The sequence below is a fragment of the Cupressus sempervirens genome, chromosome 7 (assembly GCF_028749045.1).
Source record: "Cupressus sempervirens isolate cs-2001-9-10 chromosome 7, ASM2874904v1, whole genome shotgun sequence".
Lineage (NCBI taxonomy): Eukaryota > Viridiplantae > Streptophyta > Pinopsida > Cupressales > Cupressaceae > Cupressus > Cupressus sempervirens.
Window position 1 is genome coordinate 300,111,711 of NC_143124.1, and position 144,179 is coordinate 300,255,889.

The window sequence follows — 144,179 nt, forward strand, 5'->3', positions numbered from 1 at the left end:
TTAATTCTAATATTTAAAAATAAATCAAAACAATAATTTTTTTTTTAAAAATTAAACCAAATGTTAAAAAAATGTCATTCAATGAATAATATAAAGAGATAATGTCATTCAAGAATAATATAAAGTTGTCATTAATGAAATGACATAAATATTTTAATATGTTGTGAAGAAATGTAGTTTATAGCTCAATGAGTCTCTCTCCATTGGATGGAGAAAATTCAACACCTTTCTTATGAATAATTATGTTCCATCAAAGGATGTAATAAAAAATCTAAAAAGACTTACGAGAGATATATAAATTGATAGCCTATGAACCCATTACGGCAGATGTCAACATTCCCCTAAAGTTAGATGCCTTTTTAGTTCGCTCGCACCTTTCTCCCTCACATGCAACAAAAAAACAACTAATTTAAAAACTAATAATTGAAGAATCAAAACCCCTTCCTAAAAATAAGAAATTGACATTCTTTTCCCTTTACAGCCCACCAAATATTCTACATTTAAACCATATTTTGTTTTTCCAAATCGCAAAGACTACCTTTCTGCATTGCCAATTTTGTGTCGGGGGAGGGATTTCCCAGGTAAGGTTTCCATTCCTTTTCCCCACTGTAAAATGCACTTTTTTGATATTTTAAGGAACATATACTCATTACACATGCTTAATGCAACTGGAGTTTCTGGGTTTTAAGGAATATATGCTCATTACATATACATCAAGCATTATGGAATTTGAGGAACATGTACACGTTAAATGTGTAAACGAGAATATGAATAATTTCGTGCCCACTCTGTTTATCTCCTATTTTGATTCCGGTTCCCATTCTATATTCCGTTATTCCTCGCTTTTCTAAAGTTTTTCTCGAAAATATCATTTTCTATTCTTAGCGGGCCTCAAATCGATAACTCCATGAATAAAATTTTGTTTATTCTTGATAAATTTGAATTAATTACAGTTTCGAGGCTTCGCATTTTTTATATTTAAGCCGAATAGCTGCATACAATCTCAGGTAGCCATTGGAACCCAAGGTTTGTTTCTCGCGACGGGGAATTCACTCCGAAGATTCAAAATGAGCTATGGAAGTGGAAGCACGTCTGCCCTGAGCTCTGGTAATTCATTCTAAGCATTTTAATTTTTCAGAATTTGTGAAAAATGCAGGGTTTTTAAAACCTCGGGCCATGCGACATAAGTGTTTTTTAATTTTTTGGGTTATAATGTTAAATAACCATGCGTTTGATCGTCCAGAATTTCAGATGTGTAATAGTGCATTTAGTGGTAGTTATGTTTTTAGGGTAATTGTCAATTGTTTGGTAAGTTTGGTTCGATATATGCATAATTTCAAACTATATGATGGATATGTTATTCAGTAATTCTGATATGTGTACGGTAAGCTAACAGTGTAGACGGTCTATGCCAATTTCTCTGGCCAGCTTTCGATTGTTTGGTAGATTTAGGCAAATATATTATTAATCTCAACTCTGAGATCGGTCAGGTTGTTTGTTCGGTGGGAAGTTACTATAAATCTGGAACTGACTGCAATGAAATGGTGGATTGAGTATTGAATCTTTTTCTGGCTAATTTCCTATGGTTTAGTATATTTAGTTGGGTAAATGTCCATCATGTTTAACATTAACATTGTTTAGTAACTAGTTTATCTGGTAATTCTGAGGTTCTTAATAATGCAAGAGTGCAGGTAGATAAGATAAATCTATTAATGTCCAACAAGAGACCACGGAAAGGGTCAAGGGACTGAAAATGTACAACCAAGGAGACTAACAACAACAGGAGCACCAAACGATGTCCAGGAAAGAGCATAACAGAAGTAAACAAGAAAGTAAAAGAGAAGCAAGAACACCACTAAGGCAAGGACTAGGGATCCTTCTAGTAAGTCTAGCACAAAAGGGTAAGGCCCATGGCAATCAAGAATCCTAGTGTGTCTCTGAGTACTTTTGTAGAGGTGACACTGCCGATTGATCCCACTGCAAGGTCTCATGGACTTGGAAAGAACGGTGGTAGAAGTGCTGGCTGAATGCTTCACACCCTGAGCATGAGGCACGGGTGAGAAGAAGGCAGTGATAAGCTGATCCGAGGCCTGGCTCTGGGGAAAAAGAATGATCTTTCCAATCAACTCTTAATGTTCTGGCAAATTGAAATTTATATTCTATAGATCTGAAGCTTTAAGTGTTTTAAGAATGCAGGTAGAGGTAGTTTATTTCCCAATAAATAATTGCAAGACACGTGCACACGCACATCCATGTATTGTTACACATATATACTTATATGCACACATGAGATAAATAAATACATATTTATATGCATGTATTTTTTAATACATAGTAATGTGCATGTGTATGTATATGCGTGATTATGACATATGTACATGTATCTGTATATATGTAATATGTATCACTTTATGTTTACATATGTTCTATGCATAAGCATGGGCACACATACATGTACATACATCTATATACTTATTACGTACTTATACATGCATATACAATCACTCACATGTATACAAATGCATATATAAATATATGCATGTAATTATAATATATATACAAATGTATGTATAAATGCATACACAGAGATGCATATGCATAGACATATACCTATACACATACATGTACATATACATACACACGCATATATCAATATATGCATAGACATACACATACATGTATATATAGTTACGCACCTATACATAAATACGTACATTTTTATATGTATATGTGTATGTATACGTAATTATTACATTATATGCACATGTATATTTATGTATGCATCAATGTGTGTGTTTGTATGTATGTGAAGGTGTATGCATGTGTATACGTGCATGCATGTATATTTGTGTATGTACATGCATATGCAATGGTATATATATGTATGTGTGTATATATTTAGTATATATGTATATGTTGGCATAGATATCTTAAAATGTCTCTCTAAAATTGCAGATATATCACTTTCAAGGAATTTTTGAAACTTATATGAAAAATCTAATATATGCACTTCAAGGGTGATATCTTTTGACATCTTTAATATAAATGTATTTAAGATATCTATGCTAGTATTTATATTTTTCATGTTAACTAAGAGTGTCCATAAACTTTGAAATGCATACTAGTGTATTAAAGTAAATTTGACCCCATAGAAAGGAACCAATGTTCCCTTGAGAGCTTGAGAGCCAATTTCACAACATACACTCAACTACAACTAGCCAAATTAGTGAAGATATCTTATTAAAGATAGAGTAATTGAATATTTTGATTACAGAAATGGAAAGTAAAGATGACAAGGTGATCTTGTCCAAAATTGAGCATCTCGATCAAGGATACCCATGTGACGTATGAATGTTTGTGAAGTGTGTTGTGGTCTTGTATGAACTGCAATAGATAATATTCAGAATTTGGCAAAAACCCAATTTTTTATTTCATCCTTTGTTAAACCCAAAACTTAGAAGCGTAACAACTAATATGAGAAAGATTAAACAAAAATGTATTATAGGATACATGCAAACCTTTGTGCATTTGAATGCTAGCAATAAACCTGCACACATAAAAGAGGAATAATATTTGTGGCTATTTGGAGACTTGTCACAGTCAAGTCTTTGTTTTGGTGTTTCCACCTCCACAACCAGATTGATAGATAAAATGATAAATAGATAGATAAAATTATTTGATGGATAAGGATCTGATAAGTGCCAAGATGCTTGAAGAAATGAGAGAGAGAAATATTACCAAATAGGCTTCGAAAGCCAAGAGAGCCATGGATATTGTTGCAAGATATTTCTGAAGCAAGTGAGAGAGAGAACACGAAAATGATATATAAAACCCAAGAGAATGCTAGAGATTTTGTGAGAGTTTCAAGAGAGAAGATAGAGAGATAGGATGAAGGTGAAAAGCTCAATTTTAAAGATAGAAGAGGGAAGAGATGATAATGAGACATTTTGGAAGATTTCGAACTGTTTTCACTGACCTGGGCAGATGACAAGTGTCGAAATGCTCTAAACAAACATTTGAACATTAGGATGTCATAGTACAGATGTGGTGTACAAATGTTTACCTGATGTGCTAGTGTCCAAATAAATCATGCTAAAAGTTGACGGGAGATATGAGAAACATGTGGTTCATGCAAAGGTGACACTGAAAGACAACTTTTGGAAAAGGACCCTGCGCATCCTAAGAGAGAAAAGTCTGATGCAAGGGCTGAAATGGACCTACACAAATAGTAGGGGAATGGATATTAAAGTGGTTACAAAATGGAAAATGTAGCTAAACATGCAATGTGCTCTGCAATATTTGACTCTACTACTAGCATAGATATATAAAATACATATATCTGAATGATGCCAAGAGTTATTATTTTCGAGGGACCTATCTAACTTCATTGACAAACCTAATATAGCTAACTCAATAATGGTTTCCCTTCTTATCTTTTGTATGGATGCATTTAATATATATATGCTAATATTATATTTATCTATAATGCTAGCTTGAGAGTGTCCATATATTGTGAAAGGCATGCCGACTTTAAATTCACACACACATCAAACTGGGGGTAAAATATCCTTGTGCAAATATATTGACAAGTGACATAGTCTTGTGCTAGGTTTGTCTAATGACCTGATCCCAATCCATCTTTATTTACTCTCTTTTTGCATATAGCCATCTTAATGTTGGTGAATGTTATATGTGATATTACTCATCATCGTTAGACCAGCTTGGCAAGGGGTTTGACCTAGGAGAATAGGATTACCTCTTCTGTCAGCATTCTCCTCAGAGGTGTGTATAAACATGACCTCAACAAACTCATATGTTAAGAAGGTGAAAGTGAATGGGAATGGATTTTTCAGGCGTACATTTTATCAGTTCACTTTTGTGTGGCATGGTTCAATCCAACATTGCAGACTGGATCCAAAATAGTTTTGAATCAAACATGGATTTCTCAGAATTGAGGTGCAGATTTTCTATGCTTGTTTGGACTTTGAGATAGTTGCCAGAACAAGACAAATAACTTTATTGTAGTCATGAATTAATTAAGAACAATGTCAATACCATTTATATATCATCAAACCTAGAACTAAGCCACTCTATGAGCTTATTTTATATAAATTTTTTATTACAGTTATCTGTCTCTGCTGTTTTATCTGTCAAAATATCTTTCTGGGAGTCATGCAAACTTGCAAACCATAGAAAATCAAAACCTTTTCTCATATAAAAGGGACATTTAGAGTTTAAGTTGATAATTATGATTGTCACAGATGAGTCATACATCAATGTGTTTGTATGCGTTGATGTTTGTCTTTTCTAGTCAATAGTAAATACTATAGGTAATATTGAATAATAGGTGTGTCACATGGTATCAATCAACTCAGTGGAGCTCTTTCCAAATCAAGGTGCAGTATTAACCAGTAACAATAGCACATGACAAGTTCTAGTCATTTAAAACTACTTCTTTGTTGATTATAATATTACACAATGGATTGAATAATATCAGAAAGATGCTCAAGGTGATTCCATCTGCAACTTCTTTGAGTTCATCATAAATACTTATTTGTATTATAAAATTTAAAATATTATTTTAATAGCTTCTTTCTTGTGCTCCCTGCCATTCCCCAAATCCCCCTGCTACCCACTTCCGTCCCTGAATCTGGTAAGTCTTTTGCATCTGAAAAACTGCCGATTAAACTTTAAATATAGCAATTGAAGAAAATTCACATGTGAACTCTTTTGACAGTACATCATTTAATTCCATGTTATTGCATGGGTTGTGAATTGACCAAGATTTAAACTTGAAACATCATGGCAAGTGCTACGTAATTAACATCATCTATTACTATTAGCCAAGTAATTTTTGCGGGCATTGTTGACGAAAAGGATTATAGGTTTAATTTTACTAAAAGAAAAGAAAATGGTTTAATCTTATTGATTATGCTTGTTACTTCTTCGCAGTTTTTCTAAGTGTAATTGATATTTATAGGAAGTCGAGGTGGAGGTAATCGGCGTGCGTTTGAATTTGGGAGAACACATGTAGTGAAGCCCAAGGGAAGGCATCAAGCCACCATAGTGTGGCTTCATGGTTTGGGTGACAACGGTTCAAGGTACTTTCATTGAAAGATCATTCCCTCTGGCATGTATTCCGGAAATATGTATCATTGAAGTTATATGATGTTTGACGTGTGCAGTGACAAATCTTTTTAAAGCTATCTTGTTGCAAGCATTATGGTTTTATAATTTTATTAACAGATTAAGGATGGTGTTATATATTGAAATGTTATCATGTGGTTAAATGATACTGTGACTGTAGCTCCTTGAATTTTGAAAGAAAACTTAATAAACACGCTGATAGGTTATTAAAATGTAGGATTTCTAAAATTGTTAACCAGGTAAAGCACTGTTTGTATCCTGTTTGGCTTATAGCCCGAGGATTGCTTTGCATTGTTTTCAGAACACGCTAAGGAAATGAAATTTAGAAAAAAAACAAAAACAAGAACTAGATGAAATAGAGATTTTTGCTACATCTTTGAGTGGAAAAGCAAGGTACCGCTCATTGGATACAAGGCAAATTAACTGCAACTAGTTAGAATCAAAAGCATCTATATGGTTGAATTTATATGAAGACAATATTTGGACACACTTTATTTAGCTGTATAAGGTGAAGTCTAGTTTATTGTATAGAAAGCTTTAAGTGTCTGCCTGCACTCAATGCCCATAGTGTTCGTCAAAGAACAGGTCAAGCTTTTTCATTTAGAAAACTTATGTAGGATGAGTGAAGTGTATAACTATTTAAGGTAATATAATTTCAAGAGAGCTGAAAATAACATTGCATCAGTCTCTTGGCCTTACAGAAAATTGTAAGAGCTATTATCAAAATTTTCAACAATTGTATATTTCTGTTGCAAAATTTTCAAATATCAGATGTGTGACTTCACTAATTAGCAGGTTTTTCAATATTTTGTTTTAATGAAATAAACATGATATATATTCAGAAAATCTCCACCACTTTTAATAAATTCTTCTGCTTTTACAAGTCATTTTTCTCAGAAGTGAAAGTTTTGCCTGCCATTCTATATTTCTTAAAGATTATTCCAGCATGTTAAAATTTTCCCTGATGCCTAAAATTGTTCTAGAAGAATGTGCTTATGCCCAATTCTTGCACTTGGAGAACTTCTGGCCTTTGCTCAATGGATCTGGCTAAAAGTTGATGCAACAACTGGAAGTGAAAGTCCGTCAGGGTATTTGTTTGCTTGAGAGGAGCATGATTTTTGTTTAAACAGCTGGGCTTGAAATTTGTATGCCTTTGCCAAAGAAGAATTAAGACAATGAGAGGAAACTAAAAGAATGTGCAAAGATATGGAATAGTACAAGAGTAGCAGTAAATGAATATTTCTTTTACATGCTTGGAACCCTTAGCTTATGCTCAAATCATTTAAAGAAGTCGAACTCTGTCCACTACCATCTCTGGTTGGACACACTTCTTTGACAAGCTTGTACTGCAAGATTATTTAGGCAAATAAAGAGAAGGAAATAAATGGTCTTTTACAGTTGTGCTAGATGGCAGGTACATGAGTTCCATAATCCAATGACAGATACAGAAGAAGATAGATATAAACTTTCCAAAATGATTAATCAGATCCCATTTTATGAGCACTTTATTAAAAGGGGGATCTTGCGGTGCATTGATTCCATATTGAAAGAATAATCACTATTACAAATTTACAATCACTATCCTTAGGAATGGCAATCCACCTTTTATTCCTTCCATTTGCTTAATTCAATCATTTAATATTGTTTGTTCCCTAAGTCCAATAAAGCTGATAAAAAGTGACCTAGTGTTGCACTAGTATGGGGGTACTTCGGGACGGCGGGACGCTGGTGCAAGTTTCTGGGATGCGGGGAAAATGGGCCTCATTTTTGGGACGATGAGGGGACAGCCAGGGGATGGTGGCAAGGGGAGGACGGGCTAGAGAGGGGTGTTGTGTAGTATACATATAGAACTTGAAATGCTAGTTATGAAATGATGTTTTAGTAGTTCTCTAGAACATACTAATGTTACACCAGTACGGGGGTACTTCGGGATGTTGGGACGCCGGTGCAAGTTTCCAGGACGCAGGGAAAATGGGCCTCATTTTTGGGACGACGGGGGGACGGCCAGGGGATGGCGGCAAGGGGAGGACGAGCTAGAGAGGGGTGTTGTGTAGTATACATATAGAACTTGAAATGCTAGTTATGAAATGATGTTTCAGTAGTTCTCTAGAACATACTAAATTAAAATACTTGAACATAGCGAAATTGCAATATGAATTAGAACCATTGACATTCAACATAGTAATGTATTGCATACCAATAGTAACATTCAGAAATCAAAATTCAAATAGAAATTCAAGTACACATCCCAGAGGCGGCATGGTTGCGGAATGGCGGAGGTGGGGGTGCTTGTGTACTCAAGTACCTGGTGCGGGGATGTCTTGGGGACGGGTACTTCAAGGTTTGGGAGGGGGGTGCTAGTCTCTGGGTTACAAAACCAGTGAAGAAAATCTTCTGCAATCACCAATATGTTAACTCTACCTGCAATCTAAGATGTAACAGTGTAGGATTAATCTTCAACTTCGCTCAATACTGCATCAAGAAATGATGCCATCTCTTTGGGTCTTCAAATTTTCTGCTATATTCTCCCCATTAGGTCTTTGACTTAATTTTTTGATGAGGAATTTACACCAGGGGTTGGTGTGATTTGCCTAGTTGAAGCAATCTGTTCTTTTGTAACCCATGTCTTCTTCATTTCATCTCTAACATTGGTTATATCAATTTTCTTTCCTTTTTCATCATTGTTTGCATTATTTTTCATAACTGAACCATTCATTCTTGTTCCATTATCTCTATATTTGCAAATCTTAGCAATATGTCCATAATTATTTTACTTTTAACAAACAACATTTTGATTTGCATACCTTTGATTATTCAGATTAGTTCTCAACCTACAATTCCTTGCAATGTGTCCAAAGTTGTTGCATATGTAGCATGTATGATTTCCTTCATTTACATTTCGTGTACCATCCCATCTTTCTCTGGATCTGTGTTCTCTAGTTCTGTGTCCATACTGCCAGCATGTGAAACAATTTTTAGAAAAGGGTGTAGAATTTGAATTGCTTCAGCATTCCTTTGCCCTATGACCAAGTTTGTTGCATTTAAAACATCTGCCATTGAATTTCTGTTCATTATCCTGTTTTGTAGGTGTATCTTTGGGTTTCTCAGTCTGATCTGCTCTAGCTTCAGCTGTCTGAGAACATTCTCCTTGTTCATAACCGAATCCTTGCTCATCTCCAACTGGTTTTGTGTCTTTCCAATTGCTCATCAAGCTCTTCAATGCTTAATTTGAATCTTTCTTTGAATTCCGTTGCTTTGGCTAAGTCATTCCTTAAAATTTCATTTACTTTCTCTAGTTCTTGTTCATTGTGCCTTGTTTCACTGTGATCAAGTTGTATATGTCTGATCTGAGTGTTATGGCATTCATTTGAGTTCTCCTTTAATGGCTTTTCAAGCTTGTCTTGGTTTTTTGTCTCTCATTTCATTCCTTAGTCAACTAAAGGACTGTGAACTCCATCTCATTCTGCAATTCATCGTTTACTTTTATTACCTTCTCAAGTTGCTCTGATGAGGATCTGTCAACCTCAATAAAGGTGTTCGCATCAGATTTCTTTTGATCAATTAGTTCCTTCCTTTTAGATCTTGATTTGTCCAATTGCTCACTGAGAATCTTAATAAAGTCATCAACTTCCTAAAGCTTTTCTTTCAACTCAGTGTTCTCTGCTTTTTTCCTGTCAATGTCTTCAAGTGCAATCAAGAGCTTCTTTTGAATGCTGTTAGATCCCACTTGGATTTTGCTTAGGCTGTTAGACTTCTTTTAAGGCACAAGGCTCTGATACTAATTGTTAGGATTGAAGAATACTAAGAGGGGTGGGGGTAAATCAGGACCCTAGCTCCCAATTGCACAAATACCATACAAAATGTAAAGAAAGTAAATTGCAACACAACACAAAAGCAATCAAAGAACACATAACACCATGTGGCACCGGCGCAAATAATCTCACCACTGCAGTAATAAGTGCCTTGTTAAAGGCACAAACTCAAAAGATAAGAATGCACTTGCATTCAGGCACTCACTTGGAGCTCATTGCTCATATACAAAATAGGTTTGGCCCTCAGTCGGGTTCACTAATCAAATTACATAAACAAAATTGGACTACTATCCTTCACCGGGCTGTCTGGTAGCATCAACAATGCTTATACAGTTTCAATGAAGGTCGAAGAAGTCTTTGCACCAAATAGATTCTCTAATCACATAATTTGCATCATCACATTACATGTGCTATTCTTAAATCACGCACCTTCTACACAATCAAAACTCAATTACATATATGAAGTCGTAACTCAAAAACATAAGTCTGTCGGCTCCCAAACTGAAACATGTAGAATCCTTAATCAAATCAACAAAACAAAGTTTGCTAACCTCGAGTAATCAACTATGATGTCGGCTCAACCAAAATATATTATTTACCAAAGTGAAACTTCAATCAATGAATCACACTAGTAAATCTTGACTGAATTGTACTGCTTTTCATAAAATACTGTCAACCCGATATTCAATAGTAAATATCTCTTGCATATGATAACTTAGAGCTTTGTAATGACCGGAGTAGACATAATTATATGTCCACATTCATGCTCTGCAATCATATTTGCCAACTCCAAAACCTGCCGAATCCATACTGATCTAACCATCCTGGGCACTGCTTTTGATGAAGTATCAAATCTCCAAATTGGCTAAGATAAACTAAAAGTGGTTGCCATCAATGACAACATACCATGCACAACCTATCACTCTTGCTGATAGTTTTATGATGTATAACTATATATGCATGCTTTATCCATGTTTGTATATTAATATAATGTATATATGTGTGTTTTGCCCATGTTTTCATATGAATATTTAAAAGTTTTCTATATATTAAAAATTTTCTTTATATTTTATATAGTTGCCTCCTTGCCATCCCCAAAATTGTCCCCTCATACTCCCATCTTGAAAGCTGGTGGTAACCTTGTAGAGAACACAATTTAATATTGTGTGCTTTGTGCAGCACATATAATGTGTTAGCAATTCCATTGAATATGAGTAACAAGCCTAAATCCTAGAGTGACTCAGCTTAGAGACTAAAACCTATGCCATGACAGATCTAGTTGAAGAGCACATGATTATACTGAGAGGGGAGGGGGATGAATTGGTATAATAATAATTTTGCCAATTTAAAACCTTTTTATCCAAACAATTACTTTAACAACTTTAAATGCTGAAACCAATAATTATGCGCTTGAACATAACAATAAAAGATTTACATGGAAACTCAATGCGGGAGTAAACCACGACAAATAATTGCTTTTATATAAACTTGTTCTTCTAAAATGATTTTGTAGGCTACGACCTACGAGAGGCTCCGGTCCCTATGTTTATGAGCACGGACTCACTAGAAGCTCCAACTCACACACTTTGCAGGCTCTGACCTACTGGAAACACCAACTTCCACTTCTGTTTTCGTGAGCAGCAACCCACTGCACACAAAACTTCTTATCCACCTAGTCAATGTTTCTTACTTCAACTAATGATGGACACCTTTTAGCACAACTTCTTTTCTTCCAACTGATTCTTTACTATTCTACATATGCATATTTCAATCTGCTATATTTCTTTAAATACTTCTTTATATCTTTTATTTGTCTAATTCGTTTTCTCAAAATTATATATATATATATATCTGTGGACATATATTTATATATTCTGTACCTTCTTCAAAATATCATCATTTTAATTCTTCTCCCTTCATGCTTCACCACGCTTCTCCTTTTCTTCTCACGCATGTATTCTATTTTTTCACACTTCGTAAAATCAGCTTCTAAAATATTTTCCTTTATTCAACTCACATGCTCTCAAATATATATAACTCAGACTTCTGCATCTGATTATATATCTTCCCTTTTACTCCTCATGAACTCATATGACAATTCTTGCATAATTTTACAAGTAAATAAATCTTAATTTGTATCCTTCTATTTCATATAAAAGTCATGTCTCTTTACCAAGAGACGTATCTTCTTGACTACATAACTTTTTATTTAATTAATACTTTCATCAAACCTTAATGGTACTACTTCATTATAATTGTCGCTTGTTGATTTCTTTTCTAACCATGTTTTGATTAATTTCTTCTAAGTCCATTGCTTGAGCTTATAACTGTAATGTCCCCACTATTAGGGGTAGCTTGGGATAGTTATTTCCTGCAAATAAATGTTAGAACTGAATAATAACAAGATTAAATATATATTATGCTTGAAAGATCCCTGATGGATCTCTGCTGCAAATCTGTTGTAGATTTATTTTATTTTTGTTTTTTTCCTGTTTATTAATGTTTTCTTGTAGAACTAGATGGAAATGCAGAAGAGTTTGTTTGTTTTTGTGTTTTTGATGATTATTCCGCATAGAAATGAGAAGTAGCAAATGGCAAGAAAAGAGTCTGAAAATAAATAACAATATGCAGTAAAGTCAAAGTTGATACAAATCGTACCAGGCAGATCTCTGAATTATAGAGCCAAATAAAAGATCCAGTACATTTCCTCTAACAATGACGCCACAACTGGCTGATGAAAACAGGCTGATAAGATGCAAGAATTTGCTGAGTAACCGATTTTTCTATGTATCGAAGTGCTGCAAATGACAGAGTACGGCTGCAAGAAATGGCAGTGTACGGCTGCTAGAATTCACCTCCCATACGCCAAAGAACATGCCCAACAAAACAAACTGTAGGCCCAAGCTGAAGTGGCGTCTACCTTCCTCTTGAATACTGTTGAAACTACTGACAAACCAATACCCAATGCTGCTGAGGGTTATGTCCTAGCCAGCAATTACCCTGGGGTTTGCGTCCTAGAATGCAAATCGCTCAAGCAGAGCAAATCTGAAAAGAAGTGTTTGAAAAATATGCATAATCATGAGAAATGGTGCCCATCTCCTTATAACCCCTTGCAAAGCAATTCGAACCCTAAAGTGACCCCCAATTGGCGTTGGCTATAAAAAATGAATTAAATCTTATTTTAAAGTGACCATGTCACTAGAAAATGACCTTTTTCACCATAGTAATAAATCCGTTCACCGAATTGCCCTGAGACCAAAGAGGAAGATTTAGAGAATTTCAAGACCTTTCCAACGAGCTATCATAACATAGGATACACATCCAGATGAGGCCAAAATTCCCTTATTACTCCAAAATGGCTATTAACTTAGCCTTATTTAAATATTAAACGCTAACTTAGGGAATATTAAAAATATAACCCAAATAGCCACAGACTGCCCAATTGACATCACAAACCATAAAATCATCCTGTCACCTGTCTGTCACTAAAGTCGAAAATCAAGGATCCACTGGCAGTCTCATCCCTAAAATCTAGGGATGCTCCTAAAATTTAGGAAACAAGCCCTGTCCTTCTGAAACTGAACCCAAAGGGTCATCTCATGGAAACCCAGCCCTGGGCATGATCATACCTCCTAAAAAGTAGGAATGAACCCATAAATGTAGGAACTGCCTCCTAAAAACAAGGAACGTCACCCAACTGATCAATACCCACCAGAAAACCCAGTCCCCAACACTGAATAACCATACTGGGTCTCTATCCAACCCTGTCAGCCTACAAGACCCCATAATAAGCTGACTCACATGTCTCTGTTAGACTGAGCTAGAGTGGGGACATGACAGTCCTCCCCTCTCGGAGATGCTTGCCCACAAGCAACTGTAATGCAGGGTGCTGTAAAATGCTCTCACCTTCCCAGGTGGCATCCTCTATGGGAAGATCTCTCCATCGAACCAAATACTCTCGAATCACCCGGCTTCTCAGCCGCCTTTCCCTCACCTCAAGAATCTCATCCGGGACCAAAATCAATTTACCTTCCTCATCCATAGGAGGTAATTCGGGTGAAACTATAATATGCTGTCCAAGGGCCTTTTTCAGGCAAGATACATGAAATACATTATGAATTTTGCTACCATGTGGTAACTCAACCTCATATGCAACCTCTCCCACTCGCCTGAGTATCCTGTATGGACCATAAAAACGTGGTTTGAGCTTCTTAGCTCCCCCCCTTTTTAGGGTGCTTTGCCGATATGGTTGTAAACGCAGCAAGACCATATCATCCACCTCAAATGCCCTCTCAATCCTGTGCCTGTCAGCGTACATCTTTTGCTGATTTTGGGCCTGCTGCAAATTCTCCCTAAGATATCTCATGACTTCCTGGTTCTCTTGTAACCAATCCTGAGCCAATGGAACTCTACTGTCACCAAATGCCAAATCAGTGAAAGATAATGCTTCATATCCATAGAGAGCTTTGAAAGGCGTCATGCCAATGGACATATGATGCGTAGTATTATAACAATACTCGCCCAAATGCAGCCAACGCACCCATGCTTTTTGCTGCCCTGACACAGTTACGCAAATATCCCTCCACCCATTTGTTAACTATTTTTGTCTGCCCATCCGTTTGAGGGTAGTAACTAGTACTAGGTGTTAACAAAGTACCAGCTAGTGTAAAAAGTTCCTGCCAGAAGGAACTCATGAATCTGCTGTCCCTATCACTCACAATGGTCTTGGGAAGACCATGAAGTCTAAACACCTCCCTGAAGAACAACTCATCCACCTGCGATGCTATAAAATCTAATGCAATGGGAAAGAAGTGGACATACTTCGTTAGCCTATCCACAACAACATATATGCAATCTTTCCCCTGAACCCGAGGAAGACCTGTAATGAAATCCATGGAGATCCTTGTCCACTTCTGTTCCGGTATAGGCAAGGGTTGCAATAATCCCGCTGGGTAGGTATGCTCCGACTTGTTTTGCTGACAAGTCATACACTCACGGACATGGCGTAAAACATCATCTTTGAGACCCTTCCAAGAGAATCTCTCACATACCGCCCTGTAAGTCTTACCATATCCTGGGTGTCCGGCTGTTGGAATATCATGGAGAGCATGCAAAATTTGTTCCTTCAACTGAGAACCCGGAACAAGGTAAACCTTGTCTTTATAGTAGATAATATCATCTACCACAATGTATCTGTCATCCACTATCAATCCCTCCATAATTTCACAAGCATGCTGATCTTTGGAGTATTCAACTAAAAGTTGAGCCTTCCAATCTGCTGAAATCTCGCTCAATGAACATAGGGCAGCCAATGAAGGTTTCCTAGAGAGTGCATCAGCCACAGTATTATTCTTCCCCTTTATGAATTCGATATCAAAGTCATAAGCCTGAATTTTGCTAACCCATTTTTGTTGTCGATCATTGAGCTCTATTTGATTTAGGAAATACTTCAGACTGTTATGGTCTGTTCTCACCACAAATTTACTGCCAACAAGATACTGTCTGAACTTGGCTAACGCATGCATAATAGCCAACATTTTCTTATCATAGGTAGAGTACAACTTTTCATTGTTTTGCAACTTCTTGCTCTCATAGGCAATGGGGTGTCTATTTTGCATCAACACCGCTCCTATACCCAAGCCCGACGCATCACACTCCAGGACAAATGGCTGCGAGAAATCAGGTAGTGCCAAAACGGGGCAAGTACTCATAACCTCCTTGAGTCTATCAAAGACCCCTTGTGCTTGTTCTGTCCATTTGAACGATCCTTTCTTTGTGAGATCTGTCAAATGTGCTGCCAGCTGTGAGAAACCCTTTACAAATCTTCTATAATAAACACACAATCCAAGGAACCCTCGTAACTCAGTAATGTTCCGAGGAACAGGCCAATTCCGAATCATCTGAATCTTCTCTTCATGCACCTTCACCCCCTCAGCACTGATCACATGACCCAAATATAACACCTCCCCCAATCCAAACTCACATTTGGAAAGCTTAGCAAATAGAGACTGACTCTCCATTATGCTAAGTACCTCCTCGAGATGTCTGAGATGGTCCTCCTAAGTACTGCTGTAAATCAATATGTCGTCAAAAAACACTAGAACCGATTTCCTCAACTGCTTGTTGAAGAAATGATTCATACAGGACTGGAAAGTAGCTGGTGCATTGGTAAGGCCAAAAGGCATTACCAGAAACTCATAGTGCCCATAATGACAACGGAAGGCGGTTTTGTGTACATCCTCTGCTCGGACACTTATCTGATGATAACCTGAACGAAGATCAATCTTAGAGAAGTAGACAGCCTCATGTAACTCATCTAACAACTCATCAATGCGCGGAATGGGATATCTCTTTTTTATTGTCTTCTTGTTCAAAGCTCTATAGTCTACACACATCCGTAGAGTCCCATCCTTCTTCTTAACAAGCACTATAGAAGAAACAAAGGGGCTGGAACTAGGTCGAATGAAACCCATGTCCAATAGCTCATGAATAGTCTTCTCAATTTCATCCTTATAGGCTCTAGGATGACGGTATGGGGTAGTAATCACTGGCTTCGCTCCATCCTCCAACTCTATACCATGCTCAAACCCTCTATCTGGTGGCACTCCAAGAGGTATATCACCAAACACTCTACTGTGACGATCCATCACTGACTGAATGTCCACATGAAATACACGGCCATCCTGAGATATGGGTGTTTTGGATTTAACCAAACAGTGTGTAGCCCAAAGCACATCATTATGCCTAAGGATGGTCTCCATCCTGCGAGAAGTCACCTCCCTGGGTCCACCATCTGACGTTGCCCTCAAAATCACCTTCTGCCCGCCAGAAAGAAACTCTAACTGCATACGGTGGTGATCGATAATGTAATGCCCAATACCCTGTAACCACTGCATGCTCAAAACCACATCATAATCTTCTATGGGAAGCACATAGAAGTCATCAATCAAGGTATAATCTCCCATCTGAATACTAAGCTGTGGAATCCGCTTGGTACAACCCAAAATGGCACCATCAGCCACCTTCACTCCAAAACCACCAAGCTTCTCGTACTGTAAGCCACGCCTCTCAACTAATTTTTGATCAATAAAGTTATGCGTAGCACCTGTGTCTACCAAACTGGTGATCCGCTTACCCTTAAGTGTACCTTTCAACCGGAAGGCATGAAACTTAGGATAACTGGAGAGGGTAGCCATAGCTACTTTAGCTGATGCCACAGGCTCAGCGGTGTCTAACTCCAACTGTGTCGGAAACTGCTCAACATCCTCTGTATTATCCTCAATATCAGTATCAGGAACCTCCTCATCCCCTAACTCAGAAGTCACCTCAATCAAATGAACCTTTCCTTTACCCATGCAACGATGTCCTGGTTCCCATGGTTTTTTGCAGGAAAAACACAACTTTTTCCTCCTCAATTCATTCCTCGTCTCCTGATTCATCCAAGGAGTTTTAGATGAGGTCCCTCCTTTGTTTTGTGTTGTATTGGCCTTCTGTGCAAGCCGTGAATCTCTAAATGGTTTCTTATTTGCCTGATAAGAAGTGGGAACAATATCCAATCTCAATGTCACATCAATAGCCTCCTTAAGAGTAGCTGGTTGGAAAGCACGTACCAATCCTTTTAGTCTATCCTGCAAACCCTCAATGAACAACATCACACTACGTTTCTGGGGCATATCTGGTACCATAACTGCAATATGCTGGAACTCATTAATATAGGCTTCTGCATGACTAGTTTGTTTAAGGTGAGCCAACTCCTTGTAATAAAGTTCTGTATCCTTACGGTCAAATCGTGCAATGAGTCGCTCGGTGAACTCAGCATAGGAGGGAACTAAGGCGTGATCCTGGGTGACCAATCCATGGTGCCACCAATCATAGGCAATCCCCTCTAAATGCAACACAGCAAACTGAATAGCCTCACGCTCAGGCATGGGCCTCAATGAAAGGTATATGTCCAGCTTGTGGACCCAAGCTCGTGCACTAGTGTCACCTGAGCCATTATATGGAGCCAATGTAATCTTCTCAGTAGCTCTATTGAGGTCATAATTCTGCTGCTGTTGTGGTAGTCTATTACCACGATCTCCCCTGAACCTGGTTGTATCTCTACGCTGTGCACAATACTGGGGAAGAGGGAAGACGTCCCTAACCTCATGAGGTAGAGCTCTCCACTCAGTTGTGGTTGCCAAAACTGACTCCTGAAACCCCACTTCTGGTGGTTCCACCTGCGCTGGCCGTTCACCTGGTATGAATTGGGGAAGCAATGGCCTATTCGTAGTAGGTGTACGATTGCGATGCCTCCTATTGGAATGAAGGGAGCTCCCAACTGAAGAATGGGACTGATGGCTGCGCTAACTACCAGCCACTGAAACTGATCTACTTTGCCTACCTCTGTGTCCACCCATCTCCAAACGCTCCAAGGTATCCTATAACCTGTCTAGAGCCTGAGCGATCCTGGGCTGAGTAGTGAATATGGTCCGCACCATCTCTCTTTCTTCTGCCTCTGTAGGCATGCCGTCACCAGCAGCACCCTGTGCCTCACCCATAGTTGGTATCTGTGCGTCTCTGGCGGCCTCTACTTGCCACTGGTTTCTCCTGCACTCGTAGAATCTGTGTATTTCTCCACCAGGATGCATAGATTTGTATTCAATCCACCAACTAGTGACTACCCAGATGCTGAAATGATTTATCAAAAACTTTTATCCAATACCCAGATGCCAAAATCTGTTGTGACAATTTCTCACAAACCCTACAGGCTGGCAGGATGTAAGCTCTGATACCACTGAAAGATCCCTGATGGATCTCTGCTGCAAATCTGCTGTAGATTTATTTAATTTTTGTTTTTTTCCTGTTTATTAATGTTTTCTTGTAGAACTAGACAGAAATGCAGAAGAGTTTGTTTGTTTTTGTGTTTTTGATGATTATTCCACATAGAAATGAGAAGTAGCAAATGGCAAGAAAAGAGTCTGAAAATAAATAACAATATGCAGTAAAGTCAGAGTTGATACAAATCGTACCAGGCAGATCTCTGAATTATAGAGCCAAATAAAAGATCCAGTACATTTCCTCTAACAATGACGCCACAATTGGCTGATGAGAACGGGCTGATAAGATGCAAGAATTTGTTGCTGAGTAACTGATTTTTCTATGTATCGAAGTGCTGCAAATGACAAAGTACGGCTGCAAGTACGGCTGCAAGAAATGGCAATGTACAACTGCTAGAATTCACCTCCCATACGCCAAAGAACATGCCCAACAAAACAAACTGTAGGCCCAAGCTGAAGTGGCGTCTACCTTCCTCCTGAATATTGTTGAAACTACTGACAAACCAATACCCAATGCTGCTGAGGGTTACGTCCCAGCCAGCAATTACCCTGGGGTTTGCGTCCCAGAATGCAAATCGCTCAAGCAGAGCAAATCTGAAAAGAAGTGTTTGAAAAATATGCATAATCATGAGAAATGGCGCTCATCTCCTTATAACCCCTTGCAAAGCAATTCGAACCCTAAAGTGACCCCCAATTGGCGTTGGCTATAAAAAATGAATTAAATCTTATTTTAAAATGACCATGTCACTAGAAAATGACCTTTTCCACCATAGTAATAAATCCGTTCACCGAATTGCCCTGAGACCAAAGAGGAAGATTTAGAGAATTTCAAGACCTTTCCAACGAGCTATCATAACATGGGATACGCATCCAAATGAGGCCAAAATTCCCCTATTACTCCAAAATGGCTATTAACTTAGCCTTATTTAAATATTAAACGCTAACTTAGGAAATATTAAAAATATAACCCAAATAGCCACAAACTGCCCAAGTGACATCACAAACCATAAAATCATCCTGTCACCTGTCTGTGACTGAAGTTGGAAATCAAGGATCCACTGGCAGTCTCATCCCTAAAATCTAGGGATGCTCCTAAAATTTAGGAAACAAGCCCTATCCTTCTGAAACTGAACCCAAAGGGTCATCTCATGGAAACCTAGGCCGGGGCATGATCATACCTCATAAAAAGTAGGAATGAACCCCATAAATGTAGGAACTGCCTCCTAAAAACAAGGAACGTCACCCAACAGATCAATACCCACCAGAAAACCCAGTCCCCAACATTTAATAACCATACTGGGTCTCTATCCAACCCTGTCAGCCTACAAGACCCCATAATAAGCTGACTCACATGTCTCTGTTAGACTGAGCTAGAGTGGGGACATGACAATGCTACCCTCTATCCTAACCACAACCTTAAAGAAGTCTTAGATCAGGTTTCCTAACCCTTAGTTATTCCACCATCTTCTCTGGAGTGCACCCTGCAAGGTTTTTCTTGGACGGGACATCCTCTATCTAAAGCCAATCACATATGCATATGTTGACATCATCAGAACATTCTGGCACATGGAGATTGCCTATTAATCCTATATATGGTCAGATGGAGACCTAAACACCTTACATACCCCATGATAGAGATTACCTAAATCTCCACGGTGTCAGCGCAATGGACTAACACAATATTATCCAAGATCCAATGTTCCTCACTTAAGGAACTATGTTGATTATCATAATAAAGTATATTCACGTTATTAGTACTTATAGAACAATATCTCTCCTTTTAATTATTATGAATACAAACTATCTCTCTATATATATTGAACATTCATAATCTCTATTATATATATTGAATTCATTTTTATAAATATAAAATTACTTTTAATAATAAGTAATCATTTATCACATTTATAAATGATTCTATTCTATATATATAATTCTTCATTTATAAAACAATATTATCCTTCATTTTAAATGGAAATAAATTAATTACATTAGATATAGAATTAAAATATTGACTTACCTTATGTTTACCTTATATGTACTCCACATGGCTTTACGCTTGTTCTTTCTAAAGTAAAAACCACCTCTCTTTAATTTGATAAAAATCTTCCTTGGTGGAATTATATTATGAATTACAAAAATCTTAACTTTGTATTAGGTGGAATTATATTATTTGCTGGTTATCATATAAAGCATATGGATGTGCTTGGTTGAAACATGTGGAAGAGTCTTGAACCTTCAAGGTATTTGCTGCCCCTTTTTTTATGAGTCATCTGTCCAATACAAAGATGGGTAGGTCCATAGTTTGTAGACTCGGACTTGGAGAGTACTTGGCAAGCTTAAATTTTCAACTTGGCAAAAACTTGGCAACACAGGAAGTACTTATATTTTAAATCTCTTAAAAAAACATATATTTTCTGTAGAATTCAATTACAAAATGTATTAAATTAGAAATTGACATTTAAATAGAGAAAATGCGTAGTTTTATAGCATTATCATCATGTGAAAAATGCATCTAATCCAATGTTTTCTTTGCATCGATACTTTTTATCCACATTTTTTTATATCTATAAATATGCAAGAGTTAAACTTGAGAGTACTCGGCCAGCAAAAATAGTTGAGAGTACTCGGAGAGTTTGCAAACTATGGGTAGGTCTATGCATGTGAGATGATTTTTTAAGTTTCCTTTTAAATATTCACCCGTCTATAATTCAAGTTGTTCGATTTGTAATGCAATGCCCACGGGACTTTATATCACATGGGCTCATCCTTGCTTATCATGACCGTGTTTTCCTTTCCCATTCTCATATATTTTCTTTTTCTCTATTAGTATTGTTTTGCATGATCTTCATCATGTACTTAGTAGGATGCCCGTCTTAGTTTTTTTACCTCATACTAATATATGTTGAGAGGTGGGGATTGTGACCTTATGAATGGGTTAATTTTTTAATTACTTCCTCCCTATTTTATGATAATTCAATTTAATATTGGATTAAATAAATATTATTTTTTTATTGTTTATTACTATGTATTGATATTTGAAATGATATGGAATTGTAACTGATTTATTAATTTGTTTAGTTGTTCTATCATTTAATTACTTAAAATATATATATCAATTGATAATGTTTAATTATTAGTTTAGTTCAATGTTTTATCAATCAAATGGCTCTTTTTTATTAAATAATTATAGGAATATTAATCATTAAATTTCATTATGAGAGGGATATTACAGTCCTACCCTCACGAAATTGCTTGTCCTCAAGTAATTATGATTAACATTTGAAAAATTTGATTTTAATAAACCCTTAGTTTTGATAAACAACTTTGTTCAGCTAACCTTTGTTTGAGTTGACTGATAGCGCAAAGTTAGGGTAGATTTATGAATGCACGAGTAATTCAACTTGAATGTTTTGTGATTGATTGAACACAATTGATGATTATCATATTAATTTTGTATTTGATGATTCAACTGTCATACAATAACAAAGATTGATTGAAGTTAGTGAATTGCTCAATTGATTCCAAAAGTAATTTGATTGATGACTATATAATGGTGTGATTGATCTTCATAGTTTCAATATCTTGTAGTTGATGATTTATTTAATGATATCATTAGTATGCATCGAAAATTGAAATTAGTTAGCATATTGAGCTGAAGCCATTTTTTTCTTAGATGTCCTCCTTAGGAGAATGAGAATTTCAATGTCGTAGGGTGCTAGACACTTATTCATTAGTAGGCTCCAACAATTGCATGTTTTTACCCATCTTGGAATCTTTCCTCAAGGCTTTTGGAATCATGTTCTTGCCCATCTTGGACTCTTTCCTCAAGGCATTCGAAACCACATCCTTACGCATCTTGGAATCTTTTCTCAAGGCATTGGAACCCATGTCCTTACCTATCATGGAATCTACCTAGCTCGTGAGGATTTACTCTGCCTCTCCCATCTTGACAATAAATTACTTATATTGATCATTTGTGTAATCATGTCTCTTGGCTAAATTATTACATGTAAAAGTTTGATCTTTTATTGATTGAAATGCTTACAATTGTATTTAGTGTACAGGATGGCAAGATCATGCTCTGATATCACTGTAGTGTCCCCACTATTAGGGGTAGCTTGGGACAGTTATTTCCTTCAAATAAATGTTAGAACTGAATAATAACAAGATTAAATGTATATTATGCTACCCTCTATCCTAACCCCAACCTTAAAAGACTTCTTTAGATGGGGTTTTTTAATCCTTAGTTATTCTGCCTTCTTCTCTGGAGTGCACACTTTAAGTTTCTTGGATGGGACATCCTTGACATTATTAGAATATTCTGGCACATGGAGATTGTCTATTAATCCTAGTCACAGTGGTCAGATGGAGACCTTAACGCCTCTCATGCCCCTCATAGAGATTCCCTTAATCTCCATGGTGTCAACCCAATGGACTAACGCAATATTATCCAAGATCCAATGTTCCTCACCTAAGATGTTGATTATCATAATAAAGTATATTCACATTATTAGTACTTAGAACAATATCTTTCCTTTTAATTATTAGGAATACAAATTATACATCCATATATATTGAACATTCATAGTCTCTATTATTTATAATGAATTTGTTTTTATAAATATAAAATTACCTATAATAATAATTAATCATTTTTGACATTTAGAAATGATTATATATATATATAATTCTTCATTTATAAAAAATATTATCCTTCATTTTAAATGGAAATAAATCAATTACATTAGATATAGAATTAAAATATAGACTTACCTTATATGTATTCAATGTGGCTTTACTCTTTTTCTTCCTAAAGTAAAAATCACCTCTTTAATTTGATAGAAATCTTCCTTGGTTCCGTTGGATGGAGAATGTAACTTGTATTAGGTGGAATTATGTTAATTGCTGGTTATCATATAAAGTATATGGATGTGCTTGGTTGAAACACGTGGAAGTGTCTTGAACCTTCAAAGTATTTGCTGCCCCTTTTTTAATGAATCATCTTCTCAATACAAAGATGGGTAGGTCTATGTATTTGAAATGTTTTTTTAATTTTCCTTTTAAATATTCTACCATCTATAATTCAAATTGTTCGGTTTGTAATACAATGCCTGTGGGACTTTGTATCACATTGGTTCATCCCTGCTTATCAAGACCGTGCTTTCCTTTCCTATTCTCATTTATTTCCTTTCTCTATCTGCATTGTTTTGCATTATCTCCATCATGTACTTAGTAGGATGCCCGTCTTAGTTTTTTTACCTCATACTAATATATGCCAAGAGGTGGGGGTTGTGACTCTAGGAATGGGTTTATTTTTTAATTACTTACTCCCTATTTTATGATAATTCAATTTAATATTGGATTAAATAAATATTATACGTTTATTGTTTGTTACTATGTATTGATATTTGAAATTATATTGAATTGTAATTGATTTATTAATTTGTTTAGTTGTTCTATCATTTAATTATTTAATTTATATTTATCAATTGATAATTTTTAATTATTAGTTTAGTTCAATGATTTATCAATCAAATGGCTCTTTTCTATTAAATGATTATAGGAATATTAATTATGAAATTTCATTATTAGAGGGATATTACAGTCCTCCCCTCTCGAAATTGCTTGTCCTTAAGCAATTATGATCTCCATTTGAAAAATTTGATCTCAATGAACCCTTAGATTTTGATAAACAACTTTGTTTAGTTCTCCCTCTTTTGAATTGAGTGATAACACAAAGTTAGGGTAGATGTATGAATGCATGAGTAATTCAACTTGAATGTCTTGTGATTGATTGAACATGATTGATGATTATCATATTAATTTTGTATTTGATGATTTAGGTGTCATACAATAACGAAGATTGCTCAAAGTTAGTGAATTGCCCAATTGATTCGAAAAATAATTTGATTGATGACTATATAATGGTGTGATTGATCTTCATAGTTTCAATATCTTGTAGTTGATGATTCATTTAATGATATCATTAGCATGCATCTGAAATTGAAATTAGTTAGCATATTGAAATCAAGTCATTTTTTTACTTACATATTCTCTTTAGGAGAAAGAGAATTTCAATGTCGCAGGGTGCTAGACGCTTGTTCATTGGTAGGCTCCCTCAATTGCATGTTTTTACCCATCTCGGAATCTTTCCTCGAGGTTTTTGGAATCATGTTCTTCCCCATCTTGGACTCTTTCGTTAAGGCATTCCAAACCATGTTCTTACCCATCTTGGAAACTTTTCTCAAGGCATTGGAATCCGTGTCCTTACCTATCTTGGAATCTAGTTATCTCGTGAGGATTTACTTTGCCTCCCCCATCTTTGTTGTGATGTGGAGCCTAATCAGACTTAGAGGTTTATTCGGCGCAATTTCCCTCCAGATTATTTTACAGGGGTTTGGGGGCAGCGCTCCTGCGGGATCTTGGGGCAGTGCCCTCAAAGCCAAAAATGATCTTATATTGTAAAAGATGTCAGCTACTATTTTCTATTATTCTAGCCCTAATTTTGTAAGCGGCAAAAAGCTTGTATAAAAAGGCTTAGGGTTAGGGATTTTCATAATGTGTGATGCAAGAATTGGTTCTTGTGGCAGAATTGAGCTGTAAGGGATTACGTATTGTAATCAGGTTGTAATCACTGGATAATAATAATATTGGACTTGTTGTTGGTGGACGTAGCCCAAGGATTGGGTGAACCATGTTAAATCTTGGTGTCTTGTGTTCTCTTATGTGCGATCTATTATTTTCTGATATTGGTTATATTTGCATCTAACTGTTATTTTTGTTTGAGGTTAATCCTAACAAGTGGTATCAGAGCCAGATCGTTGTCTTTATTTTAGCAATGCTTTGCAAGAAGGTTTCATAGTTGAGTGGTAGCAATGGCAAACGAGTGGGTAAGTTGAGGGTTGACAAGTTTAATTGGTAGAACTGTCAGTTATGGAAGATGCAAATGGAGGACTCTCTCTATCAGAAGGATTTATGGAAGCCATTTGCAAGAAAAACTAAAAATTAGGGAGCTATGACAAGTGAGGAATGAGAGATTTTAGATAGAAAGGCACTTGGAAGCATTCGGTTGTGCTTGGCACCATCAGTGACATTTAACATTACAAAAGCGAAAACAACGGAAGAGTTGATGGAAACTCTAGTGAAATTGTATGAAAAGCCCTCTGCTTCAAATAAGATATTTCTCATGAAGCGTTTATTTAATATGAAGATGACAGAAGGTGGATCTGTTGCGGATCATTTAAATGAGTTTAATACTATTACTAGTCAGTTATCTTCTATGGATATTAATTTTCATGAAGAAATTAGGGCTCTCTTGATTTTGTGTTCTTTGCTTGAAAGTTGGAATGGCTTGGTAATGGTTGTGAGTAATTTTTGGATTTAATACCCTAAAATACAATGATGTGATCAGTGTTATTTTGAGTGAGGAAACTTGTAGGAAAACCTTACGTGGATCTATATCAGGAAGTGCTTTGAATGCACAAAGCAGAGGCAGAATGACTAAGAGAGGAAATAATTCCAGAAATTGTGGGAAATCAAGAGGAAAGTCAAAGGGGAAGAGGTCTCAATCCAAAGGACCGAGAGATTGTTGGTATTGTGGTAAAATAGGGCATAGGAAGAATGATTGCTGGACTCGAAAGAATAATGAAGGAGATAAACCAAAAGGGAACAAGGAGGCAAATGTGGTAAGTAACAAATCCGAAGAGGATGCTTTGCTTCTGTCTTTAGAAAGTGTTGATGATTCATGGGTTTTAGATTCTGGTGCTTCATTTTGTAATGCCCCATTTCTAACAAGTTAATTCATGTTTTGTCGTTAGCCTATTTCTTCATGGTCCCGTAGGCGAACTAGGACTCAGGAGGGATCTGGGGGATATTTGGCCTAGGCATGTCCAGTTTCAGGGCAATCCAAGTTTAATTGATACAATTTTGATAAAGTTTAAGTTATAAAGTTAAATTAAATATTGAACTTTATATTATAAAGTGGGACTTTCAGTTAAGTGTTTAATTATTAAATGTTCCCTTTCAACAAAAGTACATGGGCAACTTAATATGAGAAATTTAATATTAAAAATAAAATGTGTTCTCTAATATCCCACATCGCTTGTGAGATGATGAGACCTCTTGGGAAAATAGATAAATAGAGGCTGAGAGAGCTTTTGGAGATATGCTGGGATGAGATTAATGTTATGTTGTTGGATTTCGTAGAGATTTGATTATTGGGCTTGGAGGACGGAATCCCTCTTTGCTAGCATTCTCTTCGCTGTTGGAAGACACAGTTAGGAGGATTAATGGTGTTTTCATTCAGGAAACACATTGGGCTTCATTGGGTGCTTTCGCATGAAGATTTTATAGAGGTTTGAAAGTGCAGGTTCATGAATATTGTTTTTGCTACAATACCGCGTGAATAGTGATTTTGCTACAGTGCCGCGTGAATAGTGTTTTGCTAGAGTATCGCATGAATAGTGTTTTGCTACAGCACCGTGTGAATAGTAAAAATGCTATAGTTCCATGAATAGTGCTGCTATAGTACAAGAACAATGTTGGTATGAAGTTTACTTGTTTTTCTTGCTGATTATAAGTTTGGAAGGCTACCATTACACTTGCAGACCACTACAACATTCAATTCTAGGTTTCTTAAATCATATTTTCATAACTAAGCATTGTAATTGTTGAATACAAACCTGAATAATTATCGCAACCCATAAGGCAGTTGAATGTGCACATTTATATTGCAAATCAGAATTTAACAGCAAATAAGAAGTTTCGGGTTTGCATATATTGTTGTATGTTTGTCAAGTGTTTGATAAAATGCCAGGTTGATTATTAAGCAATTTAATTGATATCACATAGTAGTTTGCATGTCTCTTTCATTGGGAAAAAAAGGGGTGGTCATTATAGTGGTATCAGAGTAGAAGATTCTGCCATCTTGTGGGAAACTTTCTCCAAAACATATTGCAGAAATAATCAGGTCCAGAATGTATGAGCATGCGACAGGGGCATTATAATTTCCGCAATACCAGGGCCAGACAAAATAGAAATCTGGATAGTTAGAGTGAACAATCTAGTTCTTCCATTCAAATTGATATTGAGGATAGTCACACGGAATCAGAAGAGATTTTCTTCGAACAAAATATGGGTGAAAGAGGGGACCCAAATGAAGAGAGGTTCTACAATATGATGAACCAATTCATGCAGGTTCAGCAGCAGACAACTCAAAGAATAGACATGATGTTGCAAATGATGGCTAGACAAATGGGCCTCAATGAGAATCAAGGAGGTGCTAATAATGACAACAACAATGGTAATAATGATAATAATGTAGCTCAAGGCAACAATAATAATGGCAATAATAATGGAAATAGTGGGGGACAATATGGTAATGAAGCTGATAACTTCAGACATGTTGTACGCCTAGCTTGAACAACGAGTTCTAGACCTTTATTACCTATCTTTCCACCCAGGGTTCCGGTTCAACCAGCAAACAAACCTCAGATCACAAAACTTCAGGACCAATTCAGAAGAGATTGGGAAGGCAGTGGACCTGACTTCCAAGCAGCTATATCACTCAGGGATTATATGGATGTAAGAATGAGACACATGCCTTGAGTTGGTGATAGGAATCAGAATTTTGAGCTGAGGAAGAAAGTAGGGAAACTCTCTCTACCATATTTTGATGCTACAGGGAAAACTATAGCACGTGCTTGGGTGCAAAAGGTGGATACTTATTTGCAGCTGAATCCTATGCCTGAGGAGGAGGCCATTAAGTATGCTGCTATACACTTGGATGGTATTGCACAGGAGTGGTGGCATAATGGCATGGTGACTTTGGGACACAACCAGATTATATCATATGTGGAGTTTACGAAGAGGCTGATTGAGAGGTTTGACACTAAGGATCCTAAATTACACTTAAGGAATTAGCTCAACTCAAACAATGGGGTCCAGTGGAGACATATATAGCTGAGTTCCAGCATTTATCAATCCTTGTTATTGACATATCAGCTAGGAGATTGGTGGTACTCTTTGTTGACGGATTAGCTGAGCCACTTCGTGGTTGGGTTAAGGGACATGATCCACCCTCTCTCTTGGAAGCCATTAAGAAAGCTAGGGACTTGGCACCATCTTCACAGAGAAGTAGATTTCAGTCCAAAGATTCCCACTTCAAGAAGGATAAAGATAAGAAGAATCCCCAGCCCAAAGAAGAGTCTAAGAGATTAGACAATGAGACACTTAATGACCTTCGAAAGAAGAAGTTGTGTTTCTAGTGCAGAGAGCCGTGGGATTTATCTCACAAATGTCCTCTCAAGGCGAAGGCTAAACAGATGGAGTACTTCTCAGCTGAGGAGTCACCGATAGAAGGGGAGGGTCAGAACTCTGATTCAGATGAGAGTAGTACTACGAAGAGGAGCAGCACTGCTGAGGATGATAGATCATTGGCACGGTTAACAGGGGCTCAGAGGGCAATCACCTTCAAGGTGAGAGGTACTATCCAAGGACAGAAGGTGATCTCTGTTATTGACATTAGGGCTACGCATAACTTTATTGATACATGGTTGGTAGTCAGGAGAGGCTTACTGACAGAAGAACATGATGGTTTTATAGTCATGGTGGCTAATGGCCAAAAGCTATTATGTACTCAAAAGGTTTCGAATCTTCACATTAGATTTGGAGATGGCTATGAGTTGGAGGATGATTTCTATGTTGTGGACATGGGAGAGTACAACGTCATCCTCGGTATGACATGGATGGCATCGCTAGTTGAGTTTACTTTCAACCTAGCGAAATTGGAGATGAGGTTTCAGCATGAGGGTAGGACTATTGTACTTAGGGGACTCTCAGATGGGAGTTGCAGGGTAGTGTCTTTGAGGAGAATGGAGATACTCTTTCGGCATAATGACATAGAGTGGGTGACAGAGTGCTTAGTTATGCCAGCTTCACCGGAGCCTCGGGTGAAGAGTCATCCACCAGATATACAGGAGATACTTGATAGGCATGCCAAGGTATTTGGTGACATTCCACATGGGGTTCCTCCTAATAGGGGTGCAAAGCATCTTATTGAGCTCGAGGAGGGAGCCAAACCAGTGATGCTCACTCCCTATCGTCATCCTAAGAAACATAAGGATGAGATAGATAAGGCAATTAAAGAGTTGTTGGAAATGGGGCACATCAGGCCTAGCAAAAGCCCCTTTGCTTCAGCTATAGTTCTGGTGAAGAAGAAGGATGGGACGATGCGCATGTGCATTGATTATAGGGCGTTGAATAAGAAAACAATAAAAAACAGATATCCCATTCCTCGGATTGATGAGTTGATTGATGAATTGCATGGAGCATGCTTTTTCACCAAAATAGACTTACGGTCTGGATACCATCATATTAGGATGAGGGCAGAGGACATTGAGAAAACTGCTTTCCGATGCCATTATGGTCACTTCAAGTTTTTGGTTATGCCATTTGGCCTAACCAATGCACGTGCTACCTTTCAGAGTTGTATGAACCAAGTGTTCAAGAGATAGTTAAGGAAATTTGTGCTTATATTTTTTGATGATATCCTAATATACGATGGGACATGGGAGGAGCACTTGCAGCACTTGGAAGAGGTATTAAGAAAACTTGAGAGTGAGACCCTTTATGCCAAAGAATCTAAATGTGAATTTGGCATGACAGAGTTATTGTACCTTGGGCACATCATTAGTGCAGATGGAGTGAGAGTGGATCCAGAGAAAAATCAAAGCTATAATTGAATGGCCTACCCCTACTAATCTTACCCAGCTCAAGGGGTTTTTTGGTCTATGTGGTTTCTATAGGAGGTTTGTGAAGGGTTTCTCATAGATAGCAACTCCACTTATGGATTTGATGAGGAAGGGAGCCTTTGTATGGATAGAGACAGCTTATAAGTGCTTTGAGCACTTCAAACAGTGGATGACATCTTGTCCAGTATTAGCACTTCCAAATTTCTCCAAACCATTCGAGCTTCAATGTGATGCATTTGGAGAAGGGGTGGGTGCAGTTTTAATGCAGGAAAAGCATCCCATTGCTTTTGAGAGTAGGAAGCTAAGGGGAGTGGAGAAGAGCTACTCTATATATGACAGGGAGATGTTGGCCATAATGCATGTGTTGGCCAAATTTAGGTCTTATCTGGTTGGAGGTAAATTTGTGATTAAAACGGATCATAACAGTATAAAATATTTCATGAGTCAGAGAGATCTTAACGATAGGCAACAAAAGTGGATCACCAAACTACAGGCATATGATTTTGACATCAAGTATGTTAAAGGGAAGAAGAATGTAGTGGTTGATGCAATTTCCAGGAGACCACATGTATACTCCCTAGTTGAAATTTCAGCAGATTGGAGGGACAAAATAATAGCTGAATATGCTAAGGATCAATGGGCAACAAATTTGATAGAGGGATCTGTACAGGATGATAGATATGTGGTGGTTAACAACCTTATCTTGTACAAGGATAGGATTTATTTGATACCTTCATCACACATCAAAGGTACTATCTTGAGGGCATTCCACGATGCACCTATGGCTGGACATCCTGGGTTCTTTAAAACATACCGACAGATTCGTGAGAGGTTCACTTGGAAAGGACTCAAGGATGATGTGCAGAAATATGTTAGAGAATGTCCAGCTTGCCAGCAAAATAAAGATGAGCATACGCCTCTAGTTGGATTACTACAGCCTTCACCCATTCCTGACAGGAAATGGGAGAGCATTTTGATGGATTTTATCACAGGGCTACCCAAGTCGCAAGGTCGAGATTGTATTTATGTGGTGGTGGACAGGCTAACAAAATATGCTCATTTCTTTGCTATTACAGTTACCTGCACAGTAGCAGAGGGGGCAGATTTTTTTTTTCGGGAGGTGTTTAGGCTTCATGGAATGCCGAAGAACATAGTTAGCGATAGGGATAGTAAGTTTCTGAGTCTTTTTTGGCAGGAACTTTTCAAAACTGAGTGGCACTGAGCTCACTCCTAGCATTGGCTATCACCCATAGACAGATGGGCAAACATAAATTGTTAATAAGTGGGTTGAGGGGTACTTGTGGAACTATGTATCAGGACAATAGAAGGCTTGGATCAGATGGCTTTATTTAGGAGAGTATTGTTATAATACTACCTATCATATGTTGATCGGAATGTCTCCATTCATGGCGTTATATGGGTATGAACCTCCTAGCTTCACAGATCTTTTTTTCAGAGATAGTCAAGTACTGAGTGCACGAAACTAGTTACAGGACAGCCACGATATTCTGAGATCACTTAAGGAGAATATTCAACAAGCTCAAAATCAACAGAAGTTATATGTTGACCAACACAGGGTAGAACGCAGTTTTGAGGTTGGGGATATGGTATACTTGAGACTTCAGCCCTATAGGCAGTCTACACTTAAGAAGAGTGGAGCAGAGAAGTTGAAACTAAGATTCTATGGGCCATTATGAGTTGCACGCCGCATTGGCGGGGTGGCATATGAGCTGGAGTTACTAGTAGATAGCAGGGTGCATAACTTGTTCCATGTCTCCAAGCTGAAGAAAGCTCTTTGTCATAGTGTTGCCCCATCTGTAGATTTGTCCCCTCTAGATGAAGAGGGTAAGTTGATATTGATTCCTGAGGCCATCATTGATACCAGGGAGAGAACACTCAGGAGAAGGGTCATCAAGGAGTACTTGGTGAAGTGGAAGAATCTACCAATTGAGGATACTACTTGGGAAAATGAGCAGATATTATAGCGTCTAGAGATGAAATTGCTTGAGGACAAGCAATGTTGAGAAGGGCGGACTGTAATGTCCCCTTTCTAACAGGTTAATTCATGTTTTGTCGTCAGCCTATTTCTTCATGGTCCCGTAGGCTAACCAGGACTCAGGAGGGATCTGACGGATATTTCGCCTAGGCATGTCTAGTTTCAAGCCAATCCGAGTTTAATTGGTACGATTTTGATAAAGTTTAAGTTATAAATTTAAATTAAATATTGAACTTTATATTATAAAGTGGGACTTTAAGTTAAGTGTTTAATTATTAAATGTTCCCTTTCATTAATAGTACATGGGCAACTTAATATGGGAAATTTAATATTAAAAATAAAATGTGTTCTCTAATATCGCACATCGCCTATGAGATGATGAGACCTCTTGGGAAAATAGATAAATAGAGGTTGAGAGAGCTTTTGGAGATATGCTGGGATGAGATTAATGTTAAGCTGTTGGATTTCGTAGAGATCTGATTATTGGGCTTGGAGGACGGAATCTCTCTTTGCTAGCATTCTCTTCGCTGTTGGAAGACACAGTTAGGAGGATTAATGGTGTTTTCATTCAGGAAACACATTGGGCTTCATTGGGTGCTTTCATATGAAGATTTTACAGGGGTTTGAAAGTGCAGGTTCATGAATATTATTTTTGGTACAGTACTACGTGAATTGTGATTTTGCTATAGTTCCGCGTGAATAGTGTTTTACTACAGTACCAGGTGAATAGTGTTTTGCTACAGTGCCGTGTGAATAGTAAAAATGCTATAGTTCCATGAATAGTGCTGCTATAGTACAAGAACAATGTTGGTATGAAGTTTACTTGTTTTTCCTGCTGATTATAAGTTTGGAAGGCTACCATTACACCTGCAGACCACTACAAGATTCAATTCTAGGTTTCTTATATCATATTTTCATGACTAAGCATTGTAATTGTTGAATACAAACGTGAATAATTATTGCAGCCCATAAGGCAGTTGAATGTGCACATTTATATTGCAAATCAGAATTTAACAGCAAATAAGAAGTTTCGGGTTTGCATATATTGTTGTATGTTTGTCAAGTGTTTGATAAAATGCTAGGTTGATTATTAAGCAATTTAATTGACATCACATAGTAGTTTGCAAGTCTCTTTCATTGGGAAAAAAAGGGGTGGTCATTACACATTTCATGCTACACCTCATAGAGGTTGTTTTATTGATTATGTCCAAGGGGATTTTGGGCTTGTTTATTTGGGGGATAATGAACCCTGTCAGATTGTTGGAAAGGGAAATGTTAAGAGTAAGTTGCAGAATGAGAATCGTTGGCTACTACATGATGTAAGACATGTTCCAAAGCCAGAGCAGGAATTTAATTTTGGTAGGGCAACTTGGTGATGAGGATTGTGTAGTTACTTTTAATGATAAAAATTGGAAGGTTTCAAAAGGTTCCCTTGTAGTAACAAAAGGTGTGAAAATAGGCACCTTATATCTTTGTACAGGTCATATTGTTCCTTCTCCTTTGATTGTTTTAGAGAAAAATGAATGGCCAGGAACAGTTGTTGCACAAATAGCTGCTGTAGATTTTGATATAGCGTTGTGGCACAACAGAGTTGGGCACATGAGCGAGAAAGGCATGAAAGTGCTTCATTCAAAGAAAGTTTTACCAGGTCTGAAATGTGTCAATATGGATTTCTGTAAAAGTCGTGTGTTTGGAAAACAAAAGAGAATGAGTTTTGTGAAAAGTGGAAAGGAAAATAAAAGTGAGAAATTAGAGCTTGTGCATACAGATGTATGGGGACCGGCTTAGGTATCTTCTCTTAGTGGCTTTCATTTTTTATGTTACATTTATTGATGATGCAACTAGAAAAGAATGAGTTTATATCCTTAGACAGAAATTTGATGAATTTTAAACTTTTAAGAAATGAAAATACTTAGTTGAAAATGAGACTGGTAAGAAATTAAAATTTCTCAGATCTGATAATGGTGGTGAGTATTGCAGCCATGAATTTGAAGATTATTGCTCCACTAAGGGTAATCGTAGACATAAAATTGTTCCAAGGACTGCACAAGAAAATGGAGTGGCTGAACGCATGAATAGGACAATAATGGAGCCTGTAAGAAGCATGGGGTTGCATGCAGGGTTGCTCTTAAACATGTGGGCAAAGGCTATCAATACTGTTGTATATTTGATTAATAGAGGTCCCTCTACTCCTTTGGGTTGTGGTATTCCAGAGGAAGCATGGACTAGTAAGAAGGTAAGTTATTCTTTTCTCAAGACCTTCGATTGTGAAGCATTTGCTCATATAGATTTTGAAAATAGAACCAAGCTAGAAGCTAAGTCAAAGAAATGTGTATTTGTTAGATATGACATTAATGAATTTGGTTATAGGCTTTGGGATTTTGAAAATCATAAAATTGTAAGAAGCAGGGATGTCATATTCAATGAGAAATTGTTATACATAGATTTGTTGCAGCAACATGAGAAGAAATAAGAAGATTATGTAGTGCTGGATGACACTCTGAAAGCTGATGTTTCAACAATTCCTCATGATCTGCAACAACCGCAACAACAAATACCACACACCCTAGTGAATGTTAGACGATCAACAAGGATAAGTAGACTTACAAAAATATTTTCTCCTTGTATTCTATTTTACTTACTGATGCTGGTGAACCTGAGTGTTATGATGAAGTTGTGCAGGTGGATACAAAGATACAATGGTAGTCTGCAATGAAAGAAGAAATGGACTCTTTGCTGAAAAATAAGACATGGGATTTATGCAAGTTGCCTACGGGCAAAAAAGCTTTGCAGAATAAATGGGTTTATAGGTTAAAAAAGGAGGATGGAGGTAAGAAAAGATTTAAAACAAGGTTAGTTGTAAAAGGATTTGCACAGAAAAAAAGACATTGATTTTGATGAGATTCTCTCCTGTTGTTAAGATGACTTCTATTTGCACTATTTTAAATATTGTGGCTACTGAAGATTTGCATTTGGAGCAGCTTGATGTTAAAATAGCCTTCCTTCATGGTGATTTGGATGAAGATATGTATATATATATGACTCAACCACAGGGATTTGAGGTTGGAGGTAATGGAACTAAGTGTGCAGATTGAAGAAAAGTTTATATGGCTTGAAGCAAGCACCTCGGCAATGGTATCTGAAATTTGACAGGTTTATGCATGAGCATGGATATAGTAGGTGTCATTCAGATCATTGTGTTTATTTTAAGAGGTTGGATGATGACAGCTACATTATTTTATGTTTATATGTTGATGATATGCTTGTAGCTGGGTCTGACATGGATGATATTAAGGGGCTGAAATGCTAGTTAGCACATGCATTTGCTATGAAGGATTTGGGGGCAGTAAAACAAATCCTTGGTATGAAAATTTGCAGAGATAGGAAGAACAAGAAATTGACATTATCTTAGGCTGATTATATTGCGAAGGTGTTGCAACATTTCTTTGTGGAGAATGCTAAGCTGTTAGCACATCTTTACCTGGTCATTTGAAGTTGACTAAGGAGATGTGTCCCAAGACACAAGAAGAGGAGGATAAGATGTCCAAGGTACCTTATGCTTCAGCTATATGAAGCTTGATGTATGCTATGGTATGTACTGGGCTAGATATTGCACATGCAGTGGGAGTTGTTAGCAAGTATATGAGTCATCAAGGAATTGAGCATTGGAATGTAGTTAAATGGATTCTCAGATATTTGAGAGGTACATCTAATAATTGTTTACACTTTGGGGGCTCTAATACTGATTTACAGGGCTATGTTGACTCAAATTTGGTAGGAGATATTGATATCCGACGGAGTACTACAGGTTATGTATTTAATGTTGGTGGAGCAGCAGTGAGCTGGGTTTCTAGGTTACAAAAAGTTAATGCTTTATCCATTACAAAGGCAGAGTATGTTGTTGCTACATAGGTAGCCAAGGAGATGATATGGCTTCAGTTTTTCATGGAAGAATTGGGACAGCCACAGAGGAATAATTATTTGTTCATAGATAGCCAGAGTGCCATTTATCTTGCAAAGAATTTAGCTCTGCATTCAAAGACAAAACACATACAGTTGTGGTACCATTTCATTCAATCAATTTTGGATGATGGACAATTAAAGCTAGAGAAGATACATACAAATGATAATCCAGTATATATGTTTACAAAGGTTGTGACTCTTTAGGTTCGGTTGGTCTTCTAGACTGAACATAATAAAAGAACAACAAAGTCCAGGGTGGTTTGATATTCTAGTGGGAGCTATTGGTTTAGCAATGCTATGATCAGTCTCCAAGGGAGGTTATTATTGTGGACTTTGATCAGTCTCCAAGTGGGAGATTATTGTGAGGTGGAGCCTAATGTGACTCGGAGGTTTATTTGGCGTGGTTTCCCTCCAGATTATTTCTATGGGTGTTTGGGGGCCGCGCCCCCAAGACGAGGTCAAGGGGCAGTGCCTCTGCGAGGTCCTGGGGCAGCGCCCTAGGTACGCTCTTCGTTGCAGTATAGGGTGGGGTCGAGGGTGTAATAACCCTAATAGGTTATAACTTCTTCAAACACCAAAAATCTTTATACTTTAGTTATTTGACATTTCGTCAAACACTTTGCAAGCAAGCTCTGATACCACCGTAATGGCCCTCCTCAAATCTGCTCTCAAAAAATGCTGATGAAAGCTCAAGGAATTTCATCAAACAATTCGCATGCAAGGGACGTATGACTGATATAGTATTTCAGCTGGCTTTAAATGACTCTTTTCCAATTTGCATCAATGAAAAACTTGTGCTAGAAGACTCCAAATGGACTACACAATGGCCTAACATGAGTGTGCTACTAATTTTGACAATATTTAGTGCATATATATGATCTAAGCATGAGAAATGTACACCTACAGCCAACTGGCATTTTTACAAACAATTGGTATGCAAACTAACTAGCTGATAAATAATGATATTAAATTGCTTAAATAACACCAGCAACTATTATCTTCTTAATTGCAATGAAAATTACAATGCTCATGAAATATGGCCAAGACTTTGGCATTTACATGGATTACAAAATGATAATGCTGGTATAATGCACACTTACAGCTGAAAGCTTATAACACCCTAAAAAACAATACTAACAAAGAACCTGGTTGTAGATGGCTGTAATAATTTTTCTTCTATGCTGCCCCTTCTACTTTGCTTTTTTCGAACTGCTTTTTCGGCCTGCTTTTTCGGTTCTGCTTTTTCCGCTTGCTTTTTCGATTCCGCTTTTTCTCTTTGCTTTTTCAGTTCCGCTTTTTCCGCTTGCTTTTTCGATTTCGCTTTTTCCGCCTGCTTTTTCGGTTCCGCTTTTTCGGACTGCTTTTTCGTTTCTGCTTTTTCGGATTGCTACCCTGTTGAATCTCAAGACCATATGTTTCAATGGCGTCAAGATTTTCAGCTTGAAGGGATTTCGTCCTTCAAACTATTGAGACATAACCTCCAGAGAATTCTCCAATTTCTTTGATATTTCCAACCATACATAAAAGAAGCTCTTCCATTTCTTTTATAATGTTCTCACAAGAGCTCCATCCTTCGTTTTCTCAATGTGGGATAAAACATAACTCCCTTTATGTAACTTGTGTCTCCAATGTGTTATAAAATAAAGGGGACTCTTTTAATTTAAATATTTCCCACAAACTATAGTCTATGCATTAATAAAGTTAAATATTTAAATTTAACTTTATAAAATAGCTTTATCAATGCATAACAAATCTTATCAATGATAAACAAGTCTTTTTGTCGATTTTAAACAATTACCATGTCCAAGATGACTTACAATAAATAGTAAGTACGCCCAAAGTTGCCTCACAACCCCTCAGAAAGACCTGCAACTGAAACTATCTAGGCCAAATGGCCTCTAAGTCCCTTTAATGTCCTGGTTAGCCTACGGGACCGTGGGGAAATAGGCTAACGACAACATCATGCTATGAATGCTAAAAAGGGGACATTACAGAGGGGCAACTCCCCCACGGGGGTTTTTGAGGGCAGTGCCCCCAAAGCCAAAAATGACATATTGTAAAAGGCGTCATCTACTAATTTTTCTATTATTTTAGCCCTAATTTTGTAAGCGGCAAAAAGCTTGTATAAAAAAGCTTAGGGTTAGGGATTTTCATAATGTGTGATGCATAAATTGTTCCTTGCGGCAGAATTGAGCTGTAAGAGATTACAAATTGTTATCAGGTTGTAATCACTGGATAATAATAATGCTGGACTTGCTGTTGGTGGACGTAGCCCAGGGATTGGGTGAACCATGTTAAATCTTGGTGTATTGTGTTCTCTTATGTGCGATCTATTATTTTTTGATATTGGTTATATTTGCATCTAAGTATTATTTCTGTTTGAGGTTAATCCTAACAATCTAGACAATAAATTACTTATATTCATCATTTTCGTAATCATGTCTCTTGGCTAAATTATCGCATGTAATTGTTTGATCTTTTATTGATTGAAATGCTTATAATTGTATTCACCCTACAAGATGGCAAGTTCACGCTCTGATATCACTTTAATGTCCTATTAGGGGTAGCTTGGGACAGTTATTTCCTCCAAATAAATGTTAGAACTAAATAATAACAAGATTAAATGTATATTATGTTGTATCTTCTATCCTAACTCCAACCATAAAGACATCTCCAAATCGGGTTTCCTAACCCTTAGTCATTCCACCACCTTCTCTTGAGTACACACCTTAAGGTTCTTCTTGGATGGGAAATCCTTTATCCAAAGCCAATCACATATGCATATGTTAACATCATTAGAATATTTTGGCTGATGGAGAATGTCTATTAATCCTAGTCATGGTGGTCAGATGGAGACCTTAATGCTTCGCATACCCCATGATAGAGATTCCCTTAATCTCTCTATGGTGTCAACCCAATGGACTAACACAATATTAGCCAAGATCCAATGTTCCTCACCTAAGGAACTACATTGATTATCATAATAAAGTATATTCACATTATTAGTACTTAGAACAATATCTTTCCTTTTAATTATTATGAATACAAACTATATCTCCATATATATTGAACATTCATAATCTCTATTATTTATAATGAATTCATTTTTATAAATATAAAATTACCTTTAATAATAGGTAATCATTTTTGACATTTGGAAATGATATATATATATATATATATATATATATATATATATATATATATATATATATATAAAATTCTTCATTTATAAAACAATATTATCCGTCATTTTAAATGGAAATAAATTAATTACATTAGATATAGAATTAAAATATAGACTTACCTTATGTTCTCCTTGTATATTGTCCGCGTGGCTTTACTCTTATTCTTCCTAGTAAAATCCACCTCTCTTTATTTTGATAGAAATCTTCCTTGGTTCCCTTGAATGGAGAATGTAACTTGTATTAGGTGGAGTTATATTAATTGCTGGTTATCATATAAACTATATGGATGTGCTTGGTTGAAATATGTGGAAGTGTCTTGAACCTTCAAAGTATTTGCTACCCCTCTTTTTATGAATCGCCCACTCAATACAAAGATGGGTAGGTCTATGTATTTGAGATGATATTTTTATTTTTGTTTTAGATATTCAACCTTCTATAATTCAAATTGTTCAGTTTGTAATGCAATGCCCATGGGACTTTGTATCACATGGGTTCATCCTTGCTTATCATGATCATGTTTTCCTTTCCTCTTCCCATATATTTCCTTTATTGGTATTGTTTTGCATGATCTCCATCATGTACTCAGTAGGATACCCATCTTAGTTTTTTTTACCTCATACTAATATATGCCAAGAGGTGGGGACCGTGACACTACAAATGGGTTTTTTTTAATTACTTAATCCCTATTTTATGATAATTCAATTTAATATTGGATTAAATAAATATCATTTTTTTATGTTTATTACTATGTTTTGATTTGAAATTATATGAAATTGTGGTTGATTTATTAATTCGTTTAGTTGTTCTATCATTTAGTTACTTAATTTGTATTTATCAATTGATAATGTTCAATTATTAGTTTAGTTCAATGTTTTATCAATCAAATGGCTCCTTTTTATTAAATGATTATAGGAATATTAATTATTAAATTTAATTATTAGAGGGATATTACAATAATGTTTATAACATTTAATTCATTTATTTCTTCATCGTTGGCTTTTTGCAACTCATCACTGAGTGGTCTGGCTTCATAGGATAAATATGTCACTAAATTAAATGTTGACTGAAGACTGAATCATCCATCGTCTTAGTCTTCTCACTTCCTTTGGCTTTGATAGAGTTTGACCATTACTTCTTCGTACTGAATCATCCTTCTCACTCAGTCATCACTAAAGTCGCTGTTGTCCCTTGCTTTATAGTTGTGACATAATCTCAGTTAATATCTTTTATCAACATAAGATATCTCTGCCACAGTCCGTGTAATTCTTTTTGTTTCGCCTTTATGACTATCACGCTGCTTGTCCTTGTTTGGTCTTATTCATATTATCGCGCCTCTATTATGCTGTGGTTTGAATTATATTTTTTATCACATATATGGTGACTTGTCTTATACATGCCAATGACATCACTTTAGAAGCAATATGTATCAATTCATTAAAAGAACCACTGCTAAGTAATTGCTGAAAACTCCTGATTCTGCATTTTATTACATGTTAATTGATCGTTGCTGCTGTAGATGATAACTTCAATACTTTGGCCATGCAATGACTCTGGAACAACATTACCAATCGGGTCTGTAAACTGACTTTCAATGAATCAGCAGCCTTAAATATCCAGATGCATATATTGTTTGATTGTTATTTATATACTCACTGGGAGTCATCTATTTGTCTGTTACATGATAGCATTTATCAAATTTATTACTGTTGACTTATCGCCATTCGAGCTACGCTTGAACTGGAAATACAAACTTCTCTTGTCTTGTCCTGTATGTTTCATACTCTCGATGTCAGGTGTATTATACCAAGTATATTGCTTCTGATGTTTCTCTGGTGAATACAAAGGTATATTGCCTCTGTGTGTGAATATTGCAGAGATGCCAATGAGATATCTTGGCACTTTGAATATATGTAAGTCCTTCAATCTCCTTTTGGAATTAATCTTGAACCATCCTGCTCCCATATGTTTGAGCACTTTCTGTATTATTTGTTTCTGTGTGACTTGCGTGGCTTCCTTCTAAAAGCTGACATATTTGAGTTTATTTCCAATGTCTCTGTTCATATTATCATGATTGCTATATGTTAAGGTAATTGTGTAAATAAGAGATTAATGTCATGATATCCATTGTACTCCACATTGCTGGTTTAGTCACTGTTCAAATTGTTTTCACCAAAGCTCTTATTGCCACTAGTTCTTTGTTGTTCATATTCAAGCAAATTCATTCCTTCTGCAGGTTCATAAATCTCCAAGGTATTATGTTGTGCTATAGTTGCTTAACCTTGAATTTAACATCCATAACCTTCATATCGAGCTTGCTTAATATCTTTGTTCATCTCTTAATCCCTTGTTTTTGATTCTCCGTCCATGGTTTTCCACCATGTGATCAATTATGTGTCGTGATCTTTGTTGTATATTTATTCATAAAAACTCCTCATCAATTGCACTAGATCCTTGTGTTCATCATCTTCAGTAACACAACCCAAGTTTCCTTATTTCATTTATGTATGAATTTGTTCATGCTGCTATATGTGCAATCTCTTTTTCTTATATTGTGCATTTTCTTCATAACTCTTATTTTGATTTGTCATAATGATAATACAATGACCAATTCTTACTCTATACATTTTATATTGATGATGCTCATTATCTTTCTTTTATTCACATCAATGACAATATTCCATCAATCTCCCCCTTCGTCATTGATGGCAATACTTCCTCAACTCTTCGGAGTCTCTCCTATATCTCTCGCCCTTTGACATCAATTGCAAAGGGATAACTAATAGAACTAGTTATCATATGCTCCCCCTGTGAAAGTTATCTCATACTCCGCCTGAGAAGAATTCCTCAAAGTTTCTGCATCTGCCTCTTTAAAGGTTCCTCTTGCAAATTTTGGCATCAATGCAAACTTTTTCCCAACTTCTTAATCTTATATCCTGAACATCAACTCATATTAAACCATCTTACTCTATTCAGCAAGGGTTTAATAATTATCTCATATGTATCTCCCCTTGAATTCATGCTTCTTTCAAACTAGGAAGTGTGTGAACTGCAAGTTGCACTTGCACTAGTTTCTCCTTCTCTTGTGGTCATCTTCCTTCTCCAAATCTTTGTAGTTTTTCTCTTTTTATTACTTTGCATAGAGGTCCTTAAAGATTCATTATTTTCATCCTCTTTATCTTTGTCAAATTTCTTTCTCCATACATGAATAGGTCCTTTCTCCATACATGAATAGGTCCTTTCTTTTTTGTTTTTGTATAACTTCTCTTGTATTCTTTTTGTGATTCCATGAACCCATATCTGCAGTGCTGCCCTAAGCACCATCATAATCTCTTCTTCCCCATCCATAAAAGCTTTCAATTCATGTTTTATATTCTCTTGCTCTGTGACCAAAATAATTGCATAAGTGGCAATGCCTGTAGAAGTTATATCGATGCTTAGATGTATACTCTTGTTTACGAGGAAAAGCTTTTCAGATTCTATCCTCTTTATGCTTTGAAGATGTGCTCGGTTTTTGTTGAACTTGATTCTTCTTTCTATCATTACTGCTGATAGGATTTATCAATACTTCAACGTATCTTTCAAGTTCTTCCTCTTTCGTAGATGAGTCTTCCATATTACTGCCTCCTTTGATAAAGCCTTTGAATGTGCAATCATTATTCTTTGAACCTCTTTCATATCCTACCTGTCTTTCTGGAAGATGGCCTTTGGCTGTCAATGATATTCGTCAGAATTTCTGAACTCTTTTCAAACTTGATACTATTATTCAGTTTGACAGTGGTTTTCTCTAATTCATTTCTCAACATGGTGACTTCTTCCACTAATTTGGCATAATCCATGTCTTTTGCATTTGACTTTCTTATCATCTCATCCTGAAACTGTCTGGCTTCCTCTAATTGTTCTTTCAAAGTTTCAATTACCTTGTTTGACTCTTTTTGGGCTTCATACAATTCCTGAATTTGTGATTCCCATTTTGCATTCTTCTTCAGCTTTCCAAATTCTTGCAGGCATATTGAAGTTCTTCCATGATATTAACTTCCTCTTCTTCATTGTAGGCCTCTTCTTCATCTTCTGTAGATGTAGTGTATTCTTCTTTGAGTTTTCCATCATCCAAGACTTCTTTCGTATTTGATTCATTGCTTCTATTAACTATTGGATATAAGTCATGAACTTATTGAGAAAATATTGGGAACTTAAAAAATTACTTGAATTTAATTGGAAATGCATTTTTTCTTTTGCAAAATTCAGTAAGGAGATGCATCTAATGAGTCAGTAAATGAGTAAACAAACCAAACAAGCTGATCTAGGTATACATAAATGCAAATAGGATACAAAATCACATAAGTGGATTGCTGATGGCTCGTAGCCATAGTCTGAACTCTAAAGCAAACTACAAATAGCAAATTGTCTTTGTAAAACTATAAGAAAATGCAAGTGTTAAGTACAATATCAAAATAGGCCACATCTTCATCTTCCCCATTCCAACAACTCTAGTCAAACTACTGGAGTGGGAGGGAGTCTAGCCCTGGAAGATTGTAGTGGCTGTGGCTGTGGTTGGACCTCCATCTTGGATGTAGATGGTGCTGACAGTGGCAATGCCTCCTCATCATTTCTATCCTCCTTGCTCTTAATGCCCTCATCCTCCTCAATGTCATCCACTCCCACTGCGAATCCACCCTCCATAGCTTGCCTCTCCATATTACAGATCTCATTGTTTGAACAATGGAGGCTGCTCCTGTGATGTCCAATTACAGTTAAGATCTATGTCATCCAAATTAAGTTGACCAGCTGTTGCTAACTCTACCTTTCTTATGTGTCTACTAGAACAAGCCGAAGTGGAAGCCACAAGAGTGGTAGATTTGCAAATCCATGGGCCACGTTGTGAGCCTGCTATACCCTCAAGTGCTTCTTCTTCCACATGGTTTGCTTGGACCCACACTACTTTATTGTGAAAAGAATCAATAATCATTGTTTTAGCAACATCTAGATTCTAAACGAATGATGGTGATTGTAAAGTAATAAATGATTCTTAAAAAGGAGATAGTGTGTCTTGAGATACCTTGTGATTCAGAAATGGCTGCCCTCATGGCCACTTTTGACCTTCCCTTTGCAACTTTTTCTCTTCTTGGGCACATAGCAAGGCATTCATCTCTCTTTGTTTCAGTGGTGGTGTTGTCCCTTTTGTCATGCTTTGTAATTCCTCCAAGGTGGTATTTCAAACGAGATATGTCTCCACTAATAATTTTCTCTCATTTTATGCATATTACAATATTATAGTCGGGTCCTTGAAAAGCATATTTCCATACCTTGTCTCTTGCCCCTTTAGGGCATGTTCCTACATATCGTGATGGACATGCATCTACTAGGGCATGGACATACCCATTTGGAAACACATCCGTATTTGTCATTTTGATGAAGAATCAACCTACACGACACATACAAAATGAGGGTACACATTTAGAAACTCAATAAAGAAATTTAGAAACAAACTAAGTTAGTTAAAAACTCTTAATGCCCTCATCCTCCTCAATGTCATCCACTCCCACTGCGAATCCACCCTCCATAGCTTGCCTCTCCATATTACAGATCTCATTGTTTGAACAATGGAGGCTGCTCCTGTGATGTCCAATTACAGTTAAGATCTATGTCATCCAAATTAAGTTGACCAGCTGTTGCTAACTCTACCTTTCTTATGTGTCTACTAGAACAAGCCGAAGTGGAAGCCACAAGAGTGGTAGATTTGCAAATCCATGGGCCACGTTGTGAGCCTGCTATACCCTCAAGTGCTTCTTCTTCCACATGGTTTGCTTGGACCCACACTACTTTATTGTGAAAAGAATCAATAATCATTGTTTTAGCAACATCTAGATTCTAAACGAATGATGGTGATTGTAAAGTAATAAATGATTCTTAAAAAGGAGATAGTGTGTGTCTTGAGATACCTTGTGATTCAGAAATGGCTGCCCTCATGGCCACTTTTGACCTTCCCTTTGCAACTTTTTCTCTTCTTGGGCACATAGCAAGGCATTCATCTCTCTTTGTTTCAGTGGTGGTGTTGTCCCTTTTGTCATGCTTTGTAATTCCTCCAAGGTGGTATTTCAAACGAGATATGTCTCCACTAATAATTTTCTCTCATTTTATGCATATTACAATATTATAGTCGGGTCCTTGAAAAGCATATTTCCATACCTTGTCTCTTGCCCCTTTAGGGCATGTTCCTACATATCGTGATGGACATGCATCTACTAGGGCATGGACATACCCATTTGGAAACACATCCGTATTTGTCATTTTGATGAAGAATCAACCTACACGACACATACAAAATGAGGGTACACATTTAGAAACTCAATAAAGAAATTTAGAAACAAACTAAGTTAGTTTAAAACTTTAGATAAGTTTAAACATACCTGAAACTTGAAAGAAAGAAAAAAGTGTCAGGTTATGAATTTTTTAAGAGAACTATGAAAATATTACAAAAATGGCTAAAAATTGGTGTTAGATCTTATTCATTACCTCAAAAAGGAGAGAGTAGATTGTAAATGGTTTGTGTAAACTTGGATGCATTTAATACATGACAACGATTTTAAAACAAAAGAGAGAATTTTGAAAACTTACTAGTGAATCCAAATTTGCTCGAAAAATCTCTTCAAATTGACTCCAAATCCACAACAAATCGTTCTAGAAGGCCGCAAATGATGGCCTTCCTCCTCCCTAACCTGATTATCTTCTATAAAACTCAACTGGCATTATGAAAATGTGTTTTGGCCCTTTGCCAGGCTATCAAACCTTATCAATCCCGTGTGCACAAGAAAAAATGCATATATCAGTGACAACTTATGTTTTTGGCGACAAATTTGCAACATTTTTTGTGGTGATCACTTGTATCGACTTCTCGCTGTCCTGCAAGAAGTTGTCTTATCTATGAAATTTTTGCGCTAAGGCAATCTATGGCACACACGATTCATTGGCATCGAATTCCAACTCAAAGTACAAAAATCAATGAGGAGGATTCACGATTCTATCATAGTTTCAAATCCTCAACACAAACTTCATCAAAATAACAAATGCATAGAGATAATTGAATGAATGAGTTCATCTCAAGAGCCTTGCCTTTATAACATTTCAATCCAAAAAGCTTCTCTTTCGTACCTTTCACTTAAAAGGCTTCATGCTCACGCTTTTCACTTTAATAATGATATTGCCTTTGGAAGCAAATTCGACTTTTAATTATAATAACTCCTTTATAATTCAATGGCTAAAGTGTCTTTGTGTACACTCATCACTAAAAAACCATCTTGAACACACCATTCAATCAGAACAATAAATTTATAAAGTTATTTAATTAGGTCAAACTTAATTAATAACCTTCACTATGCACCTTACTATCAAAGCTCAATGAAATACTGAGATAGCTTGGACTTGAGGCATCACTACTGCATTGCCAAAAATGGAAACCTGCTCTCTTGACTTACTATAGCAAGTCACACAAACAGAGACCCTCAAATCTAAGTGTCAGCTCTCGAGGGTCACGATGATGAACTGACATATGCATGCTCCTGGGGCCTGCTAAATTGGTGACATTACACTTAGAGACAAAAAACTCTGCCACGATAGATTTAGTTGTACGTGTTGTGCCACGATTGACTATGTGCAAGGAAGAGGGATGTGATTGTGTTTGGATGTTTCCATAACTTGATATGGAAACTAATGTTTCATAAAGGTCAATTTACCTTGACCAAGATGTATTGGATTTGAATGCCTTACCATCTATTGAAATAACATCATTGTCCATGTATGGCACAATAACATATCAGATGGCTTGCAAGGTCTTTGAAGCGAGTTGCTAGTTTGTTTATGGGGCTTATTAAAAGATCCATGGTAACTCTCCATCTAATCGCGTTGAAGGTGCCATCTCACCTGTATTAGTTCCATTTGGATACTTTCACCACTATTTTGCAGCTGTCATGCCTTCATTGTTCCTTTTGTGTTTTGGGACACATGCAAAGACATGAAGGCCAACAGGACAGAATAGCTTGGTATAAAGGAAAGGTTTGGATATGCGAAGTTGTGTGATGACTTTGGACATTGAAATATAATTGATTTGTGATGCAAACGTTATGTTAGAGTAGAGAAAGGACAATATATGCGAAGTTGTGTACAGAGAGCTACGAAGGACAAATCCGATATTGAAGATATTAGCATTGTCAATTTTTTTTTGTATCTATTCCTTTTGTGTACAGAATATATCATTGTAATTGAATGTTGAGCAGTGGGCTCATCTTGGGGAACTGTTGTTGTCTGGTTGTTTTGAATTTTTTTGTTTAGTTTTTAATATTTATCATTATAATGTTATCCGTCATGCAGTATTTTTTGAGCTGTAATCCCTTTATCATCCTTCTGGAACAGATTTCTGTTCAATTTTTAGTTTATTTTTAACATATAAGAGTCATAATTGTGCACTTATTTTTCCTAATGAGATCATCTGCATAAGTTCTCTAACTTTGTCAATGGCTCAAGCATTCCCAATTGCATAAAGAGATGAGAATGTTCTGGATTTCCCCACCACGAGTTCATTTTTTTATATTCAAATTTCATGTAAAATGTTTTACATGATTGATACTAGATTTTTTTCCCCTTAATTTAGTTATCGAAGGCACCACGCTTGTATTTCATACTCATTAGAACCCTGAAGCTTAGGAAATAGCTGGTAGTGCAAGACCCCCAACTTAAAAGCAAAGGAGTACTTAATATATGATTACGGTCTATTTCAAATTTTTATCACTTTGTAGAGCTTTTCAGAATGATACTTGTCATTTTTAAATTTTTATGATTAATAATTGTTGGACATCTTTATTGATGATTACAAAATATGCTTTTAAATTGTATCTCTTAAATTGTATCTCTTGCTTGATGCATTTTAAGATTTAACGAAGTTAGTTTTATGACAAATGAAACAATCTTACTTAGCATGTATCATAGTGGTGGTTATTTGCATATGCATAAGTTTGGCCTGTGTGCTACCTAATTGTGCAGTTGTTTTTAGTTCAATTGGTGGTCTTTCTAAGGCAACATTGGACTGACTTCCTGTGTGTACAATGTGAATGCTAATATGTGTAAGGCACATTTTCCGAGTTCATAGACTGCTTTTCTTTCAATGTTTTCATTATATATTAAATGTCGGAGACAAAAGTCTGAGCATGATTTTTGTCGTGTTATGCTAATGCTGTATTTCTGTTAACAGACAAGTATTTGCTCATTTAAACCTTTTGTATTCTTGATATTGCAGCTGGTCTCAGCTCTTGGAAACACTTCCTCTTCCTAATGTAAGATTTCTACTATAGATTCTACCGTCTTTATGTTTTGATGTAAGTATTAGCTGTTGCTAGCAATAGCAGTCTTTGTAAATACTGCAGTTTGCATTTGGTTCCTGAAGCACACAGTATTCAGTTATAGCTTTTTAATGAAAAATTACACAACAATCAAAGTGGCAACAGATAAGAATTTTTTGTTTTCAAATATTGCACATAATATCTGTTAACAATGCTGTTTCAAATGATAGCTTTGATGATAACAAATTCTGATGATGTTGCAGATAAAATGGATATGCCCCACAGCTCCTACACGTCCAATCGCACTTTTTGGTGGTTTTCCATCTACTGCATGTATGTGACTTGTTTGATTTTCCTTACAACAGTTTTGATGAGCTTCCATTGGATTTAAGTTATTTTTCTTAGAAGTAAATCATATGTTGTTGAGATAAATGAACAACATACTTGAATTTCTGGTTTTGAACTTCAAATTAGTTTTATAACTATTTTTAGTGAAATTCATGATTTCTCAGTTTTAGCTAAATGTATATAGCGTATATTAAATTTCTGCAAGCTCATCTAGTTATAATGCTCTCCATGGATATCAGGGTTTGATGTGGGTGATCTTTCAGAGGAAGGTCCCGCTGACCTGGAAGGCTTAGATTCTTCAGCAGCACATGTTGCAAATCTTTTATCAACAGAGCCTCCTGAAAGTATGTACTTTAAATCATGCAACTCCTAATGCATTTCCGTTCTTTGTTGATGCTATCATGAGAACAAACAGGAAATTTATCACGAAGGACTTTGGAGTATTGTTTCACTTTTTAACTGATGATAAAGTGACTATAGTAAGGACAATAGAGACAGAAAGTCATGATACATATGTCAGTGGATCTTAAACCCATTCACATTTTTTATTATGTAACTTTTCTTTTTGCATAGCTATAAATGTTGCCTTCTCAATTTTTGATGTCTTCAGTTTAGAATTTCCACTATCTTTATGTTAAAGAGATTTCAGATGTAAGAGCAATTAGTTGCTTCAGATGCCTTTTAACTAAGGAGAGAGGATTGCAGTCTGTTTACCATGTGTAGCTTGCAATCTTTATTGATGACTTCTTAAGAAGTAGATGTGAGATGTACTAATAATGGTAATTTTTCCTTCAATGTACAGTAAAGCTTGGGGTTGGAGGCTTCAGTATGGGTGCATCGCTTGCCTTGTACTCAGCAACTTGTTGTGTTGTTGGAAAGTACAGCAGTGGTGATCCATATCCAGTCAATATTAGTGCAGCAGTTGGTCTAAGTGGTTGGCTTCCTTGTGCCAAGTAAGAATATGCTGGCATTTTAAGATGGGTTAAAGAAGAGTACAGCTTTTATTCTATTTGTATTTTGTTTGATAATCTGAAAGAAACCAAGTGTTTACCTTTCCATCAGCCTGTTAATTGCTTGGTTCATAGAGTATGTGCATATGTTGATGTTAATATTTTGTTCCACAGGGAGTTAAAAAACAGGTTGAAGGAGTCTCAGGGAGCTTCAAAGCGTGCAGAAACAAAGCCTCTTTTGTTGTGTCATGGTAAAGGTGGGCAGAATCAAATCCCAGACACTTCTTGTTATCTGTTTTCCTATTTTATTTTCATAAATTGTTATGCTTCTTTAAGTAAATCTAACATTTTATTTTCTGATCCTCAACACTTGAAATATTGCATGGACTAGGAACTACAGATTATTGATCAATGATGCACTTAATATCTAGTGCTCTAGCATTTTCTCTTTCCTTGTTTTTAAAAGATATTTTTTAACTTGTGCTTAATACAAAATATTGTTATCATGAACAGAAAGTCTTATGGCTTTTGCCTTGCTCACAGCTTTACTAATGGTTCACATTGAGTAATTCTTGATGTGATTTCCTTCGTTGTTTGTACCAGTATTTTTCTACACATGATCTTTTTATTGACTAGAGTTCCATTTCACAGTTCAATGATGCCAATTTAAGTTTTAACGATCTGTGGTTACAGCAACCAAGGCATTTTCTGTACCACTATAAAGAAATATATGAATTTCTTTAAAAAAGTTAGAATTTAACAAATATGACAATCAATTAAAATTTAATATAAGACAAATTGTGTAACAACATCTTGAAATCTGCAAACAGTAGAATGAAAGTAGGTACTTAGTTGATTTTAGTGGTCAATAGATAGTTCATATTTTTGATCATAGTGAATTCAAAATTGGAACTCCTTAAATGATTTTGAACTAGAATGAGAAGATCTCAATTGAGCTTCTCTTAGAATTTGATGAATCGATCATGTGCATTGTAGGTGATATAGACTTGATCTCTGATGTCTGGTAAGCGTGAAGAACTTTGGTGTTCATAAACACCTCAAGTAGATTGTTGGATTGCCTGTTGAATGGTCCAACTTAATGGTTCATGAGAAAAATGTTTAAGAACAACATGCACAATTGTAAATGGTCTCTATGATTTTGATGTCAATGATATCTTTGCCCCTTAGAAAATGAAGTGTGCCTTTAAGTTTTGTACTTGTAGCCACTAAAGAATTTATTTCACATTGAATGCCTTTTAACGTCTAAGACGTCAAAACAATTAACACATTGTTGCCATGATATCAGTCCCCTATATTTTTCAAGATTCTAGGGTTTGAGTCAAGTCACATGAGATGTCATATCTGTGTTTTGTCTAGGTTGCCATTAGGGTTTCCTCTCTCATCCTTCCCTCTGAGTTGCCTAGGTGGGAACAAAAGAACAATGCAATGGATTCAATCAAGCTAGGCATCTAGGATTTGGGAGGGTAAGTTTCTGCATATCCTAGATGAGAGAGAGAAACAATTATATTCATAAAAACTCTACTCTATTATCTAGTGTTCCATTGAAGACATAATTCAGGTTGAATGGAGGAGATCATACTCATATTCAAAACAAAAGACGACAAAGAACATCGAGGAGAGGCCAAAGATGATATGCAGATCATATGAACATCATCGAAACAAGATCAATTGAATTTGTATGCAGGAGAACCAGATAAATGCATAAGAGAACACTGAAGATTGAAGTTGAAGATTGATATACAGATCGTGAGAATAGTTCAAAATCAAGTTCAGTTGAATTCAATACAGAATGAATGCAGAAATGGTGACAGAAACAAGTCAAAGGTGGCATAGACCAAAGTTGAAAAGTCGATTGAACAAAAGAAAGCGTGCTATTGGCCAGTGGAAAAGTCCAAATGCTTACCTGTCAGATTGGGTCCCGTTCAAAATATTAAACGAAAGTTAGATGCCTTTAGCCGTCAGATCAAAGAAGGTCTACGGAGGTTGTAATGTCGCTATATAAAGATGCTCGATTGTTAATTTATGTGACAAAGTGATGTGAAGACACGTGTCTGGTGGGCCATCACTTTTCACGAAGCACAGTCAAAATCTAGTCACAAGGTGCCGTAGAGTAAAGAGGTTCAAAGTCAGAGTTTTTGAGCTATAAAGTGTTGATGTCAGTTTTGTACCACTACATAACATATAGCGATTGAATACTTGATATGGAATATTTGACACTCAATCCCTCTCTTAAAAAGTAAATACTCATGAAGACATGAGAATAACTCCAATGTTCTTTACACCTAACTAACTCACTTATATTAATGTGATTTGCTGGTTAATCACGTAGGTGGCCTTATGTTGTTCATTCGAGGATAAGTTGGACTTTTGGTATGATGGTGATGAATATAGCTTTGTAAAATATATGAGCGTCAAATGATGTTGATGGTGATGATGATGGGGGTGTGTCTACCAATGGTGTTTCTCCTTTTCTAACTTTCGAAGAATGGACTCCAATTACTAAACTACTTGTTGCTTTACTCCTACTACTATGAATGGAAAGATTAGCAAATGGACGGGGATCGAATCTGATGAAAGCACACTAGCAGCTCTACCTCCATAGATGCAATGATTCAAGGGAAAAAAAAACTAGATTGCCACACAAGGCTTCCTAACAAGCCGCTAGGATGCTAGTGGCCTAGTTTATAGATCCCTATCAAACATCCACTAGTATCACCATACAACTATCCATCTACTCTTACTCTTACTTAACAACTTTCTTGAAATAAAATCTACTTTAACAACTTCAATGGAAATTAACTCTAACTATTGGAAATAGAAACCATGCAATAACACCAAATGTTCTTAATCACCATGCAAGTCACAACAATGATAAAGAGAAGCAATTTTGGTATTATCTTAGCAACAATTTTCTTCAACCCTTTACAAATGAGAGCAAATGGTCTTATATAAAGCCCAAAATTACAACCAATAGTAGAGATTAAGAGGCAAAATCAACGATCCACATTAGATCCCAGAAACCCTAATTAGGGTTGCCACCCCATCGGCCAATGAGAAAACGCCACCTCATTAATGGACCAATAAAAAAAAGGAAAAGTGGTAACCAATGAGAAAGCACCAAAATGGTAGCCAATCAGAATCAGACACCTATCCTACCGAAGGAGGAGAAATTGCCACTTGGGCTTACATCAAATGATCTAATATAATTCTACCCTTTTCTTTCACCTTCTTAGCCAAAGCAATGAACTTGGCTAGCCTGTCATTGACTTCCTTCATGGAAGGTCAAAGCGTGTGCTTCATCTTGAGCTTGGCTGAATTCATCATGTTGCTTGTTGCTTGTAGTGTCTTCTTGTGATCCTTCTCATACTCTTTCGCATATCCAATAAAGGCATTGAGAGAGGCAAGGGTGCCCAAATGCTTCTTCTTGATGGCAACCTTCCCTAACTCATCCAATCTTGATCCAAATTCTATCTCATTGACGTTGTCCTCTTTAATATCTTCAAAATCAAGTGCAGCCCCAACATTGCTCATCATGGTCGAAATGGAAGTGTCAATGCCTGGGCTGTGCTGTGTAGTCTCATTCCCTATCTCCTCAACTATCCTCAATCTGATGATCAAGGCAACAAACCAAGACTTTACTGTACTCATTCCTCCTTCATTTACTTACTTGGTTTTCTCCAAATATCTCTCTAGTAGCTCAATAAATGCCTGTAACCTGGGAATGGCTAAGTCCTTGACTAGAAGGAAATCCTTCCACCCACCTTCAAATGTTCTAAATTTATCTCTAATAGCCACTAATGACTTGAATGTCGAGACAAAGGAAGGCAAGAAATTTCACCCATCTTGAATTGTATCATGGATTCAATCCTTGACTTCACGCAGCTAAGCAGATATCTCTTTTGTGTTGCTCTCGCTGTCTTGTGGAAGGGTTGCCTGATGCAATTGTTGGATAGGCTGGCAATCTCTCGAATACTTGCTTTCAGCCTCTAACCTCACAATCCTCTTGTTTGTCTTCCTCAACCTTTCTCTAATTGAAACCATGCCTTTTTGGATCTCCTCACACTCCATGTCATCTGTGATTCTTCCTAAGTTATGCTCAACTATCTCATACTCCTGAGCTACAATCTCATCCAATGCCTTGCTAACCATTGGTATAGCAATCTGAACTTTTTTGTGACCTTCATCATCACTCCTGATTACCTTTGCCACCGTTTTTGCAATTTTTTTCTATTTCTCGCTATCACCCTTTTCTACTAACCCTTGGATATCTTCAACTGTTTGGGCAATCACTACCTCGCCTCTTGGCATAAGCATTTGCCTTAACCATAGTGGTGCAGTGCATCTCCCCAAATCTAGATTCGGTTCGACTAGCAAAGCATAACCAATGGCCTCAGGCGCTTGGCTTATTTCCTCAATATCAATTGGCCTATCCTCTTCTTCACTAGTGATTGTCACATCATCTCCATTTTGGTTCTTTGAGAGAGGAGAGTACTCGGTACTGTTGCTGTAAATGCTTGATTCTGAATTAGAGCTCACCTCTACCGCGGCCCCTTGTCCACTTGTATTATCCTCTTGGCCTCTAGCCTTAATTATGCTCTCCCTTGACGATGCTGCATTTCGTTTCTTTGCTGGAGGTTCATGATGTTCTTTGCTTTTCTCAACCTCCAAACCTCTTTTCTTGCTCTTAAGTACTCTTTGTTTGTAATGTCCCCTTTTTAGCATTCATAGCACGATGTTTTTGTTAGCCTATTTCCCCACGGTCCCGTAGGCTAACCAGGACATTAAAGGGGCTTAGAGGCCATTTGGCCTAGATAGTTTCAGTTGCAGGTCTTTCTGAGGGGTTTTGAGGCAACTTTGGGGCATACTTACTATTTATAGTAAGTCATCTTGGACATGGGCGGACATCCAGTGGCAACGGTATGTCAATGGTAATTGTTTAAAATCGACAAGAAGACTTGTTTATCATTGATAAGATTTGTTATGCATTGATAAAGCTATTTTATAAAGTTAAATTTAAATATTTAACTTTATTAATGCATAGACTATAGTTTGTGGAAAATATTTAAATTAAAAGAGTCTCCTTTATTTTATAACACATTGGAGACATAAATTACATAAAGGGAGTTATGTTTTATCTCACATTGAGAAAATGAAGGATGGAGCTCTTGTGAGAACACTATAAAAGAAATGGAAGAGCTTCTTTTATGCATGGTTGGAAATATCAAAGAAATTGGGAAATTTTCTGGAGATTATGTCTCAATAGTTTGAAGGACGAAATCCTTTCAAGCTGGAAATCTTGACGCCATTGAAAGATATGGTCTTGAGATTCAACATGGTAGCAGTCTGAAAAAAGCAAATACAAAAAAGCACTCGAAAAAGCGGAACCGAAAAAGTAGGCGGAAAAAGCAATCTGTAAAAGCAATTCAAAAAGCGGATTTGAAAAAGCAGTCAAAAAAGCAAATTGGAAAAGCAAAGCAGAAGGGGCAGCATTGAAAGAAATTATTACAGCCATCTACAACCAGGTTCCTTTGTTAATATTGCTTTTTAGGGTGTTATAAGTTTCAGATGTAAATGTGCATTATACCAGCATTATCATTTTGAAATCCATGTAAATGCCAAAAGTCTTGGCCATATTTCATGAGCATTGTATTAGAAATTTCATTGCAAATTAATAAGAGAATAGTTGCTGGTGTCATTTAAGCAATACAATATCGTTATTTATCAGCTAGTCAGTTTGCATACCAACTGTTTGTAAAAATGCCAGTTGGCTGTAGGTGTTCATTTCTCATGCTTAGATCATATATATGCACTGAATATTGTCAAAATTAGTAGCACACTCATGTTAGGCCATTGTGTAGTCCATTTGGAGTCTTCTAGCATAAGAATCTCATTGATGCAAATAAAAAAAAAAGTCATTTAAAGCCAGTTGAAAAACTATATCAGTCATACGTCCCTTGCATGTGAATTGTTTGATGAAATTCCTTGAGCTTTCATCAGCATTTTTTGAGAGCAGATTTGAGGAGGGCCATTACGGTGGTATCAGAGCTTGCTTGCAAAGTGTTTGACGAAATGTCAAATAACTGAAGTATAGAGATTTTTGGTGTTTGAAGAAGTTATAACCTATTGGGGTTATTACATTGTTTTTGGCTACTGCCCTCACCTTTCTGTCTGACTGACTCTACTGGACCTTCCTCTGGTTTCATCTTCTCATAAGTAAGGCGTACCTTGTGACTTTGTAATTTCCTTAACTTCCCGTTGTACCACGACTCAGTGTGTAAATCAACTGTCCTTGCAACTGCTTCTAAGGAAGGATCCTGATGATCATCCCAATCCAATGGACTCAACTCTGTTCCATCCATTGTATCATAATCTCCTCTTAGCACATTTTCATCATCTTCTAGTTGATAGGGAATATCAAGGCCTCTCCATCTGATTGCCCTCATCATGCCCACTGACAACCTTTTGAGAAAGCTAGCTTCCTCACATGAAAGTCATCCTGTGTATTGGCCCAAAAATCTTCTATAGTAGGAATATGCTTGAATGTGTTTTCATGAGATGCCTTGATAAGACCATTAGGATCGAATCCTTGTCTTGCTCTATACCATCCTAGATGATACCATTCTAGTTCTTCCTCCGCAGCTACAAAGGTGACAGGATTAGGGCAAGTATCATTTCCTATTCCAAATGAGACGGTAATCCCAGTCTCACCTTTAAGTTTCATCATCTTGTCATAATGCTCAAGTTGCCTAGCCAACTCCATCAAAACTATCTTGTTGGGTGGGTACCTTGGAAGTCTCTTGGGACAAACTATACTTCTTGCCACTCTAATGTATGTAAATTGTGGAAATTGGATGAACCAACTCCCATACTTCTTAACTTTTACTTTTGCTTCCGATGAGAGCCTCTTAGCACGTGTCCCTTGTAATATCCTTATTGTCTTCATGGCAAAGGCGTCATAAAACATCTTATAATCTTTGGTATTGTGCAAATGAAGTTGTGGATAACACTCATGCACCAAACATTGCCCCAGCCCATTGCCAATCACTCCTAAGGCCTTAAGTCCAGGATTTTCATATAGTCTCGCAATTAGATAGATAAGATAGGATCCCATATAGAATTGCTTTTGATTTTGCATTGTCCTAAGTTGCAACTCTAGATTTTCACTTATAATTCTAGCCCAATCAAATTTTCTCTTTCCATTTTTAATTTCATCAATAAAGAAGTACATCCAGTTCTCGAATTGCATACGTTGAGCCACGCCCATGGTTTGGTTGAGAAGCATAATAAGATTTCCGTATTCTGATCTAAAATCTGACTTGGTGAGCTTTGACAACTTGGTAACTCATTTCTTGCCTTCGTGTAACCGATTCTGCTTTAGATGAATGAAATAAGCTTCCTGATTATCCTGAAATAACTTGGCCACCTAATCCATCATTACCACTGTCATGCCTTTATATTGGAGAATATTAAATACTTATTCGACCACTTGTCTGTCGATGTTAGCTAACACTCTCTTCCCTTCATCAAAAATGATGGACTTGGTAACAATATCAAACCGGGATGCACACTCCATTACTAATTCTGGACAAGGCAAGGTAGGAGGGAAAGCCGTTGCATGTACAATTCCACTCTTGTATATCTTCTTCGCCATAGGGGATTGCCCTTCCTTCAATCTATCTTTCAACTGTATCATGTTCACTATACCGATATTGGTATCACTTATTTTTCTCACTTTCGAGAAGAAGGTGGTTTTAGGCATCATGTCTTCCTTGTCTTTTTTGGTATTCGTTCCCTTTGGGTTCTTGCTTGCACTAACATCTACCATCCTAAACACTTATTTCTGCCCTTTCATTCTAAATGATATGGACTACACTTATCAATCTCCAACCTTCTTTTCTAAGGGTGGGATTACCACTTATTTCTGCCTCTTTGTTACCTTAGGATGGACTACACTTATATCTCCCAACTTCAATCCTAAGGTGGTCTAGCTTATTTCTGCCTCTCCAAATGTCATATCATGAAATCTACACTTATATCTCCCAACTTCAGCCTACCAATGGAATGATGAAGTGGTGGATGATGAGTGCAAGAAGAAAATAAGGGAAACGAACCAAGTAAGAACAAGGAATAGAATACGCCTTTAAACCAATCTTCACCTCTAAAAATGAGTAGAATTTTACCTTAAATCTACCTTTACCAATAATAGGGCCCTCTTCAAGTTCGGATCCGATCTTAGAAATTTCAATCCTCCTTGCAAATAATGATGACCTAGCAAAAATCAGAAATTTGACCTCCTTGAGATTGCCCACACTTGTCAAAAATCAGACCTTGAATCATATAGCCTCTTCACCAAATAAAATTGCCCAAATCTGGAAGGAGAAATCGCCACCAAAGATGGAGAAATCAGACCCAACAAAAATCGGCCAAGCTGAAAAAATATCAGATTTGCTCCAAAATCGTCCTAGGGCAGAAATTCGCCCAAGCAAAAAGGAGAAAATGCCGCCAAAAAACGAAAAATCTGCCTCTCCAAAAAATTGCCCAAGTAAGAAATTCGTCTCTAGAGGAAAATCGCACATCCAAAGAGGAGGAAAAAGGAATGAGGAAATAAAAGGAGAGGAAGCCCCTCTTATACCATACATTTTGCCTTCCTCAAGTGGGCCAACCTTCCTAGAGGCAAAATAAAATTAAATTAGCCCCTTAATGGCCCAAATTTAAATACAACATTAAAATTATTTAGCCCATAGTGAAATTGGCTCATTTAACTGCTAGTTTTTTTCAAAAATTGCAAAATAGAAACAAGGTAAGCCTAGGAGATGTCAAAGTTTCCATTTAATAACATTTTGGCAATTAAAATATCATTAAAATTGAATTTAGTAAGCCGAAATGAATTTTCAATTCCAATTTACCAATTTCCTTTAACATTTTTAAAATCTTCTAGGCAATATTTCAACCAAATCAATGCGATTTTGCAATGTAGCCAACTTTCAATTTTGCAATGCAATTATATATATATTTTTCTTTTAACAAAATAAATCCTTTTTTTAGCAATCGGAATTCAAACTCCAATTTCAATTTCACTATCAAAAATTTTCTTTTTCACCAAAAAATCAATATTTTACGAAATGACTAAATCTAACAAATTCATTTTGGAAATGTTCAAGTTTATACAATTATTTCAAAATTTCAAAATATCATCAAAATCCAAAAAAATTGCAATTTTATCCTGCCAAGTATTCGTTTTAACCATTGAAAAATGTTGTTTTTTGAATTCTGTTTGGCCTAAGGATAAAATTACATGTTTTGAAAAAAATCAAGTTTAGCACTGGGTGAAAAATAAACCAAATCAAATCCCTCTTGGCCCAAAGGCGTCCAAGGTGTAAAATTTTCAAATCGAAAACTTCTGGGCAATTCCAAAAAATTTGCTAAGGCAATTGAAAAAAGGGGGTCCCCAAATTTTTTGGGGGCAATGATGTGAAAATCTCACAACATAAAGTAATGTCGCCTGTCTGCCACATGTATGCCATGGTATACCTAGCTAGAAAAAGGGACCCACACTGCAAAAAGAGACTTAATAGTGATCAATTACCGCCGCTAGATCTTGGAAGATCTATGGCATGTGCTTTCCCGCTCTCCAAAGTTGCGCGAAGTTTAGACAATGTGGGAAAGTGACTATTCGACGTGTGTACTCGATGGACCCACAGAAGGAAATACAACGACAATAAAGGTTTAAAATGATTTAATCATGACCGTCAGATTGAGAAGATTGATGACTAGAATTTGAAAAGGTAATGACCGTTGGAATATGAAATATATGGGTTTGGCGCGAAATGATGAAACATGAAGAAAACAATGATTTTCTGTAGGATTTGTGGAATCACAGGAAGATGACAGGTCGCTAGGTCTTCTCATAGGCGCCAAGGGAGCATGATCATGTTAAAGATTAGATATTTTTCATGTCTTATTCATATTAGTTTTGAATGACTGTTGAGTTTCTGAGCGATTCAAATGGTCTATTCAAATGCTCTGTCAATGTAACTGATGAATTTGTAACTGGCCAAAACCCTAAGGGGGGGCCTATAAATGTAACTTCATTTGAAAATGAATAGGTCAGCAAACTTGATGGTGAATGAGTCTGTAATTCCATTTACTTTTTGTTTACTAGTCATGTTTTGTTGCCCATTCTTAGATTAGTTCCGCATAAAGAGTTGAAGGACAATTGTATGTGAACTGTGATAATCAGGTGGATTCCATTTCATTTTGATGATTGCAGTTAAAGTGATTCCATTTACTTTCCTCATATACGATTCTGCTTCCTCTTTTGTTCATTTCATTTTATGCTAGATAGTTTCTATGGGATTGTAGGACAGATGTATTTGAAGCTGGTGATATCTTACTAGATTCCATTTTAGTGGAGAGTTATCAGTCAAGGTGGATTCCATTTCATCTATCATGTGCATCTCTGCTCTATCTCTAGATTGCATTTTGAGTAGGACTAATATGCATTTAGACGTAGGAGTAGATGTTAGAAGAACTTCAAGGTAGCTTATGATATCCATTCCACTGGGTGATATAAATTGCCCAAATCTTTTTCTGCTTGGGGTGTTTGTAGTTATGAACATCCTGGTTTATCCTCTTCTGCTCTCAGGTTAAGAGCATACCCCATATCCCAACGATCTATTAAAAACACAATCCATTGCATATATTGCATATAAGGGAGTTGTACCTTACAATTCAGAGGGCAATGATATAACACATACACTAACCCATTTGTTGGTAACATCCTTTTGTTTCATCACATTTTGGGCATCTAGAGTCAAGGTAAAGCCGAGTTAGCAAGAGGGACAAACTGTTAACCAACACACATACACATGTTAAGTTGGCTTGCAACAACCAATAGGAAAGTGCAAGAGTGTGAAAAGTTGATTTTGAAAATTTGGGGTCAATTCCAATTTCCAACCCATTTGGGATTGATCTCAAGATACTCAAGATTGACCTAAGATAGAAAAATGCTATTTTGAAGACAACAAAGGATTATGCAGACATCAGTGTGAATCTAGGGTAAGCATATGAATAAGATAGAAAAATGCTATTTTGAAGACAACAAAGGATTATGTTGACATCAATGTGAATCTAGGGTAAGCATATGAATGAATGCATAAATGCCCATGGGATTAGGTCAAATTTGTGGAAATAGGTTTAGGTGATTGTGAACATACTGGGATAAGCATTAGGTTATTGGTCAAACATAGAACAAGAGTGTACCAAGTTCCATCAAAATGGGCCTAAAGCTGAATGGAGAATCAGGATGTATATGTTGATTTCACCATTACATTTTTCCTTCGAGCATCATGTGAGTCTAACATGAGCATGCATTTCAAAGTATATGACATTATTGACAAACATACATACTAAATATTTAGACACTTCAAAAAATTCCTACCATCTACAAAAAATGAGTAGAGAGAGATCTAGAAATTTTTCCTACATAGAAAGTGACATGAAAGAATATGGTATGTTCAATAGCCATGTGACTCCAATCAATTGTGAATAATGCAATTTGCTTGATCACAACAATGCAATAATGTAACATTAAATATGGTCATGTAACTCCACTCAATGCACAAAAATTGATAGAACTCCATTTGACTGTGGGTATGTAATGCAGTCATAAAGCTAGGGTGTTGCCTCTAGTATAGGCAAAGCTTGAGAAAAAGCTTGTGTATACAGCTGAGATGTGTAATTAAAATCAAGTAACGAATGAGTAGGAGGTGATTGTGAAAGATCATGTAAAGACAATTCTTTTATAGTAACAAAATGATTGGATGCTCTAGAAGCAAGATAAGATAGCATAAGCACATATAATGAAAATTAGAGATGTTAAAAGTCTTATAAGCACAGGTGCATATAAGAATGAATCAACAAACATGGAGTCATAAGTAGGCAGGCTTGATAAGTGGCCTCCAATCATTTCTAATTATAAAAGTCATAATTGCTATGACATATGGAAGACATCTCAAGTTTTTATGAGGATATTGAAACAAGGAACAAATGACCACCCAAATTGGGAACATTTAAAATGAGCAATGATAAAGGATGAGATTGATCAGTTGTGCATAGAACAAAATATAAGTGTACATGTGGGTGAAATACATGACACATAAAGAGAGCCATAGTGCCAAACATGAATATGACATATGGAAAGGCCCTCCATGTTGGGGAACAAAGCTCAAATCATGATATAGATAGTAAAATAAGAATGGGAGATGAACATAAAATAAGGATTAAGCAAAGGCCAAAGTGTGTGCTGAACCCATCATGATGGATAGAGTAAATAGTGCAAACTAAACTATTGTAAAGCTTCACCTCTCAAATAAAAATAGTAGTTACTATTCAATTAAAGCATCACAATCAAAATATTCATATTAGCAAACAAGTAAGATTCAATATGTAAGGATGCATCCGACCATCATAATTGTCACATAGGAGGCATGGAATATTAATATCATCTATAGAAGTGAAAAGATGAACATTACGATGCATGCTATTAGCTTGTAGCATTTCAGTAGATAAAACACCATCATGAGTAAGTATAGATTCAAAATGAGATGGAAAAGGAATAATGTCAGAAAGCATATCTTCATTATATATAAAACAGGGAAGCTCACATGTATCACTAGCCTTAGATTTCTCACAAGTGGCATCATTTGATGAACATGCATTTTCTGGGGATATAAACATGGCTATCATGACATACTAGACAAGTATTATCAAAAGGTACAACAATGTCAGAAGTAGGTAAATAATGTCTAATATCATCAATGCTCACTACAATAGATTTATGTTACCCCATTTTTCAAGGCATGTTGGAATATAGTAATATTATATCATTTTAATAATTATGTGAATACTTATAATTTCATTATTATTAAAATATAGTGATTTTTGGGTGGTTAGTTAACTAAGTCTTTTCAAACTGATTATTCACTTGTATATAGTGTTTGCCACTCCATAATAAAATAATTCATGTTTGTTGCATGATTCTATTGGTATTAGAGCACAGTTCTAGTTCTTCCCTTTGAAGTTTCGAGGAGTAGAAATTTTTTAAGGAAGTGGACATTGTAAGAAGGGTTGTTAAGCTTGTAAATGTTTGTATCTAGCAGAAGCAAAAGCACAATAAAATGTTGAACAAAACTTTTGCTTGAGCAATCTATATCCTAATTTGTGTGATGAAGAACCCACCAAGATTGCACAAATTAATCATTTTCCGGCGATATCCTCATAATAGGAGGAATACAAGGGCAAACAAAGGATCAAAGATCAATAATGAATGGAACACGACTCCATAAATTGCCAAATGGTAATCATGAATTGCAGGTAAAATAAAAATTATAGTTTAAAAATCCCCTAAATCACAAAATCATGAATTGAGGGAAACAATAGTCGAGGACCCTAAATTACGATTCTAAGGTGTGATTTATTATTAAAAAAGTTTGTATAAGCTTCTTGTGAATTTTTTAACAATCATCTACTCCCACAATTCTATAAGGTTTTTTTATTTTGCTTGAAAGTTGCAATCAGTTAAAAGTGCAAAAATGATACAGTTTTCCAAAATGGCATTAGTAATATTTTTTTTTGCATATAAAATATTGTTTTGGAGTGCATTTGCAATGAACCCTGATTAAGATAAAAAGATGCAATAAATTATAACAATAATGAAAATAGCATATGTTGATATATATATCAAATTTCTAATATAATGACTCAAATAAAAAATATTATCTAGTGAAAATATAAATAATATTATTGAATATCTTTTTTCCTAATAAACAAATATAAAGTAAATATATTCTTAATATCAGTCAATAGTATCTAATCCTTATTATTTAATAAACTACCGATATTAATGAACCCAAATTATAAACTCCTATTATACACTAATAATAAACATGCAACAATTGATGGTCCTGCTGTTTGAAAAGATATAATAAGTGGGTCATACTAATCCCCAAATATGTCGCAGATTATATCAAACGTATTAATAAAGAAGCCACCGAGGATATAAAAGAACAAAGGTGGACAAATTCAATATTATAATAAATTGCAGCTACCAAAAGGAGTTAAGGGGGAATTTAAAGAATTTAAAAAAGAAGAAAAGATAAGTACAGCAATTTTGAGGAAAAAGACAAATACGTTAAGAATTGGTAGGAGAACATTGCTACGTGGAATAGAAGAGATATTCCCTTACTATAAAGGTAATTTTGTTTCTTTTTATTGTTTTTTTTATGTTCTTAATAAATATACATATTTATCATTTATATATAGTCATTTAGAGCATATATATTTGTTTATAAAACTAATAATGAATATAAATAAGTTTCATGATCTGCATTTTTTATTTAAGTTTATAAATTTATATTTCTATATTAGATTTTGAAGACAAAAAAATGTTTTGTTCATAATATACAAGGAGATATTTTATAACATTCTATGAAGAAAGAAATTGATCCAAATGTTAACAGTGTTGGTATGAGAGATTGGTAATCTCTATCTGACCAAGACAACTATGGCTTATATAACCTCTATAATGTTGGAATGTGAGATTTATATGATCTAAATTTTGACTGACATGCTTGAGGAGTCTCTATAATGTCGGTATGTGAGATCAATGATCTCTATTTGACCAACATGCCCAAGTTCAAGGAATCTCTATAATGTTGGTATGTGAGATTAATAATCTCCATTTGACTGACATGCTTGAGATTGTCATCATCTCTATAATGTTGGTATGTGAGAATGATATAATCTCCATCTGACTGACATGCCTGAGATTGATGTGCCATAATATTCAAATAAAGTCAACATATGCAATATGTGATTGGCCTTGGATAGAACATGTCCCGTCCAAGAAGAGCCTTGAGGGGTGCACTCCAAAGAAGACGATAGAATGACAAAGGGTTAGAAAACCTGATTTGGAGACATCTTAAGGTTAGGGTTAATTAGAGGGTAGAATTGTATAAATATATTTGTAATTATTATGATTCTAACTATTACTTTGTAGGTATTACTTGTCCCAAGCTAACCCTAATAACGGGGACATTACAGTGTTATTCAAATAATTCAGTAATTAGAATTTATCGGTTGTGTTTTCTAAGAATTTTTTTGTTTTCGGTATAAAGGGTGCCTTAGATTCTCATTTATGATTAATGTTTTAATGTTAAACTACTACAACAATGATGTTTGTTCCATTGATCCTATATATTCGCCGGGAAAAAGTGTGAAAATTTCTTTTTGGAGAGACAAGGACCCCCTAAGTGCAATAAAATGGGTTTTGATGCTCCAACATGAATGCTTCTTGACTCTTAGCTATTGGGAGGTGATAATTATTATGCCCAGTGAACCATGGTACAAACTAGAGTTTGAAGATGTGTGGGATGAAGTATTTGGGCAAGCCAATAGAATTACATAAATTGGAGTTGACTAGAACTGGTATGATAATGTCAATTATATTGCCAAAATACTAATCTTTTTTGGCATTTCTTTTGAGACTTAACCTCACATCCAGCTAGATACAATTAGTGAAGAGGATTGGGATCCCTCAATATTATAGTATAAGAATCCAAAAATTAGAATTGAATTCTATATTTACAATGTCAATTGCATTGTTTGCAAGTGCAAAATGGTGAAATTTTGGAAAAAACGAATAGAAGAGTTTCAAGGATTAAGACATCATGTGTCCATTATCTTAGGAGTAATGACCCCTATGTTTCTTATGTTTGTTGCATGTCTCAATGTGGCTAGTATAAAGCCATCTTTTGAGAAGCTGGTGAGTTTGCTTCAGCAAGAATGAGCAATTCATGTTGAAACCTCACATGCTCTTGTCAATCTGGTCTCATGTCTTAGCAAAAACAAAGGCAACCTAAATTTAATGAGAACACCTCTAATTTAACCCTAACCTATAGTCAGAGTGGTCGATTGGGACACCCAAATATAATGAGAACACCTCTACACAAAAAAAAGTGTTGTTTTTGGGAAGAACACAATCTCTAGTTATGTTGCTACAATTCTCATGCAAATAGTGAATCCAATTGATTGAGACAGCACAAAATATAAAATGGAGATGTTCTTTTCTTAGGTATTCCTGATGAATAAGAATTCTTCTATGTTTTTGAGATTTAATCTTCTAATTTTGATATGCTTGTTTGTATGTTGATTTTAGTGCATCTAGACATATGCCAAGACAATAATAGTGGCTCTATAACCTCACATCATGAACTTTATATAGACACATTTCCCTTTGTGATGATACATCCTATGAAGTGTAGCATATGAGGGATATTATTTTACCACTCAAAATACATTTGCTAATTTACACATGTTTTGTATGTTTGATGACTCACGAATAACCTCTTATTAGTAAATTCAATTATTCGAGCAAACTTGAAGGTTGAGTTTGATAGATTTAATGGTGAAATATTGTCTCATTTGAGACAAAAATAATAATGGTGAAGTATTTGCTCATGACTTAGGGGTTGGGAAAATGTCTTAATTGGTAGATGTCACTCATGAGGACAAGGTCTTGTAGTAAATCCCTTTTACCAATTACTCTTTTGAATTGAAGAGTTAGTCATCTCAATTTTGGTTTTTTTTTGCATTGAGTAAAAGAGACATGGTGCAAGGACTTTCCCTATGAGAAAAACAAAACTTCTTCTCTCCTTCCTAATGTCTTGCTAAGAAACAACATCAAGTTCTTTTTGTTGTCATAGAAACATGACCCACATCTTCTTGCTTGACTCACAAAGACCAAGCCATTGAGAATTTCAATGTTGTCCACTCAAATTGAGTAGGGGTATTTATTAGCAAATAGTTTGGAGTCTTACAAGTTATAACTACCTTTAACACGATAACAAGAGATAGTTGACCACTACATACATGCTTCTACAAAATAGTGTTTTTGAGAGATGTCGTACTTGTAATGTTTCCATAGCTTGATAGTTGGGAAGGAAAGATTCGAAGGGAACTAATGTCTTTTAAGGTAACATTACTTTAATAGTTGGATGAATGTAATGCCCTTGCTACAAAGAATCTAGTAAACTACCAATAATGTAGATAAAATCCTATTCAAAGGTTTAACTTAGAATGTTCCTTATTGGATATATGGTGTTATAGTCCAACTGTCTTTATATCTTGAGGAAATTTTTTGTTCCTATATAGAAAATTTCCTTTGTTGTCATTGAATGCTCAGGGAATAGTTGGTGAAGAAGAATTGTAATATTTCATGAATAATTTGCACACCAAATGCTATTGCTTTTGAAGGGGTTGGAGTTGTATGCATAAGATAACTTTATATTTTAATTCCTTCCTATAAAGGAAGACAATAAAATAGATATTCATTTGCTAATAACTATTGCATCGACATAAAATGGTGCTTGTTTGTTCTTGACAAGTTAATGTAGAACATATATAGTTGGTGATATGGTGGTAAAGTCCAATTGTCTTTATATGTTGAGGAAAAATTTGGTCCTCGATATGTAATTTTCTTTGTTGGCATTGAAGACTTAGGAAATTGGAGAAGAATCATTATGATAATTACAGATCCATAGGCCACGTTGTGAGCCCACTATGCCCTCAAGTGTTTCTTCTTTTTCCTCAATGTTTGCTTGGATACCTAGCCACAACCCACATTATTTCATTATGAAATGAATCGATGAATATTGTTCTAGCAAAATCTAGATTCTAAAAAATTATGGTGATTGTAAAATAATAAATTATTCTTCAAAAGGAGATAATGTGTCTTGTGATACCTCTTGATTCAGAAATGGCTGCCCTCATGGCCAATTTTCCCCTTTCCCTTTGCAAATTTTTCTCTTCTTGGGTACTTAGCAAGGTATTCATCTCTATCTTTATTTCAGCCGTGTTCACAAAGCCTTGTGTCATGCTTTGTGATCCCTCCAAGGTGGTATTTCAAACGAGATATGTCTCCAGTAATAACATTTTCACATTTTATGCATATCACAGTATTATAGTCAGGTCCTTCAAAAACATATTTCCATGCCTTGTCTCTAGCCCCTTTAGGTCTTGTTCCTACATATCTTGATGGACATGCATGTACTAGGGAATTGACAAACCTAGTTGTAGAGGCATCTGTATATGCAATTTTGATGGAGAATCAACCTACACGTCACCTACAAAATGAGCGCACAAATTTAGAAATTCAATAAAGAAATTTAGAAACAAACTAAGTTGTTTAAAACTTTAGATAAGTTTAAACATACCTGAAACTTGAAAGGAAAAAACGAAAAAGAGGCGTTTGGTAATGATTTTTTTTGAGAAAACTATAAAAAATTTGCAAAATTTGCTGAAAATTGGTGTTAGATCTTATTCATTACCTTCTAAAAGGAGTTAGAGTAAATTGGAAACGGTTTGTATAGCCTTGGATGCATTTAATTATAATACAAGACAAAACAATTTTAAAACAAAAGAGAGAATTTTGAAAACTTACTTGTGAATTCAAATTTGCTTAAAAAATCTCTTCAAATCCGCTCCAAATCCACAACAAATCAATCTAGAAGGCTGCAAACAATGGCCTTCCTCCTCCCAAACCTTTTTACCCTCTCCAAAAGTCAATTGATATTATGAAAAATGTGTTCTGGCCCTTTTCTCAGCTGTCAAACCTTATCAAACCCGCGAGTGCAAATAAATAGGCATTTGTTGCCGATATTTTGGTAATATATCGACAATAGCTTACAGTTTTGGCAGCTATATTTTGCAACTTTTCGGCAGCCATGAGGGCAGCCCCCTGTCCCTCTTTGGTCACATGGGACTCCGTAGTCACCAAAGATAAGGTGGCATTCTTAGAAGGTGACCTCGTCATAATTTTCCCACCTATTATCCTCTCGTTTACCGTACCATGGCTAGTTGCAGCAGACAAAAATTGTACATAATATTATAGAAATTCTATATTACAACATTCACAAGTCAGTGATGAAATGCATATTAGACCATGGGTATGAAGATGTAAATAGGAGTGTGTATGTAGATTAACATATAAGCAGTCACATACTAATTCTATATCTCTGAAATGCATACAAAATCAAATAGCTTAGTCACTGATTCGTGTTCAAGAATCTGATTCATGGATTCATGATTTTTTATTTTCCCCATTATGATTCGTGAGTGTGTATATATATATATATTCCAACTTTGGCTTGTGGGTCCTTGGGGATTTGTGATGGATTCATGTGGATTTGTGTTGGATTCATGTGGATTTGTGAGGGTCCATGTGGATTTGTGCAGGGTCCGGATTTGACCCTGTGGAGTTGTTTGGATTCGCGATCCACGAATCTAGACAGATCCATAGTCCAAAATAAGGATCCTACCCAAATCTGTATCGAACTAGGACCTAGACCTGGACCTAAATCCGACCTCCCAGGCATGAATCCAGTAACTAGGTCAATTAGAGAATAGTCATCAAATATCTCAGAGATATTTTTGGATCATTGAATCAACGAATGTGAGTTAGAGAGGGTTATGCTTAAATAATTGATGCTTGAATGATGAATTGATTGATTGATTATTTATTCCAAGATGTGAATGAATTGCTTGTTTATTCACTTTGTTGAATTGATCTTTCGCTAATTGATAGATTGTTTTTTATTCCACATTTGTTGATTGATAGAACTCTTGATTGTGTGATGCATTGATTAGTGATGATATATTGATGTTTGCTTGGAGTGATTTCCCCTTCATAGTTTACTAGGGAAAGGATCACCACGTTTTATAAGATTTGAGTCACCTCTTTTTATTGTTTCTGTTGAGAATAACATATTATTCTCCCAATTGATCTCCCATTTTGATGTCTTTTTCAAATGGGACCTTCTTCACTTTAATATCTCCTTTGAGTGTAGGGTGGAAAACCCTTTCATTTGTTAATGCCCATAAGAAAGGGGTCATTTCCATTGGTTATGAAAAGATAATATTTGTTTGACAACAATTGTTGCCCCTTTCATTCATTTAATCTTCACCTATCTCTCCCTTCTCGAATCTTTCCTTAGTGCTTTTCAAGTCTATAGATAATACCATTTAAGATCTCATATCCTTTTCTTCCAGATCTATATAGCTTTTCTTCTCATATATAGATAGTACATCACCATGACTTGGACTAACCCTCCTGGGGTCTTGTGCCTACAGATGGCCTTCTATTCTGAGCACTTTCTGGAGATCCGTGACGGGATTATTGTGCGTCCCTTCTACTTGAGCCAGCCCTGGAGTCATACCCTTTGCATCTCTTTGGGGTTTTTTACAGTGGGTTCCCACTGGCTTTGGTGCTGGATAGATCACCATTTGACTAGAGATGACTGGATTTACTACCTTTGCACTTTATCCGAGATAGAGACTGAGATCCATTTCATCTTTAGGTGCTCTATATACTATGAGATCAGAGACAAGTTCCACTGTTTATTCATTGACTGCATATCCCTTTCAACCTTTTTCAATTATTCGGACTAGCGGTGTTCAACGCTTTACCTCCAAGAGACTTCAGAGCTCCGTGACCACACTTTATAGCTCATGTTTCCTCAGAGCCAGGCCTCGGATCAACTCATCACTGCCTTTTTCTTGCCCATTTCCCCCTCCAGGGCTATGAAGCGGCTGCCTGATACACCTGTCTCTAGGCACACCAAATTTGTTAGACCTTGTTGTGGATTCATCGAATAGTGGCACCCTATCCCTAGTGTTATTCAAGGACAGGCCAGAACCCCTGGTCGTTTGATGCAGTACAAGGCAGGAGAATCCCCAAAGGAGATGTCCTAGCCCCCAACAAATAACCACACATTGAAAATACAACAACCATGCAGATCTGATACTAAATCACAACTCTTTATTCATAAAATAATTGATTACATGCAATGTGCCGGGTTGTAAGGCCTTCTTGGTTACGACCAAATACAAAGCAAGTAATAGTTCTACAAGATCCTTCAAGATCCAATCCAAACCCTAGCTAGTCCAAATCCAAACTCTGGTAGAAACCTCCAAGGAAGATCTAAACTTGTGCTCGCAAGCCCACCAAGCCATCTCCTTGTTTCCCAAGCCTCGGCTACTAGCTCTTCAAAGTTCGCTCCATTGCCACATCCTCTTCTCCAAGCTAAGACTCCACAAGACCCCCTACTTATACCCAACTAAGCCACAAGTCGGCATAGTAAGCTACAAATTAAATAAACCCTTACATTAAATACATGTTGAGCCACAAGTCAGCCTCCAATAGATATTGAATACCAAATGCCTTAAAATGCTTACCACACTTATTAAATACATCAAGAACAATTAACCAAGACCAAGATAGGTTCACACAAACTCCAACGATCGATCCACATCATGATCTCAATCCTCATGTAATAAATGCACCAAATCATTCGAACAAATCCACGAGAACTTCATCCTGCAAGCCACACTGTCGAGCGTCAGCAAAACTACAAGCATTGCCAAGCTCCCACAAGCAATACCAAGCAACAGAGTGCAGATGGCGAGCAAGCCTTCAGTGACTGAGCCCCTTCAGTGACCGAGCACCTCGACCAACACTACACCCAATAACAACTGAGCACCACTCCTTCTACAAGTGAATTCTCCAATTCCAAGGCCAAAATCACTTCACCTTGTAGGATTGCCAACTACCCTAGGATGGTCTTGCATCAAGATTTCTTTTTACCGAGAAAGGATATCTAGTCCTTCTCTCATCTATTGTTGTTCCCTTTCTTTTCTTTCTTGTTCGCTCTTTCTTGGACACCGTTTGGTGCTCCTGCTGGATTGTTTTTCTTCCCTGTTGTAATCTTCCAGTCCCTTGGACCCTTTGTTGGTTCTTGTTGGACATTAATATCATTATCTTATCTTATCTCAATTCTTAGATCCCTCCTTATGCTTGGTTTTATCTCAATTCTTAGATCCCTCCTTACGCTTGGTATCTTCTCTAGATCTCCTCTACTCGTTTTTCCCCCATTCCATTTGATTCTTCTTCTCCTTTATATCTTCCCATGTAACGGAGAGGTCACACCTCTTCTGGCACTTAAAAGAGTCACAACCCTTGATAATCACAACCCTTTCGAAGAGTCACTACCTTTCATAACTACAACCCTTTGAAAGAGTTGCAACCCTTCATCATTTCTGCCTTTTGAAAGAGTCACTTCCTTAGTTTACTTCATATCTCTTTTTTCTTCCATTAATCCTTCTTTAATTGCTATGCTCTTCTTCCTTCTTCAATCCCGTTTGTAATTCACAGTCCACCCTTTTACTTCTTATTTTGAGGTAGTCAGAATTCTTCATTACACATCTCTTGACCTTTAATAAAAAATAGTTGATTGATATTATATTATATTTTATTAATTTATTATTAAATACTATTTTAGAAAGGGGAAATTAAATGGTCCAAGCTGTGGTCACTGAAGCCATCCATGTCTTGAATGCCTTGGCTGCAGACATACTAAGTTTGATAAAACTTTCCTCCCAGGCTCTTTCTTCTGATGCTAGGCGACGGTGCCGTTTGGTGTACCATTCAAGTTGTTTGAATGTTTTGTTACACAAGGTCCAAATCAAACCAACAGAATCCGCAACCTTTTTATATTGTGTGTGAGCATTTTTTTTCTTGCTGTCCATGTGTAGCAGGCATATATTCTCAAAAGTTGTTGAATACTTAATTACTCATGTTGGTTTCTTGATGATATTAATTTGTCATTTTTTAACATTCTGTATGGTATTTTACATGTCTATTCATCTTCGTCAGATTATTAACTGGAAACTTGAGTTTGATTTTCTGAATATATAATTATATGATTTTCCTAAAACTATTTTTCAACCGCTATTTAAGATGTTGACACATTGTAAAATTCTGTGGCAGTGGATGATGTTGTTAGTTACAATCATGGGGAAAAGTCTGCTCAAGCTTTGGAGTCTCTAGGATTTGCCAATATGACATTCAAAACTTACAGAGGGTATCTCTCTCTCTCTCTCTCACACACACACACACACACACACACACATTTATTGATACTCTAAAACTGAAGTAATGTTCTTGCTGCAAAGAACTGAAGCAAAATAAAAATCAACCCATTGGCTTGATACAAATGTATATTCCAGAAAAGGTAGGTGAGAAGCTACTGAGCTTGATATCAAACAATTTGGTTCAAATTAGTAGACCTTCTAAATTCCTATCTATTTCATGCGGTAAATTCATTTTCAATTGAGTCATTCTTTACTTGTAGGTTCTCTTATGACTGGCTTCTAGGGTCCATTCTAGAAATCTCTGGCTGTTTCAGTATTGTCCTTTTTGCAGGATAAATTTTCTTTACATGTTAATTCTTCTGCTTTATTTTCTTCCATGCATTGGATTAGGATTTTTTGAGATGTCTAATCAGATGGAGGCTCATTGTGCACCTCAACATTGATTTTTTATGATTAATCATTTATCTTTTTTCTAGATAAATGAATATTTTCCGAGGCTTTCAGTTAGCTGTAAAGCTGCTCCCATGTTCCCAGTTCAGATTTGAAGTTTGGCAGTATGGCATAACTTTTCTCCAAGTTTTGATCAAGTTAATAATATACATAGATACAGATACATGGATGGATATGGATATAGACACAGATTCATGTATATATACACTAAATTCAATATATTACTAATTATAGATTATTAGATTATATGTATTTTTTGCCCTGTAAATAAATTGTATCCTCGTGTTAATGTTAACCTTAAATTGCGTTGTATAGGTGGTAAAAATAACATCCCCAAGGAGAAAACCGTACCACAGAGACCACAGGCCAATCAAAATAAATATGGCTCAAGAAAAGTGGAACTCAGAATTCAACCTCTGTGACAAAGTGTAAACTCAACCTACATGGTAGGTCCAACAAAACAATTCACTATCAAGAAAAATCAGAGAAGAAAAATTCCCAAGCATTGATCAAGCCAGGTCATGGAATAACCTGTGGTTGATAGCTGTTTACAAGACCACAACAAATACCCAGGGACAAAGGTGCATTCATCCCCTTCACAGAGAGGCCATATTCATTTACACATTCCCATTCTAAATATCCATGTATAATGTACTTGTCTGTCTTCCAAAGGAGCCCCCTTTGAAATTAATTTTCTTGATGTTCATCTCCCTATGTCATGGACTCGGGAACAAACCTGCATTAATCCCCATCACAGAGAGGCTATGCTCAATCACTAATTCCCATTCTAAATATCTGCGTTTAATGTACTTGTCCATATTTAAAAGGAGTCCCCTGTTAAGAAGTAAATTTGCTGTGTTGTTTATTTCCCTATGATACGATAGAAAGATATGCTGGTATAAGGTAAGCTGCAATTATATATCTGCAAAATAAGAGGGAGGGCCCAGATTTTTCATATCATAAATTCTCTTTATCCAATATATGACGACTTTAAAATCCCTGAACGTCTTCAGCTTCACCATTCTTGTATACATCACTAGTTTAACAAGCAACATCAAAGCCATTAGCTCAGCAAAATAGTTTAATACTCCTCCCAGCAATAAAGAGTGTAAAATGCTTCCAAAGAGAATGCCACCTGTGTCACAAACATCTCGGTTGTCCTGATTAGCACTATCAGAATATCTCCGTCCCTAGTATAATTGATTGCAGGAGGAGCACCACATGAAACCTCTGTCTTAGGGGTGCATTTGAAGTGATTGAAGATTAGCGTACTTGAGACTTACATTGAAAGGTAGGGATATAATGCGATGTCCCCCAAATTGGACAAAAATATCCAAGCTTCATCGATACCCAAATATGTAAAGATTAGTATATACTGTGGAAAACAATGGCAAATATTGTGATGTTCATTATCGGAAGTTAGTGGAAGATAAAAATTATACAACCATTTCATGCCATCAAATTAATTCTTCTTGTAAACTATGCATTCAAAGAGCTATATATATTGAGTTGTCCGAGATTAACACAATCTTTAAGGATATGATCTAAACACAATTCACGGTCAACTCATACTATTATGCCGATCCCAGAAAGCACATTAGGTAGTCTGCACCGGCACACAGATTGAATGACCAATGCGCCTGAACCCACCCCGTTCAAATAGTTAGAAAGGACGATCGATCATGTTCGGTCGTAGATGACTCTGCACTCTCCCCCGACAGGTGATGGTAGTTGATATATTATATCGCCATTTCAATCCCAATCCAATAACGAATGTGCATGCAGAGTGGTTCACCCTATATAGAAAGGAGGACTGAGGAGCTAAGCTCGACTCGACCAATGACCAATGATAGATCTCCCCTCGACACCTTCCCTGCATCTGCACCTCTGCATTTATCGGGCTCCCCTACAATTCTATGGGCACCCTACCGTAATATAATATAATAGAAGCCCTGCACCTACATGCATTCACTGGCCCTGCACCTACATGCATTCACTGGCAAGAGCCCTCAATAATATAGAGGTTGGGGCCCACCCATGTGTGGTATAGAATCACCTATAGGGGCCTCTGAACTGGTAGAGATGGATATGGAGCGGCAGATGTAAGATATGTTTATATAAGGCTGCAATCTCCCAATATGCAAAGATGATTCCCAGAGAATTCGCAATCTGATTGATTTTGAGGACTGTGCTTTGATTTGTTTATCTGATTATTATCTTCAATTTTTAAAGTTTGATAAGGTCATTATGATTTAAAGAAAGACTGTTTTAGCGCAAAACTAGGAAATTACAAAGAGGGACATTACAATTGGAATCTGAGCCTTGATGCTACTAGCCTGAGGGGTGAGGGAGAGGAGTATATGCAACTAAGCCATTGAGCTCAAAGAACCTTGGATAGCCCTATAAATGGTAATACAATGGATGATCTCAAGAGTAACCTAGGAAATGAATTGAGAGTTTTTATGGAACAACATGAGAAATATATGAAACTATGCCATTGAGGTCAAAGATCCTTGGATCCCAATAGTAGCCTAGGAAATAAATTTAGAGCTTTTATGGAGCAACATGAGAAGACAACACAATTCCTCCTTGAGACACTCCAAACATGATAATTCAATCAATGCTCTGAGGCCTAACTACAGTAAGATCTCCACCTAGACTAATAGAACCTACCTTCTTACCTAGAAAAGAGCACCAAAGAGAAGAAGAACCCAACATGGCTGCAAATGACCTTGACAAATATGTAGAAGCATATTCAATAATTAACCCTAGCATGAGAAGACATATAACATTTGGAGAATATTGTAATGCGAGGACAAGGAACTCCTCTAGAAGAGAAAGTAAGCAGCCCAAAAGGAGTAAGATGTCTCTTACCACGTTTGATGGTTCGGGGATGCTCAATGCACAAGCCTGGGTCCAAAAGTTAGATACATACTGATAGAAGAGGAAGCTACCAAATTTTCTATTCTATGATTTTTACAGTCTCCACTTTAAATGATGTGTAATAGAACTGTCAATGATGGAAATGACAGGAAATGTGTCAAATTTTGAAATTTTTGAACCTTACACACAAATAGAAACCTTAGAAGAATATAAAGTTTATATACAAACAACTTGTGTGTTCGGGTTCTCGATGAAAGGATGACCATTGATGGGATAACTGTATTGAACTCTCAAGATGTGTAAGCTGCTTAACTTGCTCAGGCTCAACAGGAATCTTGGGCCAAACAACATGCTTAGTATGGGCATCAGTTCCACATACCAATTGAGCTGAATTGATTTGAGTTGGTTGGCTTGGTCAGAGCTGACCCAACTTTGGTCCTACTCTGATGAAAAGTCAAGTAAATTGTGGGAAAATACAAATGCAGAAAATGCACTTAAAACTCAAGGAAAACCTGGAAGTTTAAGAAATGGAGAAAACATTGGTCTCTTGAGTGTTTTTCCCTGGGCCACAAGTCAAATATTGAATGAGGGTTGTGGGTCTTTGCAAGCAATATATGAACTTTTAATCAGGGGTCAAGTGGGATGCGCTCTCAGTCCTAGGCCAAGCATCCATCCCAAACATCCCAGGAACAGGGGTGAAAATTCCCCACTGACCCTCTGTGCCCTTTAGTTTCCCTAGCCCACAGAATGAGTATGTCTCCTGCATGGGTGGATGTTTGGATATCCCTTGACCCTGTTGGGTATTGGTGTCCGTAGTGGCTGAAAAAAAGAACAGGCGATTAAATAAGGAAGAAACAAATTTTTGAACATTGGCTCTTTGGCATCCATTTTGCTATGCAAAAGCAAGAATGCAGATAGAAGGCTATTGTTGGGTAGAAGAGAGAAGTAAATTATAAAACCCAGCCATTAATTAAAGTTATGGATCTGTTGGATAGAAAGAAAACTTGTGATCTTATTTTAATGTGCTTAAAGGTGTATTGGAAGCCAGCTAAGAGCCATATGATAATATTATGAAGGTTAAGTCAACATAAAATTACTGAAGTAATTACTTAATCAAAAACATAAAATTACTAAGCACTAAAATTTCAAGTTTTTCATACCCTATACTTTCCAGAGAAAACACATGGAACTGTTTCAACAAAAAATCAATGTCTTCAATGTGTCTACTGGACTAAACAAACTAATGCCAAGTGAGTTATTTCACCAATATAACAATTGAATCCATTTGGGACTGACTTTGTATGTGCTTATGTTATTTTTAGCAGATATTTTGAAATTTTCACGTTTTTAAAATTTCACTTTCATTGAGTTGGTCTATGTTCTTTTTCTTTGTATAGTTTAATTTTTTTAAGTAATATTTATATGTTATTTCAATAGCGATACACTCATATGATTCAGATGTTTTTTTTTCACTATATCCTATCTCACTGTTCCCAGAATTCGGAGAAACATTTCTTTTAGGGGCTACATGTAAAATAGTAATACTAAAAGCTGAACATATGCAATGTAATCAATAGAAGCTGATGATGGTACATCTTGGTTTATTGAAATTTTTGTTAGTTTTAACGTCTTTATAATGGAAACATCCTGTAAGTAGCAAGCTAGCAGCATGTCTGTATTCATGAATCATCAATAATCTTGTTGCAGTATGGATAGCTTATTCATTGGATAGTTAGTATTGCATTAGATGTATTCTTCTTGATGAAAATTTTGATTTGGCTCCATGTTCATGGTTCAGCTATGACTAATTAAGAAGTTGTTGATCTTACTGTTATGGTACGAGCAGGTTAGGACACTACACAATTCCCGAAGAAATGGATGATGTTTGTCAGTGGTTATCTGCAAAATTAGGCCTTGATGGCAGACGTTCTTAATTGAATAACCTTTTTGCAAACAAATACATATGGAGATAGGCCATCAAGCATACAGATGTTTACATGGGAGTCTGGAAGATTCATCCATTGGCTTATTCTTTGGATTCTGTTACAACCATCTTAATGTCAGCCATTAATTACATGAGCTATTTGTAGTCTGACAATGAGAGCTTCTCCTCGCGCATTTGAATTTTCCATTGTATTTACTGTCTTAGCTTAACTGTAGTTATGCCTAATAAGGATCTTTAATAGTAATTGGCATTCAGTAACATAATATAATTTTTAAAGTTTTAATTTGTATTAAATTGATTTAGATGTGTTAGAACTTGTTATCTTGAAGGTAATGTAACTCTGCATGATGGTTATTACTTTGGAATGTAATCTATCTAGTTTGATGTAAGTGCTTAGGAACAGGATACCAAGGATGTGATATTATGTAGAAGTTCTATTCTACTCCTATCTTATTATGGCATTTATTCAATGCATTGTTTCTGGAGCTCTACGCCCTGCCAGCAGTTGGCAAGTGCCATGCTTTTCAATGATGAAATCTGTTCATATTTTTTAAACCTGGACCTAGAGTTTTATCTGCACGTTTAAGCCAAGCATTCTTGAATTTTTGAGTTTCATTCATGTTTTCAGTTATTAAATCTGTTTATATTTTTCAAACTGCCCCTAAGAGTTTTATCTGCACATTCAAGCGAAGCTTTCTTGAATTTTTGAGTTGCGTTCATATTTTCCATCCGTGAACTAGAAGCATTTGGTGCCTATAATGTTGAGATGCTCTCTTAAACTAAAATGAACCGCCTTCCCCAATATCTTCGTAATGGAAAATATGCTTGATTTTAAAATATTAGACCTTTCTTAACATGGTAGACTTTTTAATGTTGTTATCTTGATTTAGTGAATGCATTTTCTTCCCACATAATGTGATCATCACACTTTGGATTATCCGGGGAATGCATTCTGTTGATCTGTTGATTTTGATTCTGTTACTTGATGCAGAGTATATCTCCTGTACTGTTTAAAAAATACTAAAACGAGTGAGACAAAAATGATGCTTCTATTAAAGATTTCTTTTGAGAAATTAGATAATTTCGAATCCTTTTATTTTTGCCTGATTGGGTTAATGAGAAAACGTGACCACCATTATGTGGCAATGACATTAGAGCTCCTCAAGCAAACCAGCAAGATGGTCTACATTACAACCTTGTTTGGGACGTGTAAATATTCAATTTCGAGCTGAACATTTTGTTCGCATGAAAACTATCATGGACATTTTTTTATATTGTATCTGCTCTGTGGCAAAATATTTGTCTTGTTACTACTTTGGGCTTGTTTGATCCTACCATCAATTAATTTTTAATACATGATAAATAAAGATCGACATGTGAGAAGGTACCGAGGCTATGAAAACTCACCCTTCACAGACCCTTGCGCCTTGAGCGCGGTTGGGGCAAAGGCTGTGTATGTAAGCACTAAAGCAATTTGACAGTGACAGTGTCAGCAATACCGACGGTGGAAATGATTGCAAAACATAGAACTAAAGAATCAAATTCACAAAATGAATGAATATGTAGTTGAAGAAACCTCTTTTATATGCCAGAGGAAGCTTTTGTATCTTTTAGTTTCAATCAGTTTGTTTGTTGTGACAGCAGAGGCCTTTCATAGGGCTGCATAAGTTAATGTCGTTGTCAAAAAGGATATTGGAGTAATGAGGAATAGAGGATAACTTTACGAGAACTCTAATAAGGAAGATCGAAATACAAATGCATACCTCTCAATTTGCAATCTCATACAAAGGTGTTTCATCTCAAGTCCATTTTTTTGAAGTTAAAATTGTAATGTTCAGCCTTGTAAGTTTGGTCTGGATGCGGGGACGATATCTTTATCTTATTGTGTGCTCTTGATCAAGGATAACTTTAGTGGTGAATATTCGCCAATTTGCGAATCTCACTCACTGGGGACCCTAGATTTGGCGGGAAAAATTGCACTTTTGAGGTGGTCTTATTGCCCATAGTTTATGAAAATTGGGTCCCATGATTTGACCAATTGCCAATAATGACACAGATTTATTTTAATTCTAGTGATGTTGTCACCAATAGAATTTAATCTTTTCACATGATACATTAAATATTTTCGCCTACAATTTCTTGATAGTCATATTCGCCATTATGTGGTATAAATTTAAGTTAGGTTAGTGTTTAATTTTATATATATATATATATATATATATATATATATATATATATATGACACATCTCTATTTCAGAGGGTTTCCACAAAACTTTATATCCTCGCACTTTGTTCTGAAATAGATATTGTAGACACGTCTTTATTTCGGGAGCTTTCTTTAAAACTTGGTGTCCAAAAAATTTTTGCGCGAAATGAAGTTTGGGCCATTGATTAAGGATCATCCAACAATTATAAAAATAGGGATTTTATATGTTATATTTTATGATATTTAACTTAGGCTCATTTAACCTTCAAGTCTGATAATTAATTAGGCTACATATAATAATAATAGAATAATAGTTTCTAGGTATGTGTACTTATGCAACTATGACTTATTAGTGTTGATTTTCTTCAATAATGAACAATTCGCCAATATTTTATAGAAATTCAATAGGATTGGAAAGAAATCACCAATAAGATTGAAATTTTTCCTACTTTGGAAAAAAAAAATCCTCAATAGAAAATAAAATTTTTCCCCTAAAATAATGTTGGATTCTCTAAGTTTTATAGATTTTTACAAAGGGGGGTTTTTTAAAGTTATCCCCGCTTTCGATTAAGTGATCTTGTCAATTGTATTATTGAAGAATCTGAAATGGGTAAGACAATCATGGAAACAAAAATATCAATCTAACAATTTGGCTCTCAGTCGGCTTCACCAATCAATATCAAATTTCAATGCACAAAGTGTACACACTGCCCAATACAACTGAACTGACATGCAACTTTTGCAATGCTAATGTAGTTCTACAGTACAATTTCTGCCTCAATCATAGAACACATACAATAGGCCTCGTCACCTCCTTCCCATGACACTTAGGATACACTCAGTTACAAAAAAAAATCATTCATTTATATGCATTACAATGAATAAAAAACAATGTCAACCAAGACACAATAAATGATACAAACATTATGTTCAAACTCTGAAGAGATCCAAATCAAGTCAATCAAGACCTATATAAGACCCATAAGATCAATTTTGAACAGAAAACCTCACCAAGAATCACGACACTTTAGTGAGTTAGCCAAGACATGAGTGAAGAATGTTGGCATGCTAGCAAATCACCTTGTGTGACTACCACAAACAATGTGAACCATCAACACAATCATAACATGTTCCAAGAACACTAGGAAACAACATGAATAACATTGTGAAGCTTTGCCACATTTCAAGCTCAAAATCCAAACGCATCTCGATACAATTATAAGTCTCAACCGTTCCACCATATTTGCATCCACAAAAACAATCAATCTAATCCATACTTAACAAAAAAACTCAACAACTAAATACAAGCATACTGAAATATGATCAATTGATAAATCAATCAAACTCACTCAATTTGTTGTGCAAACCTTTGTTAAGTTTACTAGAATAGTAGCCAAAGACTCTACAAATCATTTGAACAATTGCAATCGTCTGAATTGAACAAGGAGAATACATTGTTTGCAACAACAAAAGTATGTTGACATCAGTGAAAAAAATACAGATCTCACCACATAGTCAAAGATCTAATCAACAACCTATGACATGCTCAACACACTTCAAACAATCTCCCCCTTTCAAATTGATGACAAGACGAAGTGAGAAACATATCAATGCACATAGTTACAATATATCCACCTAAGAATATCCAACTTCAAAACTTTACACACAAATTATCCTAATTATTCAATGTTTTTAACACAAAATCTCCCTTTTTGACATCAATAGAAAATGTTTAAAAAAAGAATTGAACTCACCTCAAAAGGCATAGTAGATAACTGTTTGATATTAGCCTATCCACAAATAGACAAGACTGCTCCCCCTAAGGAATACTTCTTAAGACATCAAACCGATAAATAATATCATGATAATTTGCTATACTGGTGCCAACCTTAACATCTCTAACTCCGACCTGGAGGGCCTATGACCCCAAGCTTATGTATGTGATACTTAAATGTGTCCTTCAACTAAGGTTTTGTAAAGATGTCAACAACTTGCCCCGTTTAGTAGGCACACATGTTAGTTAATCGTATTTCATATTCAACAACTTTATCTCTTAATAAATGATTTTTAATGGAAATATACTTTGTCCTTGACAGTTGTATAAGATTCTTTGAAATATTTATAGTAGAGTTATTACATTGAATAGCAATAAGTTTATCAATGTTTATCCTTAAGTCCAACATTTGTTTCATCCAAATAACTTGAGTGGAGTTGTTAGCAAGAACATAAGGTACTAGATTGAGAAGTACATACTTGTTCTTCCTTAATATAGGTGGGTGGTGCCCCATCACCAAAGGACACTACTTTTTCGTATATTGTTATTATATAATTATATAATACAATACAATATAATATAAAAGAATATAATTATATTAGCAATAACTAGTGTAATATTATAATTATTGATATTATATTATATTTTTAATTAATATAATATATAATATAATTATTGTATTGACAATAATTACATTATCAAAATTTCTATGTTGTCGTGAATCAATTTGACCACAGCTACAATAAAATGGATGCTCCCTCTTAGGGAGGAATCCATTTAGGTTGTGTCACAATCATTATCCTTGAATACATAGGTTAATAATATAGCGATGTTAGATCATAATAATATAGTCATAATAATAGAATCAATTGATTAATTTATTAACTTACTAATGTCTAAATAAAGTATTAGTTTAATCATAAATGTCACAATGAGTTCTAGATTAATGTATATTAAGGTTTAATCATAATGTCACAATGAGTTTTAGATATCTACACATGACATATCTTTGGATATCATCTCATGTGATGTAATCATGTTAGATACACTATCCACATGACATGTGTTTCCTCATGCAATATCCATCATTGTTGATTTGGAAAGTTTATCTTTAAGGAATTTCCTTGAATAACACCATATGTGGTATTCACCATGAAGCATTTTAAGATATCTTCCAGTATGTCCTTGGATACTATTGTATACTATATCCTCCACAATGGACTTAAAATTTCAACTTTATAACAGAACTAGGATATCATCGTACGTGCTATCCACCTTAAAGGATTTAATATTCTTACCTTTAGGGTACAACTTGGACATCATTGTATGTGCTATCCACCATGAAAAATTTATCATATTTACCTTTAGGGCACAACTTGACTATCGTCGTATGCACTATCCACCTTAAATGATTTAATACATTTACCTTTAGGGCACAACTTAAATATCACCATATCCACTATCCGCCTTAAAGAATTTTAAGATATCTACTATTATGTCCTTGGATACCATCGTATGTAGTCTCTATAATAGATTTATGATATCTACCATTACAATATGTCCTTTGGTATCATCACAAGCGTTACCCACCATAATGGATTTCTCAACCATCATTGTGAGATTGTCACCTCACAAGCATATTCATATAAAAGGTGCAAGGAAAATCACCACAAACTATTTTAGGTAGTGTTTCCATGGTGTCACACTCATGTCATCCACCATGAACTATATCAAGAGGTGGAATAAGGGCTTTCACCTCAAACTTCTCTCTTATAGAGAAAAACTCATTAGACATATACCAAGCTTTTGACATCCCTGTTCAAAGTTGCTTCAAATGGAATGTTAGACTCCCTTTGAATTTGATATCAATCTTCTAAGGGTATGTGCAAGATCATGGTGTACCAAACTATGGCCTTAAGTGGCAGTGAAAAATCAGCAAATCAGGTTTATGTCAACTTGACACATAATTTTGAAGTGGTTATGGACTTTATATCAAAAAGTTGTAAGAAAATAATTTGTAGAAAATTGAATGTAGTTTCTAAACTACTAGGCCTTATCAGGAGAAAAAAATAATTGATTGGTCAAAAGTTTGAATTTTAATGCAGTACTAAGAAAATTTCAGGGCGAAAATAAAAAGTAGGTGTATGTTTGACCACCTTAATCAAAATCAAATCATAATATTTTTTTAATATAATTATAGATATGAAAACTAGACTCATGCCCGGATGTGACGCATATTTTTTGATATTTTTATTCCAAATAAATAATTAAATATGAATTTTCTACCAAAACTTTTTCGGATTAAAAAAAGTCCCGTGTCTGACCACCCTAACTAATAGAAAATTTGATCAAATTTTTCTTTTTTTGTTTTTTTCTTATACTAGGCGAAGTATAGAATGTGACGCAACTTTTAGATTTAAAAAATGTTATACCGTTTGAAAGTTATAGCTATTTTTCATTCAGTATGTCAATCAGCACTTTACAATAATCTTCATTGATAATTAACTAATAAATACTTATCGAACTCAGAATTTGACAGAAATTATATTGATGGAATCTAGAGAGCGATATTAAAAAACCCATTTCGTTTCATTCAATATCGATCAAAATAACATTGTCAGACGACTACCCGAAGTCTGAGTATCACTAAAACTCTCTATAAACACGTCTTTGGGGTTGACCGGGCAGGCTTGGTAAATACCAAGCCTGATTGGATATCCGATTCAAAATCGGATATCCGATTCAAAATCGGATATCCGATTTGACATCGGATATCCGATATGGCTCGGTAGTCAAATTTCAAAAATTTTCAAATTTTGGAGGGAAATTCGATTTAAATGTTCTAGTTTTTTATTTTTAAATTATTTCACTTATATTAATATGTAAAGGCATATTTTAATATATTATATATATATAATAACGTAATGTAAACATACAAGATATAATCTAGTAATATATAATAATATCTTATGTTAATCTTATTACAATCTATAAATATAATATATATTATTATTATTTTTACTAAATATAATAACGTAATTTATATATATATATAAAATACGTATTATATATTATTATATTAATATGTATGTTATTAATATATACAATAACGTAATATTTTCATTAAATGTAATATGTATTATATATTATTATATTAATATGTATAATAATATAATATTTATGTAACAACGTAATATTTTTATTAAATATAATATATATTATAAATATTATTATATTAATATGTATGTTATTAATATATTTATATAATAATGTAATATTTTCATTAAATATAATAATGTAATATGTATATGTGTATATATATATATATATATATATATATATATATATATATATATATTATTATATTGATATGTATATTATTAATATATAAGAGTCAAAGGGGGTCATAGGGTGACCTATAACCCTCTTTGACCCATTAAATGACGATATATGTCTCTAGGGGTCCTAGGACCCCTACGGACATATGTCGTCCTTTAATGGGTCCCTTTGACCCATTAAATGACGACATATGTCCCTAGGGCCCTCAGGGACATAGCCGAATCGTTCATATCGGTCAAAGGGGGTCATAGGGTGACCTATGACCCCCTTTGACCCATTAAACGATGACATATGTATCTAGGGGTCCTAGGACCCCTAAGGACATATTCGAATGGGTATTATGGGTCAAAGGGGGTCATAGGGTGACCTATGACCCTCTTTGACCCATTAAACGATGACATATGTCCCTAGGGGTCCTAGGACCCCTAGGGACATAGTCGAATCGTTCATATGGGTCAAAGGGGGTCAAAGGGTGACCTATGATCCCCTTTGACCCATTAAATGACGACATATGTCCCTAGGGGTCCTAGGACGCCCAGGGACATAGTCGAATCATTCATATGGGTCAAAGGGGGTCATAGGGTGACCTATGACCCCCTTTGACCCATTAAATGACGACATATGTCCCTAGGGGTCCTAGGACCTCTAGGGACATATTCGAATGGGTAATATGGGTCAAAGGGGGTCATAGGGTGACCTATGACCCTCTTTGACCCATTAAACGACGACATATGTCCCTAGGGGTCCTAGGACCCCTAGGGACATATTCCAATCGTTCATATGGGTCAAAAGGGGTCATAGGGTGACCTATGACACTCTTTGACCCATTAAACGACGATATATGTCTCTAGGGGTCCTAGGACCCCTAGGGACATATTCGAATGGGTAATATGGGTCAAAGGGGGTCATAGGGTGACCTATGACCCTCTCTGACTCATTCAACGACGACATATTTCTCTAGGGGTCCTTGGACCCCTAGGGACATATTCAAATTGTTCATATGGGTCAAAGGGGGTCATAGGGTGACCTATGACCCCCTTTGACCCATTAAATGACGACATATGTCCCTAGGGGTCCTAGGACCCCTAGGGACATATTCGAATGGGTAATATGGGTCAAATGGGGTCATAGGGTAACCTATGACCCTCTTTGACCCATTAAACGACGACATATGTCCCTAGGGGTCCTCAGACCCCTAGGGACATATTTGAATCGTTCATATGGGTCAAAGAGGGTCATAGGGTGACCTATGACCCTCTTTGACCTATTAAATGACAACATATGTCCCTAGGGGTCCTCGGACCCCTAGGGACATATTCGAATCGTTCATATGGGTCAAAGGGGGTCATAGGGTGACCTATGACCCTCTTTGAGCCATTAAACGACGACATATGTCCCTAGGGGTCCTAGGACCCCTAGGGACATATTTGAATCGTACATATGGGTCAAAGGGGGTCATAGGTCACCCTATGACCCTCTTGACCCATTAAACGACGATATATGTCTCTAGGGGTCCTAGGACCCTTAGGGACATATTTGAATGGGTAATATGGGTCAAAGGGGGTCATAGGGTGACCTATGACCCTCTTTGACCCATTAAACGATGACATATGTCCCTAGGGGTCCTTGGACCCCAAGAGACATATTCGAATGGGTAATATGGGTCAAAGGGGGTCGTAGGGTGACCTATGACCCTCTTTGACCCATTAAACGATGACATATGTCCCTAGGGGTCCTAGGACCCTAGGGACATATTCAAATTGTTCATATGGGTCAAAGGGGGTCATAGGGTGACCTATGACCCCCTTTGACCCATTAAATGACGACATATGTCCCTAGGGGTCCTAGGACCCCTAGGGACATATTCGAATGGGTAATATGGGTCAAATGGGGTCATAGGGTAACCTATGACCCTCTTTGACCCATTAAACGATGACATATGTCTCTAGAGGTCCTAGGACCCCTAGGGACATATTCGAATCGTTCACGTGGGTCAAATGGGGTCATAGGTCACTCTTGACCCATTAAACGACGATATATGTCTCTAGGGGTCCTAGGACCCCTAGGGACATATTCGAATGGGTAATATGGGTCAAAGGGGGTCATAGGGTGACCTATGACCCTCTTTGACCCATTAAACGACGACATATGTCCCTAGGGTCCTCGGACCCCAAGGGACATATTCGAATGGGTAATATGGGTTAAAGGGGGTCATAGGGTGACCTATGACCCTCATTGACCCATTAAACGACGACATATGTCCCTAGGGATCCTAGGACCCTAGGGACATATTCGAATCGTTCATATGGGTCAAAGGGGGTCATAGGGTGACCTATGACCCCTTTTGACTCATTAAACGACGACATATGTCCCTAGGGGTCCTAGGACCCCTAGGGATATATTTGAATCGTTCATATGAGTCAAAGGGGGTCGTAGGGTGACCTATGACCCCCTTTGACCCATTAAACGATGACATATGTCCCTAGGGGTCCTAGGACCCTAGGGACATATTCGAATGGGTAATATGGGTCAAATGGGGTCATAGGGTAACCTATGACCCTCTTTGACCCATTAAATGATGACATATGTCTCTAGGGGTCCTAAGACCCCTAGGGACATATTCGAATCGTTCATATGGGTCAAAGGGGGTCATAGGGTGACCTATGACTCCCTTGACCCATTAAACGACGATATATGTCTCTAGGGGTCCTAGGACCCCTAGGGACATATTCGAATGGGTAATATGGGTCAAAGGGGGTCATAGGGTGACCTATGACCCTCTTTGACCCATTAGACGATGACATATGTCTCTAGGGGTCCTAGGACCCCTAGGGACATATTTGAATGGGTAATATGGGTCAAAGGGGGTCATAGGGTGACCTATGACCCTCTTTGACCCATTAAACGAAGACATATGTCCTTAGGGGTCCTATGACCCTAGGGACATATTCGAATGGTTCATATGGGTCAAAGGGGGTCATAGGGTGACCTATGACCCCCTTTGACCCATTAAACGACGACATATGTCATTTGAATCATTCATATGAGTCAAAGGGGGTCATAGGGTGACCTATGACCCCCTTTGACCCATTAAACGACGACATATGTTCCTAGGGGTCCTAGGACCCCTAGGGACATATTCGAATGGGTAATATGGGTCAAATGGGGTCATAGGGTAACCTATGACCCTCTTTGACCCATTAAACGACGACATATGTCTCTAGGGGTCCTAGGACCCCTAGGGACATATTCGAATTGTTCATATGGGTCAAAGGGGGTCATAGGGTGACCTATGACCCTCTTGACCCATTAAACGATGATATATGTCTCTAGGGGTCTTCGGACCCCTAGGGACATATTCGAATGGGTAATATGGGTCAAAGGGGGTCATAGGGTGACCTATGACCCTCTTTGACCCATGAAACGACGACATATGTCCCTAAGGGTCCAAGGACCCCTAGGGACATATTCGAATGGGTAATATGGGTCAAATGGGGTCATAGGGTAACCTATGACCCTCTTTGACCCATTAAACGATGACATATGTCTCTAGGGGTCCTAGGACCCCTAGGGACATATTCGAATCGTTCATATGGGTCAAAGGGGGTCATAGGGTGACCTATGACCCTCTTGACGCATTAAACGACAATATATGTCTCTAGGGGTCCTAGGACCCCTAGGGACATATTCGAATGGGTAATATGGGTCAAAGGGGGTCATAGGGTGACCTATGACCCTCTTTGACCCATTAAACGACGACATATGTCCCTAGGGGTCCTCGGACCCCAAGGGACATATTCAAATGGGTAATATGGGTCAAATGGGGTCATAGGGTGACCTATGACCCTCTTTAACCCATTAAACGATGACATATGTCCCTAGGGGTCCTAGGACCCTAGGGACATATTCCAATCGTTCATATGGGTCAAAAGGGGTCATAGGGTGACCTATGACCCCCTTTGACCCATTAAACGACAAAATATGTCCCTAGGGGTCCTAGGACTGCTAGGGACATATTTTAATCATTCATATGAGTCAAAGGGGGTCATAGGGTGACCTATGACCCCCTTTGATGCATTAAACGACGACATATGTCCCTAGGGGTCCTAGGACCCCTAGGGACATATTCAAATGGGTAATATGGGTCAAATGGGGTCATAGGGTAACCTATGACCCTCTTTGACCCTTTAAATGACGACATATGTCTCTAGGGGTCCTAGGACCCCTAGGGACATATTCGAATCGTACATATGGGTCAAAGGGGGTCATAGGGTGACCTATGACCCTCTTTGACCCATTAAACGATGATATATGTCTCTAGGGGTCCTAGAACCCCTAGAGACATATTCGAATGGGTAATATGGGTCAAAGGGGGTCATAGGGTGACCTATGACCCCCTTTGACCCATTAAACGACGACATATGTCTCTAGGGGTCCTAGGACCCCTAGGGACATATTCGAATGGGTATTATGGGTCAAAGGGGGTCATAGGGTGACCTATGACCCTCTTTGACCCATTAAACGACGACATATGTCCCTAGGGGTCCTTGGACCCCAAGGGACATATTCGAATGGGTAATATGGGTCAAAGGGGGTCATAGGGTGACCTATGACCCTCTTTGACCCATTAAATGACGACATATGTCCCTAGGGGTCCTAGGACCCCTAGGGACATATTTGAATCGTTCATGAGTCAAAGGGGGTCATAGGGTGACCTATGACCCCCTTTGATCCATCAAACGACGACGTATGTCCCTAGGGGTCCTAGGACCCCTAGGGACATAGTCGAGTCATTCATATGGGTCAAAGGGGGTCATAGGGTGACCTATGACCCCCTTTGACCCATTAAATGATGACCCTCTTTGTATTATATATTATTATATTAATATGTATAATAATATAATATATATATAACAACGTAATATTTTTATTAAATATAATATATATTATAAATATTATTATATTAATATATATGTTATTAATATATCTATATAATAACGTAATATTTTAGTATATATAACGTAATATTTTAGGATATACTATTTATACTATTTTAGGATAATAATTATAATATAAATAAACACTAAATATTAATATTATTATATGTATAGTAATAATAATAATACTATTATAGCTATAATAATAATATATATTAATACTATATATTGTAGTTTAATATAAATAAACAGTATATATTTACACTATTATATCTATATTAATAATATTAATACTATTATAGGTATAATAATAATATTGATACTATAGGTATATTAATACTATTTTATATTAATATTATTGATATTTTATACTAATACTAATATACCATTAACTTAGTTATAAATTAAAGTCGTTTGCCTCCAAATATTTTCATAATATTAATATTATTGTGGCAAAGGAGGGAAACCTTAGCAAGTTTTCCCCCCAAAATTCCTTTTCCTATATCGGATATCCGATCTATTATCGGATATCCGATTATACTGGCATCAATTTCAAATATTTGACTGTCCCTACAGACCCGACAACATTACTTTTTTACCTCTTTTTTCACAGGATTTGTAAAAAGTCGTGTTTTGGGGCCCAACCAATTGAAAAGAATTCAAAAATATAACCTTAGGTGTTTGAATTTGTCATCTAAATGGGGAGCAACAGTCGTCGAAAGAATAAACGTAAAAGGAAGATATCCAATGAAGACATTGCAGCATATAGGGAAAAGGACAAAATGAAACACCGAAAAAAAAGACAAGGTATGCTAAATATCAATCAAGTTGACGATGAATTAATAGAAGGTGAAATCCTAGAGTCAGATAATGAAAATGTACAGTTGGGGAATGAAAATGTACCTATTGAAAAGGATAATGCGGAAATTGAAAATGTAGAGATTGAAAATTTTGAAGAAGAAATGCCACCAAGTCATAATCCAAATTGCATAATTGACCATGTCGAAGATGACAATGCACAGGAACTTAATGCACAAGAACCTTACATATCTCCTAATTATAATCGACATGAAGGTTCTAAAACACCAAAATGGATAATTGAAATTGATGAAACGATTATGACTAGTTTGGAAGGAAAAAAATCAGAAAGAACCATTCGGTTATGGGCTTCAAGACTATATCAGATGTTTTTCGGCAACAAGACAGTGGTAGAGCAATGTCAGCTTTTCATGCACTTATTAAAGATGCAAAAGATGAGACCTATGCTTTCCAAATTGAAAATTCGTGTCAATAAAAAGTTGGAAAGAAATGCCATTATTGTGAAGAATCTTTTCAGTGCTCTCAATAGCGTTGGGAAAAATAGCAGAGAGAAGGATAATAGAGCTGCTCGAAGGGTTATTACAACCTCTTTGGTAAGTCATCATTTGAGAAAGGGTAGATATATGAGACAAACTTGTATTGATTTGAATCTAAATCGTACTACTTTGAGAAGAGCACTTAGTCGACGAGAGAAAATTGATGATCCTCTTCAAAATGAAACATGGGCATTTGGTGGGAGACTTCCACATTTTGATAAGAAGCTATCCAACGATGTGAAGTAAGAAATTATACAATTTTGGCACTCTAACTCACGAGTATCACCCAATGCTAAAAATGTCTTAAAGTTGAGAATTGGCATCAGAGACCGCACGCCACATCCTAAACACTATTTGGAGGTAAGTCAAACTATGTTGTTCAAACAATTTAGAGAGAGTCATCCAAGTGTTCATATATCACAAAGGGCTTTTGAATCTTTGAAGCCATTTTATTGTGTGCCACTCAAAATTTGAAATACATGTTGTTGCAAATATCATGTTGAGTTTTCTATGCACCATGAACTATTATGCTCCATCCGTTCTACTTTGCATAGTAAAGAAATGTTGGAGGATTGTGGGGCTAGTGGGCTTCCAAAATCATCAAGAGACTTGTTAGATCAACTCTTATGTCGTAGAGTTGATGGTTGTTCCTTTTATAAAAATGCTTGCTTAAATGAGAAGTGTTCAAAATGTGGTGGCTTATCCAAGTTTGACACATGTTTCCATGAGGGGTGTGAACAAGATCTTGGAAAGACAATAGTGAAAAAAAGGGTCTATGAAATGGTGAAATACACATTGAAGAGTGGGAGTGAGAGCTCTAGATGTGAATTGGTTGGAAAAGATATCAATGTGGCTAATTTTATTTCAGATTTCAAGGCAAATCTTTTTTACAAGTATGCAAGACATAGTCACAGGTCTCAGTGGTTGGATCAACAATTTAGAACGTGTAAGGAGACTTTTCCCATTGGCACTATTATATCAGTTGTTGATTTTGCTGAGAACTACACATTGCAACCTCAAAATGAGACACAATCTCAGTATTACAACTCTATTCAGATTGCAATTTTTGTTCACATAACATATAGACATGCCCCTGATAGTGCGGAAGATAATCGAAAGATTATTAGAGAGTATCATTTTTATATGAGTGATGATAGATCTCACTCTCATGAGTTTGTGCAACATTGTTTCGAGAATTTTTTTTATTTCTTACACGAGCATGCAATTGCTATGGATAGACATATCATTTGGTCAGATAACTGTACAGGTCAATTCAAGAATGCTCGCATGTTTTATTGGTTGTGTAGGATGCACGTAGAGAGAGGGGTGCCTCATATTTGGAGTTTTTTTGAGTCCGGCCATGGAAAAGGGGAACATGATGGAGCAGGGGCATGTGTGAAGAGAGCTCTAGTTAAGGAGCAACTGAAGATTTCAACAATAGAGCTTCTTGATGCTCGTAGCATTGTTGATTGGCGTAGTTTAGCATTATCACAGGGGGGGACTCTTAATTCAGTGGTACGCAGGTTCTTTTGGTTGGTTGAGGAAGGGTCCATAGGTGATAGATCAGATTTTGCTACAGTGACAAACTCATCAAAAATGCATTCATTTCGGAGCTCTAATTCTAGTACATGGACCATTTGGACACGACAACTAGCTTGTTTTTGTCGTACTTGTTTTCAGTGTGATTGGGATCACTGTGAGTCAAGTGAGTGGGTGGACACATGGGCTCCACATTATCTTACTCCATTGTCTATCATACCCTCTATCAAAAATGATGACATGGAAAGTTCACTTGAGCATAATCATCTATCAGATCTACTTCAGCCAGGACATGTCTTTGCATTGGTTGCACCACAAGGGAATGATGAGAAATCCGATTATTGGTTAGCATGTTGTGTAAGAGGAAAACAAAAACTTGCACAACCGATCACAGATGATGATGGATTCATGTATCCTACTAGTTCAGTGGTTGTTGCTGGAACATGGCTGCGGACATACATGCTTAGAAGGAACGAAATTCCTGCATTCAAAGACTATCAGAAGCACAAAGCAATTCTCATATATTCGCATCTTATTATAGCAACAAATGTAAAGTTATTGAAGCATCAAGGAAGACCAAAAGTAAAAGAACTTTTTACTATTGCTAATGCTGATCATGAAGCCTTGTTGGAGACCCTAAAACAGAGAGAGGACCCTATTGGAATACTTGACTAGGTATATATACTTCTTATGTTATTTTCTTCATAATGATTTAATGAATTGATGATTATCTTGTTTAATACAATAAGTTACTAATTTTTGTATGATATTGGAATGTAGGTACATCATGAAGAGTTGGAGGGGGGTGGTATTGGGGAGAATTTCTAAAATTTATGATGTATTATGATGTAAAATGTGTAGTTTTTTGTATATGGTTTTTGTATTTTGGTAGGTTCTTTGTAAAGAATTATAAGAGGAAGATATTGAACAAGTTCTTCCAAATCATATTTGCATGTGATACAAGGCTATAACGACAATTTTAAGAGCATTTATAACTATATGAAAGATAATTGCATGCGGATATCTTATTACAAATTTGATTTTTTCCTTATTTGACATAAAGCTGACATTATGATTATTAAAACTATTTTTATCAAACTAATCAAATAAGAAAAATCCATAAAGTACGGATGAACAATTAGAATACTTGATTTCTTCCATTTTACAACCAATCATAGCATTTGAAAGCATAAAGAGTCATAATATTGTATAATGTTTTGAAAGACTTTCATATTGAAAAGTTGTATGAAGCACATTTGGGATAAGCCATAAAATCCATGAAAGAAGATAGCATGTAGGATAAGCAATTAAAGCCAATAAGCAAGATAGCACATGCATACTGACATGATATGAAGTTGGATATGAAGGCTATGAGTGGATGAGTCATTAGAGGTATCAACAATCCCATCATAAATGAGATCTTGGATTTTATGTTTCAACACTATGGAATCTTTAGTTTTATGAAATTTTCTTCCATGGAGATTAATTTAAGAATGCCCCATGTGTATGTAAAGGTCTTAAGGGAGATTAATTTAAGAATGCAATATTCTCCTCTAACCTTTTCTCAAGTTTAGAATTGATTTCTATCATGTGCTTAGAGAGATGAAGGTAAGAAAGATTATTTGTCTCTTCTAGCTCTTTGTATTGAACATATAGAAAGAGAGATGACAAGTGAACAAATTTAAGTGTAGTCAATAGATCAAGGAAACCATTTAGTGAAAGAAATTCTTAGTATGCATATCATAGATCATGAAGTTAGAAAATACCAATAGCTCTAAGACCAAAGAGCCATTTTAAGTATGTTCAAGCACTAGAGACATAGAAAATCAAAGTCAATTTATGAAACTCCCCTTAGCAAAAAATGCAAACAAATATTTGCATTTGACATTTTGACTTGGTTGAAAAAGTTTGACAATAATTGATAATATTGCAAGCTTGATGTTCAAAAGCAATTTTTTTTCCAAGAAAGATAGTGACACATGGAGTAGTCTTCAAACAATCATCCATCATTTGCGGCCACCCCGTACCGAAGAGTCTCCAAGGTGCTCTAAGTGCATTTGAAGGTCGATCTTTCGAGGGTCATAACTCAGAGCTTGTGAGGGCTATTGATGAACTGTCAAATGCTACAGGATGATGATCCTGAGGCCTAAAATAACCTATCTCATTTTCGAGAGATCACATTCCGTTTGGATTCAGCACAGCGATCTCGCTCGATGCCAAAACTCGCAGTGTGCCTCAGTTCATAGGTGCACCACAACGTAACTTTGAAACTGCTGATCTTGGCATCGAATCGTCAGTGCCATTAGCTCCGGATGGGCGGGTGAACCCTAGTCACACCCTTGTTCTGGCCACGAAGACCATCCATCATTTGCGGCCACCCCGTACCGAGGAGTCTCCAAGGTGCTCTAAATGCATTTTGAGGTCGAACTTTTGAGGGTCATAACTCAGAGCTCGTGAGGGCTATCGATGAACTGTCAAATGCTACATGATGGTGATCCTAAGGCCTAAAATAACCTATCTCATTTTTGAGAGATCACATTCCGTTTGGATTCATCACAATGATCTTGCTCGATGCCAAAACTCGCAGTGTGCCTCAGTTCATAGGTGCACCACAGCGTAACTTTGAAACTGCTGATCTTGGCATCGAATCGTCAGTGCCATTAGCTCCGGATGGGTGGTTGAACCCTAGTTACACCCTTGTTCTGGCCACGAAGACCATCCATCATTTGCGGCCACCCCGTACCGAGGAGTCTTCAAGGTGCTCTAAGTGCATTTTGAGGTCGATCCTTCGAGGGTCATAAATCAGAGCTCGTGAGGGCTATTGACGAACTATCAAATGCTACAAGACGGTGATCCTGAGGCCTAAAATAACCTATCTCATTTTTGAGAGATCACATTCCGTTTGGATTCAGCACAACGATCTCGCTCGATGCCAAAACTTGCAGTGTGCCTCAGTTCATAGTTGCACCACAGCGTAACTTTGAAACCACTGATCTTGGCATTGAATCGTCAGTCCCATTAGCTCCAGATGAGCGGGTGAACCCTAGTCACACCTTTGTTTTGGCCACGAAGACCATCCATCATTTGCGGCCACCCCGTACCGAGGAGTCTTCAAGGTGCTCTAAGTGCATTTTGAGGTCGATCCTTCGAGGGTCATAACTCAGAGCTTGTGAGGGCTATCGATGAACCGTTAGAGGAGACAAGTTCGTAAGGATGGAGTGGCTTAGTGTTTTTGCTAAAATAAGTTAGTGGGAAGGCTTTATTAGAGGGTCTTGGCCAAACTAGTGGGGTGTTTGCCAAAATTTCTTGTTTTATTTCTACTTGGTTTTGTTTTCTTGTTTTGTGCTTGAGTATTGTTATGGGATTGGGACTTACACTCACCCTTGTGGGAAGGGAAGAGAAGTCCAGGGTGAAGGGCTTAAGTTGGGTTCGAAAAATGTATTGAGAACCTTGGAGTATGGGCTCCATTGTATGCCATAACATTTCATATCTTGCTGGGGGTGATAAGGAAAGTATGGTGTAGAAATGAAGTTTGAGGAGTTACAACTAATGGTAGTGGGTTTGGAGGAGGAAATGTGGAGGCCCCGAGAGGGCATGAAAATTGTTTATTGAAAATATGGTTTGGTATGGCAAGTCTCCATTTTAGAACACACCTTCACCCTATGTTTATGGTTCCATCTGTGAAGCCATTGTGAAATAGTCTTGGGGGGAAATTGTTCAAGTTTGAAATGTAATGTTTATGCATTGAAAGATTGTATGTGTATCCCAGTTTGAGCCTTGTTCCCTAGCGCGGGGGTGGTCTCTTTGAGGCCTATGGTTGGGTGGAAAGCACCCATGGTCCTTGTTATTTTGTTGTGTTGCATATGCAAATTTGTGTCCAAGGGAGCAATGGAAATGGCTTGGAATGATCATCTTGCAGATTGATGTTGGATGAGAAAACTTGACATTGTGCCCTCATTTGTGAAGGAGGATTCACCAGCTTGTTCATGTTCTCAACGATCATGTTGGACAATGTTCATGCTACTCATTGTCCATATCTTTCAATGTCCATGTTCCTTATGATTTTGAAAAGTCCCTTATGTTGCCCCATTGTGATGGAAGGAGATTGTATCATTGTTACCTAATGTACGTGTAGAAGAAAATATTGATAAGGTTGTATATGCATGTTTCATTTGGAGTTTATATTGTTATGAAAGCATTGGTACGAGTCACAGATTTGCTTTGACATCATTGTTATCATTTGAAAATGTGAAAGAAAGTTTTCTCCTTGTGGTATTGTAAATGACTAGTTGATAATAACAATCCATAGATGTTATGTGATACCATTGATTGTATAAATTTAAAACTTAGTAGATTGCTTACAATCTTGTTGTGCACTCAATAATTTGGTGAGGAAGCAATGTTGATAGATAATGAGGATATATTAATATACTAATTGTCACATTAATATATATTGTAATGATTAATGAATGTGTGTACATTGGTAATGAGGATAATAAGTAATTCTGATCCCCTTCCCTTACATGCTAGAATCACGACCTAGTCCATATGATACAACTAACAGACCCTAATAGAATATTAGTATCAGAGGCTTGTTAGGATATGAATTACCTCACTAATTTATGAGTGTTGTATCTGGAACTTGCTCGTTTGACTCGTGACGCTAACTTGAACTAGATTGTCATCCAATCTATTTGAAAACCACCTGTGACTAAAATGTTAACACCTTCACACTATTCACATGAGTCTTGAACTCTTATTCAATGATAACCTTGTTTTAAAATATGTAATTTCTTATGCGACTTCATAAGCTAAAAAAAAAAAAAAAATTGCTGTGTTTTTACTAGTAAAATTTAGGGCATGACACATGATCCACAATAAATTGAACAATACTAGATACTAAATTAATATGTATATCATTGTGCACGTAAATGATAAAAATATATATCAAAATACATGTATCCATAGACAAAATTTTACACAAATATATATCAAAGATCATGTATCCATAGACAAAGTACTCAAATATATATATATCAAAATACATAGATCCATATACAAAATGTGGCCGATCCTGCCATCAGAATGTGTATAATATCAATGTTTCTATATACAATGTGGCATATGCCATCTCAAAATGTCTTATGATGCATCCTACGAAAACTATACTATCCTAGGGTGCTGGTGGATGATCAAAATGCAGCCTCTTCGCTGCACTAGGTGGATCGGATGCCTCCTACATAAACAAAAAAGGAAAACCCAAAGTTAGACTACTAAATTTATATGATTCTACGTATCTAACATTGAATTACTCAAATTCATAATGATCTTTTCCGTATTGGAGATTAATACTATCAAAATTTCATAATAAATACCTCTCTCGTCGACCTCCTGCGCCGGTCAGGAGTCCTCTCGTATGCCCTCGACAATGCTGGTACCTCTGTGATTGTGGGCTGTATATGTTCAAATACCTTTGTCAGATGAATCTACAATTTAAACTATAACATTATAATTCATAGCATGCTAAATTTATAACATATTTAATCATGAATTCAAACTACAACTTACTATTGTAGGCTCCTCCTCAGGAGTGAGTGGCCACGTCATCAAATCTACATAACTGTCCCGTCGAACCTCATGTGCACTAGGAGTCTCCTATGAGATACAAAATAGTAGTTGTTAATATCACGAAAATTAGTTTTGAATTTATTTATGAAGATAAGTGATGCAAGAGAATCCCATGCTCATCAAGGGAACATTGAAGATCCAAGGCATTACAGAGGTCATGGAACATCTCTTGAAGTCAATTGGGAAATCCTTGCACCAATTATGGCTCATGGAAGCATACAAAGTTATAATGTTGGACTCATATGTGGAAGAAAGTTGTAATTGGGCATGAGATAGGATTTTAGGATTTCATATGGTAGATGTGTCATTTGATAGGTTCATGTAGGTTGTCATGATCATATCTTGTCATTAGACAAGTCAAAACGTTCTAGAATTGAGTTTTGGGGTTTGAACAAGCAGGCCTTGGTTTTTAAGCCATTTTAAGGAGGGTTTTGAAGTTTGGGTGTTTAGGAGTGTGACCAAGACCTATAATCTTGAAAATCCTTAGTGTGTTGGTCCCTTTGTTGAAGCCTTGGTGTGTCTAATTCCTCCTTGTGTGTCCCAGAGTTGAAAGGTACATAAGTGGTGTCCAGAGATTTCTTGGTGAGGAAAGAAAGAGAATCAGTGAGTTGGCCCTTGGGAAGGAAGAAAACTTGTTGTGAAAATGCCTCCTAAAAATCAAATGGCTAGAGAACTTGAAGAATTGAGAGAAGAGTTGGCAAAAGAGAAAAGATAGAGGAGAGAACTTGAAGCATCTAGAGTGAGGGAAGAAAGACAGATGAGAAGAGAGAGGCTGAAGCTTATTGCAAGGATAGAATCCTTAGAAAAGGAAAGCCAAGAACCTAGAGGAGAAGAGGTTAGAGGAAGAAATCATGGAGAGAACCATGAAGAAGAAGAGGTTGGTAATGCAAGGCAAGAGCATGAGACAACAGATGATCCTGAAGAAAGGAGATTTATGAGAATCATTAAGGCAGTACAAGGTAATGGTGGGAAGAACCATATTGATTTTCCAATATACCAGGGTAAAATGGATAGTGAAGAAGTGCTAGGGTGGATAGAGGCCCTTGAGAACTACTTTGATCTTGAAGACATAGAGGCAGATAAGAAGGTAAAAGTAGCAACAACAAGACTGAGAGGAACATCACTCACTTGGTGGACTAGTGTTCAGAATGAGAGAGAGGAAAGGTGGTGCAGGGCACCTAACCTATGTGGCAGGGGGGAACAAGTATCTCTATTGCTAGACACCTTGCCACTCCATGAAAGCGAGGATTCAAGTAGATTAGGAAGTTGGAATAAAGGTTTGGTCCATATTTTACAAGTTGGTCTCTGTTTTGTAATAAAGGCACATGTAAGGCCCACAAGCATTTTGGTGTGGTTATAAACCAAGTGACTCCATGGGACGAAAAGGCCTTAGAATAGGGTATTTAGAGTCTAAACAGTATTAGCAAAAAATGGTTGTTTGTTTGTTTTATGGTTGGGAATGCCTATATGGTTGTTCCAACGGTCATGTAGACCTTTATATATGTCATATGTGATCTTAGTTGAAAGGGGGAGATCAGAGTGTACGGTGGTTTGGAGAAAAAATAATAAAAACTTCAATTTTCTGGAAATTTACTTAGTTGCATTTAATAAATCCATATGACCAATTTTGAGTCAATGGAATAGTTTAGAAAGTTAGGGAATGCATAAAAACTATAGTTTGAAATTTGAATTTCAAATTCAAATGGTCATATTAGTTTTGGAGGGAAAGTAGTAATTTGGTATTTGTTTGATTAAATAAACCTTTGTAACCAACTTGGTCGGTTGGACAGGTGCATATAAGCCTATTTAAGTTGTAATTAACATATGCAAGACATGAATCATTATTGGTACGGAAAAAATCATAGAAATTGTATAGAACAACAATCATACTTTCCTCTGCACAAATAAAAAAAATAAAAAAAAATGATACTTATACATACAATGGGGCTCTCTGTGTGAATGAAAATCCCTGATGATCTAGGACGTCGAATCTGTACAGGCTCATCGCCAGTAGCCACACCCTATATACAATAAATAATGTAATTAAATGAGATTACCACAAACATTTTACAAGAATGCATCAATATTTAATCAATTAGAAAACATCTAATTACCTTTCCTTTGTCAATGCATGCTGGCTCACCCCTTGCACTTTGTCCCCCCGGGGCAGGTGGTATCTGCAAGATAAAAGAAAGATTAGCAACCATATATGCTACAATATCAAATAGAAAAAAGAAATGCAAACACAACATAATGTACCATAGATGTCTCAAGGCCAAATGAAATGGCCGAGAGTGTAGCATCATCTATCTGTCTAAGCTCCTCCTCAGTCATCAACTAAACATGAATGAAGATCACATACATGTAAAAGTCAGTATGGCTTAAAAATTAAAATTACTCTATTATAAAAATTAACTTTAAATCACATATGTCATAACAAAAAAATGCATACACGTACCGACACCGAAGGAGTCCATGCCTCTACATTCCCCTCCTCTCTCGCATTAGGGTCTGTAGCCTCTGCACGTGCGTCTGGTGTATCCTCGTCTAATACAAAATGATACTTAGGAAGATCACCTATGGGACCTAGGCAAATATTCTTGCATGTAATGCAAGTGTGAGGCACACAAACATGTGATGAGCTAGCCGATGATGAACTGGCACCAACATCATCAACACGAGGAGGCAAGACTGACCTAGCCTGAGATATCATTAGGCTACTCAGCCTATGAATGGCTCTGATGGTCTGAGAGCTAGCCTTTGCCATAATATTTGGATGCTGCACTCGAGGAGGGGGGGAGATATCAGGGGGGGGGGGGGGACAAAAGTGCCAATTTTCTTCCGCTGGGAAGAGGGTCTATCCTGAGGAGCTCCTAGTCCTAAGACCATGTTGGGCTTCATGCTCCAATAGTTCACTTTAAGTTTCAACACAAATTCTGCATATAATTTTTTAAGGAAATAAAATGGTATGTCTAAATTGCCATGTGGAGGGATATCAAAGACCATCCACCAACGGTCCCAAAAATTTGCACGTATGGCGTCATTTGTGCACCATTTAATCGATAGTTTGGTTTTTTTTGGGTCAACTGGTATACCCATTTTTGGGTTAGCAAAAAGGCTTGCCAAATCGTCTTTGGTTATGTTGAGGGCCGCGACCTCATCATAATCCAAACCATCATCAAACATTTGGTGCATTTCATCACGCCAATGAAGAGCGGCATTTTGTTGGTTTGTAAGAGTTTCAATGTTATCCACTATGGTGTTTAACGTGGATAACATAGGAGCCAATGTAGGTACATTATTGTATGTTCTATGCAAACCTCTCAACTCAGTGAGATTTTCATTTATCAAATCCTCGATTTGAGGAGGGTTTTGAGGAGGTAGAGGATCATTTAGTGGACGATTTTGTGGGGATACTGGATCGTTTGGTGGTGGGTTGTGAGGAATATTATTCCCTACCTCAGTGTCATCATTTTGATCAGCCATTCCTATTGAATTGCAAAACGTAATATATATTAAAAAAAAATCTAAATTTTAACCATTTTTGTCAAAAAAACCCTAGATTCAACTAAAACAAACAAAATCTTGTTAAAATCTATTAAATTTAGGTTAAAAATGAGTCGGGGGGGGGGGGAACATACCTGATATCTGATATCCGATTTGCTATCTGATATCCGATTTACTATCTGATATCCGATCTGACTGGCCCAAATTCGCGTGAAAATAAGGGCCGCGGGTCTGTGATTTTGTGTTTAATCCATGCACAGGTATCGGATATCCAATATTATATCGGATATCTGATATTATAATATATATAATATAACATATATATTACATTTTATATATTTTTATATTATATTTTATATTTATTATATTAATTTACTATATATTATAATATAAAATATTATTATTATACTATATTATTATAATTTATAATATATTATACTTTTTTATTATATATTATATTATAAGATATTACTTTTTATTATTATATTATATTATATATATATATTATATTGCATTACTATATATTATAATATATGAAATATTATATTATATTATTATAATATTATTATTATAGTATAATATTATATGATTATAATATAATAATAATATTATTATTATATTATAGTATAATAATAATAATTATAATAATAATATTATATTATAGTATAATAGTAATTATAATAATATTATTATATTATAGTATAATAATTATTATAATAATAATATTATTATATTATAGTATAATAATAATTACAATAATATTATTATATCATAGTATAATAATTATTATAATAATAATATTATTATTATAATATAATAGTATGATATATTATTTAATATTATTATTATTATTTTATATCAATAATAATAATATTAAATAATATATCATACTATTATATGATTTTAATTATTAGTCAGATATTGAATTTAAAATCGGATATCCGATATCAAATCGGATATCCGATATGATATCGGATATCCGATAAGGCTCGGCTTAACCTTCCAGGTTTGGTTCCTGGATAGGTAAAAAAAGTCAAAGCGAATTTTGAAGCGCTTTTAGGCGTCTTCAAACTCTTTTTTTTTCACATCGCCACTTTTTGGCACACCATGATCCTGCACATACCCCTAACCTCATGACAACAAGTCATGTCTATATTTTTTTACCCATATCAAGCTCTTTTCTTGAATGTACCTTGATACAAGTATCCATCTATCTACGAATATTATGACCTGGATATCTATATAAAGGCCTTGTAGCATACATAAATGGAACTTCATCATGTCAATCATAGTCCTCTAACTGTTACAATCTCCTTGTCACTAGAGAAACCTGTTGAGATAATGGGTGTTGCACACATTGCATAATATTGTTATTTTATTATTTTATTTTTTATTATGTAATGTTGTGCCTAGATAGACGTGCAACATGTAAAGATTCCCATGGAATATTCTTGATGAGTTGTATTGTAACATTGTGAAAATATTTCATGTAATTATTTAATATTGGGGAAAAGAATTAAATGCCCAATATTAAATGTGGGGTCAGTGGGTTAGGTAGCACATGGTTTTAGCACATGGTTTATGTAATACCACTTAGTGGTTTTGTGGGACTTGCTACTATATAAGCAGCCACAAGGGTAGTTGTTGTTGAGAGAGAGAGAGTGACAAGGAAAAGACAAAAGGCAAGAGTCGAGCGGGACAAGGCTTGACAGGTTAGCCAAGGGAGCATTTGTGAAGGTTGAAAGCATGGCATGGGATGTGTGGATTCATGCTTGTTCACATAGTTTGCTCGGTTGTGGCTATGGCCATGAAGGCTTCCATGGTTGTATGGCAATGGTATTTTTGCTGAATAATACATGGTGATGGATGCTTTTGGAGGCTGGGTTTTTTCCCTCAATGAGGGTTTCCCAGGGTATATCTTGTGTCACAATTTTGTGGGTATGTTGTCTATTCTCTTGCATGTGGATTTTAATTCCGTGTTTATTTCAGATCTATGATGGGTTATGTGGAAACGGTTATATTCTTTATTGCCAAGTTTCCTTACAAAACCAACACTGTCGGTTCCCTTTGAAGCAATAAGACCAAGATCCACAGAACTCAATTTGAGTAAAAACTCTACCTACCTCCTTTAACACACACACATACTCTTCCAAGAATAATCTCCTCTAGGTCCATAATGAACTCATGTTCATCCACAAGTGTAGGCTCAATCTTCTTGCTAAAACCTCCAAAGAGAAATGGTAACAAATATTCTAAAAACCTAAGAGAGTTGTAGCCTCACTTAAGCTTCTTAGTTTTCTTGAGCACCTTTGTTGTAAATTTTCCAATATCAAGAGCACTAACTAGATCAATTGTCAAAACTCCCATTGTACATCTACATAACCATGACAAATTGATCTCTATAGATCAAATCTCATACAAGAAAAACATAACCTCATAGATCAATTCAAGTACCTCCTCATATCTGTTGAGGAGCTCCCTTTGTGAAGATACTTCCTACATCCTTTATTTGTTATATCTACTATTTTACTTATAACTTTAATGACCTCTTTCTATCCTTCTTTACTAGCACAATTATGGTAGTCTTTTGCAATATCCCCAAAAGGATATTGGTAGAATTTCCATTTTCCTTTCTTATCTTGTTGAATGGTTTGTTAGCTTGACCAAATTCAAATTTATGATATGGAATCTTTGACTCTAAAAATAAGAAACCAATATGGTGAATAGGTTCCCAAATGCAAACTAAAGTATTTTGAACAAGAGAGTCTATGTCAATGACAAAACAGAGAGATTCCAACAAAAATGATGCAGGGACATTCAATCCTATGAGTATTCTACCTTGTTTAGTTTATAATCGTTCTTCTATAGGATCCCCAACTATTCTCCCATCCACTTTCCTTAAGTGTGATAAATACCTATCAACTTGAAAAGGTATACATATGTTTCTCTAGAAGAAGGATTAAGTTGAATTACAAAGAGATTATATTAATATCCTTTTTGATGCAATGCAAGGCTAGTGTATCCCTAAAGGAGGTTACTAAAGCACCAAAAAATAATCACACATCTAAAGCACAACAAGATATAATTAAAAATAAACTCCTTTTATTATCAAAAGATTCAAATTTCATCAAATGACCAATGAACATGTTGGGGTGTAAGACTTTCCTAGCTCCAGCCAATACAAAATCTAGATTGTAGACCAACTAGCTTTCTTCTCGCTTCTAACCATTAAAACATGCAAGTCGGCTTAAAGATCACAATTTCCTAATTAGGAAACGTGTTACACAATATAGGGCCGGACCCTCAAAGATTAAATGACTAAATACCTAATACATCATAAGAACATCAATAACCTTAGATATAGGTCCTCCCAAGATCTAAGATCCCACGTGTATATCACGCTTGCAAGATAAGATGAACCTCACATAAGAAAAATACATGCATCGCCCAAAGAGTCAATGAAGAATAAAATATCTAAGAAGATGAAATAGATCTCCCAAGTATACGAAACATTAAGAAAATGTGACTTTAGGAGAATGATCTACGATAGGTCTTTGATAAGAAACCAAGTTTGCATAATCTGAAATGTAAGATCAAGTGATCACCACCTCAAACACTCAACAAAAAATCATAAATAAAAATTATGTTCGAACAAAACAAGATTGCCAACAACCCATAGGTCAAAGATGCTCATGAATCATGTCTAATATTTTGTAGGTTGTTTGTAAGTCTTAGTCTCTATGATGAGTGCAATATTATTTGAGTTGTTGATATCAAATCCAAGGTACCACTATCTTTTCTAAAAAAGCGGTTGTTCATTGCCTAAGATGTACTCTATATGTTGCCTCACCACACACAATGCAAACTCTTGATGATGTTTCCACATCCTCTTGATAATTCGTTGTAATTCCTCTTGAACTCTCATATCTACAATGAAGACTTTATGTCTGTGAGCATAATCCCATTATTTCATACCTTAAATCTCCATTATTTCCTACCTTAAATCTATGTCCACTGATATGTGGCTATATGTGATTGTAACCAAATTTTGTCGTTGTCAACTTTCCTTCTTAGTAGATTCTGATCAAAATTGAAAAAACCAAAAATACAATAGATTTTGTTAAAATTTTCAACATTTCTTCTTCATGATCTATATGTTTTGTAATCGACAACAACAAAAAAGTTTAAGAAAAAATCACTATATTTTCATAGATCTGAAGAAAAAGAAATTTTAACTTTTGGTACATTCTGTCTAGAGCATAGCCCACACCTTTTCCTATCAAGCATTTTTTTGTCTTTCATAGTTATTGGTATGATGGTACTAATGTTGATCTATAACTTACTCTCCTTTGGGCCTCCTCATTTATGTCAAATGTATAGCCTTAACTAATTTCATATCTTTGGTCAAACCCATTTCCCTAAGAAACATGAAAAAAAATGTCTAAGAGTAATTCTCTTAAAAAATTATTTGTAGTGTGGTCTTGGTTAATGACAAAAACAATTATAAATAGAGATAAGCAACACAAAAGACACTACTAATTGAAGCAATTGAAATTGTGATTATTCGATAAATTAGGTTGGTGATTGTAGTGCCTCTTGTGTTTGCAGTCTGTACCTTGTTCATTTTGATTCGAGAGATACTTCATACTCTTATTATATGTTACTTTGAGATGACCTGAGAGTTAGATGTTATACTTTGATTTTAGTATCGTAGATGCTTGACTGCTATGTTGTTCAATTTATCATATTTGCATGTTGATGCCATTTTGAGATGACAAAAGGTCTATGATGATATCTAATTATATGGTATTTGGACATATTTTCTGATTATGTTATGTGATAGATTTTATGCTATGGTTATTTACTTTATTCTTGTCTCTTTATGCTTTATGCGAACATGAGTGATGTAAATGGATTATTTAGGTATAATTGAATATATGGTTAAATTAGTTTTAATGCATTTATTACTTTGGCTATGTTATTATATGCAATTGCACTTGATCGTGTATTTTAGTGTGCAGGATTTATATCCTTGGCAGTGGCATATGGAGTTAGGGATTCAACTATTCATATTTTACCAATGTCATCCTTGTATGGTTGGCACATCCTTATTTAATTGTTTAATTAAATATTTCAGTGATTATTAAATCCAGACTCATTTGCATTATGTGATTAGACTAGTGAGCGTGTCTATGCATTTAGTAATTCACATTGTTGTGAAAGTTGTTAAGGTGATTTATGTGATTTTGGGTTTTCGGGCTGTAAATTTTATTGAATTTAATTTTTGGCAGCTTTGCCATAGATGAATTCCTATTTATAGGAATAGCTTGTTTTCATTTGGGTTGATTTGAGATTCAACTAGGTTGGCTAGTTATTTGCCCTAATCGATTATTCACTTGAAATGTGAATAAGTATGGAAAGAGGAATTTAATTCCTCACTTTTCAATTTTGCAATTTAGAAATTGGAGAGCTTTCTTTGAAGGATTAGTCTTCTGTTCGTTGTATAATCTTCACGAGGACTGACTCATTGGATCTAGCTCGGGGAGACCTTGCTTTGCTGTCATTTTCGATAGTACCTCTGGGTTATTTATTTTACCTAGCTATTTTTTGTTTTAGCCCTTTTGGCCATCAAGTAGGGCTTTCCTTATTTTCTTATTTTTGCTTCGTTTTAACTTTTATTTTTGGTAGCAGTTAGTTAGGAGGCTGATAACTAGTGTTCCCTTATGTTTCTGTTTGTTGGTTCTACTCGGTTGGTCGGGTATGAACATTTTCCATATTTTTGGGATGGGGGTTTGGGGTTTCGTGTCATTATGCTGACCATTTTTTCATATGGTGTCCGAACTCAAATTTTATTAGATTTTCGGGGTTTCTGTGCCCAAAAACCAAATGGGTTTTAATTTCAAAGTTTTCCAATTTTTGGAATTTTTACCTCTAATTGTGTGCCGCCCTATTTTCTCATGTTTTCTTGTCATGAGTTTGGTTGTGGACCTGGATCATTCGTTTGGCTGCCAGTTAAACCATTGTTGCACTTTTATGTTGCATTGGGATGCATGTCACATCTATCCTCCCAAGACTATTTTCAATTGATTGATATTTTGTATTGTGTTCTTATCCAATCCTTGTGTTATGATCTTTGTGATGGTGGTGCACCATACATGAGTCCATACACATACATTTGTCGGGTGACTTGCGAGTCTCGATCTTCTGTGGTACTTTCGAAAGTTGTAATCATTGGGGTTGGGTTGGGAATATGGATGCCTATGGGAACTCATCATTGGATGAGCATGGGTAGGGTAGAGTAGCATATGGAGGAGGCTTTTATCTCATAGCCTAGTGACATTTTCTAAGAGGGTTGGCAGAGGAAGTTTTAATCAAGTGATAACTAAAGAAAATGCTGGGTGGTAATAAAACTTAAGATAATAAAATGTGTGTGTAGGGCCCTCCATTGAGGAGTTGAAACACATGTTTCGGGCTTGGGCTTGTCAATGCCAAGCGACTCTCCATGATGTTAGCCCCTACTTAGTAGCCCATTGAGTGTCTGAGCATGACTTATAGTTTATGTATTGTCTATGTTCTTAGTTTCAGTCATCATATTGTCTAGCGTGAGTGTTAGCCATGGACGTTTACTTTTTGTGTGTTTGTGGTTGGATCATTATCTCCATCAACATGGCATGAGTGGACCTATGGGTTCCACGTGGTTGGGAGGCGTAGCTACCTATACCACTGCTGGGGACCAGTGTACAAAGATGGTCTACTATCCCAGTGCGACCGTTGCTAGATGTTTTCACTTGGTACTTTGGGTTTCAAAGTATGTTATCTTGTGATTTATACTTTCATTGGAATGCTTGTATATCATGTTTAGCTGATGTTAGTATTGACATATTTTCTTATTATGATGGTTAGCATATGTTAGATAATGAGTTGATTTGTAGGACTATCTTATGCTTTACTTCTAACATGTTAGATTTTCTTATTCTTATGTTGTGGCATATTTGAGTAGTGATGTCCTCATAAGATAACACCGATGATCTGGTTCGTAGTTTGGGATGTTACGCAGTGGGGATGGCTAGGGCCCATGATGGTCTTATGATGCTATTATGGTTGAGAGGAACCACATACTTAGTTTGGTTTTTTTTTCATTGTGATGTTGTTTCAGTTTATTGCAATGTTATTTTTTAGTACACTGCGATGTTACCTTCTGTACTTTCCCTTTATTGCTATGTTAGATGGTTAGATGTAGTTTCCGTCTTGTAGCAATTGTGTTCGAGTGTTTATGCCTTGATTGTGGCTTAGTTACTCCCTGATGTGGAGGTTTTAAGTTCTTGTTTTATCCCTCGATTCATCCTTAGAGTTTTTTCTTGTGTTCTTGGGTGACCATGCATCAACATTGGGTGATACTTTAAAGTGTCGCATGCCCAAAAGAGTTTTATGGTGCGGCCCCTAATTGTATCACATGGCTCTTGGAATAATGTCATGCGATACTAGAAAGTATCGCACACCCATTAAAGAAAGGTCATACAATACTTGGAAAGTATCGTACACCTTCCTAAGAAGTGTCACCTGATTCATGAAAGTATCACACGCCTTCATTAGAAAGGTCATACGATACTAGAAAGTATCGCTTGGGTTTTGGAAAAACCTACTTGGGTAGATAGTGGGAACTTTTTAGGTTGACTGGAAGTTTTTTGGAGGTGTTTTGGATACCCTTTCTGGTGTTCTCGAATACCTTGGAGTTACATTTCAAATTTGATATGTTTTTAGATTTGTATTTGTTTGTGTCATTCCATGGTTAGTCATTTTGGTTAGTAGTGGCATTTGGAGATCCATTGTTGTTTGGATGTGTGTTTAGTCTTTTGTGGTGATCTTTGTGATCCTTGTATGTTGTATGTTGTGTGCATCCATACTTGTTTAAATTTTTTTAATCTTGGCTTATATTTATCCTTGTTTCCAAGGATCTCCGGATGGGAGCATTACAATGATGGTGATTGATGTTAGATTGTGGTATGGATTGAGCATAGATCCGAATAAGCAAGTAGAATAGTCTACATCACAACTTGAAGCTCATGTAAGGAGACTCAATCCCTTGATCCTTATGTAGAGTTGGAAATGGGATGGCTAAACAATGACTTTCTAGTCATACTTGTTCCATTTGTATCCATCCTCCTAATAATTCACATTGCTCTTGGTCGTGAATGCAAATTTGGGCTTGTGGCTTTGCTTTTGCTCCTATTTTTGTAATTTCTAAAATCTAGAACTTTGGCTCTTGATCAACTTGAGTGTAATAATATAAAAAAATTGGATTAAGAAAAAATGTGGCTATCAATTTTTGATTTATAGGTAACCCTACTACATTTCCCAAAAATCATGTTAATAGTTTTTAATATTTGTGGTTATACATCCATGAGTCTTTAATATTTATGGTGTTACATCCATGGGTATTCAACTGCCAGATCAACATGGATATTATTTGTCTTAAAATCTCTTATTCTAATAATTTCTAGATACATTAATATCATGTTAATTTTTTACAGTATATATATATATATATATATATATATATATATATATATATATATATGTATATAAAGAAAGACATATTGTTTCTTAATATATGTGGGTGGTACCCTATTACTCAAGAACATTGCTTTTTTATTTATTATTATTATATAATTATATTATATATTAATTATTATATTTTTATATAATATAATATAATATAATAATTATTGATATAATAACTTTTTATTTAATTAATATAATATAAGATAATTATTGTATTGACAATAATTACATTATCAAATATTATATTATCACAACTTTATGTTGTCTTCAAGGAATCTAATCATACTACAATAACATCAACATCCATCATCCACATTGCCTTCCCAATCAGCAACTGTATATGCACAAAGTGTGAAATCATTATCCTTATTGAACTATAAGCTATAATCATCTGTTCCCTTCAAATATCTAAATATTATTTTGATAGAAACAACATGTGATTCCATTGTATTAGCTTGAAATATTGCCACAGTAGAAACACCATTCATTATATCAAGTCTAATCTAAGTAAAGTAAAGAAAATCATTGATCACTGATTTGTATCTAGTTTTATTTACACAAGGGAATTTATCATCTTTGGTCCATTTGCAAAAAGTAACCATAAGACTACTAATTGGCTTTGAATCTTCCATACTAATTTTCTTCAATAGTTCTGTGACATACTTGGATTGTGTGATAAAATTTCTTTTATCTAAAAATATAATTAGCAATCCAAGAAAGAATTTTTTCTCACCTATCATTGACATCTTATTTTTTTTGCATCTCATCAACAAAAGTTGTACTTAATTCATCATCATCACCAAATATAATATCATAAGCAAAACTTCATTAGTTAAGATATTGTCATCAATTACTTTTAAATATAAATTACTATCAACAATACTTTTACCAAATCCAATATTTGTCAAATACCTATCCAATCTATCATACTAGGCTCTAGAAGCTTTCTTTAATCCATAAAACATTTTAAACAAATTTCAAACCATATCTCACTTATCTGTAAAAGAATCCACTGGGTCGTTCAATGCAAACATTTTCCCCTAACTCACCATTCAAGAATGTAGACTTAACATCTATATGATATACTTTAAAAATTCTGCAAGTTGCACTAGCAAGAACTAATCTAAAAACTTCAATCCTAACAACAATGAAAAAATGCCTTATTAAAATCAATGCCTTTCGTTTGGAAATATCCCTTGCATACAAGTCTTGCTTTGTTACAAATTACCTTTCCATCTTCATTCAACTTGTTTTTGAATATCCATTTAGTTCCAATCACATTCTTGTTCATAGTCTTGTGAACATGAATCTAGGTCTTGCTCTTCTCAATATGATCAAGCTCTTCTCTCATCACTTTCACCCAAATTTTATCATTACATACTTCTTTTACATCTTTACATTCTTAATATGATAACATACATGTTTTATCTCTATAAATCCTTCCTCTAGTTTGGAAATGGGAGATTTTGGATGCTCTGAGCACAATGATGATGTCTGTTTGGGCTCAAAGTGACCAAAAAGAAAGGTCCCCCCATGTCCAATAAAAAATCCTTTTGAAAGGAAAAATATAGATCTAAAAACCAAGCCAAACCTCTAATACATAGCACAAGGGCATGAAGATTCGAAGATCTATTACCATGTTGAAGTTGATGAAAGATCAACCTCACAACACCCAAGAATCACCTACATGCAAGCACCTATCACAAAAAGAGAGGAGCAAAGCTATGGAGGCCAGAATTTCTAGATCCACAAAGGAGACATTCTTGATGAGCAAAAAGATAAATTTCTATTAATCAAAAGTGTATGAATGTGTATACAAAGAGATATGTATCCTTAAAAACAAGACCAAAACCCTACAAGGTCTAGCCTAGGTTGCATGATAATAATTACTAAAAGAATTAATTATTAGATGGTAAAAGTTGAATGGGGCAAAATGCAAATAAATTTGATATTAATAAATGTTAGAGTAATTAGATATTTTCTAATTAACTCTATAAGTAATATAGAGTTATTTAGAAAATATCTAATTAATCTAACATTTATTAATATCAAATTTATTTACATTTTTTCCCATTAAAAAATTGGACATCAGGGGAAAAAAGAATGGGGAAGAAAGCCCCTGATGTAGTCTAGGACCGAATTCCTATGTTAGACATACAATTGCCCAGTTAGGGAATTGAAGAGGGCATATTTTCTTTTAGATCAAAAAACAATCTTATAGTCAAAGAGGCCTATCTTTTATCAATATTACATAATTGGCCTTTTTAACAAATTGAAGGAGGCATTCCTCCTTTTACAAGATTAAGCCTTTAGGTAGATTGCAGTAATACTGCATATTATTGGATCCAAGAAATGAACAAAACCCATATTACAATTTGAGCTTCCACAGTCCATCATTCTGACATTCACTTTATGTTAGAAAATTAAATCTCAAGAGGCCATAACCATACCCAAACTCATAGTAGCTATTAACCATATTACTGGTAAAACAAGAAATGATTTATTTAGAGAACTAGTTAACTGCTATCTTACTAAGTTAACTTTTTGTCCATAAATTAAAGTATCATTTTAAAATTAAAGTTTCTAGGTTCTCGAAAAATTTAAAAAAATTGAACTAGCTATTAGCCATATAACAAAATTTGATATCTTAGAAGAACCATTAATCTAGTTTCATACTAGATTAAGTACTTGTAAAGAAATTTAAATATCATTTTAAAACCAGAGTTCATAGGTTCTCAAACATTTTAAAGGTTAAGACTAGTTCTTCAATGTAAAAGTTTCCAAAAATAAATATTTAGGAAGTAAGCACCCTATTCCCTATATACTTCCCTAAGATCATCAATGGCTCCATGCAATGACAACTCATGTAGAATGCCCTTATTTTCAAAGTAGGATTCAAGCCAATCTTCCTCAATAGGGTCCAAAATAGAAAAGAAAACATAAGGAAGTGAATACTCCTTTCATAGTTAGCCCTATCCTTCCAAAACTAGTAGGGTCCTCAATAAAAATAATTGGGTAGGTAAGAACCAACTCCCCCTAATATACACAACACCATAATTTGCAAACAAAGGGATTGTAAGGTCATCGTTAATCATAACTATTTCTAGGTCACCTAGAATTTCTTCATCAAACAATTCTTTTCATAAGATGGATATGAGGTCCTAGTCTTCATAGATGTGTTTAGAAATAAAAATTAACATTTCCACAATGTCTACATTAGACCAGAATCTATTGGGATGATTAATGTATTGGACACCAACACAACTAAGCATTTTCCTCCACATTACCTTGTTTCTATTAGGGATACATTTTCTAATCCTATAAATGGTTATAGGGGCATCAAAATCCATAAGCCTATTAGGAAACCTTAGCTTAATTTTAGTATCCATGACTACAATATAACATTCTAAACTTATAGCTCCCTTTAAATAAGGAGTTCAAAGCCATTGAATGAAACCATCACAATAAATACAAGAAATGAATAAAAGTGGTATTGGCAGAAGGACGACTTTGCAAAATATTTTAAAATACCAAGTGTGAAATAAAGATATCATTTGGAAAAAGAAATGACACAAAATACATAAAATAGAGAAAATAATAATTTAAAATCACTTCGTAGATATGTGTCCTCAAATGAGTTATGGAAAAACTAACAAATTCTAAGAAATGACACAAATAAATGTTGAATGCAATAATATCGTCTAAAAGGAAAGTACTATTAACTCGTTAATTTATGTAATGGTGATTGTAATACTAGGTGTTATATTTGAACTTGACACATGTCTTCTTTCCAGGTGACATTTACAAAATTGGTTAAGTGTTCCCCAAATCTGTCCAAAATTCATCTTGGGCCATTGATCTTAGTTAAATGAATAGTGATCATTTTTGTTTCTTACATTAATTATTAGTAGTTAGTGATGGTGGACACATGCAAACATCCCATAAGTGTTTTGGGAATTTTGGTTTTGTATTTCTCATTCGGTCTGAAATGCAACTAGCATCATGATCTATGGTGATCTAATAGTCGTCAACCCTCACTAATATTAGCATAAGATTAATTACAATGTGAATTAAATGGTCCATTCCTTAAATAAAATGATAATTACATATTAAATTTTTAACGTCAATATTTTAATTTTATTTCAATGTTAAATACTATATTTTGTTTCTTACAAATTTGTAAAAAAAATTGAAAAATGCAAAAACATCTTAGCAAAACAATGAAACATAATTTGTAATGGAACTGTAAATTTTTCATTGATTTTTTCAAAAGTTACAATCTATAGGAAGACATATGTACAATGATTGTACTTTGATATAACAAAATAGAAATCATCAAAAAACCCAAATCTGTGTAGAAATCATCAGGCATCATTAAGTTTGTGAATTCTTGAAGCCAATAGTTTCCCTCCACTACATTTAGATAAAACCATTTTTGAAGAAAACCCCTGCTGATTCATGCCAATTTCTTATAGTGCTTCAACTTTACAGTATTCAAGCCCAACAAAAATGGTTGCATGACCACCCCTAATTCTACATGAGAACTAACCTAAGGGATTTCACTTGTATATAGGTTCTAGAAGTGTGTGGATTTCACTTGCCTAAGGGATCCCCACCCCTAATTCTACATGAGAACTAACCTCAATGTCATTACCCAACTATCTTTCTTTAAAAGTTTTCCTTAGGAGTATCAAAATATTAACCTTTTATCTACTAAGGTCAAGGATATAGTCTAGAAATAGGGCATGATGTCCATGTTGACATGGTACTTGTTCACATTGTCTAGAAACTTAAAGCTTAACACCATTCTCATAGCATTATTGATGAAAGGCACAATGTCCCCAACCTCATTGCAAATTGGCATGACATTTTTCATTAGAGTAGGGGGCTAAAAAGACCTTCTAGTCCTCATCTAACTTGCATGTCAGACGAGTTGGAGTGTCCATATCAATTCTCAAATTACATATATAGGAGGAAATAATTAAGTACTGATAAATGAACTAAACTAGACTAGTTAGCTATAAATTAAACTACCTACAGAGTAATGACTACAAGAATAATTAACTAAACCACACTGGAATGTATTGAGAAGTACCACTACCAAACTATTGACTCCAATGACGAGATGAGAAATGATGAAGAAAGAAGCTCAATTTCATATAAGTAATCTTAGGTGACTATTTCCTTAAAGTTCAATTTCTTTAAATGATCAAATCTTTGGAAATCTTCACTATAAATGCAGGTTTGTAGTGAAAAAGAAGTGATGCATGCAAAGCCAATGAAAGAGAGAATGTCATTGACATGGACAATGTTAGATAACTGAGAGAGGTGGTTTTGGGGGGGGGGGTGGGGGAGGGGGGGGAGGTGTTGATGGGTGAGGTACTAAATCAATTATGTCTAGGTTATATTATGCTCCCTTAAAACACTTTAGTACCAATCAAGCTTCATAAACTTCAACAACAATAACTCAGTGATTTTAACCAACTTCACAATTAACTCTTACAATAAATTTACTTCAAACTATTATCTCATCATTTCTGTTACTATTGAGAATTAATAATTAATCTTAGCTTTTACCTAGCTTTTATCAACTTGCAATAATACATTAATATCTAGAAAAAATCAACTTGCAACACAAAAATATTCACACAATTAACACCAAGACTTTTAATGTGAGAATCTTGTAAAGGGATAAACCAATTGGGACCGAAAACCCAAATAATTTCACTCTTCTAAAGTGAGCTCTGCTAGGATCCAACCTTGTTAAAGGTTTACATACACATTATTAATGTGACTTGGTTAGAAGATTTTAACCAAAATAACATCTAGACCTTATCACTCTTTGATCCTGTCTAAAGAGTGGTCTTCTCTAAAGGACTTACAAACATCATTAATTGATGCTACAATATACAATTTCAATTTTTTTAGGTCCACTTGGTTAATATATTTTTCTTCTAAAATTGCTAGAAAGTAATAGTTCAAATGATTTATTAGATTTATCACTACCTTGCTTATTTAGATTTATGTTTAGTTTGGTCCCTTCCTAATCTCTTTCTTCTAGATGTTTCACTCCTTTACTCTTTCACTTTGCACTTAACTCTTCTTGATCTTCCTTCTAATCTACTCAACTCACCTTTCTTCTTTAAGCTTGAACAACTTCACACTTTGATCTTCTTTCTCCAACAATTCCACCAATGATCAACAACCAAAAACTTGCTCAATCATCTCCTTAAATAGTAATCTCTTTACTTCCAAATTCTTCTAGATTTTTCTATTTAAATACATCTGTAGATCTCATATTCAATGTACACAGTCACTTAGAAAATAAAACTTACATAGAAATTTGTGTTCATGCTTATAATTCTTCAATCTCCATCATTAGATCTTCATTGCATTTTTTCAACCATAGATCTTGTAGCAAACTTTGACTTTAGCCTTTGAACTTCTCAAACATTGCTTATTTTCACCAAAAATTAGCCTCAGATTCCATCTTTCTTTACTTGTTATTCCAAATCATACTCACAAAATATTTCACTTAGGTAATACAACATCTGATTAATACTAAAATTACTCAGTTAACATTGATCTTTAACTTTCTTTTCCAATTGCTCATTGATAATTGTAGTCACTTGGTGAACACTATCTTCTTTATTTCACCTTGCTACTTAGTATATCTTGTATAACTCATTACATTACAAGATTGCATGATTGTAAAACAATAAAACCAATATTACATTATCATTATCCAACTCATTCAAGTTCCTATTGAATAATATACACCTCAATACTCTAGCTCATCAAGATACTTTCTTCAAATCCTCTTCATCAATCAAATGATATGACACTCTATTAAATTAACATAATGTCTAGTTAACTAAGAATTGACATCAATGAAAACATAACAATTGATATGACTCTTTTACATGCATTCATAACATTATCAGTTAGGGCTAATAGACAAGACATATTTTTAATGACCACTACAAGTGGAATAGGGTAGAGACATGTCACCATTGTGGAGACTTGAAGAAGGTTGAGGTTCTATATGAGATGTTCATCTTGAAATAAACCTTCAATCATTGATATATATTCATCAGATGGTAGACAAATGTGAGGAATTTAGGTGCATGTTGGAGATATGACACAAAATACTGTATATTCATGCAAGTTTTGAAAGTAATAATCAAATACATAATCTGATTAATGTAAAAGAACTAGAGACAAAAAAAATATTTGTTGGAATACTTTAGAATAACTTTATTTATTCAAATGATAAAAGATAATTGAAATTGAAGTTTGTTAGTTTTAGTACATTTGGTCACTACATACTGTAACATGTCATAAAATTTCAGTAAAAGTATTAAAGAGTTTCAAACGGCCACATCCTAAAAACATAAATTTTGATCAAGCATACAGTAGTTTGGGCATTTTGACTTGATTGTTGACTCACTTAGTAATTCCTGATTACATGTTAATGATTTGTCGGCTTGTGAAAGCTATTAAAATTTAGTCTTGGTAATTAGTTATCCAAGGTCCAGATGTATAACTAAAGTTTTTTACAATTTAATGAACCTAGAAAATATTATTCATCATGTATGCATCCATAAGATTATGCAATCACTTAAAACTTGTAGGTTACTGTCTAATCAACTTCTAGAAGTGTAAAACATGAAACATAACAAATTCATCAACACACTTGACATAATGATTTACGTGGAAACCTAATATGGGAAAAACCACCAGTAACATGCTACTCCTATTTCACTCTTCTAAAGTGATGCCATGTGAAAGGTCAACCCTATTAAAGGTTACAATAGAAACTGTTGAATGTGACCCTATTAAAGGATTTCAATCACCTTGTTAGGAGTGAGCCTTGTTAGAGGACTTTAGACCATTCACTTGTAATGTCACCCGGTTAAAGGATTTACAAATGAGTTTTAGGCCAAACTTAATCCAAAGGATTTACCCTAGACTAATACAATTGTTAGAGAGTAATAGTAAGGCTTGATCTAATACAACTTAAAACTTCATTTATAAATTATAGATCATTGTTCAGTCCTCAATTGTGCTTGGCCTTTATAATGTGTAGCTCTGCTAGCTTGTTCACCCTTCAAGCATTCATCTCCTTAAGCCTTCTTTCTTATCATGCCAATGCATATTCTTCTCTTAGGTCACTTGATGAAGCAAAACCCTTTTTCACACTTTACCCTATTTGCTTCTGACTAGCCATTCCTATAAATAGGAAATTAAGATATTTTGCCGCTCATTTTCCATCGTCCAATTTAGGGTTAGGATGGATTAGGTAGGATACAATGTATCTATCCCACATTCTATGTCTCTTCTAGGACCTTCTCCTAGAATCCTCTTTGAATTCACCTCAAAATGGTTTACCTTGAAATTTGTGCCACCAAATCATCATCCTTAACTTCCACTTGGTTCACATAATCAAAGAAAACAAACTTGTTGACTTAGATTCATCAAATTCACAATCTATTAAATAATGCAAAAGCTTAGCATTATCTTGCTTCTAATGCTCGACACATACTATGTTGCCTGGCATCCACTGTGAAATTACTCGGCATGAACTAAAGTTTAATGGTGCTTAGCATCAACTAAACTTTACTCGACATCCATAGTTCTGCTTGGCATACACTAGAATGAATTTTTACTCGGCTCCAACTAATTTTCTACTTGGCTTGCACTAACTTTTCTTGGTACCTACTATTCACTCGGTCAAGCTTGGTAGACAAACTTTGTGTAACTTGTTCTTCTAAACTTTCTTAGTGTAACCAACCTTTGTAACCTTAAGTAGATTATCAATACATCATGTCATCACTGTCTTAACTGATTCTTGTACTTCTTTACATAATCATAACTCAACCTTTCCTCTAGGTGCTATTGTTACATCTTTTGATCAAATCCTCTTCATCAATCATCTAAGTAATAGTACTTAAGTCTTATAAGCAGTTGTCTTACGAGCACATAGCAGGTTTGACATTAGTGACAAAACAATGATTGAAGCATATTGGTCATACTTGTATGTTCTTAACAATCTCCCTTTTTTATTAGCTTCGTCAATTCATTCTCAACAACATCATGCCATAGAAAATTGAAATATAAAAAAGGGGTGTTCTTTTCATTATATTCTTTGTATATGCTTTACATTTCATCTTCACACACACACACACACACGACCAAAAATAATAGTTTTCCTAAAAAATGGAAGCGACAATCTTCCAACCAATACATTTTAATTTTTTTGATAATATGTAAATTAATAATAAACCCTAAACTGATGATTCTTCGCATAACAGTTCTTTTATCCTTCGAAACATCCCAAAATCATTTAAGTTGCAGTTTTTTATCACATTTATAATTTGTTCTTCAAAATTAGTATGGTCAATACCTATTTCAATGAATATAGGTCAAAGCTCTTTCTTTTCTTTCTCCTTTTTCAACTCTTTCATGGCATCCCTTGGATAAGGAGAGAGAAATGGTGAAGTTTCCATAAGACCACTACTAATATCACTCTACTCATTCTCGTTTAGAGTTAAATCTGGGTTGATAGTAGGGCTTGGATTTTCAATCGATGATCCCTCTACCACGGGCAATCCCATTTATAGAAATCAACCAATTTTTTAATAATTTTGTTAGTTATATCTAGTTATCCTATAGGTCCTTTAACACTTTTCCACAAACTTAACACTTTAACTTTCAGTTCAATAACTTTGTAACTGATCTAAAATTCACAATATCATTTAACTAAAAGTTTGCAATAATCTATTAACTTCATATATCAAGTATTAGAGTAAAATCTAGTGTATATATCAAGTTGTAGAAGTAAACAATAAACACCAAATTACATGCAACACAAATATTATCAACACAATTTGTCACAAGTATATAATGTGGAAGCCCTATTAAGGGGGAAACTACCTAGGATCACCAACCCAAAAATTTTACTCTTCTAAAGTGATCTCGACTAGGATCCAACCTTGTAAAAGGTTACATACACATTTTTAAATGTGCCCTTGTTAAAGTATTTTCACCAAAGATCATCTAGATCGTATCACTCCTCAATATTTAGAGTGAGTTGCTCTAAAGGGCTTAGAAACATTCACTTGAATTCTTCCTTACAAATGAATTTACAAATAAGACTTGATAGGTCCACTTGGGTAAGAGATTTTTTCTAAAATAATTAGAAAGTAATAATGAAATGACCTGTTAAGATTAATAACTGAATTTTCTTGGTCAATCTGTATTTCACTTAATCTCTTTCCTCTATTCATCCTCTTTCTTCTTTGTACTTCTAGTTGATTCACTCACATATACATCAACTTAGCATTTCATTTTCTTTATCTTCACAATCTTGTTTTGCTTGGTTATCCCTTGGCTATCAATTTCTCCTTCAACTTGATCAACAATAATGAAAAATGCAATCATCCCTTAAATAGACAAATTATTGCCACTTTACTAGATTCCTCTATTTTTTGTTTCTTAATCACAATTGTCAGATCTCCATCCAACTCAGGTTCATTATATCTAGACACTCAGGTATTACACTTTCACCCTGAATTTTGTGCTTCAATTCAAATAACCAAATATCCGTCATTAAATATTTGAATTTTTTTAGCTATAGATCTCATAACTAAATACATCCTTATTGTTAAAACTTCTCAAACAATTCATATTTTCATCAAATTCTAACCTTAGATTGAATCTTTTCCAAACTATTCTTCTTTCTCTTGCTCAATTAACACTACACTCACTCTGTCAATACTAATCTTAGTTAACATTGTGTAGTTTTAATTCTTTCCATATACTCAATTTTAACTATGAATTCTTAGTGACAACTATAGTAGCTCGATTACCATTGATTCCTTGCATCACCAACCAAACTATCTTCTTACCTCATGACTTCATAACTTGATTACATATTATCTTAACACTTCACCAAATCATGTAAAATAATCAAACCAACATTATAGTATCAAATTATTACTCAAAGATGCCCATTGAAATCCATAGAATTATCATCACTTACTTTGTCATCATACTTTCTTCAAATCCTCTTCATTAATCAAATGATACGAAACTCTATTGAATTAGCATTATACCTCACTAATTAAGGCTTGACATCAATAAAAACATAACCATTGATATGAGTCTTTCACATAAATTAACACCATTTTTGGTTGGGGATAAAATTCTGCCCCTTTGGCATTGATGGAAACACATAATTAAGCTCATTATTACATAAAATTATAGTATGAAATAAATCATCAAATACAAAAACATCTTTAGCTTTCTGACTTCATCAGGTTCTCTACAAATTCATGATCTCTTCTCTTTATCAAGTCCTTTACATTAGTTTTTCTTTTCTTAGTCTATAACTCCACACTTTATGTATATCCCCCCCCCCAAAGGATATGTAGCACCTTCTAGTTGCTCTTATTTTGACAACAATAATTATCTTCACACAACATCAACATTTATCATACATCAAAAACTTGTAGCATCTCCTTTACTTATATCTCCCCCTTTGGGTGTACTCACTTATTCATTCAAAATCAAATCCTTTAGTACCTTGCATAATATTCCTTTTTTTTTGATAGACATCATCTCATTCATAGGAAATCTCTCTCTCTCTCTCTCTCTCTCTCTCTCTCTCTCTCTCTCTCTCTCTCTCTCTCTCTCTCTCTCTCTCTTTACTTGATTTTTATTCCTCTAGTTATTCTCTCCCCCTTTGACATTAGTGCCAAAGGTAACTATAAGATTAAGTAGGAACTTATAAAAAATTCTAGTTATACCTTGTACCTTGCATTTACTGATTGCATCTACTTTATTAAAATCATCTACACAACTCTAGAACATACCCTTAAGTGTAAACTCATGCATCAAATCCACAAAGATATTTTGATCATCCATGAATTGATGCAACATGTAGCTTCATTAGCATAAATTGGATAGGGGAATGAATCCTAGTTTAGTTGTTAGATACAAAAAATCATCCTTAGGTAATGTCTTTGTAAATAGATCTACTAGTTGTTCCTTTGACTTCACATACTCCAATCTTACTTATTTTTCTTGAACTCGCTCTCTTAAGTAGTGATACTTGATAGATGCATGCTTTGTTTTTGCATGCATCACAAGATTATTTGATATGTTAAAAAAACTTGTATTATCACAATAGATAGTAATAGGTTTCATGAATTCCTCTTGCACACCTTCTAATAGTTCTTTGATCCATACAATAATTGAACAATTGATTGCAACAACTACATAGACAACTTCAATAGTAGAAAAATTATAAGGGGGGGGGGGGGGGGGGGGTGGTGAATTAGGATCTCAAATACTTTTACCACTTCAAATATAGACCATGTTCATATATAATTCATTGCACACATCTCTTTCTTAAACTTGAACTTTTGTATGCAACAAAATATATATCATCATGTACTATCAGATCTAGCATTTGATAACATGAGTAAAATATTTAAGTAAAAAATTGACACATAACACAAAGATTTGATAAAGAATAAACCCTCCAAGGTGAAGGTAAAACTATGGTGGGGATGACACCCACAAAACATTTACTACTATAGCAATAAAGTGTGCTTGTTAGGGCTACAAAGTTTTATCACTTTTGATGATCTACCCTATGAAGGGCCTTCCCTATTAAGAGCTTACAAGATTTATTTAGTCTACCTTGATGAAAGGACTTTAACTACATAATTAAGTGAGAACTCTATTAGGAGATTTACATAGGCTTGTTAGGACCACTTCATTAAGAGATTTACTCTAAAACACCTGTTAAAATGTATCAATACTTTGATCCTTTGGTTTTCACTTTGAATGTTGATGGAAGATCAAATATATGCAATCTAATATCACCTCTCTATGATATATATACTTTGTCTCCTCTCTACACCACTCAATTTCTTTACTAGTCCTTAACACTTAGCTTCATTGAATTCACCTTCAGCTTTGCATCCAAACTTCTAACATGTAATCAACAAGGATTAGGTCTAAATCCCTCCTTAAATAGTTTTTTGATGAATCTTCTAGATCATGATCAATGATCTAGATTCATCTTTTTTTTTGCATAGTCCTTCTAATTTTATGATTGATTGATCACCTTTCATAGGGATTGATGATTATCAATTACATGTGTAATTGACTCCTTGATTAACTCCTCAATATGTAGAACATGCTTCCAACTCAAAAAAAAGTGGTTTACATCAATGATTTTTTCATTCCAAACATTTATACAAAACTCTATTACTTGACATTAATAGCTTCCTGATGCTTGATGCATACTAGTTCTTCATGATATCCCTTGACTCATGCTATTCTTAGCTTCTAGTATTCTACGTGGCCTCTATATCACTTGTCTCATATGTTTCCTCTTGAACAACTTGACAACCACTGGAGTGCTCAATGAATCTTGATCTTTTTGATGGTAACTACTTCTAATAAATAACTAAGTGCTTATACTTGTCCTTTATATAGCTTGGCTTGGTCATTCTGATGACCGACCAACTCTACCTTATACATGATTAAGTGTTTTGCATTAACTGACAATACTAGATTTCCTTTAAGCTCAACAATCTCCCTCTTTGGCAGTAGTCACTAAAACACTTTTTCATGATGAAAAATTGATATTCCATAACTTCAAAATATGTACTCCCCCTTAGGATGCAATCCATACTTGTAGCTTGGCCTATACACATGTGCTAATGTAATTTTCAAAATATTTTTCAAAAATTGTTTATTTTCACACATCCTGAGCATCAGAGTAATTGACTCCTTATACTCCAAAATATATATAAAAAAAAATAAAAAAATAAAATATGCATACATACACAATCAAAAAACTTCATACACATACACTTTGTTACTTGCTCGATCTTGCATCATGCATCATCCATCATTTCCCCCTTGTTTTTGTCACTTATGACTCAGAAAAATTTTCAATTGGGGTTCTGGGAGGATCCCAAATTCCTTCAAAAATGGATGGTGCAATTTGATAACGATTTCTATTGTGTTATCTCAATTGGCCATCAAAGTGTGAATTACTTATTTTTTCTATCTCTATCTTGGCTGCTAGATTTACCATATTGTCTACAATTGGTAGGTTTTGGTCCTTCCCAAGATCTTTAGCAGTTTGTATGTTCCTTTGAATGAATTCCATATGTGGTAGCAATGTTTCTTGAATTCAGTTCACCTCATTTCTTAAATGGCACTCTTCCTGTAAAAGTTGTGATTGCTTCCCTTATAAAAATTGAATCTTAGACAAATAAAGTAAGATGGTATTGGGATCCATGCTCAATGCCTTGTTTCCAGTCTATAAATTTGCATCTATCTTGTCCATCTTCTCCCTTATAATTTTTTAGTAAGAGGGAATATCAACACACAATTTTGCAAACAATGTATTTGCATTGATGGTTAACAATTCTAGCTCAGTGACAAGAGTGGAAAGCTCAACTTACTTAATTTCTATCTCACTAGATACTTTTTCCATCACTTTGTTTTCATATTTCATCTTTGCTCTTTGCATCAACTTCTCTTGTATATCAATATTAGGATCATTGACTTTGTCCATAATTTTAATCAATTTCTTAAAAATTGGAGGATTTGCATCGAATTCATCAAATAGTAATTGTATCAAGAAAATATCCTCGATGTCATACAATACTTGGCTCTTTTTATGTTCTCTTCTTAACTCGACTTACTTATCCTTGTAAATAGTTCATTTAATGTTATCATCTAATCCTCACTCACATTAGATTTATCCCACTTAGTAGTAAAAATTTCTTCATCTAGAGTGACTAGTTTACCTCTTATGGCTTGAGATGAATGTTTCAACTTTTTTTCAACTTGTTTCTCTTGGAATCTGGTGTGTTGGAGCTCATCACAATAAGGTGATAAACTTTAGTTAAAACTTCTAGATCTGATGAGTCAATAGTCACCTGTTCTTTCTTTGATTCATCTCATGACTTCTTCTCTTCTTTACTTACATATGCACCCATCTTCTATAAAAAAGTTCATCTTGTCTATTATCTCCTTTAATAGTTTAAAGCTCACTAGTGGAGCATAGTTGTTCGACCTCCTTTATTCCCTCAATCTGGGGTCTTAAGGCAATTGCTCTTTGACCTATAGCAAACTGATTTTCTTGATCATTGCAACTCTTGTCTTCTCTCTCATTTTAAGATTTTCCCTCAACAACTTCATTTTTCTTTATGGGAACTTTTTTTATTTATCCTATATTGAGTGATATACTTTGTTGCTCGACATCCCCAACTTGTACATTACCTTGGCTATCAATTGAACTTAATGTAGTAATAGGAATAGATGAAGGTACAACCAATTGAGTTGTCACTTGTGTGTCAATATTTGGGTACTCTTTTACTTGCAGTAGCACATGATTAGAGTCCATCAACTTCTCATGAATTGGCATTTGTGACTTAGTCTAAACTAGACCTTTACTTTGTTGCATTTGATTAGTCATGATGTCTTTATTTGTAACACGATTGGTTTCAAGATCATCATCACTAACCACAGTCTCTATCTTCTCTTCACTTAACTACATCAAATTGTTGAATGTATCAACAAGGTTAACTTGATCATCATCAATATCTTTAGTATTGTCCAATTCCATGTTTATATGTTCATCTTTTTCCTCCACAATCTTTTGTTCATCGTTAGTCATTAGACCATAAATATTTCTCCATGTTATTTTGTTCCTTTGAACAACATTTTCTATTTTATTTTCAAAATCAAGAATGCTTTCCTCTTAGGCACAAATCTATTAGTATAATCTCTTAAAGTTAAAAAATCTAGCCATTATCTAGTTTGGACATAGCATGAGCCAATGTTGCTTCTTTTATTTTCCTTTTAGTGGTTAGTGATAATTTCCACTTTCCATTGATATTTTTTTACAATTATTTAGGAATCATTTTTCCTAACTCTATAGGTTTATACTTAAAATTCACCATCATATCAGTTACTACCTTTTCTACTTTGATCTTATCCTCCTTACTCAGTGTATTAATTTTATATATTAGAAACTACATAATCTTGTAGTACTCCTAATATTCTCACATACTTCATTGATGTCTTGGGGATTTTTGTGTGTAGCCACTCTTAATTAGCTTAAGTCATCTGGCTCAGTCCTTTTTGCTTCATCTTCCTCATCATCCTTCTTGATTATCAAACTTCTTCTTAGTTTCTTCTTAGGTTTTCTTGGCTTGACTTCCTTAGTGGTGGTCTTTCTCTTTATTGAGCTCTTGGCTTGAGCATGCTTTATTATCTTCACAACACCTTTCTTCTAAGGCTCAACAATTGCAATAGTGTTTTCCCTTGTTCTTTGTCTTGTAACCCTTGGTGGTGTAGCCATAGGTTTTGTTGCAATAGTCTTCAAGTTTTTCTTCACATTTTTCCTAGAAATGACATTTTTCTTGCCTCTTTTATTCTATGGGTTGATAACCACTATCTCCTTGCCTTTTTCCTCTATATATTATTCTTCTTCTTCACCATCACTACTTGTACTATCCTCTCCTATTCTTTTAGTAATTTGCAAAGGCATCTCTTTCTTGGATCCTTCTCCCAAAACTTTCTCTAAGTTCTCAATCATGACCTTCCTTTTCTTATTCATCTTAGGTGCATTAATTTGAATAGTGATATTCACCTTTTCTAATTCATACATTCCAAATGGCTCAACATCATTATCCATTACCTCTACCAATAGAGTTCTGATAGTTGTAGTTACTTCATCAATATTAACCTCATAAGGTAGAGGTCTCAACTAAGAAACCCTAGGTAGAGCTTCTTGTGCATATCTAAAATGATTGTCTACTAGGAAACATATATCATCATAATATTTTTCTACTAGGGATTGTGGTATCCTATACCTATTCTTCATTTTCATCTTGAATTCTTCAAAGTAACCATCCATAATAGTTTCAAAATTATCACCCATCTGACTAATAAGTTCATTTATTTTCTAGGTAATAGGTCTCATCTTATCCTATAAAACATCACCAATGGTGAGAAACATGTTTTGCACATAAAAGAAAATAAAAACAATCAAAGAACCAAACTTGCACATATCGTTCTTTTCTTTCCTTACACTTTCCAAATTCTTTGCTAGTTGTGTAAGCTAGAGCTCTACAAGGTCATAACTGTGATTCTTCCTAAGAATCTTCCATGCCAAGTTCACTACAATACATGGCATGCTATCAGGTTAGATTGACTCATAAAATTTGTATACAATGACTTTGACAATAAATTTAATCTCCACATCTTCAATAGTAGATATTGACATTTCTCTTTTGTTCCATTTAGCAAGTGTGTTGGCTTCAATTGTTTCTCTCCCTTGACAAAAAATGGTTTGAACCTTATTATTAATAGGATAACCCATGGCATGCTAGATGATCTACTTCATAATATTAATTGGTCCATTCTCTAATGTTAATTTCATATCATGCACATGAATTGAAATGACTTTGATCCATTCAACCTTGAAATTCCTTGGGAAGTTTAGGGCATGTGTTAACCCTTTCTCAAAAAGAATAGTATGCTCATCATTTAGTCTTCCATTCTCAAAATTTATCATAGGAATTCCTTAACTCAAAATCTCCTACTTCACCTATCTTACACACATAACATGCTCTTACATCATGAATCATTATAACCCTAGGTGGGATTGATAATAGGGCACCTAAGGAATCACCCTTCATCGCTATTTTAGGATATGTTCTAAATTTATGTAGGGGACATGCATCATCTTTGACTAATTGAGCATTACTAACCTTTATCTCCATGACCTTCTTTGTTTTGGATGAACTTACTTCCATTTCTTCAACTTAGGGTTGGCTTCACAAATTCTACACAACTTGGCTTTGATGCAAATGCTCATGATTTACTTCAATAGCTGATGGAACACACAAAATCTTTACAATCCTTTCTCAAATGCTCAAAATCAATGTGATCTATAGAAAAATCAAATGTTGTATGCTCAAAATGACACAAAAATTTACCATATAACTTGAAATCTCAAATTCAGGCCTCATCAATGCTACATACATATAGTGGGAGAGTTACAACTATCTCGATCATTATAGGGAGACTCGATAAACACAGTTCCAAAATCCATTTACTCAATCAATGCCACAACTCGGTCATAACTTCCATTTTGGTTTGGTCTCTTCAAGACTCTAAAACTAACATTTGGTCATCAGTAGATTTTCATCTTAGCACCAAAATACATTACTCTATTCAAACTTCAAATGTATCCTAGTGCACCTATTATCATGCTAATTTAAACTTTCATACATATTATTGGTGTTTTATCCACTACTAAGAAAGAAAATACTTAATACCATGATGGTAAAGATTAAAATAACCTAAGGATTAGCTACTTCCCATGACCAACTAGATGATCTTCAGATCTGGACCCAACTTCAACAAAATCATAAAAGATTTTCTTCTCTTTTGGCTCTGCAAAACCAAGGCGGGTGCACCAAATGGATAAAGAGATTCAAAACTTTATACTACTTTCACATTTCATTCATTCCATGACATTCTATTACAATATTCATCCCCTACAATAGATTGGTCATAATTCTTCTCAGATCTACAAGTAATTATGGGTAACAACAACTAGCTATAACTCAGAGTTTAAATGTAAACGAGTATTGACCAGCTATGACAATCTTCATACATTTAAAATAAAATTGATTTTGATTTTAATATTGAGCTTGATGCTTATTCATGATTTCTTCCTATGCAAACTGAACTAATTAATCAGTGCCTCATCTATTTGGATTTAGAGTATATCCAACCTTTTGACCTAATTGACTACATTACAATCAATATTATTAGCAATTCTTACTAAAAGTCATTCTTACATAAATCCTTCTTACTGTCTGGAGACCCTATCACATTCACTGAAGCATTTACTCAATTTATTAAATAAAAAACAATAATGAATTGACATACAACTTATCCTAGTTGTATTAAACTAAACAAGCTTTTCTCATACAATCTCAAAATAACCAACTAATAAAAATTGAGACAAGATTCAAAGAGAAAAGATATGGGGACATTTCATCTTTGTAATAATTCTTTTTGAAAATTATCTAACATTGGATAATACTCAAAACAACTTAAGATAAGACACCATGATTTTGAAAAATAATGTATTCTCAGATTTGTAGAGAAAATACATCATAAAAATTGCATCAAGGTCTAGACCGAATAAAACTTAGCAAAACTAAAAGTTATACAATGACTTGGATCCCTTCTCTAGCCTTGGAATCTCACTTATATAGTGTGAGATGTAACAAGCTTTAAGTCTAGAGAGCACTGACAACTTTCCTTAAGATAGAAAAATATTTAAAAAGTTATTGTCACAAAAGACAAAAACTAGTGCAATAGAATGTATTTCATCATGAATATTCTCTTGTGGGACCACTTCTACTACACCTTTTGTGGCTAAGGAGTTTCATGATTGGATTTTTTGTTGTTGTTGATCTTCAGAGTTCATGACCATTGGACTTGCATGTGATGGGCCTAGTTCAGGTACTTGAAAGTTGAACTAAACCTAAGGTTCTCCATCCATGTCATCTTGTACTGACAGATTGACAATCACCATTGATTATCCCTTTGCCAAGTCATCTATTTGGGTATCTGTGTTTATAACTACAATTTGTTGCTTACCTCTGTCCTCTTCTTCTTTTACTGATGTGTCAATTATTTGCACTTCATCTAGTTCCACTTCATCATCATTGGTTTCACCATATTCCAATTTTTTTCATGAACAAAATCTGCCATCCACTTGTCAAAAAATGTGTCATCTAGCCAATTAAAATTAAGAATATCATTCTATTTTTTGATCACATATTCTCCAAATTTGTCAATCTCAACAAAATATTCTCTCAAAGAATCATTAAATAATTGCACTTATTACAACTTCTTCAGTTGTAGCTACTCACCATGCATTTCCCTTTTCATTTATGACTCTATTCATCTAAAGACATAATAGGTCATTCAATTCCCAAGCTCATTCCTCTTTATTCTTCAACTTGTTCTTGAATCAATCTAGGGCATGGGGGAAAAGTCCAAAACTTTTATTTTTATATTTCCCAAGATAATTAATGATTCTTCTTTGTAATTTAGTTGTCTTATTATCAAACTCAAAGAGACAATTAGTCAAGTCATAATTCTTTTCTATATGTTCACAAGACAGAGTAATAACTAAAAAACACAAAAGAGTGACATCTTTGTCCCTTTTGTTTGAATTATTTAAAATTGGCTTTAGAGCATCATCATTTTCTTTTAGTTAATCCCATATATCTATTACCTTTGCTAATTGATCATAGAATATTGTCCAACCAATTTGTCAGCTAAATACATGATGGCTTTCCTTAATTTATCCTCATACTAGATATCTAGCTTTACATGCAATGCCCATAGTTTACTCTTTTCTTCTTCAAAATCCTCTGTAGTGTAATACTGAGGTATCTGTGGTGTATCTATAATTTCAATAAGAGGAGTGGATTTAAAAGGCTCCAATGGTGGATAAGGATAAGTGATTTTAGGCCTACTAGATTTCCCTTGGTGTTCCATCAACTTACTTTCAAGCTCAATTCTCTTTTGAACTTTTCTATTATAAGTAGCTCAAACTTTCTCATACTTATCTTTTAACTCTAATCTTTCCCTTTTATCCCTCTAAGTTGTGGCTAGGGTGAAGTTGGTTGATCCAACACCTAGTTTTGTGACCTCTTCACTTGTAGTATCTTGTACCCTTTTTACAATCAAATTTCCTATCAAGCTGGGAAGAGCTAGTTCTAGATCCTTTTCTCATTAAGAAAATTATCAATGTAGCATGATCCTCACTAAACTTAACACCTTTCATCTCTTTCATTACCTTATCATCTACATTTAATTTTTTGGTGATAGAATGAAAAACCATTGCATCAACAATGTCCCAATTTGGTAGCAACAAAACCCTAGATGATTTTATCATTTTCTTCCCTTCTTTAGGGGTTAAGCTTTTAAACTCTTGCATCATTTCATCCTTTATTTAGTTCTTTACATTTTCCTCCTCCATCTTAGGATACTCTATTTTCATTTTATTACATATTTCTTTAAATAGTCCAATATGTGTCCTCTAGGAAAACTAATAAAAGGTTCTAGATTTAACAAAATTATCATTAGAAATAAATTCATGGTGGCATATTATACAATAGGGTCCAACACCCTTCCTCTGTAGTCAACAACAATTAACTCAAGGCTTGGCATAGGAGGTTCCTAAGCATTCCTCTCCTCTAACTCTGAAGAAGTAATAAAGACTCCCCTTGGGACTCCAATTGTTCCATTTTCTCCTTAGTGAGCTATTCATCTCCTATATGTAATGCGGATTGAGTGGGTGAATACTGCTCTATTTCAGGCACCTATTTTTCTTCTACCTTCTGCCTCTTGGGCATGGAATCATCAGGCCTCTCCTCCAAAACAACATTGGTCGACCTAATTATTTGTTTTCATTTTTCCACCGCAGCCCTTTTATTCTGAATGATATTATAGCCAGGTCTTCTTTGAATAACTAATTGACCTAATCCTATTGCAAGGGAGAAAGAGAATCTTCTAATGATCTCCTGGGCTTTATCAGGATAAGAATAAATAAAGAATAATTTCTTCTCATTCATAACCTCCACGAACTCTAGAAAAGTAATCATCAATTTATTTAATTTATCTACCTCTATCTTGGCATCTTCTAGAGGCTTATAATCCTTATCAAAATAATTAATAAATTCTAAAACCCTAGAGTAAACTCTCCACTTCTCCTTTTTAATCTCTTTCTCTTGAAGAGAGAATTCATTCCTTATTATGTCCTCAGGGAAGTAGGGTTGATGGTCCTTGGTGCCAGTCTTAGCCCTCTATCTAAATACATCAAAAAAATCCCTCACTATCATTAAAATGAGCATGGGAGACAACCATTTTATAATGATCCAAACAATTATACAGAAACAACCAACCACCCTTGGTGATTATAGATTGGTGAGGAACTGTGCAACTTGGGAAAATTGAGCCCCTAGACCTACTAGTCAATGTGCTTCCTCCAATCCACCTATTTATCATAGCATTTCAGCTATTCCTACCTTTAGAGGCACTTGCTAAGGAAGTACATGGGGAGTCCCTTGGAATCCATATGCTCTAAAAATTGTAGACATAGGGTAGTGTATAACATCTACCCAATTGTAGGACACTTCCAAACTAGTAGGATTGTCCATAGGCCTAATAAAATCTAGTAGCACCTTAAGAATTCTGGGATTGTCCCTTAATATGAGGTTTCTCAACCTAGATGCAAAGTACCTATCAAATCTATCAAATTTGGCCTCCTCTACATCCTAGGTCATATATGCACTCCATAACTAGACTGACAGAGCTTCTCCCTCATATTCTCTATTTAAAACCATTTCTTTTTCAAAGTAAGTAACCCCTTTAAATAAGAACATAAGCATCAATAATGAATAATGGCCAAATATTTTCTCAACTTTTCCCTTTGCAATCCCAACCAATCCTACATGAATCTCGTCTACTAGATAAGATGCAAAATTAAATATTATATCCACACCAAAAAAGGGGTCTGTGTCATCATGTACATGAACTTTATGGGAATAAAATTTTGTTCATCCTCACCAAAAACCCTACATAAAGTCATGTAAATATCTATGGCCCTACTATTGAAAAATTGCTTCTTGAAAGGCTCCTTAGTTGATGTTGTAACAAAGGTCAAATTTCCAATTGTGACTAGGTGTCCTCTCAATGCACCTTGCCTGACTTGATTCTTTTTAGATAGATACTCCTTTTCCAAACTTTGGAAGTCAATGATCTCATGGTAATCTGTGAGTGGCTCCAACCCAAAAACCTCTTGAATTTCTTCAGCATTAATTCTTATCAAACATTCCCCATCTACTCTTCTGACTATCCTAGCTATTGGGTCATAATTTTGGGCTATGGCTATGAGAAGATCTAAATCCATGAAAACCCTAGGGACTACTAATTTACCCAAATAAAAATTCTAGATATTTCCATGGGGGGAAAAAAACTTCCTTTCTAAGAACCATTTCTTAAATAGTTGGAGCCCTATTTGAGAAGTAATGGCATCCCTAATCGAGTTCCCCTTATCATATAAATCATCTGCAATCTGGAGTCTAGGGTTCATAGGAATTAGCTTTTCCATTTGGGCTGACTCATTCATGGACTCAGTTAATTGTTCCAGGAAATCAACATGTATATTCCTATTGGCATATTCTACTTTTCCCAAAAAAGCCCTTCTTTGGAGGCATATTTGATGATAATAATGTAAAAAAACTAGAATTCTCTAAGTGATATACAGGATGAGACACTTACTTACTCCTCCTATTTCTTCTTTGAAATATGTAGTAAATCATTGATACAAAAAATTCTTTCACAATTCTACCAAGCGGGAAAATCTCTTCAATAGGTTCTAGCTCTTAGAAAATTAGAAATATGTTTGCACAAAGAAAATCTTTGAGTTCTACAATATATCCTTGGTTCTTACTTCACATGGGGAGCCTTAATTCTCATAAATGGATTGTAGAGAAAAATAGAGTGGCACCACCTAAAATTTTTAAAAACAAGTCGTCGATTTTTGAAAAATCCGATGGTTGAGGAATAAATTTTTTAATAATTCGAATTCAACTCACCAAGTTGGTGGTCAACCCAATAAAATCCTTTTACATAAGCCTTTTCCTTCATTGGTAGTGATTTACATTAGACCCAATTGTTCTTTTGGAAACATGTCATGCTCTCACTATGTCCCCAAGGGTAAACATCGAGCAACTTCTCATGGCGACATAGTGACCATCATTAATGTCCCTTGCATCCGACAGTAGAACTCATGTGATAATATCATTTTGAACAAGGTGGGACCATAAGATTTTCCTTCGATCACTATGTTGCTAGCGGTAAAGTTCATGCCACTTCCCATAGCGAGAAGGAAACCACTATCGATCTTGGAGAGATCTGATGGCACAAATCAATCAATACATTTCTTTTAGTATGCATTCTTAGTGGCATCTGAAATTCTAACAAACTGATGTGCTAACTAGGCTATTAATGGCAAGTAAATTCATAGTGCCATCTTCAAGTTTGATCCTATTGCATTTCTTTTTTGTGGGCAATCTCTATGTCACTAGCGGTAAAGTTCACGCAACTTCCCATAGCGAAAAGGCAACCACTATCAATCAAAGGGAGATCTGACAGTGTGTGTCATTCACCTTAAAATAATGTTTATTTATTAACTAGTTCTTGCATATAATTGTTGCTTGGTCACTATGTCGCTAGTGGTAAAAGGCATGCAATTTTTTATAATGACATAGTGACCGTCGTCGATCTTGAAGAGATCAGACGGTAAAGATTATTTTGGGAGCTTTAGGGAACAATGTGAATAACCTTTTAAAAGGTACCTAAAAATATAAAGGAGTATTTTTTTATAAAAATAATTTCTCCTACTCAAATTAAATTGAAAATGCACTTAACCCAAAAGTTTTTCTAGGGCAACATTTTAGCGAAATAAAATTTAGGGTTTTTCTAGGGTTTAGAAAATTAAAAACACCAAACTCTAAATTTCACAAAAGGAACCTAGAACATTCACTTTGAGATATATTTAGATAGGTATGAATTGAAAACATGACCAACATATATTATCTTAGGAACTGATGTATAATTTAGCAATTCAAAGTATAGTTCCATACATATCTTAGCTTAGTTTGAGGTGGGGGAATCACCTAATCTATTGGGTTGATTGATCACAACTTCACCATTTGAACTATTGCATTCTTCAAGTTTTCTTTCTCTAGGTATGAATCATCTAGGTTCTTACTTCTTTATTAGTGACCTTTGTGTAGCCATTATTCCCTTCAACATTAGGTGTTGGTTCTCAGTTCATACAGTCTCTTCTTAGATGACCAATCTTTTGATAGTTAAAACATATTGGTCCAAAATTACTCTAGTTACCTAATCTTCTTCTAAGATGTATCCTTACACAATTTTCTAGAATATGTCCATACTTTTCACATAATTGAAAATTGACCCAAGTATTATAGTCCCAACTTATAGTATTCCCTTTCCTAGTTGATTTAACTTGACCTTTATGTGTTCAACTGTTCTTTTCTTTAGACCCATTATCTTGTTCCTTATGACCATATTTCTAACATGTGTAGCAATAACCTTCAAATCTAGATATAGCTTATATCTTACTAGTCTTTTATCTACATTCATGTGCTTGATGTCCATGCTTGTTACAATTGAAAAAAATTCCATTAAATTTAGGCTTAGGATTTGAGTTATCAATTTTTCTCTTGCAAATGTTTGTTGTATGACCTAGTTTTCCATACTGATAACATGTAGGCTTCTTGTTCTTTGGCTTTGAATTCCTTTTTTCACCATGCTTTGATGACTCTCCTTGCTTGGTAGATGATATAAACTCAATATAATCTATCCCAGTAGTATCATGAGGTCTTATTTATGCTCTTAGTTGTTCATAAAGTTGTCTCATAGCCTCTCCAGATCTATTTATTCTTGTTGAGTGGTCATTTTGCACAATTCTTAACAACACAAATGTTTTCAAATATCTCTCTTGAAAAGATGATCAATGGCCAACTCCAAGGTTCTAGATGGCTATTTTTCAACCTATTAGGTAGCTCAATCGAAGATAAATGTGAATGTTCACAAGGAGGCCTTTGCTAGTACCTACAAATCTACACAACTTTGTTGAAATGTAACCACAAAAAAAGATATATTTTTCTATTTTTCTATTTTATGATGATTGCAACTTATCAATGCAACTATATGAATTCCTATTTTAACCAAAGGTTGGAAAATAAAATAACAAAGATAGAGTAATGAGAGATTTAAAAAAATTACTAAAAGGAAAATTCCTAATAGACATAAGCCAAAGTAACAACACGTCTATAAATAAAATTATTAAAAGGATCTAGTAGGAAATCAATGAAATTAGGAGCAATGCTTCCTCAACTCCATTGATGCAATTTTTGATGGAAAATTTAATAAAAACTGAAATATGTTTCATGCTTCATCAAATTGTGAGACCACGAAAAGAGCACTCACACAAGAAAAAATGCTATTTAAGAACAATAGTGATTCTTTCTCCAATTAGTCACAACAACAGAATTTGTTTAAATAAGATAAACACTAGAATTGAAATATTGCACAATTATAACAACATAATAAAATCATTAACTCTATTATTATTCATGAACATGCATTCACAAAAATAACACACTCCAACAAGATTTACTATGCTCAGAATGAGAGCACCAAAAGCATATATTATTGCATCAAAATATTATCCTAGAGTAAATATTACATCCATGTATTTAAATAAAATCCTCTCCTCCTTTTGTGTTAGGAGTGAGAGATCTTCTAATGCAAACTCATGTTACAAAACTAATAAAATAAAGCCATTTACATACAAAATGACTCTCTAAAATGGTGCTAAGTAGGTCTCCACCCTTGTTTATATAAATGAATGGGTACATGAGCCTTTACATGACTTAAAAAAATAAAAGAATAAGAAGATAAGAAGATAGAACTTATGAGATAATTTGGGAGTCTCTGAGGGATCTAAAAATAGAAGCTCAACCTTCTCTAGGTGTCTCTAGGAGTTGAAATACCATCAAAATGTGTTTTCGATGCATGAAATACTAATAGCAATTGATAGTTAACTATTGGTGTGCTACTTCTTCAAAATTATGGGCACACCTTCAAAAATCACACCTTGGTAAAGTGCACCTTCAAAAAGCACACCTTGATGAAAGGACCTAAAAAGACACCAAAATTCATCTAAGTTTCAAAACTTGATTTCCAACATCTAGGTTTTCTTCCCCTTTATACCAAAATGATGTTTGGATGCTTGTTTTTGAATTTATCAATCATTTCTAGTACTTCCTTAATTATCCTTTGGTAAATATAGTGACTCATACTTATTTCAAACTACTTGGTGGTAGTTACTTACTCCTATGCTTGTATCAACAAAATCTGCTAACTTAGAATCTAGTTCCAACAATGCTTCTTTTTCTTTTGAACACTTGTTGACATCATCTTTAGATGAAGCTATTTCAATTCAAGCCCTGAATTGTTGAACTATTGTTTGCAACAAGGAAATTTTATTCCTTGACTCATCTTCAAAAATATCAAGGCTAGCAACATTGTAGCATTTCTCCACTTCCAAAAACTACCCTTGAGCTTTATTCTTTATCTATTGAGTATCCTCGTATAGCCCTTCCATGACTTTATTTCTTGAAGATATATTCTCTATCCAATCATCCAACTTATAGAACTCCTCTACTAAATAAATATCCATTAGCATCCAATTTTTTTTTCCCTTTTATATATTTTAGTGCTTGCAAATTAGTGGCCTAGGTACGTACCTCATCCATTAGCCCAAAATCTTGGTCTAAAATGGCAATGAAAATTTTAGTGTTATTTTGGATGTGGTGTAGAAGGTTCAAATTACCTTCGATTATTTGTGCCCCTCTTTCCTCAAAATTGTGATGCCATCTCTAGCAAGCATCCAAAAATGAATCCATTGGTTACCCCATCTACTTTCTATCAAATATGATTCCCAAAGCAATTTCAAGATCATTAGGGTCTATTAGACCTAATATTTCATTCAAGTATCCCCTTAATAATTCATTCCATTTCCTCAACATTAGAATCTTTGATTTATCTTTTTCAAGATGTGAAAATAGGAAGAGGTTATTGGTGAAGATGATCTTATCATTAATGAGCCTTTGAATTATGCCTTTCAAGGGATTGAAATTATTGGTCAAGTACCCCCTATTCTTATGGTAAGCACAAAAGTGGTTTTCATTCCACTAGGGTGGTTTGACCATTCATTCATATGACCTAGACTAGATTAATATGATAAGTTTATTTGTGAGGAGAGTTTTCAATGCACTCTCATAAGATTCTCTAATAGGAGTAAGCACCTTTATCTAGTTGGTCATCCAATATTGATTTGATGGAACAATCCAGTTATAAGATGTTTTTTGATTGGAAATTTTTATTATTGTATTGCTTATATAGAGACAAGGCACACTAGGATTCAACTAGTTTTGTGGATTTGGGCACGATTAGTGTGCAAAGTTTATAGGTTTCTTGTTGACATGGTGTGCCTCTACAACACCATAATTTTCAATGTGCTTATTATTTTTCCTCTAATTTTTAGGTTTGTCATGGGAATGATTTATAATATTCCTCTTATCTTAACAAGTATAAAGTAGGGTTTAAAAAATAGTATAAGTACACTTGGATAGGTTTGGGAGATAAGGTTACTTTTGGTACTCTTTAATCTCACAATTTTCTAAATTCATGCATAGGTAAAACTATAAGATAAAATCTCACATACTTAACAAAAAAGAATTGTACCTATCTACTCTAAAACTAGTAATAAACTAGGTTCTTATGCTATAATATGTTTATACTTATTGTACATGTCCTTTCTTGCTTATTCTATTAGATATTTCTTTGCATTAGACAATTGATCATGTTCTATATAATGTCTTTAGGAGATTGGGTATAAGGTCAAATTATATCATGCTTTATATATTTTTGTAATGGTCCACCTGAAGATCCTTGGAACAAGGATAAATAAAAGCCAATTTTTTTTAAAAAAAGTAATAAGCATGGATTCAAACAACATCAACATGTAATTGATCAAAATATTGTAATAAAAGACTTAACCAAGCAATCCAAACATCCAACAAATCTCTAAGTGTCACTACTTACCAATGCGTCCAAAACCATCTATGAAAGTTTACACAAACAAGAAACCATTAATCTCTGACCTATTGAGACCTAGGAAGGGGCACACCCTAAGAGGTATCCAAAACACCCTTCAAATCTCAACCAAAAAGTCTCAGAGATACCTATTGTTTGCCTGAGTAGGTTTTTGCATAGAATTTCCAGTATCGTACAACACTGTACAATACTACTGAGTGATAATTTTCTAGTATCATATGATACTTCTTATAAATACCATGGGATAATTTCCATCATTGTACAATATACTTTACTACTACCATGTGATACTTTACTAGTGTCACATGATAGAACTTACTATTGCCATGTGATACTTTCTAGTATTACATGATATTACTTTCTATAGCCATGTGATACTTTCCCAGTATCACCCAATGTTGAATGTCTATCACCTAGGATTGAAAAGAAATAACTTGATGAATAATCAAAAGGGGAAAAGAATTAGAACCTCCACACTGGGGAGTACCAGATCCATGATAGTTGAGGAGTAAACATTGGAAAGAATAAGGAAGATCACATAATTATAACACCTCAACCATAATATCTAATCTAAGCATCTAATATAATCATGTGGGAAGGAAAATCATAGTGAACATACATGTGCATAAATCAACTATCTCTATGAACAAAAATAACATAAATCAAATGGAAACATTCTCCAAAAGATACAAAGAACCATGTTTAAGCATCCATCTCCAGAACTGAACATGGAGGAAGGCCAACTCTGTATGTTGGTCCTTAGTAGTGGTAAAGGTAGCCATGCTTCCCAACCATGTGGAAACATAGGCCCAATCCCTCCATTTTTATGGAGATAGTGGTTTGACCTCACACACGTAATATAGTCATCCATGGCTAACACTCATGCCAAACAATACAAAGGACTAAAACCAAGATCATGAGACAGTGCAATACAATAGGTTCTAGTTAGAAACTCTATGGGTGTACTATGTAGGGACTCTAGTGGAGAGTAGATCACTTAGGACTCCCAAGCTAAACATTGTATGAAACCTTTCCCCTTGGGAGGCCAATGTGCTATGTCCCTGGATGAGTCATGAAGACAATTGGCCCTGGGATAATCTAATGAGCACATACCTTTAGATGAGCCACACAGGTACACAATATTTTCTTATCTTATTTAATTACATCCCATGAATTTTTTTAGTTATCACTTATTAGAAACTTCCTCATGTATACCTTGTTAGAATAGCTAGGGCATACAAGAGAAGCCCCTCCACTTGTCTACCTTACATACCCATGCTCATCACATGATGAGTGCCTATAGGCAATGCAGTTTCCAAACCCAACCCCAATGAGCATAACTTAATCGAAAAGAAACTGAGAGCTCAAGTCTCACCAAAATGCAACAAGTGCATGCTCAAATGCTTGTTTTTGGGTACACCAACTACACAATGATCATAAATAACAAGGGCTAGATGAGAAAAATGTAAAATATCAAGAATCAAATCACTCAACTGAGCACGTAGTCAAGAGTACAGATTCAACACAAACCCCAATGCAATAAAATACATCTAGGGTCAGATAGATATCCCTACAAATAATATGAATCCATAACCAACTTCCATGCCAACAAAACTTGAGAAAACTAGGTAACACACAGACCAAGGTGAAAACCAAAAATACCCAAAACTACAAAATTAAAACCCATTTTGACATTGGGTACAAAAGTCATGAAAATCAAATAAAAATTGGGTTTAGAGTCTATATGCAAGAACAACTATTATAATAGCTTGAAACCCCAAAACTCCAAGCCCAATAAGCTTCAAACACTTGTACCTATCTAATTACGTAGAGTTAGCATACAAAAATAGAGGGGAACACTAGTTATCTGCCTCCAAACAATTTGCTACTAGAAATAAAATGCAAAATGGAGCAAAAGCAATAAAATGAGAGCACTACCTTGCAACCAAAAGAGCTAATACAAGAATGCACATAATAAAATAATTGTTCGAAAAATTAGGGTCTCCCTGAGTTGGATCCAACGAGCTCAACCTCGCGATGATCCCATGTTTGTAGCTCCCACAACAAATAAAATAGTAAATCCTTTAGAGAATATTTTGGAATTTTCTCTCCAAATTCCTATTTCACAAGTGAGAATTGAGGAAATAATTCCCTTTTGGGGTATATATCCACTTTTAAAAGTGAAATATAAAATTAGGAAATTAGCTGGCCCACAAAAACAATCCCTTTTTCAATCTAAACAAAATTAGGTAATTCTAATTAAATGAAATTCAAATTTGGCAAAGTTGCCAGGAATAAAAATAGTTAAATGAAATATAAAATTCCCATAAAATATTCAATCAAAAAATTCCTTAACAAATTTCATGACAAATGCGAACCTCTAAATGCATAAACACACTCATGGGTCTATTCATATAATGCAAATGAGTCCACATTTATTAAATCATTGAAGGGTTTAATTAAACAATAAAATATGATACATCACCCATACAAAGATGATATTGGCTAGGTAAGAACAACCAAATCACTAACTCCATGCTCCATTGTTGGGGATATAAATATTGCACACTACACAACATGATCAAGTGCAATTTCATATAATAATATAGCGGAAGTGATAAATGCATTAAATTACATAAATGATCATTCATTTAATTACATTAAAATAATCCATTTAAATCACTTAGTGCATCACAAAACATCTCAAAGCATGAATGAAGTAAATAACAATAGCATAAAATTGAAGTATCTAGAATCCAATAAGTCCATCATATAATCATAAACAAAGTATATGTCCAAACACAAAATAACCAGATATCATCATCATGCATATATGAAAAAATTGAACAACATAGCATCTAACATCTTTGATATTGGTAAATCAAAATATAGTATTTGACCATCAGGTCATCTCGAATGTCCTCAAACATGAGTATCAAAGTATCTCTAGAAACCAAAATATAAAAAGGTACAAAATGTAAACATAAGAGGCACTACAGTTGTAATAAATTCATTATTTATTCTTTCAATACCCTATTTATAATGTTTAAATTATTATTTATTCTTAAGCTAAACCAACTCATGATGCTTATGTATATGTGCATTTACTTTTCTTGGTGTGTCTTCTAGATGAGGGGAGGAAGTCATAGTCACTTCTTCAGGAGATTTACATGATGTTGCACTCCTCCTTTCTTGCCTATCACTGTTTGTGTGTGTGTCTATATATATATATATATATATATATATATATATATATATATATATATATTTATATATCTTTGTGGTTGGTGATGCAAGTGCATGTAGGTACAAGGCATTGATTCCACCTGGCTACACAGATCTGAATGTACCTCAAAATCCTTGAACTAGTTATTATTAAAAGGATATGGACCCATGATCCACATAGGAATCCTTATATCTTTAGAAATATAATAGGAGGTCAGTTACCTAGTCTAGAGATTGTGTTTTTATCATTTTTTTTTATTGTTTGATCGATGGATTCTAGTGTTTAGAATCATGTATTCATAATCTATATATTTTTATTTTCTAAGAAATTACCTATGATATTTTCTTGGTATATTTATATAATTATATATGGGTGCACACATATATACCTATATAAATATACATTGTTACATAGTTAATGCATTTAAATATTTGTGTATGTTATAAATTAGTTGTGAGCAATTTATTTATACACTTAGATATAAAGATAAATTTATTAGAATATTAAAATAAATAAATTAAAAGGGATAAAATAAAAATAATAAGTATTTAGAAGAGGATTTATAACATTCATTCAAGAGAAAAAGTTAATATGTGTTACCTATGGGAATACTAGGAGATCAAAACATAAATATAATAGCAAACACAAAAATTGGGTTTTA

At 35.2% G+C, this 144,179-nt stretch overlaps 1 protein-coding gene across 1 annotated transcript; it reads left to right on the forward strand.

Moving 5' to 3' along the window:
* Positions 1 to 507: 507 nt before the first annotated feature.
* On the forward strand, positions 508 to 78,884 carry LOC149546604 (alpha/beta-Hydrolases superfamily protein). Its single transcript, XM_089791291.1, has 10 exons — positions 508 to 581; positions 1,008 to 1,107; positions 5,981 to 6,101; positions 48,965 to 49,001; positions 49,271 to 49,340; positions 49,595 to 49,699; positions 50,158 to 50,308; positions 50,480 to 50,562; positions 73,209 to 73,302; positions 78,492 to 78,884. The coding sequence occupies exons 2-10, from the start codon at positions 1,068 to 1,070 to the stop codon at positions 78,577 to 78,579; spliced, it is 789 nt and encodes a 262-aa protein (XP_089647417.1). The 5' UTR covers positions 508 to 581; positions 1,008 to 1,067; the 3' UTR covers positions 78,580 to 78,884.
* Positions 78,885 to 144,179: the final 65,295 nt, after the last annotated feature.

What these genes read in the sequence shown, in the direction of transcription:
- LOC149546604 (XM_089791291.1), top strand. Translation starts at nt 1,068, where the DNA reads ATGAGCTATGGAAGTGGAAGCACGTCTGCCCTGAGCTCTG. An exon ending in CACGTCTGCCCTGAGCTCTG is followed by an intron (nt 1,108 to 5,980) that starts GTAATTCATTCT and finishes TGATATTTATAG; the next exon opens with GAAGTCGAGGTGGAGGTAAT. An exon ending in GGTTGGCTTCCTTGTGCCAA is followed by an intron (nt 50,309 to 50,479) that starts GTAAGAATATGC and finishes TTTGTTCCACAG; the next exon opens with GGAGTTAAAAAACAGGTTGA.